Source organism: Arvicanthis niloticus, chromosome 1, assembly GCF_011762505.2.
Source record: "Arvicanthis niloticus isolate mArvNil1 chromosome 1, mArvNil1.pat.X, whole genome shotgun sequence".
NCBI lineage: Eukaryota > Metazoa > Chordata > Mammalia > Rodentia > Muridae > Arvicanthis > Arvicanthis niloticus.
This window is the reverse complement of record NC_047658.1, coordinates 40,073,612-40,217,790: the sequence shown is the minus strand read 5'-3', so window position 1 is coordinate 40,217,790 and position 144,179 is coordinate 40,073,612. Positions and strand designations below refer to the sequence as shown.

At 45.3% G+C, this 144,179-nt stretch overlaps 2 protein-coding genes across 8 annotated transcripts; one reads left to right on the top strand and one right to left on the bottom strand.

Moving 5' to 3' along the window:
* The first annotated feature begins 27,111 nt into the window (after positions 1–27,111).
* Synm (synemin) lies at positions 27,112–57,849 on the top strand. Of its 3 annotated transcripts, XM_034487493.2 has the most exons (5): positions 27,124–28,143; positions 34,790–34,914; positions 48,376–48,446; positions 51,228–53,677; positions 54,584–57,849. In XM_034487493.2, exons 1-5 carry the CDS (start codon positions 27,334–27,336, stop codon positions 54,905–54,907), a joined length of 3,780 nt encoding a protein of 1,259 aa, XP_034343384.1. In that variant the 5' UTR covers positions 27,124–27,333; the 3' UTR covers positions 54,908–57,849. The 3 variants fall into 3 exon arrangements, with proteins under 3 accessions (XP_034343391.1, XP_034343376.1, XP_034343384.1); XM_034487500.2 differs by lacking the exon at positions 51,228–53,677 and having other exon boundaries at positions 27,112–28,143; positions 54,584–54,771; XM_034487485.2 differs by having other exon boundaries at positions 27,114–28,143; positions 51,228–57,849.
* A 3,428-nt stretch (positions 57,850–61,277) lies between these two features.
* Ttc23 (tetratricopeptide repeat domain 23) lies at positions 61,278–143,431 on the bottom strand. Of its 5 annotated transcripts, none has more exons than XM_076935696.1 (12): positions 142,999–143,431; positions 136,261–136,303; positions 135,804–135,901; positions 128,914–129,113; positions 124,150–124,273; positions 121,642–121,792; positions 121,325–121,450; positions 110,316–110,493; positions 91,768–91,873; positions 81,735–81,862; positions 76,846–76,995; positions 61,278–62,249 (listed from the first exon to the last, which is right to left on the bottom strand). In XM_076935696.1, the coding sequence occupies exons 4-12, from the start codon at positions 129,091–129,093 to the stop codon at positions 61,944–61,946; spliced, it is 1,449 nt and encodes a 482-aa protein (XP_076791811.1). In that variant the 5' UTR covers positions 129,094–129,113; positions 135,804–135,901; positions 136,261–136,303; positions 142,999–143,431; the 3' UTR covers positions 61,278–61,943. The 5 variants fall into 5 exon arrangements, with proteins under 5 accessions (XP_076791811.1, XP_076791801.1, XP_076791818.1 ...); XM_076935686.1 differs by lacking the exons at positions 135,804–135,901; positions 136,261–136,303; positions 142,999–143,431 and adding exons at positions 63,840–63,922; positions 66,611–66,652; positions 135,639–135,777; XM_076935703.1 differs by lacking the exons at positions 135,804–135,901; positions 136,261–136,303; positions 142,999–143,431 and adding exons at positions 63,840–63,922; positions 135,639–135,795.
* Between the last annotated feature and the right edge of the window lie 748 nt (positions 143,432–144,179).

Genomic DNA, 144,179 nt, shown 5'->3' with positions numbered 1-144,179 from the left:
ATGAGTCTGAGGCCAGCCTGGTCTACAAAGAGAGTTACAGGACAGGTCAGGGCTACATAATGAGACCCCCATCTCAAAATACAACCAACATTGAAGTGGGTCTTGAATGGCTTTTATACTTCTTGGTCTCCTAATCTACAAACTTGTTGCGTCAAAGCCATGCAGCTTATCATGTTATTAAATCAGCTTGGTCCAGAGTTTTAGCATCTGGCACAACTGTTCTACATCAGTGTTTATCACAGACAAAATGTTGCTCGTGAAACGGAAATATTTAGAATTGCTTCCACATAAATGTTAAATGCTTTTATAGGACCCAAGGAAAACCCTGTTGAGGTTTTGATTAAAATTAAGGTTCTTATTCCTTTGGAAATCGCTGACACTCGTGGTTATTAATCCCTCTGACCCAAGGGCATTTCACACTTCCCCATTAGTTCAAATGTGGCTTTTATAACCTGTAACAAAATGTCATGATTTTCCTTAAGAAGCTCCTCTAACTTTTGATATTTTAACAGCTAACTTTACAATGTAATAAAAATAGAAATTCCCCTAAGAACTGAACATAAGCACCCCATGTTCCCTGACTGTGTTGGGTGTTATTATCATCGTTTTATCTGTTATTATCTTTACTTGTCCTTATTAAATAAAATCATAGAAAAGACAAACCTTTTAAAAACTGCACAGTGGTGAAACTTACCAGTGTCAATATTGTGAAAATCTTGTTTCTCCCCTAAATGGCTCTATCAATGCACTGTAGTAAAAATTCTAGGAGACTGTGAATATAAATTTACAAGCTGACTGTAAAACATATGTGGAAAAACAAACCACCAAAAGTGGCCACACAGATCCTGGCAGGGTTTTACACGAAAGGTTACCAAGATCTGTAAGGCTGCTCTATGACAGAGAGAATACCGAGTCTAGACAAGCAAATCTAGACAAGCGCCCAGCAGAGCCGAGCGCTGAGAAGCTCACACACTGTTCACGTCTAACAAAGTGACATAAAGACAGTCTCGTTTCATTTGGTTGCTGGGATAAAACTCTGAGACCTAAAGCAACTGTAGGGACAAAGGGTTTATTTGACTCAGTCTTAGGTCACATCTGATCACTGAAGGAGGTCAGGACAGAAACCAAAGGCCTGGAGAAGGACCATGGAGGAAGTCTGCTTGCCGGCTTGAGTCCTGGCTCTCTTCAAGGCTCATGATAGTCAGCTTTCTTGTTTATTTTTACATAATTTTAAAAAAATCTGTTTTTAAGCTGGGCAGTGGTGGTTCATGACTTTAAGCCCAGCACACAGGAGGCAGAGGCAAAATCTCTGTGAGTTCAAGGCCAGCATGGTCTACAGAGTGAATTCTACAACATCCAGGGCTACACAGAGAAGCTTTGTCTCAAACAAACAAACAAATGAAAAACAAAACCATTTTAAAATGAAATAGAATTACATCACTCCCTCCTTTCCAGCATTTTCCAGCTATCTTCCTTCAAAACACTCTCATGGCTCTCCACTCTGGAGTTAATAGTCTCTTTATTAGTGTCATGTACATGTATATGATGTATACATATACACATACATATATGTATATGTGTGTGTATGCACAAATACATATATAAATATAATCTGCTGAGTCTTTTTATTGTTGTTTGTGTGAATATGGCTTCAAGGCTGTCCACTCAGCTTTGGACAACCAATCAGAGGCTCATCCCTGGGTCAGGCTGACTCTCCTTCTCCCAGTAGTCATTACTTGTCTGTAGTTCTCTGTCTAGGTTGGGACCCCAGGAAAGTTTTCCCTTCCATATTAACTTCCCACCCATACTGCCGCTGATCCTGCCTTGCATATGCAGCCGTGCCTATGAAAGGCCGATTCACAGCAGACTTCCTAGTATCTTGGCCCTTGAAGTCTTTCTGATCCCTCTTCTATGATGTCCCCTGAGCTAATGAATCAGGAGCTGTGATGTCGATGTATACAACTGGGGTTATGTCCCCTCCCCCCAAATCTGTCGCTCACTACATTGAAAGCAGTTGTAGTTTTCTGTAATGTTCTCCATTTGCTCTAAAGAGAGGCTTCTTTGGTGAGGGGTGGTAGCTACACTTACCTGTGGGCATAAGGCTAAGATTTAAAATGTAGGTTATGCTGTTCTAGCAAAATGATGGTGGCAGATTGTTTTCTAAGGTCCATGACCTCACTAGCTCTGGGTAGCTGGCTAGGTTTCCAGTGCCAACCATGGTGTCCCTCCTGTTGACGGAGCCCTAAGTCCAATTAAGTAGCTGTTGGTCTTTTCATTAGGCAGCAATAGGTCAGTTCAAAATCAGTGTAGACAAAAGTGATGCTTGTCTCCATAAACACTTTATATGAAAATTAATTCCAGATTTGTGTGGGTATAGATACGAAAGCTCAAACGAGAACAAGTCACAGATAACACAGGACATCTTTGTGATCTTGAAATAAGCAACTATTTCATAGTCAGAATACAAAACCAAGATCTCTAAAGTAAAATATTGATAAACTGACCTATCTTAACATTTCTTGGAACTGGAGGTATGACTCCGTGGTTAAAACATTTGCTATTCTTGTAGAGGACTCAGGTTTCCTGTACCCACACGGAGGCTCATAACCACCTGTAACTCCAGTTCTAGGGGATCCAATGCCTTCTTCTGGCCTCTGTGGGCACTACACTCACATGGTACAGCACACACACACACAGACACACACACACATACACACATTTATCTTTTTTTAAAAAAAGATTTTCTTCCTGTCAAAAGTCAATTAGTTGGTTCTACACTTAGAGAACCGATATATGAATGATTAGATATCATCATATTTTTAAAGATTTATTTATTTTTATTTTATGTTTATGAGTATGACTATTTTAGCTCTGTGTGTGTGTGTGTGTATGTGTGTGTGTGTGTCATATATATTCCTGATTCTGTTGGAGGCCAGAAGAGGGCATTGAATCCCTTGGAACTGGAATTATAAACATTCGTAAGCCACGATGTATGTGTGTGCTGTGTGGTGTTCTAGAAGAGAAGCCAGTGCCCTTAACCATTGAGCCATCTGTCTAACCTTGTATAGGACATTATATTAATGGACGGAGCCAACCAAATTATCTCAGTTCAGGAAAATCATTTAACAAAATCCATCATATTTTTTAAAAGATGAAACCACACATACACACAGAGAGAGAGAGAGAGAGAGAGAGAGAGAGAGAGAGAGACAGAGAGACAGAGAGACAGAGAGACAGAGACAGAGACAGAGAGATAGAAGGACAGAGACACAGACACTGAAACTCAATAAACTAGCAATAAAAAGGGATTATCTTTAATCCAATAAAGGACACATAAAACTCCAAAAGTTACATCAAACTTAAGAAAGACCTAAATGGTGAAGATGACAGAAGCCCAAAGATTCACCAAAGATCAGAAAGAGAAGAATGTTGGTTTTCTCTGTTTCTACTCAGTGTTGTTCTGAAGTCTGTGCCCAGCAGGACCAGCAGGCAAGAAAGTGAGATTGCACAGATGTGGTGTTGACAGAGAAGATCTGAAGGAATCCATCCCAGAGTGAGACACTGGAGTAAATGTTCAATGGCTTCACAGGATGTCAGATCAATGAGCAGACATCCAGTTGTATGTCTACACTCTAATGCTAATGGATCTGAAAATGAAATTAAGGCGACGACTGTCTGGACGCTGACATCACAGGGAGTGACACTTAGGAGCAAATTAAACGAAAGAAGGGCAAGATTTGTATCATGAAAACTTTAATATCCTGACAACTATGCTAAAGAGTGTGTCAAGAAAGACGGCATTGAAAGCAACCTCTCCTCGTGGACTGAAACATCTCATGCCGTTAAGATGCAAGACACTACACATTGTTCAATATTTTCTTCCGAAGTTAAGAATCTGGAAATCGTGTGGAATTTTATGTTTTGAGATAGGAGAGTCAAAAAGATTTTGAGGCAAAATAAAGCTGGGAGATTTAGTTCCTCATCTTAAAGCTATAGCTTCGACAAAACTATAGCGATGACGTGGTCCTTCTGTAGTGTGGCTGTGTGTATCAGTGCATGGAATTCAGAGGCAGGAAGAACACAGCTATAGTTGATCAGGGTGTTTTTGTTTTTGTTTTTTTTGCACAAGGTTGATCAGGTGGTGAATGTGGGAAAGAGGGTCCTTTCCAAACTAATGCTGGGATCCACATGCAAGGGACAAGATTAGATCCCCACTGTGCTAGTTATGTCAATCATTGCTATGACAAAACACTAGAGCAAAACCAGCACGACAGAGAGAGTTTATTTTGGCTCACAGTCATTGTAGCCAGGAAAGCAGGTCTTCCGATCAGAGAAATGTGGGTGCCAGACCTTTGTTTTCTCCTTTTTCTTGAGTAGCCTAAGGCCCCAGGCTACAGTGCCACCCACATTCTGTATCTTTCTATTGTAGTCGACTCTCGCTGCAAATGCCCTCGTGGGACTCCTAGGCCATACCATGTGGAGTCAAGTTGACAGCTTTAGCCATCACACTTACCTTACATCATACCATAAACAAATTGAAAATGGATCATAAAGCTAAAACATAAAACCCTCAAAATAGAAAACCTAAAAATCATGGCCATGGTTCCTTTGATATGATGCTACAAACACAAAGAAGCAAAGAACAAGATAGACATGGTAGATTTCATTAAAATAAAAACCTAGCTCATGACTCGAGAGGTTGTGAGCCCTAGGAGGGAACCTCACATCGTCTTACTGCCTCCAGAATACCGAGGCTCACACCCATAGATAGTGCTTTGCTCAGCCTTTGCCAGAGAAGCTTTCTGCAGGAGACAGAACACAAAGACTCACAATTGTCGCTGTACTGAGAGTAAGTGGCGGTTGAGCGCTCGATTCTAAATGGATCATCTGTATCAACGCTCACAAGGCTCGGGGAGCATCTCGGACGAGTGGACAGGAGATGCAGAGACACGTGTAAGATACTAACTTCTGCACGTCCGCAATGAGGTCATTTACTCATAAACTCGGGATCTATTGCTACCTACCCAAGCTTAGATAACAAGATCCATCAGCACTCCCGCAGGTAGTGCCAATGGACAGAGCGGGTCACAAGGAATGGAAAAGGGGACATGGCCTTTTACCCCCTTTAACCTCAGCACTTGGGAGGCAGGCAGATCTCTGAGTTCAAAGCCAACCTACTATATAGAGCAAGTTACAGGACAGCCTACAGGGCTGCACAAAGAAACCCTGTTCCCTACCCTCCCCCCGAAAAAAAAAGACATGACGGTGGGTGGGGGACATGTTGGGGTGTTTAGGTGGACTGGAAGGGAGACTAGGGTGAGCAGGAGTAAAGAATAAATGAAACTATTCTAAGAATAGATTGGAGTATATTAGAACCTTTTATGCTCCAACGACTGCTATCAACAAAGTGAAAGAAGAGCCCACGGAGTGGAGAACATACGTCTCATCCCATGTGTGATGAGGAACTTGGGTCTGGAATGTACAAACCTTACAACTCAGCAGAAAAGCACAAACAGCCTGACTGCAAAAACAAAGAATCTCAGCATATATTTCCTCAAAGAAGACACGAAACGTCCAGTAAGTGCCCCCAAAGACATCAAATATCACGAATTAGAAAACTGTAAGTGAAAACAGCAGAAGTGACACCTTATGCCTTCTAGGATGGCTGCATCTTCTAAAACAAGTGTTGGCAAGGACAGGAGAAGCTGCAATCTTCATATCTTGCTAGTGGAAATATCAAATGTGGCAGCCATCTTGGAGAACAGGGTGGCCACTCTTTGGTTGCTGTTGTTTTGTTTTTTGTTTGTTTGTTTGTTTGTTTGTTTTTTGGTTTTGTTTGAGACAGGGTTTCTCTGTGTAGCCCAACCTGTCCTGGAACTCACTCTGTAGACCAGGCTAGCCTCAAACTCAGAGATCTGCCTGCCTTTGCCTTCAAGTGCTGGGATTAAAGGTGTGGGTCACCATCACTTGGCTTGGCCACCTCTTTGAAAGTTAGAGTTGACATAGAATACAGAGGCTCCACTCTCAGATATAAATCCACAAGCAATCAAAACATACACTACACAAAACCACAGTCATGACTGGTCATAGCACCATTATTTATAATAGGAAGAAGGCAGAACAAACTGAGATGCCTATCAACTGATGAATGGGTAATCAAAACGCATTCATCTCTAGAACGGGGATGAAGTTTGAACATAGAGAATTTTTGAAAATTTTTTATTTGTGAAGTAATAGAAACCGGACACAAAAAAAGTGGTGTAGTGTATGGTATGATTTATAGAAATGTCCAGAATAGGCAAATCCACAATGATTAAAAATTAGATTCATGGTTGACAGGGGTGGAATATCTGAAAGAAACGAATGTTGGCAGTTAAAGGTATGATTTTCTCTCTGAAGTGAATGATATGTTCTGGGTTAGTGATTCATATAGAACTCTTGTGACTAGACCAAAATAAACTGTGAACAATGCCTCAGTTTCAAGCCGATAATATTGGGAAAGGAAGAGCAATCTCTAGAGAGCTGGGGAGGCGGCTCAGTCATTAGAGCTCTTGCCACATAAACACAAGGACTTAACTCCAAATACCCGGCACCCACATAAAAAGCCAAGAATGGTTCTAGCTGTACTTCCAGCCCTGGGGGGCAGAGACAGGGAGACCTTTAGCACTTACCCGCTAGACAGTCTAGCCAAATGGGTGAGTTCCAGGTTCAATGGGGAACCTTGTCTTGAAAGACAAGGTAGAGAACAGTAAAGAAAGACATCTAGCATCAACTTCTGGCCCGTGTACAGCACATACAGGTGCACACACCCATGTGAACATCACACACACACACACACACACACACACACACACACACACACACACACTGCTGCCTGTGATAAAATACTTGGAATCCGTATCATCAGAAGAGTATAGCCATAAGTACAAGAGAGGAATTGCATCCAGAACATACAAAGATAGACCAATGAGTGGGAAAAGATACAACCATCTTCAAAGGCAGACCAGTGAGCAAGAAAAGATAAAAGCATCATTTTCAGCGGGAGCTGCAGAGATGGCTTAGCCACCCAAGCTGGGTTCCTATCATCATTATTGGCTCATACCACACAAAGGCTAATTCTGAACTCCTCTCCCCCAATAATGAAAACAATAAAAATATAGCCCCACAGGTGTGTATGGGGAACAACAGGAAAACCATATGGACATGCCATGAAAAGGATATATAGTCTATATATATATATATATATATATATATAGACTATATATATATATATATATATATATATATATATATATATATATATATGATATTCCACCTCATGAGTAGCCAGGAAAATGTAAAATCCTGACCCTAGTTCTACTACCCATCCCTAAACCCATCCCTAGGCTCTAACTGCTAACCGCCCACTGCAGTGACTGCTATAAGATACCAGGAACCTCTGTGGTGTTGCTGATCCCTGTACCTAAGAAGGGAGTCACTGCTCTGATTTCTAGCCACACAGCTTGGTTGTGCTTCATTGTTAATATGTTTTAGTTTTCTCTCAGCCTTGACGTTTGTGGACTTTACCTGCTCTTCTGTAGGAGACGACAGGTCATTTATTTGGGTTTATTTGGGTTGCTGTGCCGTATCCCATGGTCGGTCTGGATCACCATTTGCTTGTTTGTTATTTCTGTTGTCTGGATCATTCCCAGTTTGTGTCTATGACAATGCCCTGTGCTGACTGAGAGAAGTCTGATGCATGAGAATGTGTGCTTCATGGCTCCGTTCTGTAAGCTAAGCCCCTCTGCGGTCTAGGAGGAAACACGCTGGAGGCTTTTGGATGCTGGATGTCTTGTTTCTTCTTGGTGGAGCATGAGTGTGAGCTTTCTGACAATGTGGGCAGTGAACACGCTTAAGAGTTGAGCGCTTCCACACATCAAGTACAGCCTACTTAGGAAACTCAAAACCCACTTGGGACCAAATCAGGCAATATATTTTCCTCGCTGTCCACAAGATACTAAAGCTACTTTACGAAGGCAGGCAAGCTTCGGCTGCTCCGGGGAAGCTGGTCCCAGGAGCACTGGTCTTTTCTGAGTCGCAGGCTGAGCACTCCTACGAGGCTCTTCTGCCTTTTGGGTTTCTCCCAGGATAGCCTTTGTTCATAGGAAACATGCAGTGCTTGTTTGTCTTTGCCATTTCCTCAGAGCTGTTGGCGATGGCTTTAAAAAAAAACCCTAACTATGTGTACTGAGATTTCATAGTCCAAATGAATGGTGAATCCCACATTTTTTATGGACTTTTTCTACTGTGAGGAAACTCTCAACAATGATGGGCATGGTTAAAATGGCCTCAAGAAGACCAGTTCTTTCTTTTTTCCTTCTACCTTTTTTTCTCCTAACCTCCTTCCTGTATTTATTTACAGTGCTAGGGTCAAACCTGGAGCCTTGTATACACTAGCTAACAAGTAGTCCACCATGTAGCTACATCCCTAGCCGTGGAAATTTTTATTTATTTATTTGTATTTTGAAAATATCTTTTTTACTGTTTTTAATTATGTGGTTGCAGGGGTAGTGTACCCTACAGTGCAGATTCCTGTAGAAGCCAGTTGGGTTCCGGGGTCCCCTTTCTCCCTCAGCGTGTCCAGGCACCACTGCATGGAGTGGGGAGGAGAAAGCCTTCTCCAAGGACTTCAGTATCACAGCTCTTTTAGATGAAACAGCCTTCTTAGGGGATATTTAGTGGAACAGCTAGTGCAGTTTATTTGGGATGAATAAAGTCTATATAAACCTCGGAGAGTGGGAAGGGTTTTTAAGGACCAATGTACTTTGGCTGGGGCTCAAGTACTGAGACTGCCTCATTTGCATGAAGGGGCGTTCCAGGTGCTGACTGGACGGGTTCTTATCAGGAGAAATGAAGTTGGACCTGTAATTTCCGACAAGGACTATGTGACATTCCTCAGGTAGAGGATGTGGGGATTGGGCTCTCCAGATAAAGTCAGGAGGAGACAAGGAAGTCCCACTAGGAAAGGGAGTCTTCCATGTTTTGAGGAGTTCAGGGGAGATGAAGACATTAATAACGGGGTTTTCCAACAAGCTAGAGGAGCTGGGTCTCCTAGAGCTTGGGTCACAAGTGGTTGTAAGCCTCTTGACATGGGTGCTGGGAACTGAACTTGGTTCCTCTGCAGCAGCAAGTACATGCTCTTAGCCACGTAGCTTAATTCTTCGTAGCTGGGATTAAACTCACTGCCTTTGCATGTGATATGCAAGAGATGACATGGGGTTGAATCCACAGAAGGACTATGTCTTAACTCCTAAATCTGGTTACAGACACAAAACAGTTGCCCTGTTATAAACTTTGAAAAAAGTCAGAATTAAGAGCCCCAGAGCAGTGTTCTTTCTACTCTGAAGGACAGGGCTTTGCGGGAGCATCTCCCAATGTCTTCATGCACAGGGGCCCCATCTGCTATCTCCACTTGACATCTAAGATGTTCCATAATATATTTTTATTAGAACAAGTGTTTTTAAAGCAGGTGACTGTCAATGTGGTATATGCGTTGACTGTCATTACACTGTCATGTAAGACAATTCACTACTCTAAATTCGTTGTCTTCCAGAAGACACACTAGCCCCTTGGAAACTAATTAAGCATGTTTTATTTTACAGCCATGCCTCACTTATGCCTCAGGTGGGTGAGCATTTGCTAAGAACATACAGTACTTTTAACTCCAAATGGCTACAAATCTTTGCTGATATCTTCTCCATTTTTGCTCGTAATGTCCACTAACTATTTACATGTTCAGCCCTGTCCCACTTCACTCCTATCATGGCCTCAAGATGATGCCTGCCATATGCTGCTGGCCAATAGTCTATCCTTTAGAAGTTGGAGGTCACTCTGGGCTATCTTGGTATCTAATGCCCAAACATCTGGGGATCGATGGATCCCTAAGTCATGCACATTAATTTTCTTTGCCCTTCTAGAAAATTCCCCATATGTTTGAACAACCGGACCTTTTGCCTAGGTCTTCACAGCTCAATATTCACTCATCCTCAGGCCTGAGATGGGAGAGGATAAAGCAGGACATGCTGGTCAGCTTGCTGCCTCACTCCCTGCTCCCTATGAAACTGTGATGAAATAGACGCCCAGTTCACTTTCTACACCACGCTTTGCTGAGTTCAGACAAAACCTAAAAAAATACCTTCTCTAGAATAACAATGGACACAAAAGGGGAAGGTTAAAAAAGAGTTAGAGAGGCACAAAGTGGACTGATTGGTCATCCACTGGAGGACCAGCCTAAAACTGCAGCCCAGAGCCATGCCTAATTGCCAGGGCAGCTCAGTTATCTGGAACCAGGTGCCATGTTCTGCCCTCAATCTAAACCCAAAGCACGGGAACACCATATGCACCTTGCTTAGTTCTTTACAAGGTCACCTGTTCCTGAGTATTGTGGGAGGTGAGGCTAGCAGGTATGGAAGTGGGCCTAGATAGCAGAAGCCAGGAATAGAGGCTCTTTCAGGACACTGAGAAAGATGCTCCCTTGTGCCCCCTCTCCGTGTGTGTGCATGTGTGTGTGTATGCACACATCTATGCATGTGTATGTGTGTGTGTGTGTGTGTGTGTGTGTGTGTGTGTGTGAGAGAGAGAGAGAGAGAGAGAGAGAGAGAGAGAGAGAGAGAGAGAGAGAGAGGAGAGAGGAAGGAAGGAAGGGAGTCTATGATAAGACAGCATGACCAAGGTAACTTAGAGAAGGAAGAGTTTATTGGGACTTACCATTTCAAAGGGTTAGTTACAGTCTATAACCATCATAGCAAGGAACCAAGCAGCAGGCAGGCAGGCATGGAACTGGAGCAACATCTAAGAGCTTATGTTGTTACTTGTTTTAGTTTTTGAGGCAGAGTCTCTCTATGTAGTCCTGACTGTCCTGGAACTCACTATGTAGACTACAATATCCTCAAACTCACAGAGATCTTCCTGTCTCTGCTTCTTCAGTTCTGGGATTAAAGATTTAAGAGATGTTGCCTGGGAGCTAGCATCTTGATCAATAAGTACAAGACAGAGAGACCTAACTGGGAATGAATGGGCTTTAGGAAGCTTGCCAGGGACACACATCCTCTGATAAGGCCACACCTCTCAATCCTTCCCAAACAGTTCCACCAACTTAGGACCAAATCAAAAAATTCATCTATGAAGATTATTCTCAGTCAAACTCCTCCTCCTTCTCCTCCTCCTTCTCCTCCTCCTCCTCCTCTTCTTCTCCTCCCTCCCCCCTCCCTCCCTCCCTCCCTCCCTCCCTCCCTCCCTCCCTCCCATTACTGTCTCCCTCTTTCTCTCTCCTCTTCCTTTCTCCCCCTCTCTCCAACCTTAGAAATAAAATCATTTGGCAGCAGTCTGGGAGCCATCTCAAGGCCTTTCTATGTACATTCATTGCACAGTGCTGCTTTCCCTAGGAGATCCTGCCACCTTCCTAGACCAGTCCCTGTCTTCTGAGAAACAGCAGCTTTATGGAGGTTCTTCTGCCTAGCATGCTGTCCATGGGAACAGGGCACAGAAGCTCCTCTTGGAAACTATGGCACTGCTGCTGACCTTCGCAATAACTCTTTGACCCCATCAAGTATGGGAAATAATCCCAGCTGGGGACTGAAGGTGAAGAGCAAAGCGGTCCACTGGACCTGCAGGACTGTCTCCTGGGTCTACAGCATGTGAGCAGATCCTTCTGTAACTCTTATACACCAGTCACTGGCAAACCCTAGGCTGCTGCCTTGATCTGCTTTCTCTTGCATCTGCAGTCTTCTTTCCAAATGACATGGCAAGCCTGCTGATGCAATGGGGAAAAACAGATTTGGATATTACTTCAAATATTACCCACATGTTCCCCAGGATAAGCCCTAGACCCTTCGTGCCTGTGATTGATTAACAGGTAAGGGCAGGGTCCAGCTGCCCCAGCCATTTGTTACGGCTTCCTGACTTTGAGTCCTGCTTTATGAAGCCTAACAAGAATGGCTTGACTTGAGCTGTGGCCACAGGCATTTCTGTACCATGAGCTTACATTAGCTCTGCAGAGGAAGCTATGATGGTCGGGTGGTGGTCTCTGCACCTTTCACTGAGAACTCTGGGCCCAGACCCTCCATGATGCCAGTGGAAAAGGCACAGATGGAACCCAAGAGCTCTTGGAACTTGTTAGCACATCATTCTCCCCAATATCCTTTGACACGGAACTTGTTTAAAACCCTGAAGCTCAGTCCTTGCAACATTAACAACCTTTGCGTCTTCCCTTACTGACAGCTATGTGGCAAGACTCGCTGAAATGCCAGGTGACTGTCACAACTGAAACAAGAGTTTATTGGACTCGAGGTGCTTTGGCATCTACTGCCACAGCATTCCTTCCAAACACGTGGTTTCACTCCCCACGCACAACTTTGTCACGTTCACAGAGGAAAAGCTGGTGTTGCAGAGCAAAAGTGTGTTCAGCCTTATGTTGCCAAAAAGAGAACGGGCTCTCTGTGACGAGCCAGGACTGCCCCAGTGGTGTGTGTGGTGCAGTGGAAAGATGGCTGGAACCAATAGCAGCTGAGCCAAAGAACTTTCTGGTTTCAAGTCCCCTGATAAGTGAGACTCACAGGCTGGGCCTCTCTTAGCTGCTCACTCTGGCCCTAGCTTCACAGATCTTAAAATCTGCCCAGATTGCTTCTTTATTCTGTATACCAAAAGGTCCTCAAATCTCATCCAGCAAAGAACACTTCAGTCCTCCCTCCTTCCCTCTCCTGTCCCCTCCCTTCTTCCCCCCTCCCTCTTGGTTCCATCCCTTCTTTTATTTTCTTCCCCTGGTGCTGGGAATGAAACCCATGATGACACTTAAACTAAGCATGTTCTCTCCACCTGGACTCTATCCCCAGCCCCCACTGGCCTTTCATCTACATTGAGGGTCCCCTCCATGATGGTCTAAATCTGGAGACACATTGAACAAGGAAGACACTCGTCTTCCCAATGTGCCCTCCTCCACACCTTCCCAGAACTGTGCTGTAGTCTCCCTAAAGTCTTGACAGGTTAAGCCTTCCTCTTCAAAAACTCTGACATCCAAAATGTTGCAAAATACGAAGTGTTTTGAGCACTAACGTTATGCAACAAGTAAAAAAAAAAAAAAAAAAAAAAAGTCACCCCTGACCTTGTGTTGTGAGCTTTGATCAAACTGCAGATAGAAATATTGTATAAAATTACCTCCGGGTTATTTGTCTGGGGGTGGGTGGCACAGAAAGCAGATACATTTCAGTTTTAGACTTGGGTCTTATTCACCTGATGACTGTCTGTGGGTATGCAAATCTCCCCAGATCCCAAACACTTAGCTCTGCAAACATTCCAGATAAGAGAAACTTGAGTCTGCTATGCTCACTCTTGGAGCTGCCTGCTCATTTCATTGAGGAGCTTTTCAGAGTCCCCACCCACAGCTAGAGGTGACATGGGTCTCCTTAACTAACCCTCCCGTCTGGATTCTCTTCTCCACAGAGCACTTCAAGGCCTCGTAGAACTCTTTCCTCTAAATTGAAACATTCCTTTAGAAAGGAAGGAGAGAGGCCCACAAGACACCAAAAATAAACTAACCTTACAGGTGTTCCCCTGACGCCATCCCCAAGGGTATAAAACCAGTAAGCAATTGCTGGGCAAAGGGGACTCTGATTAGCTGAGCTGTCTGCCTGCGAGCTGTGCAGGGAGCGCCAGGCACACAGCACTCACGAATCTTGGCCCATGCCGGAGTGGGCTTTTCAGTGATACATCTGACCCCTTACCCAAACCCTTGAAGCCGCCCTAATTACTCACTGGCTCCATTCTGCTCGGATGAAAGGATTCTTTGGTCTGTGGTAGTCTGTCGTCTGGGCCCTATCTGGGATGTATAGACATCTGTTCACAACATACAGTACATGGGACAGTAGTCTCATTTCCAACAGAATATTTCTCTTGTTCCTTCTCATCCTGTCAGAATTCTTCTCTTCATACATCCTGATGTGGCAGTCCCAACTCGGGGCTGTCTCTTCAGTTATTTCTCTAGCACCTCCCTTCTTCCCTGGGGTCTTGCTGGTTCCCAGGCTACCCGGGGGAAAACATGCATGCATCACACTCTGCCGGGATAAATTTCTAGAGATGCGACTCAACACTGAAAACATTGAGATATGAAAGGATTGACATGATCCCAATTACTTAATGTATCTGGATTCCCACCTTCATTTGAGAAATAAGAGACTCAGCAAAGCAAAATCAATGAGACCATGAGAAGCTTCAGAAAAACCGCTAAGATAAATATTGTCAGTCCAAAATCCATTTAGATACGCTTGGTATTATCTTTTTACTGTGGAAGGGGGAGAAAGCCTGAGGATCTGAGATCACATGCCCAGTATCGGCATAAAGGGCAGGCTATGGTGGTGCTTGCCTGCCATCCCATAGGTGAAAGACTGAGGCAGGAGGATCTCAGAGGCTCTCTGACCCACCAGTCTAACTGAACCAGTAATTTCCAGGTTCAGTGAGAGGTCCTGTCTCAAAAAGTAAGGTGGGAAACAACTGAGCAAGACACCTGACCTTAATTTCTGGCCTGCCCATACATGTCCATATCTACATACAGTGTGTGTGTGTGTGTGTGTGTGTGCGTGTGCGTGCATGTACACACACACACACATACACATGCACAAACACATGGAAGGAAAGGAAAAGAAATCATCCTTTGATGGTTTTAACTGAGCGTGGGAATTGGGTGTTGGACATTGGCCTTTCTCCAAATACACTAAGTGGCCTTATTTCAGGGTCTTGGTGTTATGTTGTCTGCATTAGTCATCTATTGACTTGCAATAAATTACTCAAATCAACAACTTATTATGTCAGAGTTTTGGAAGCTGGGAATGCAGGTGTGGCTCGCTGGATTGATTTAGACCTCAGGGTTCTTTCATGAAGTGGCAACCATGCTGCAGCCATTTCAAGGACTGACTGGGGCCAGTAACTTGGTATCTAAGCCAACTGTTGTTGGCAGTTTCTCAAGGTTATCGACCAAGGGCTCCAGTTTCTCACTGTCTAGACCTTGCAGAGGGTTGTCCATGTGGCATCAAACTTCCTCCAGTGGGTCTAAAGGAGGAGCAATGTAACAAGAAGGAAGCCACTGTGTATATGGAATGAATATATTCATTCCATATATATGACTATACACACACATACACACACACACACACACACACACACACACACACATATATATATATATATATATATATATATATATATATATTCATTCCATATATATGACTATATGACTACATATACACAAACACATATACATATCCCAATCTTGGAAGTAATGACCCAGCCATCCCTGTGTTCCAGTTTATTTTCTGTTGCTATGATAAACACCGTGACCAAAAGTAACTTGGAGATGAAAGGATTTATTTCATTTTATACTTTACAGTCCATTCCTGAAGAGAACCAGGCAGAAACTCAAGCAAGGCAGGACACAGGAGCTGAAGCAGAAACCATGGAGGAACATTGCTTACTGGCTTGCTTCCCTTAGCTTGCTCAGGTAACTTTTCTACAAAGCCCAGGACCACCTTCTGCCTTACCCCAACCACTTATACAGCCCACAGTGGACTGAGTCCTCCATCAACAAGCAACCAAGAAAATGTTCCACAGAGAGGTCCAGGCCGTTCTAAAGGAGATAGTTTTTCAGCTGAGATTCTCTCTTCTCAGGTGTATCTAAGTCCATGTGAGGTTGACAAAACCTGACCGTCGCACCCTGGTACAGTGAAGGTGCGAATAACAGGGATCAGAAGTTACTGGGGGCCATATTGGAGGTTGGGGACCATGAAACCTTAGAGATGTCGAAGTCTAATTCCTTCCGTGGCAGTCAAAAAAGCTGAGGTCTAAAGGAGTTGTGTTGGCCAAGATCACATACCATAGGTTAATATCCAAACCAAGACTTGGACTCAGATTATCTGTAGTTTAGGACTATGTAATTTATAGGCTATGTTTTACTTATTCATGTGCTTATTGAAATCAAGAATTGGAGTAGGCAACCTGGAGATTCTGGGATAAAGAATGCACTGTGGTCCTTACCTACAATGTCACAGAGAAGGGTATACTCAATTGGAAGACAGGATAGAACAAGGCGTCTTACATCAGAGAGTGGCAGATGAAGGCTGTCAATAGTTCAGAGTTTGAAGACAGCCTCAGAGAAGCCTGTGAGAGTATGGTCAAATGTGACTCAGTCTAAAGCCACTCTGAATACATTTAGACTGATGGAGGTAAACCAGATGCAGCTAGGATCGGAGTCTATGATTTGTCCCAAGTCTCCAAATCTAACTCTGTGTGCTTTAGATTATGAAAGTATTCATTGAAGGGTCAAGGGCTGAATTACTGCTAGTGATGGATTGCAGCAATCCTGAAGGAGAACCTTGGCAGCTTTTCAAGGACTCCAGTTGCCTTGACTACCAGCATCACACACACACACACACACACACACACACACACACACACACACTCACAGATTTAAATGTATTCATTGAGAATTCCACAGTGAACACGGTGTATTTTATTATTACCTAGCCTCCACATTCCCCCTTAACTCCTGAAACTCCCCCAACATATCCTCCTCCCAGCTTCATGTCTCTCTCCTTTTTTTTTTAACCCATTGAATCCAATTAGTGCTGCATTATGCATGGGCATAGGGCCATCTGGCAGATAATGGACAACTCACCTAGATCACTCTCCCACCCCACAAAGTTCTCAGAACATTTGAAAGAGGTACCAAAGTTTCTAAGAGTCAGAGGTCAGGGAAGATTGTTGTGAATCAGTGTCCTCTGGACATGACGGGGCCATCCCATTCATAAACTCACAGCATCCATGGTTACCTAACCAGGATCGGCGTTGTTACCTATGCAGGACCAAGCCAGTCAGCATCCAGCATGCATAGGGAGGGGCACACAAGGCCACCACCATCTATACTGGTAGTGCTAATATTTTGTGATGGAGAATTTAAATCGGCATCCAGACCATGGTTAGCCAATGTCATCAAAGCAACCTCTAAGATCAGTTGCAGGGGAAATGTTCTTTTCGGAAAAATGACCCTTGCCCACTGGGCATTTATGTTCACTTCCCTCATGAGGAGATGGTAAGAGGTTAGAAAGGGTAACCTGGGGTGGGTGCTACATTATCCCAACCACAGGCCAGAAGCTTGAAGAGAGTGGGAGCTAAAGAGAAGCTGGGGAGCCCTGTGTTCCCTTGATCTATTCACCATGATGTTTAGAAAGCCCACAGGTGTTGATGAATGCCGGGCCAGTGTTATGAATTAAAGCAGTAGCTGGCATTGATCAGTGATGACTTGGAGGTTAGAAGTCCATACCATGTACTATAAAATGTGGAAGCAAGCACTCTAACCACTGAACTACCTCCACACCCTCTCTTTCCATTTTTTTTGGGTGGGTGATGTCACCGGACTCTGCCAACAAGAAGGCTCTTACCGAAGATTTGTCCCTTGACATTAGGATAGAACTGTGAATCAAAAAGAAACCGGTTTTCTTTATTACTTACTCAGGCTGCAGTATTGGTGCCAGCAAGAAAAACTGGGCCATGATTATAGCCAACCATTCAGAAGCAAAATGAGTGATCTACTTTCCCTGGTGTAAGTAGCTGCCGTCTCCCTGGGGAAGGATAGGAATCACGTGTGTTCACTTGTCAGAGAGGGGTTGGATCCTCCTTCTAGTGAGTGGGTTCTAGCTCTAAGAACTGACTCGGAGCCAAAAAGTGAGCAGTGATGATCCACAGGGAAACCTGGATCATGACTGCAGAGCTGTGTTTTAAATTATGTCTATTTAGTGATGTGTTTGTGGGCAGCCTCTTTACACTCCCCTTAGGAACATCATATTCTGTGAGTCATCCTCCCAATACACACTTACACATGGACACACACACGCAGACATTTGCAGTTTAATAGACAGTTGTTACAAATGCCCACCCAAGGGCTGGGGTTGGGCTCACTGGGAGAGCGTTTACCTAGTGTGAGAGTCCTTGGGTTGGGCCAGGCAGGTAGATCCTCTGTGCTCATATTCTAAGTTACTGAGTAAGAGATCCCAAACTGGTATTTACTAAATTAATAACCCAGCATTGACAGTCTGGTGAAAGGAAAAAGGGAAGGGCACCAGCTTTCTCCAAACCTTCAAGCACCCATGCTATCGAGCCCCTCATCCTACGTGCCCTCCCACCTGGATAGTGCTCCAGTCCCTTGGAAGCACAATCTGCAGTCTCCATCCACCTCAGCCTTCCTTCTAAGCTCCTTTCCCCCATTTTTATGAAATCAAACTCAAGTCCTCATACACACGAGATAGACACTTGACCAGCTGAGATATCTTCCCACCTAAGCCAGGTGGCTCCACTGTTAACAACCCTCCTGGGCCTTTAATTTTAGAGAAAACCAGAGTCCTTCACTGCCCCACCCCTGCATGGTGTGGAGCCCTGTGTTTCTGCTCTGGGCACCTTGGCTGGGCTAATCAGAAGAGAGTGCAGGAAAAAGGAACCAGGAACTTCCTGGTGCCTTAGGTGTTCCATCGCTTTTTGTGCTTTGGTTTTTAAGACAGGGTTTCTCTGTGTGGCTCTGGCTGTCCTGGAACTCATCTGCCTTCCTCTGCTGGGATTTAATCTGCTGGGATTTAATCTGCTGGGATTAAAGGTTTGCGCCACCATCACCACCCACAGCTAGTGTTGCACATCTTCACAGTGGTAGTGGAGACAGAACTGCACATCTTCCACATGCCTTGTACTACACACTTCAAGTGGGTAAACCTTTAATGTAAAATATACCTCAATACTGTCGATTTAAAGAAACGATCTGTCCCAAGTAATTTTGTCTGTAATGTCACCTGATGGAGACATTTGTGTGTGTGTGTGTGTGTGTGTGTGTCAAAAGTATTTTGAATTAAACACACACTAGAAAGATTTTGAGTCATCAACCATACTTAAAATTGTGATGTTTTCTCCCTGGTATGTTTCATGGTACCCTCTGTGGGGTTTTAGCAGAGAACCAATATGAGAAAAACTGTTATCCACCTGTGTCATTCAATCCATTCTGTCAGTGCACACAATCAAAGGGGGAAAGATACATAAGATACATTCTGCATGGTGTATCCCTGCAAGTAAAGTCATTGGAACAAAAACCCCACAAATCTTTCCTTATCTCTTTACTATTGTGATCTCTTTTTAAGATAATTTTGCACACACACACACACACCAAGTCCTGGTTTTGATCCACAGTATTGCATAAAACAGACTTTGTGGCATATACCTGTGATCCTAGCATAGGATGGGGCAGGTTAAAAGATAGACGTTTGCCTGGTCTACAGAGTGAGTTCCAGGACAGCCAGAGCTACACAAAGAAACCTTGTCTCGAAAAACCAAAAAAAAAAAAAAAAAAAAAAAAAAAAAAAATAAAAACAAGATGGACGTTTAAGGTCACCTTTGGCTACATAGCAAGTAACAGACCAGCCTGGGACAGAGATGCTCCCCTCAAAAAATAGAAGGAGAGTTCATCTTTGCCTTCTGGTTCTAGTCTGTATCGTTTCATAAACACAACAGAAGTAAACAATGGCCACACTGCCCTGACGACATTATCTAATCCTGATAATTATTTCCCAAAGATCCAGGTTGAAACACTTTAGCACTTTGGTTGGGAGAAGCCTATCCTCTTAGTGTCTCGCTGTATGAATTGAACTCCAACATGAGTCTCAGAGGAAACAAACTTCAGTGACCCATAGCTGGTGTCCACTGCAGGATACAGATTGGCATCCATCATTGGTGATCCACAACACATCATATCTTGTTAGAGGAAGAACAGCCGGGGATCATGGTACAAGCAGACACCAGACTTGAGGCTCAGTAGGTTCAGAACAGTTTGCACAGAGCAGAGATGGTTGTTGAATGATTGCTGTGTGTCCATGAGGGAGGGAACAGATGCTGTGGTAGACTGGGGCAAGCACATTCTCTATAAAGCCTCAAGTCTTAGGAGTGGGTGTGTGCAGAAGTATGTGATGTCTCTCTCTCTCTCTCTTTTTTTTTCTATGTTCCTAGGAGCCACCCGGCACCAGGTACACAAGTGGAACTCAAAAGCCAATGTCTGAGTTAGTGCTGCTAACATCCTGTCTGGGAAATGTGCTTTGGGGGTTAGTAAGTGCCAACATGCTATTCTTTTTTAAAGGTAAATAATTCTGTTTTTAGTTCTCAGTTAGAAGCAAGCGAACAAGTGTCTTGTGCCTGTTGAGATGACTAGCCAGGGGGTGTTTCCTTGCCAGTCGTGGATCGTCCCCAAGTTCATTTGTAATGTACGTGACATAACTTTTCAAAGTGGATCGTCCCCAAGTTCATTTGTAATGTACGTGACATAACTTTCCAAAGTAAGAGAGGGGAGCTATGCAACTTAAGTTACTGAAGTTTTTTTTTTCACACGACAAATGCCACTTTTGCATCATTCGAAAAGGCAATCTGAACCCCATCAGGCATCTGCTGTGCTCCTATGAACCAGTGGTAAACGAGCCATCTACCCACCAGAAATAGCCAGAAGAACCAAGGACCAAGTGGAATGCTCTGGGCTCTGGAGAGGCTGAGTTTAAATAGGTTTCCCAATGTGACAGGCATGAGGAAACATGCCTGAGGCCCCTCCATTCTCATTTAATCCTTTGAGTAACCCCCTGAAGAAACAGCTTTACAGAGGAGACGCTGAGTCTGGGAAGTTTAGTTCCCCTGGTCCCCAGCACACTTGACTGTGGATTCTGGTGAGCATCAGTGTTCTGGGTATTCTCCTCTTCTCCCAGCTTTCTTGAGATGGTTCCCTGGCCATCTGTCTCCTGGTGACACCTAAACTTTGAGCTTCCAATCTTTTTACCCTTGAGCAGGACCCAGGTTTACTGAGGGCTGTGTGTCAGGCCCTGGGCCATGCGTTGGTGATCTTTCTCCTCTCAGAGCTCAAAACAGTGACCAACACATGGGAGGGCTATGCCAGGACTAACTGATAAGGTAAGCCAGCCTATGGTTCTGGGCAGGTACCATCAGCTTCACTTGGAAGGGCATGGCCCCAGCACACTCCATTTGACAGGCTGCCTAGGATATACCCTGGGTAGCTCTGTGGCAGTCCACAGAGAGATGTTCTCTTCATCACATGGGCAAGGCAATGGGCCCAGAGAGGTTGTTTTGTGTGGGTCACACAGGTCTACTGCCACTGTGCCCCCCCCCCAGGCCTCGCTGCCAGCCTGGGGGTGTTGTTTTCTCCCCACTTGCTTGTTTTCTACCTGTCAGCACCCGTTGTGGACAGACGTGTTCTCAGACACAGGCATGCAGCAAATGATGACATTTATGGTTTCTGCATCTTATCCCTAAGATGTTTCTGTGTTGAGCCTCCATTTCCATCAGGATAATGGGAACCCAATCTCTATCAGTTTAAGTGTCTGATCGCCTTCCCTGGAGGGACTTAAATGGCCACAAGGTACTAGGGCTGGGAGCCTACTTGGTCTTCACGTCACCTATCCTGGCATTCACTAGCTTTCCCTAAGAGTCCTTAGTCTTCATCAACCAAGGCAAAGCCTGAGACAAGGGGCTACTGCAGGACCCCAAAGGGCTGCTATGCCCTAGCTGAGACTTTCCGTGAGCTGCTGTCTGCAAAGTAACATTCTGCGGTTTTTCTAAGAACAAAACATCCTGATGAAGGATGATGCCCCAGGAAGGGAATTTACACTTGACATCCTGTTGTGCGTCCCCGCCCCCCCAGTTGAGTTCCTGTTTTTTCCTGAGTTTGTGTTTTTCCTTCCCTGGCTTGGTGTATATATATTGAACCTGCCCAGTAAAAGCATTGGCATTCTTTCATAATGGATGACCCGAGTCTGAGTCTTTCTTTAATCCCCCAGGCCTACGCCCGAGCTTGGTACCTTGGGCAGTGCCAGAGCTGTCAGGCTACCACGGACAGTCGAGTGGCTTGCTGGCTGCCTGACATCTGTCCAGCAGAGGGTGAGTGCTGGGCTTACTAAGGCTTGGATAAAGGTGCCTCAGCGTGAAGGTTCATCTGGTCCTGCTGGTGTCCCCATCTCTGCTAGAGTGGCTCTCTCTGGCCTGCTGCAGAACAGGCTCAGTCTATGCCTCTGGGAAATATGGGTTAGGCTCTTATATTGGATTCCATACTGTAACTAGCTTTTTGTTGGGTTGGCTCTGTTTATTTGTTTCGTTGTGGTTGGTTTTGTTGTTGTTGTTGTTTTGTTTTGTTTTTTTGTTTTGTTTTTTGAGACAGGATCTCATTCTGCAGCCTGGGGCTAGCCTGGAACTCCCCTTGTCCCTGCAGGCTCACTTTCAGTTCTTACACAGTGATTCTCTTTTCTCAGCCTCTTAAGGGCTCTCAGGGTAATGGCATGAGCCATGATGCCCCAGTAGCCTGAGTTTACCTGTCTCCTTACAGCTCTGCCCAGGATGGGATCACAGACCTTCTGTGCCAGGCACTGATCACCATTGTACCTTCTTATTCCCCCTGCTTCAGCTCTGGGAGAGCCCAGCATCCCTGTGCTCCCACGCCCAAGATCTTCTCCCCACTTCTCTCTAGCAGAGATCTTCCCAGTGTCCCTGAAACCTGTGCCAAACGTAGGATACAAAAGTCTCTTCCTTTTTGGCTCTCTGCCTGGAACACAGCACTTCCCTGTGCTGTGAGCTGGAGCGAAAGGGAGAGAGGCTGACATCCTTTAACATTCTCGTGGGCCAACTGGGTGTGACATGGCTTCGAGACTCCACCTCCTTGAAAAAGACCCCATATTTTTCCTTCCCCAACCCAGCACAGAGGCCCATCTTGCTTCTAGGGGCTTTCCATTACTGACTAGCTGTGGGATCCCCTCCAGGGAGCTTAGCTCTACTCTCAAGGTTGTGGAGGGGGTGGCTTGGCATCATGAGCCCTCTTGACTCTCCATCCTTGAGCACACCCTGTCAGGAAGTGTTCACTACTCCAGACTTCACTAAAAGCCCACTTCTTTCATTCTGCTCTTATACAGACATCTCTCTCCAATAAAATGAACCACAGGTTAGATAGGTGGTTCTTGAGGCATTCGTTTGCCAAAGAGGATTGTGTTAAAAACAACAATAATAAAATTTTAAACCATTGCCTTTAGTGGAGCCTGGTGGGAGGGATGCAAGTTGGAGGCCTGAGGCTATGTGGTGAGTTCAAGGCCAGCCTGAGCCTGACATACACACACACACAGCCCCCCAGCTCAGTCCCCAAGGCCACCAATGAACAAAAAATATCCAAGAAATACCATTTTTAACACAGTGGTAAAAAAAAAAGTCTGTTTTATGTTAGGACAGTTCTAAGAAGAAATATTTAGAGACCTGTGATGTTTGACTGAGACTGGCCTTCATAGGCTCCTGTATTTGTATGCTTAGTCTCCAGGTGATGACCTGCCATGGAAGGATTAGGAGGTGTCCTGTTGGAGGTCCTTATGGAGGAGGTGTGGCACTCAGGAGGAGGTGGACTTTGAGGTTTCGAAAACTCAAGCCAGGCCAACCCTCAAACCCCTTTGCTGGACATCAGGATGGCTACATCTCATGTACTTCTCCGGCACTGGCACCATGCCTGCCTGCATGCCACCATGCCTCCCAGCATGATAATGGACTAAACCTCTGAACCTGTAAGCAAGGTCTCAGTGAAATGCTCTTTTTTAAAAGGTTGGTGTGGTCCTGGTGTCTCTTCACAGCAACAGAACAATAATTAAGACAAGACCTATTTTACATTCGAAGTGAAAAAATTTTAATTCCATAGTGAAATATAATATATATTAATTTTCTAATATATATGCCTTTATTCACACAGCTTAGATTACCTACTCTATGTAATGAAAGAATGGAAGCCAGAAACGAAGACCACAGGATTTTTTTTTTCTAATAAGACATTAACTAAAGTGCATACCTTTTTATATTGTGGTACCACTGAGACAGCTTTCACATTTTTATTATAAGCAATAGCAAAATATCCAATACTCCTTATCATAGATTTCATATAATCAATCAATTCTTCTAGAACATTCTTGTAGTTTTTTGAAGACTTGGATATTAGTGTATGGTTGCAATTGATTAATGGGTACAGCACTGTATGAATTCTTGTTAATATTTTTGTCTATCTAGCAAGGCAAAACAGTGAAGAATCTTCATTCTGAATTTCTTTGCTGAGCTGGATAATAGTTTTGAGATAATGAAAAAGGTGTTATGCTATCCCCAAATCAATAGCTACAACATAACATACTGCTAAGTTTAACTTGTTGTCTTTGTTGTTGTTTGATTGTTTGTTTTTTGAGACAAGGTTTCACTGTGTAGCCTTGGCTAACCCTGGGACTCAGTCTGTAGAGCAGACTGGCCTCGAACTCACAGAGATCCACATGCCTTTGGCTCCCCAGTGCTGGAACTAAATGTGTGCACTGTTACAGCCACCATCTGGCTAACCTGCAGTCTTAACAGAAGTACACAAAAGGCAAGACTAAGGCTAGACAATCCACAAAGCAAGGTCCCAGCCAACGATGACAAATCACTGATTCACTGATTTCTATAGTGCAAACATTCAACATCCTGACACAATGTTCATGAACACTATCCATGCAGAACTTCAAGAACAGATAAGAAAATGCAGTCGAATGATTAGGACATGTTAAGTTTTGAGCATTTATCTCCCTCTTGATGTATTGTGAACTATAAGCATGTATAGTTATTTTCCACAGTAGCTGTGTTGATTCCATGGTTCACATGTAACAACTGGCAGTCTCACACAGCAGAAGACCTATCCTATACACTACGACCAGGCTTCAGCAATTACTGGTTTCCTCAGTGGGAGACCCTGGCAGGAGAGCAGCAGGAAAAGAGAGGTTGGGCTCTCCTTCTCCCTTCTAGGGTATATTCTGCAGCTCTCCTCCATCCAGAGGCCATCTCTCAGAGCTCCAGGCTCCCCCCTGCACTTGGACAGTAAAGGCTCTTGGTTTGCTACTCCATAGGTCATTGGTGGGTCTCCACCCCCACAGTCCTTTGCAAACAGCCCTCTCCTCACTCCCACTTGGTTATTCTCTTCGTTTTGAATGTGCAGCCTCTGCCTGCTCAGGCTGGCTCCCTTGGTCACCTCTAATATGCTTGCTTCTTCCCACACTTTGCAGTCATTGTATTTAAAGACATTAATTAGCCCATGCCTCTGAATCTCAGTTCTGAGGATTGGATCTGATCAGTGGGATATTGTTTTGCAATATTAAGCAGTAGCACACATTTTTCTTTTTGTTTTTTTCTTCTGTTAAGTTATGCCCCGGAGCAATCATTTCCTTAGAGATGGATTTTCAGCAGAAGTGAGGAGATGTTTTGACTTTGACAATCCAACCCTCTGGGGGATGGAGCAAGAAAAACCCAAGGAGTCAGAGCAAAGCAACCTCTTAATTGGGGCCACTGATGTGTGGTGGCTCCCTACCCCCAGTCAGAACTCCTGGCAGTGTGGATATTCAAAGTGCTGAGAGTTAATGGTTCTAGCTGAGTCCATGTGACTCTATAGCTGCCCCATGAGGATCTGCTATTGTGGGGTGGCCAAGGACAGGATGCTCAGGATGTGTAAGCAGGAAAGTCTAATGACCAAGTGTTGATGTGCCCCTGTGAATGGGAGAACAGATAAGAACAGGGGTCCAGGGCTCCCAGCCCAATGTCTTGGTGCTGAATACATCCTGCCCCACTTAGCCTCAGCAGAAAAAGAGAGAGAATTCTGATCTGGGTGACACATCCATTTCTATCTCTCTAAGAACGGCACCTTGGAAACAGGGTCTTTGAAGAAGCAAAGGCCCAACAGTTGTTTGTGGACAGACTTGTCCTTCCCAATGAGAGCCCTGAAAGCATCCTCAGGTGACCTTGAGCCATCCATCTTCCTATGTCCCTGCAAATACCACTGACAGGTGGCCTTGCTGAGGAGAGTCCTGTGGCCACTGGGTGACTTCTTTAGACTTCCTCATTGCTCTTGTCCCATGCAGCCACAGCTGTGCCTATTCCAGAGCTCTGGAATGCTACTGACTCTGGTTACTGTCCTTTGTAACTTAAATAACTGCATGTAATGCAAGTATGCAAAAACTGAGAGAGCTGTGGTTTCTATGGTAATTAAACAGTGTTTTCTTAAGGTCACCCTACTGAAAGAAAAGACAGCCCCCTATCCCCAGCTGTCACAGTGGGGGTGTGTATAAGGCAGTTGTAAAGGTCTGGAGAGATGGCAGGTGTCTAGAATGTTCTGTGCTCAGAGCACTTCAAAGTCTTTCTAGGTTCTTTCTCCACCAGAATGATGCTAATATTAAAAGCATGAAGTTCCATAAAGGTGGTTTGTACAAGTAAGAAGGGAACAGGGATTTCCACTCCGCATGGAAAGAAAATCTTACCTAAACATAAAATATTGGCAAATGGAGATGCACTCATGTCAGAAGTTAAAGACATATATTTAGGGCAGAAGAGATGGCTCAGTGGTTAAGGACACTGGCAGCAGATTGGTTTCAGTTCTCAGTATCCACGGTTTTTTGGCTATCAACTGCCTTTAACTCCAGTTCCAGGGGGATCTGACACCCTCTTCTGGCGTCTGTGTGCACGGCCGTGGTACAAATACACACATGCAGGCCAAACACTCCCACACATAAAAAATAAAAGCAAATTACTGAAATGACCTTACTCTGAAAAAAGTAACAGGTATATATGTATATGTGGATGTGCAATATACATGCACAAAGTTGTTTTATGGTGGTGAATATTGATATCTGGGCCTGGCACACTCTTTATCTGGCAAGCTCTTTATGGTTGAACTACAACTCTAGTTTAAAGACTACCCCCGCCCCCACCCCATCTCCAGAGCAACCAATTAGAAGCATCCTCTATGTAAAGGATCTCTCATTTAATGGCAACTTATTTTTCATTAAGGAAAGTTGGGATTTAGGGGTGCCTTAGATGCGCCCTAGGAGAAGCAAAAGGGAGCCTCATAAGGTGTCCCAGACAGGCAGCACGCAGCAATCCGACAACCCATGTGGGATTACCCTGGGCCACCAGGGGGCCAGTGCTGGGCAGCCTCACCATGCCGCGATCTTTCCGGCAGGGGGCGCTGTCAGGCCGCAGTGGCAGCGCGGGCCGAGTCCTGATTGGCTGGAGGCAGTGGCCCAAGTCCACGGCCGCGCGACCAGGCCACTAAGTGGGAAAGCTCGCCAGTCGGTGCGCCAGTCCAAGGGCCTCCGAGGCAGCGGCTAGGCGGGCGCGGCGCGGAGCGGCGGGGCGGAGGGGACAAGATCAGGGCAGGAGGCAAGCGGTTCATCCAAAGGGCTCGGCACACCCAGCAAGATGCTGTCCTGGCGGCTGCAGACAGGTTCCGAAAAGGCGGAGCTCCAGGAGCTCAATGCCCGGCTTTACGACTACATATGCCGGGTGCGAGAGCTGGAGCGCGAGAACCTGCTGCTGGAGGAGGAGCTGCGCAGCCGGCTGAGTCGGGAGGACCGCTGGGCCGAAGATCAGGCGCTCTACGCCGAGGAGGCGCGCAGCCTGCGACAGCAGCTGGACGAATTGAGCTGGTCCACAGCCCTGGCCGAGGGCGAGCGCGACGCGCTGCGGAGGGAGCTGCTGGAGCTGCAGCGGGAGGGTGTGGAAGCCGGCACTGTCCGCAGCCGCCTGGATGCCGAGCTGGGAGCGCAGCGGCGGGAGTTGGAGGAGGCGCTGGGTGCGCGCGCCGCCCTCGAAGCGCTGCTGGGCCGGCTGGAGGCTGAGCGCCGCGACCTGGACGCTGCCCACGAGCGCCAAGTGCGGGATCTACGTGCCCGCGCAGCCAGCCTCACCATGCACTTCCGAGCCCGCGCCACCGGCCCCGCCGCGCCCCCGCCGCGCCTGCGGGAAGTGCACGACAGCTACGCCCTGCTGGTGGCCGAGTCGTGGAGGGAGAGCGTGCAGCTGTATGAGGACGAGATGCGCGAGCTAGAGCAAGCGCTGCGCCGCGGCCAAGAGAGCCGGCTCCAGGCGGAGGATGAGGCGCGGCTGTGCGCGCAGGAGGCGGACGCCCTGCGGAACCAGGCTCTGGAGTTGGAACAGCTGCGCGCGAGGCTGGAGGATGAGCTGCTGCGGATGCGCGAGGAGTACGGGATGCAGGCAGAGGAGCGGCAGGTCCGTGGGCAGGGACCGCGCCCCTTCCCTATAGTCTGGTCACGCACCCCTGCGCACCCAGTGGACAAGCAGCAGGGGTTCCCGGGACATGCAGCTGATTCAGCCCCACCCAGAGAAGCGTATGCTGCCAGTAGCTTTGCTATTTATGAGGCCACAGGATTCTGGCGTGTAGCTAGCTAGTCTAAGAATAAGGGGTTAGTGCAATGATCCTTAAATCTGAGGGCTGACACCATGCGACAGGTCCCGGTGGCTAGCCTAGTGCCCATCAACTTGTTAGTGTCACCTTTAGATCCAGACATGTTTAGGCACATCCTGATCAACAATCCTGCTAGTTCTGTTTTTGATATTTCTCTCTCTCTCTCTCCCTCTCCCTCTCCCCTCCCCCTCTCTCTCCTTCCCTTCCCCTCTCCCTTCCCTCTTTGTTTTCTCTGTTTTCTTTTCTTTTTTCCTGTGCTTTGTAGTGCTGGTAGCCTGAATCCAAAACTCAGCCCACACCTCAGACCCAGATAGGCAACAAATTAGGAAGTTGCAAGGCACTGCCAAGTCCTTACCTGGAGGCTGGCCATGCTTAAATAGGGCTCCAAGCACCTTTTTTTTTTTATTTTGCCAGAATTATTTCCCAGCTGGGGGCAGCTGCTTGCAGCTCTTCGGGCAGCTGTCATATTTTTCTGTTTTGTTTGTTTGTTTGTTTGTTCCCGTGAGAGGACTAAGTAACTGTCATACAGAAAGAAGGTCAGAGCTGTTTTGCTCACAGTGTGAGCTGAGGGCAGATCTCTGGGTTGTGTAAAAACCAGGAGAAAGCAGGTCCCTGTGGTGAGGTGTTATTTCAACTACAGACTAATATAAACGGTTCTTATTTCAGAGCAGCTGAGCTGTAACCCTCTGACGCTGCGATCGTGCACCTGTGGCAGATTTATTGTCCCTGCACTCAGTTCGGCCCTAGTGTTTGACTCCCAACCTAGCCCAGCCCCAGCCAGAATTGGAATTATTCCCAAATCACACCATTGGGGAGAGGGGGGTTGTCGCAGGAAGTTGTTCTGAAGTAAGACAAGCACAGCTTGAAACATTTGAAAGAAACATTTGAAGAGAAGAATTTGCAGCTAGGAGCCGAAGGCTGGAGATGTTGTGATAGCATTTTCTTCAAAGTCACAAGTGAACATGACATTTGTGGAATGGATGAGTGGGGTGATGGGACAGGTATCAGGTAGTCAGCATCTCTTGATTGGGTGGCAGATCGTGGATCTTGAAGCTCTGGCTAATAAAATCTTCAGGGGCAAATCTGAGACAGAGAGAAGCGGAGTTCCCCGACTGGAGGACGATTGGGAGTTGGAAGTGCCTATAGAAGCAGTGCAGCCCTTCCACAAGGACTCCAGACCGCTAGTGAAGTCACACCTGAGGTCACACCTGACTTGCAATAGGACCTCACCGGCAGCTCCCCATGGGGTCTCTCTGTTTCAGGCTTGGCTTTTTTCCCTCCTGGAATCGAGAGCCAGGACAGTGTCCTGAGGACCTGGATCTCTTCTTCAGTCCCAATTTCTTTAGGTTTTGCTTTTGCTAAATGCTACCAGCTGCAATCTTAACTACATTATGTCTCTGCCCAGTTATGTGAAAGCAACTGCATTTCAGATCCCACTCTGAAACACTTCTTCAACAATCAAAAACAGTGTTCAGAATTATGTTAAGGAGAAAAGGTTGTTTGAACCCCAAGCCTTTACTTTTTTTTTTTTTTTTTTTTTTCTTCTTCAAGTTTCTTAGATGCTCAGTCTGGAGAGACTGAAAATATAAAGACTGGCTTAGCTGACTTTCTGTAAAAATGTGGCATTACTGACAGCCTCGGGAGGTGTCAGGCCTAGTCTGTGTATTCACTCTTAGTCCACACACCGATCTCAGAAGGTGAATATTAATGTTAGCCCTGTCTTACAGACGCTAAAGATGAGGGTGGGCCACCAGTCAATAAGTGGCCACAGCAGAGTTTCCTCTCTTCCGTGTGTTTTATTCAAGAGAAACCTGTAGCTCTGCATAGGTGGAGTGATACTGCTCTTTCCAAGGGCCAGCCCCGAGGATGCATTCACACCCTTTTCCTGGGTATGATTCTTGATTTTTTTTTTTTTTTTTTTTTTATTTATTTTCCGGGTTTTTTTTTTTTTTTTTTTTTTTTTTTTTTCTGTATCCTGGTGAAGGGGGTGTTAGAAGACCTGGAAGGGGCCTCAGAAAGGCCTTGCACATGCTGTCATTTGCTCGAGCCTTACCCTAGACACACTTATTTTCTGTGATGGGGACTTAGCTGCCAGCTCCAACTGTGAATGGTTCCAAAAGCCGAAGGAGACACTTCTTTTGAAAAGAAGGCAGACAGGACTAGCTGTGTAGTTAAGGCTCATCGTTCTTGTCGCCTTCCTGTTTGGATTCTGAATTCTGGATGCTGAATTCTGACTCTCACTCTATCTCAGACTGTAAGATTTCCTCAAGGTTAACCTCATTAACCCTTGTGTGGTCCTGCTTCCTCCTCTGTGAAAATGAAAAGCAGTGCACGGGGTTGCTATTGGTTGGGTGGCTTTAATTAATTTATGCAATTAATGGTTGTTGGGCCCCCAGGTCTCCCTTTTTGCGGTTAGGGATGAAGCAGTGAAAAATAACAGAAAGAAAGAGGACACAGGCCCTGATGACGAGTGTCTTGACGTGGCAGCAATGCACGCTACTCCTTGAGAACTCGGGAAGCCATCAGGGCTGGGACAATGAAGCAGAGGGTGTCTGGGTTTTGTTTGTTTGTTCATTTGTTTTAGATTTGTTTACTTGTTTTTGTTTGTTTTTATGTAAGTACATTGTTGCTGTCTTCAGAGACACCAGAAGAGGGCATCAGATCCCATTACAGACGGTTATGAACGACCATGTGGTTGCTGGGAATTGAACTCAGTGCTCTTAACTGCTGAGCCATCTCTCCATCCCCAAGGCCCTTTTTTAAAATCTGAGTCCCTCTGAAAGCCACCAGGGAGTCCTGAGCAGAGTGAAGGTGGTAATGGATCAGTCTTTGCTGTGTTGAGCATAGTCTTCATGGACCAGTGTAGGAGCAGGGCTGGAACAACTGAGGCCACGGGAGGCTTGGCCGGGGAGTAGAATGGTAGACTGAGGGAAGGCTCTTCTTTCAAGTTGAAGCTATATCAAGGTTTGCTGATAGGTTGGATATAGAAGTAAGGGGCACGGGGTGGGCTTGGGGTGGGGTGTCAGAGTTGACCCTAGGACTGTGAATGGCAACCAGAAGACGGGCACTTTTTGAAGAAGGGCACACAAAGATCAGAGTTCTGAGTCCAATTTAAACAGCCAGTTTGAGATACCTCTGAAATGCCTTGGAGTGTACTGTGCTGCCTGGTACAGCTACAAACACACAGGGCACACAATTCATGCTCCTGCTGCTGCTGCTGCTGCTGCTCCTCCTCCTCCTCCTTCTCCTCCTCCTCCTCCTCCTCCTCCTCCTCCTCCTCCTCCTCCTCCTCCTCCTCCTCCTCCTGTTCCTCTTCCTCTTCCTCCTCCTCTTCCTCTTCCTTTTTCTCCTCCTTGTTTTAAGATAAGGTCTCTCTGGTCTATATAGTCCTGGCTGTCCTAGAACTCACTATGTAGACCAGCTTGGCCTTGAACTTACAAAGAGCCTTCTGCCTCTATCTTCCAGTTGCCAGAGGTAAAAACATATACCACCATACCCAATTCAATCCATGCTTCTTATTAGTATGTTTACTTTTGGGTGTGAATGAGCTATCTTAGTATTCAGTTCCCTTGAGTTTTAACGTTTAAGACCTGAGGTGACTAGGACATTAGCAAGCTCTGGACATTCCATCTGATATGCTCAGTCGGGGAGGGCTCAAGCTCCTTGAAGAGAGGGCAGCAGCAGACTGTCCATTGCTGATGAGGTGGCAGGAAAGTTCTCTGCACCTCTGCACGGCAGCTAGAAGACTGGGCTTTCTCCTGACTTGTTGCAGCCTTGGATAAAACTGCTTCTGTGTGGGTTGGAAGTACCACCCTGTGTGGGAGGCCCCAGTACTCCCGGCCTGGCCCGTGGTATGAAAAGTTTTGGCAGAGCTGAGCTGGAGTCTGAAGCTATCTCCCACTGGCAGGATTGGTTGTTATTTCATTCCTGCCTCCAGAAGTCAACGGCTTTTCCTTCCACCATTTGGGAAGAGTTGACTCACGGGGATATTTGCTTGGAACTATATTTGTTTGGACTTCAGCGCGGTTTTTATTTTCCTGTTCATGTTCTGTGGGGTGGGGTACAGAAACTAGCCTCAGTACTGGGGGAGGAGAGCGTCTTCCTGGGCAGCGCTGTAGCATGTTTCTTTAGTTTTAAACTATGGTAGAGAACTGAGTTCATCTGGTATTTTTTTTCTAAGCAGTTTAGTATCACTTAAACTTCTTTGTGAGAATTAATTGATAAATCCTCAGGTTTTAATGATTAGGTCAATTGTGGTAGAAAAGATAACAAGCCAGGTATAGTATTGCACATGTACAGTGCCAGCACTCTGGAGGCTAAGCATTGTGAGTCAGCTTGGGCTGTAGTGAGACCTGCTCTTAAAAAGGTTCAACATGTGCGCACGCACTCTCACGCACGCGCGCACACACACACACACACACACACACACAACTCATAGGGAGGGAGGGAGAGAGAGAGCGTTTTAGATTTCAACTTTGCCTCTGAATTTTTATTCCCTCTAAAGCAGGAGAACAGGGGGTTTTTAACATGGAGACTTTACTATAGAAGGAATACATATTATTGCCAAATCTGAAGTCTCTGTCACTTGAGATTGGCAGGTGGTCTGCTTTGGTGAACTGCTTTATCTGCCTATAATGCCAGCTTTGGAATCTGTTAACATGACATGCCCTGGGATATTAATGGTTCTTTTTAAAGACTTTTATTTTATGTATTTGTGCATCATATGTGCGCCTGGTGCTCTCAGAGGGCAGAAAGGGCCATTGGATCCCCTGTAACTAGAATTACAGAGGTTGTGAGCCACCAAGTAGTGCTGGGAATAGAACCCAGGTCCTCTGCAGAAGATCAAATTCACTTAACTCTGAACCATCTTCCCAGCCGCCCCCCACATTAATGTTTCTTAAACGTATTTCTTTGCTTTAAAACTATTGTAAACTGAGAATGGAGGGTGGCTGAGAGGTTAAGTGTGTGAACTGTTCTTACAGAGGATGTGAATTCAGTTCTCAGCACCCGTGTCAGTGACTCACTTCTGGCCTCTGTGAGCACCTGCACTCACATGCTCATACACATACACACACGTACACACACACACACACACACACACACACACAATTTAAAATAAAATAAATCTTTAAGAAAATTTTAAAAACTTGGCACCTTTTGTAAACAGAAAACACAATCATTGGCTTAGAAATGGAAGTGCTACAAAAAGCTGGTTTATCTACATAATAATCTTTTTTTTTTTTTTTAATGATTAACCCAGCTTACCATGATGAACATCTTTAATTCCAGAACTTGGGAGACAGAGGCAGGAGCATCTCTGTGACTCTGAGGTCAGCCAAGTCTACATACAGAGTTCCAGGACAGCCAGGGCTACATAGACAGACCCTATCTCAAAATAATTGTAAAAAGTGCATTAATTAAAAGATAGTATTGTCTTGAAATGGACATTTTGAAGCGGATAATATTGTCTTGATTACTTAATCTTAAATTTAATTTACCTGGTATGTATTATGTGACTGGTCTGTGGTGGTTTCTGGTCAAGAGCCTGATTGCAGAGTTAGCATGTCTCCCAACTTGGGAAAAGACAGATCCAGTGGAGGGAAACAACCAGGTTGGGAGAAGCCTATTAGCTACATTCCAAAAGAATTATTTATGTAAGGGTCTGTGTTGGGATTTGGTTCTAACGCTTTGTCTTATTTTGGCTCCCAAAAGCCACGCTTCCAGACCTGAGGGTCCCTGCGCCCAGCTGGCTTTGATTGATAATAAAGAATTGAGAGAGAGTTGAGGAGGGAGGGAGGGAGGGAGGGAGGGAGAGAGAGAGAGAGAGAGAGAGAGAGAGAGAGAGAGAGAGAGAGAGAGAGAGATTTTCATTCTTGAATCCAAAGCTCCTGGGCAGGTGGAGTGCATGTGTGCCACCGGCCAGAAGCCAAAGCAGTTTAATTCACCGCTACAGGTCTTGAGTTTGTACATTTATGGCAGGAATACATTTCTCCCCAGATTATTTGAAAATATCATTTTTAGGTAAAATTAAGGTATTTCTGTTCGCTTTTCTGCTGTTATTGAACAATGATGAGTTGGGAGTTTGGGAGACATTTTAGTTCACATGAAAGTGACTTCTGTTTTAAGTATTATAAAAGATTTCTGGTCACAGCTAACATTTAAATAGCATCTTAGTTACCTGGTGGGATGTATTTGGATCTCCTATGTGTCCTAATGTCTGAAGCAGAATTTATTAAACTATGCCTTCAGTTTGTGAGGAACTCCAAAGGGAAAAGCATCCGTTCTATAAAAATCCTCCACATGCAGGAAACCTCCCACCTGCAAGAGATTCATTATTTGAAACTGTCCCTACCCAGGTTACACCTCTTTTTATGCCCTGCACTGTTGGTATGTTTATTTCTGTTTATGAAGCTCTGAGATATGGATCTAAAGGGTCTCTGTTCTCTTCAGAGAGTGATTGACAGCCTGGAGGATGAGAAGGAAGCCCTTACCTTGGCCATGGCTGACAGGCTGCGGGAGTACCAGGAGCTCCTGCAGGTGAAGACGGGCCTCAGCTTGGAGGTAGCCACCTACAGGTGAGAGTCTGTGCTGAGTCTGTCTCCATGAAGCCACTGAGGTAAGGTTTCTGTGGCCTTTGAGGAATCCCCGTGGCTCTGTGACAAGGAGAGAACAGCCCTTGGCAGAGTGAGGAACACAGAGTCAAAGGGAAGAAAGGGGAAGGGAGAAGTTAGTCTTGCTTGAGGTCCCCTGGTGACTGCCTTAGCTGAGCTGTGCATGGCCGCCGTATCCTGGCCTATATCTACTTTGATCCCAGGAGTTAGGTGTTCTGCTTACAGAAGAGCAAGCAAAGCTCAGAAAAGTTAGATGTAGATGTTAGGCGTCTTGACCCACTCACATGGTTGCTTCAAAATCCTAGGGAACTGACCTTCTGGGACTCTTCGGTTTGGTCTTGAAAAACAGCATCTGTGTTCTGAGAGCAGCATGGGACTCTGGGACAGTTTTTCTTTACCAAGATGTCAACTTTAGTACAATCAACCCAGACATAAAGGTCATGTATTTGGGGGCTGGGGGTTGCTGACAGCTCTCATATACAATGAAGACTGCCAACGAGGGAGCCAGACCCCAGAAACCTAAGGTGGAGGTCTCATTAGTAAAGATGGTGACAGTAACCCAATCATTTATGGATCTGTGCTGCTGGTCAGGCACCATGCTGAGTAACCTCTGTTCCCAGTCACTGTCAAAGTGGATGCCATGTGTCCCCCTTACAGGTGTAAGAGAGATGTTTGTAGCTCAGGACTGTTGGCGGTAGGAGCTGATCCAGCCAGATATGGCTGCAGACCTGTGTCTTTCCCACCAAAGCATGTAAAGGGGGCGTTATACCTGATTCATCCACAGAACTGTGATTGGAGATCGATTATAGGTGTGATGGGGCTTTGGCCACTGCCCTGGCCAGTGAAGAGGACACAGTTGTCGGGGGGGGGGGGAATGCTGCAATAGTGTCACTCTTAGCAGAGGACAGAGCAAAACCTAGAATGGGTAAGAAGGAGACTCAGGCTAAGGACAGAGCAGGTAAGGGGCAGGTCCAGATTTTCACTCCCTGCAGGCTGCCTCTGCCACGTCTGATTTTTGCTATCAGAATATCAATGCAAGTTGGGTTGCTTTATGTTCATTGAGAGATAATAGCTTCTGCCTGGTGTATGCTTGAAGTTCACCCCACAGCCTTGGGCTGGCCTTGATGCCTTTGCTGAGTGGAAGGCCAGCTTTTGCTTGGTTCTAATTTCCATTAATGGAGAAGTAGGCTGGCGGGCTGCTCGGGCATAGAAGGTTGCTGAGAGGCAGAGTCTTCCCAGGGGTATGACTGCCCTTGGAAAGCCTCAGCTCAGTTGAGGCTGGGTCCTGGTTCTATACATTGCCACCCTCTATGCAGAAGGTACCTGGACCCAGGGCTCAGAGATGGGGGGTGGTAGGGCACCTTCCCCCTTTTGCTCCCCAATTCTGAAATTCTTGGAAATTTCATGGAATTAACAATTGCAAAATTAAGCTGGCTGGGTATTCACATAGATGCTGCACACGAGGTCTGAGTGTCTCTGGTAAGGGATAGTGTAAACAGGTGGCCTTTTCTGGGGACACAGACAACAGTAATGTAGAATGTTCTTCAGGTGTGAGTGATAGGTACCCCTCTACAGACTGGTTTATGTCAAAGAAGGAACATGCTATTCATACAACTGAAAAGGCTCTACGCATAGTTGATCCATATGGCTGTCTCTGTGGGCTTGCTCCTTGCTGTGACAGCTCTAGGCTTATGACCTCCCAGCCTCCCGCTCTGAGCCAGACATCTGGCTCTGTGAGTTTCCTAGTCAGGGGAAGCATGCTCCGGAGTGGGGGGGGGGGGGGCGCTAGCCTCTGGTGAGGTATGTAGACTGGGGCTGACCCTTTTGGGAGAAAGACCAAACTAGACACTGTTGTGTGGTACATGCCAGGCAGCCCCAGAATCTGACTCCTGTGTCCATCTTAGCTCTCACCTGATGGGGGTGGGTGGGGCAGGCAGACTTTCCTGTTTGCTGTTCATATTAGTTCATAGAGGGAAACTTCACTTTCATGTGTTGCTTCTCTGGGGTTTTGAGTCCCTTTCTTCTACACTTGCTGTGTGCCTCTGGTTCACAGTTGCCAAAAAGCAAGAGTGCACAGGCAGGCAGCTTGCCTAAGCATCCAGAGCCTGCTTTTCGGCTACAGTGCTCACAGTATTCCCAGATTCACTTTTCCAAGCCTATCGATTGCGAGCTATTTCAGTCAGCGGCAGCCTGACCATCTGCAGGGACACAACTGATTGCCTCCGCCTGTTGCCTCAGAGCTTCTAAACCCATTATCAGTAAACCTGGCCATGTCTTGGTTGCTTAAAAGCCTCAGCCCTTTCAGGAAGTGAGTGAGTGAGTGAGTGAGTGAGTGAGTGAGTGAGTGAGTGATGGGTTTCACCCGACCCCTTTTTGTTGTCCAAGTTTGCCCAGGGGAAATCAGAAGCCGAGGCTGCCTCGTCCTGCCCAGCAGCGGCTGGCTGGCCTTGGTGGTCAGCATGGCTGCACTTCCCATGTTCCCCACTTAGGTTTAGTCTCGTAGACACCCATAGACATTGAAGACACACAGACTGTTAATACAAAGCATTTCTTTCTGTAAGTCAGGCGCCTGGATTTTTTTCCTTTCCTTTCTTTTCTTTATGAGCAGTGAGTACACTGAAGCACGTTCCTGTATCTTCCATTCGTTCCTTCTCAGTCCGCTGTGTGGGGTGAGCACGGGGGTCCTGTGCACGTTAGCACCCTTGCCATCTGCTGACCTGGGCCCGTGGTTGTGCCCTGTGATTTTTACAAACCCATCTGCCAATTCTGAAAGTGGACTCTTCAGCTGCCCTCCTTTCTGAAGGCAGTGGGATAGAACATTTGGCCCCATGGGGGTAGAAGGGTGACAGCAGCTGACCCTGAGACAAGAATTGTCCCTCTCTGGGGCCCATGTGACTTGCTTCAAGCTTTCCCTGTGGGGGCCATTGCTCCCAGCCACTCACTGATTGTCTTTGTCCTACGGTTCCTCTGACTGAAGAGGTCACAGGAACGGGAAGGCCCTGCGTCTCTTTAAAGCTTCAGGCACATTTCAGGTCTGCAGTTTATCTGCTGACCAAAGCCAGATCTCCAGGGCCTTGAATACTTTCTAACCCAGATATTTAAATGCCCTTTTCTGGAACCTTCACAGTAAAGGAGAAATGTAAGTAATTATAAAGTAGGATTGCATGTTTACAGATTCCCCCAGTGTAGGCTCATTTATAAACGAATCCCTATGTTTTAAAAGTAAATGCAAGATAGCATGAACATTCATGGAAGCTCAAGGATGGAGGTTTTCATTAATTCTCCATGGTCCACCGGTAGCCAGGCCTACATGACAGCTTCTGAGAATGAGGCTTCAGGCATTAGTGGACAGTTGACATGGCCTTGGCCTCCTGCAGTGCAGTTGGCTGTTGGCGGTGGCCATAGGACTGTGCTTCACTGTGGATGCCAGAGAAGGGACAAGGCTCAGACAGACAAGGGCTGTGCTGGGTTCTACCTCCAGGGCTGAGCATAGCCGTGTGGACTGAGAGTGTTTATCCACCGGCTCCATCAGTGCCAGATTTTCCCAACAGCCAAGTGAGAGGAAGGATGCTTAGATGCAGAACAGAAAATCCTCCAGAGCTCTTGGAGGCCCCCAGGGTCCTAACCCCAGAGATTCTGTTAAACTTGCAAATTGCAAGATCATCCAATTAAAGCCAGCTTTATTTAATTCTGGCCAGGAAGATGGACACGGGCCCAGTCTGTTCCTAGGATTCCCAGAAATTGGCACTGAATTAGGTTAGTCAGATGTTTATAAAGGCAGAACCCACAGGGCTATGGTACTTCCCACCTTTGTCCAGTGGGGGCGAGCGTACACCCTGATGTGTTTTCTGCCTGCATACCTCCTGCCTGTGTCTGATCAAGCACATCCTGTGCAGCTGGGGCAACCAACCTTGTTTACTGAAGTGAAAACACATAACTTGTTATTTTCCGTGAACAACAGCCCCCAGCATTTCAGGAAGCTAAGGGTCCTTGGACCAGGGAGGCTTGCAGGTTAACTTTAACCTTTACAATTCCATTGGATTGGTGCAGGGTAGGACCAGGTGTGGTGGCTTTGACCTCTCTCCAGGTGATTGTCAGGTGCCACCAGCATAGAGAACCTTGGGCTCAGGACATCTTGGGGGTATGTAACCAGCACAAAATATCACGAGTTCATTGGAAATGTGGACTCTTAAGTCCAAACCCAACCTGCTCTATCCTAGTGGCCCGCTAATAAGATCCGAGGCCATCTGTGTAGGCACTGCTGCTTGGAAGCAGCCGACCATCACTGTCAGGCTTAAGCCTGTAGCAGCATGGGGAAGAGCCCAAGGGTAGAAGATTATACACCCGAGGGACAGTAGGAGGTTTTTGCAGACTCTTGTTTGGTCCCGCTCATTAGCCTAGTCAGTTTGATGTGGCCATCTCCATGGGGGCTAGAGTGGATCTGTGTGAGGTCACAGAGTGCTGTGGACCCACCTGTTAGAGGCCCAATTTGGATGGAGCGTGAAGCTATGGACATTCAAGAGGAGCAATGCAAACTCATCTTTTGAATCCTGACTGGCAGATTTGTGTCAAAGTGCAGGGTCTCATCTTTGCAACGATGTCTCACAAAAAAATTTCAAACAAAAAGTTAACAGTTGCAAGTGCTCTTGTGTGCCTTGTAGGTACATTTGCTAAATTAACTTTCTCCATCTTTTGATTGGCTGCCTGTCTGCCCATGTATCATCATCCATTCCCCCTTTTTTTTTTTTGCAGGGGGGGGGGCGGGTTCTGATTGATAATGCATGACAGGCTGTAAGAACTGCCTCCTCTTTAGTATTTGCCACCTTCTGAGTGCTGTATCATAGTATCCCCAAATTCATACAAAACAGGTATAGGTTGATGATGAAACTCAAGTTCAGGGGAGCAATGACTTAAAAGATTACATTGTTGATAAGTTGAGAGCCCAGGATTTGAACTTCAGGACTTTCCCTCTGTGGAACTGGGAGCTGGGATGCTGTGGACAGTATATGGTTGCAAAGATTGCAGCTGGAGGAACCTAGGGCATGTGGAAAGGGATTTCTGGAGGTGCCGTTCTTGGTTCTTGTGGGAGGGGAAGTTGGGAAACCATTATGTGGGATGGAGAGGGAGTTCCAGGCAGAATGAGTGAGTGGCATGGTGATGGAGGCCGATGGCATCGGTGACAATACCAGTTATTTGAGGGCCTGACCTGGAGAACTGCAGGTCATACATGAGCCAGACCTCATCTGGTGGGCTGTGTCTTGTGACTGAAGGGTCCAGTGACCTCCCAACCTCACTGTCTTAGGGTTTTTATTGCTGTGTATAGACACCATGACCAAGGCAACTCTTATATAAAGACAAGCATTTAATTGGGGCTGGCTTACAGTTTCAGAGGTTCAGTCCATTATCATCATGACACGAAGCATGGCAGCCTGCTGGCAGACATGGTGCTGGAGAAAGAGCTGAGAGTTCTGTGTCTTGATCCACAGGCAGCCAAAGGGGACTGAGTTCTGCAGGCAGCCAGGAATAGGCTCTCATTCTACACTGGGAAGACCGTGAGCATAGGAGGCCTCATCCTCCCTACAGAGTGATGCACTACTCCAACAAGGCCACACCTCCTAAGAGTGCCACTCCCTATGGCCAAGCATTAAAACACATGAAACTATGGGGGGGCCTAATCTAGTCAAATCACTACACCCACAACTGTGAGAAAATGTCAACAGTCAACTAGCCTACAGCTTGCCAGTGGGCACAGCTGATCTGATGACGATGGCTACTGTTCTGCTTTCTATACACATGAAATTCTGGTCCAGCTGCTGTAAATGGAGAATGAGTAGAAAGTGCAATTGTAAAGTAAGTAACCTCTTTACAGAACAGCAACATAGCTGTCACACCTACAGTCTGCTAGAAAGGACAGTGGGAGAAAGGAATTTGAAATCTGTCATGGGAGGAAGGCTCAGCTTGTCAGATGAAGAACAACAATTTGGGTAGCCTGGGTCCAAATTCAAAAGGGACTTATCTTTTTGTGTTCTGGGCATGCGATGGTTTGTAATAGAATGGCACCCATAGGCTCATGAGTTAGACTACTTGGTCCCCATTTGGCGAAATTGTTTGGGATAGATTAGGAGGTATGGCCTTATTGAAAGAAGTGTGTCACAGGGACTGGGCTTTGAGGTTTCAGAAGCCAATGCGAATCCCAGTTAGTTCTCTCTCTGCCTGGCAGTACTTGTCTCAAAATGTGGCTCTTATTACTTTGCTCTGTGCCTGCCTGCCTGCCTGCTGCCATGCTCCCCACCATGATGGTCAGAAACTCAACCTCTGAAGCTATAAGCAAGGCCCCATAATGGCTTTCTTCTTTAAGTTGCCTTGGCTGTTGTTATCTGTGCAGCAATAGGAAAGAAACTAAGATGAGGGGGGAGGGATTTACGGTGGTTCTGCGCCTCTCCTGGATTGTGGTGTGAAGCATGGCCCAGAAGGCTCATGTGTTTATGAAGGTCTGGTTGTCTGCCAGCTGGTAGCTTCTGGAAGTGATCGATCCTCTGGGCTCTGACCCCATCTGTGGGTTAACCCACCGGGCTCAAAGTGGATAGCAGTATTGGGAAGAGGTTATGCATACTAGGAGGAGGGGCCTGGAAGGAGGAAGGAAGCCACTTTTGTCCCTGGTCACCTCTCCACTTTCTCTTGCTTTGCCTTACCATGGCATTTCAGCTTCAAGGAAGTTGCATGGAAACAGAGTAAACAGAAATTCGTGAAACTGAGCCACAAAGAAACCTTTTCTCCTGTAAACTATTTCTCTCACAGTGAACATGATCCAAGAAAATAGCAATGGCCCATCTCCCCAGCTGTGGTTACATAAAATGGAAATGAACTGGCCAGTCTTTAGGTCAGAAGTCCTTTTTCAAGGTATAGTTAGGGCTGGTGAGGTTGACTCACTGGGTAAATGTGCTTGCTCTCAAGCCTGAGTTTGATACCCTGGAACCAATATAGTAATAGGAGAGAAGTGACTCCCACGGGTTATTTGATCACACACATGATATGGTACACGTGTGTTCACATACATGTCCAAAAAAAAAAATAAAGATAATAAACCATTTTGAAGAGACAAGTTAGAAACAGTCACATCTGGGCGGGGGAGATGGCCCAGTGGGTCAGAGAGCTCTTAGTGTGCAGACATGAGGAGGTGAGTTCTTATCCCAGGAGCTACATAAAAATCCATGTAATCAGTGCTGTGGTGTTGGGGGGGGGGGGGCGAGACTGGAGGGTCACTGGAACTTGCTGGCTACCAGCTTAGCTCTGGTTTCACTGAGAGATCCCAATTCAAGAAAATAGTGCAGAGTTTGGCTTCTGTGCAGGCACATACCTGTACACACGTGCATACAGCTGCTCCACCACCACACTAAACAAACAAGACCCCAGTCATATACTAATGGCTGTATAATGTTCCCAGTTTGCACCTTTTGATGGCGGTGGATGAGGTTTTTTTTTTTTTTTTTTTTTATGGAGAACAATAGGATGCAGTCCCTAGACTGCTCATGAAGCAGCGAGGGTTGGCTCCTGGTGTTTATTGCCTCATGAGAATGGTATTTCTGGCTGCCCCATTATTTTTCAGAACACCTGTACCTTGTCACATGTATTCAAAGAGAAATATTTCTTAGAGCTTTTTTTAAGATTTCAGTTAAAGTACATTTTGTTTATTTTTAAAATTAAGTCCTATCTTTGGAGCTAAAACTGTCCAGTGGAAAAAGGACAGCATTTCCAACAAATGGTGCTGGTTCAACTGGAGGTCAGCATGTAGAAGAATGCAAATCGATCCATTCTTATCTCCCTATACAAAGCTCAAGTCCAAGTGGATCAAGGGCCTTCACAAAAAACCAGATACACTGAAACTAATAGAAGAGAAGGTGGGGAAGACACCCTCGAATACTTAGGCACAGGGGAAAAGTTCCTGAACAGAATACCAATGGCTTATGCTCTAAGATCAAGAATCGACAAATGGGACCTCATAAAATTACAAAGCTTCTGTAAGGCAAAGGACACTGTCAATAGAACAAAATGGCAACCAACATATTGGGAAAAGATCATTACCAATCCTAGATCTGATAGAGGGCTAATATCCAATATATACAAAGAACTCAAGAAACTAGACTCCAGACAACCAAATAACCCTATTAAAAAATTGGGTCACAGAGCTAAACAAAGAATTCTCAACTGAGGAAACTTGAATGGCTGAGAAGCACCTTAAGAAATGCTCAACATCCTTAGTCATCAGGGAAATGCAAATCAAAACAACCCTGAGATACCACCTCACACCAGTCAGAATGGCTAAGATCAAAAACTCAGGTGATAGTAGATGCTGGCGAGGATGCGGAGAAAGAGGAACACTCCTCCATTGTTGGTGGGATTGCAAGCTGGTACAACCACTCTGGAAATCAGTCTGGCAGTTCCTCAGAAAATTGAACATAGCATTACCTGAGGACCCAGCTATACCACTCCTGGGCATATACCCAGAAGATGCTCCATTATGTTCATAGCAGCCCTATTTATAATAGCCAGAAGCTGGAAAGAACCCAGATGGCCTTCAACAGAGGAATGGATACAGAAAATGTGGTACATTTACACAATGGAGTACTACTCAGCTATTAAAAACAATGAATTTGAGAAATTCTTAGGCAAATGGATGGAACTAGAAAATATCATCCTGAGTGAGGTAACCCAATCACAAAAGAACACACATGGTATGCACTCACTGATAATTGGATATTATCCCAAAAGCTCACAATATTCAAGATACAACTCACAGACCACATGAAGCTCATGAACAAGGAAGACCAAGGTGTGGGTGCTTTGGCCCTTCTTAGAAGAAGTAACAAAATACTCATGGGAGCAAAAATGGAGACAAAGCATGGAACAGAAACTGAAGGAGGAGCCGTCTGGAGACTGCTCCACCTGGGTATCCATCCCTTGTGCAGTCACCAAAGGTAGCTGCTGATGTAGATGCCAGGAAGTGCATGCTGACTGGAGCCTGATATAGCTGTCTCCTTAGAGGTCTGCCAGAGCCTGAAATATGCAGAGGTGATGCTCACATTGAACTGATCATGGGGTTCCCAATGGAGGAGTGAGAGAGAAGACTGAAGGAGCAGAAAGGGTTTGCGGGCCCCATGGGGAGAGCAACAATACCAACTAACCAGAGCTCCCAGGGTCTAAACCACCAGCCTGGAGCACATAGGGAGGGATCCATGCTCCAGCTGTATATGTAGGGGAGGAAGACAGTGTCAGGCATAGGTGGGTGAGGAAGTCCTTGGTCCAGTGAAGGCTGGATGTCCCAGTGTGAGGGAAATTGTGGATGAGGAGGTGGGAGTGGGAGGGTGGGTGGGGGCACATCCTCATAGAAGCAGAAAGAGGGGGATGAGATAGGGGATTCCTGGGTGCGGGGGAATGGGGAAAGGGGATCACATCTGAAATGTAAATAAAATATCTGATAAAAAAAAAAAAGAACATGAGGAAAAAAAATCCTACCTTTGGGGGTGAACTTTAGAAATCTGTGTTTCACACTAAGAGTTGGTTACTAGGCTGCAGTTTAAGAATAAATAGTTTAGAAGAGCTGGGTACATGCCTGTAATGCTAGTGCTTGAGGGACTCAAGTTCAAAGCCACCCTGAGCTACACTGTGAGACTCCATCCAGAAAACCAGAAGTAAGCGAAGAGAATATATTTGGGCACTAGCAAAATTAAAAAAAAAAATAACAAAACAAAACCAGCAATTCTCCCCCCTCCCCTGACTGACTTCATTATCTGAGAATCTCTTTTCTTCAGGGCCATAGGAGGAGGAGGTGAAGGTGACCATGAGGAGAATGTTTACCAAGCACTTATTCAGTGACAGCCATTCTTCTGTGAACGACCTACTGCTTACTTAACTGCCATGGCAAACCTAAGCGTTCTTCCCATTTCAGAAATGGGGACAGTAAGTCACAGCTGGTTATGATGGCCTGGGGAGGCTTATGGAACTTGGTAGTGTCATGCCCAGGATTTGAGTCAAGGCCACCTGCCTCTAGAACTTGCTGTATGGCACACTCTCAGGGTTCTGTTCTCTTCGATCAGCACCCTTTGCTTGTCTGCTAATTACATCATTTTTTTTTTCAGTCTCTGATATTGGTCTGAAGTTGGCCTTTGGGATACAGTTTAGTGCTAATCATGAAAAGAATGACCACAGGTGGCTAGCACTGTCTCTTCCCATTACCTTCACCCTCTTTCCACATCCCAGACTCTTAAGTTTGTGTAATGGTGTGTCTCCTGTGAGTGGGGCTTGTCTCCTGGCTATGGATCAGTGTCCAGGGGGACCCGTGTTGTCTTCCCCCTTCTGTGGAGCTCACCTGTGCTCCATAGGCTGAAAGGGGCACCTTAGAGGGTCTGTGGCTCTGTTTTCTTCTCCCCAGGTTCCATACCTGCTTGGAAGTGCAATGCGAGCCACCCAAAGAGCTTGGACCATGGCAGATTCTTCCCAGGTGTTACTCCTGGAAGTGTCCCCCTTCGATCCCCCTCCCTAAGTCTTGTCCTCAGTTATGGAAGGTGAACTGCTCATCAGCATTGTGCCCACAGCGTTGGCGGACATGCCCTGAAATTCCATTTGCATCATCTATCCCAGACAGGTACCCCCATCACTGGCTGGTTGGGATGCTGGGTGGCCCATTAGGGCCTGGAGTGGGCCCAGAGGCCACATTACCGCTCACTTCCACGTCATGGAATTCTGTGAAGCTCCTAATGAGGCCAGAAACCGGTCTCCCTCTTGTTTGCCTATTTTCCTGTTAGAGAGCTGTATGAAGTGCTCTCTAATAGCCAGTGACTCAGGGCGTTGGCATGCTCACAGTCTCAGTGGCCTGGAGGCAGCTTCCCTACTCTGCTCTTAAAATAACCAGGTTTGGTGGAAGCCCCAAAGAGCTCCCTCCCTATTTCTTAAAGTCGTACAATCCTGTCCCTTCAGCTGTGCTTTGAAGCGGTCATAGGAAAGCTTCCTAGCAGTTTATTCTCCTACTCTGCTGCAGTAGTCCCTAGAACTGTGTTGGCAGGGCAGGGTTCAGCGCTCTCACTGAAGGGCATATGCTTCAGTCGCATGAATTGAGAACCCAGGGGCCAGCTGTCCGTCTCAGGCTCTGTGTGAGGTGCTTGGTCTCCGCAAGATGACATGTGTGCCTGCCTTCTAGGATGCAGCCAGTGCTTGGGGCACAGATGAGGAGTTCATACAGGAGGGCACACATAGGGAAAGTTGGGATGAAATTACTAAGAGGCTGAATCTGCTTATATGAATGTTATATAGAGAGTCTAAAGGCAGAATGTATGTGTTCTGACATTTGCATGTAATGTCACCATCCCTGTCTCATGGGGAAGCCTAGACAGGAGAGTGAGGGTCTGGGAGAAGGCCACCTGGGTTCAAGGTTCTGTCAGGTATTCTGTGTACTTTTGACTAAGACACTGTCTTCACCCTGGCCCCATGTCCACAGACAAGGAGCTGGGCAAGGCCCAGTGTCCTGGGCCACGTGAGTAAGTGGATACAGGAGGAAAAACTGTTGTGTTCTGTGCTGTCCTGACTGCCGTAAAGCTGGATAAGGCTCTGGCTTTCCCCTGGAAGAGAGGCAGAACCATTCTCCTTTGAAGGGTGGAGAAAGGCATAGCTTTTCCCAGTCATTGGTCCCCTGGGCCCATCCACAACATTTTCTGCTGACCTGAACTCCCAAAGGTTCCTCCTGTCCTGAGTCTGGCAGCCTGAGTCTAAGTCTGGCCCTGTGGCATGTGAATCTGGTAGGGTCTAAACTTGGCCTTATCCCCAGGCCTTGCTCTGGCTCTCAGCTGTAGAATGTTGCTCTACTGTGCAAACCCCAGGGTATAGACTTGAAGTCTGTCCGCCCCAGAACATTCTCCCTTTATAAAGACCTCAGGGTTGTGGTTTTTTTCTTTTTTCTTTTCTTTTTTTTCTTTCTTTTTTTTTTTTGATGATGGAAGCTGTTTGTGTTCCTGGAAGCTAAACTGCTTGGTCATGAGGGTGTGGGATTAATGGATTGGTGTCCTGTTTCCTGGCCTTCATCCTGAGTGGAAGGGCTTCAGCTCTGGCCTTGGTCTTCTCGTCTCTCCTCACATGTGTACTTGAGTGGCTGCTTCTGTGGTCAGGCCACCAGTGTGTGCCTGGGACAAATCCCTTGTGCCCCCTTTGTTTTCTTCCAGCAGACAGAGGGCTCTCATTGCCACATTTAACTCAGTGGACATGAATACTGTAGTTCCCCCAAACTGCCAAGCCCAGATGCGACCTGGGCTCCCTGCTCTGTTTCCCTGCTTGGTCCTAGGTCTTGACATCAGCAATTCCAAGTGTGCTGTGGTTCTCATTAGTCTTTGCCACGTTCGCTGGCTCTCTGGGAGTTGGGGTTAGTGACTTCACACGTTGCTCTAGCAACCATACAGCTGTTACATCTGCAGTCTCTAGAAGTCCTGTAGGTTTTTGGAAGTGACCAGCTGATTGGCACCCCACTGATAATTCTTATCCCAGCAGGTTGTTCTACTGGGCCCACGGCCTCTTCAGTGCCTGTCTAAAGTGGCAGATGCAAATGACAACTTAATAAAGAGTAGAATTTTAGAAATTTGAAGCTAAATCCTCTACCCTGTGTTATTAAGGGAGGCAAAGCCGCCATCTAGGTGACGTGGTCTGCCCATGGGCGTGCTGGTCTACATGCCTTCATCTCTGAGAAGTTCACATAGTACATACAGCTCTGTGACAAAGAACTCACCTAGCATATCCATGGCCCTAGGTTTGATTCTCAACATCATATATGTATGTGTATATATATGGAGAGAGAGAGGAGAGAGAGAGAGAGAGAGAGGCAACACCAGCTTCCATCCAGCCTTCTGTTTACAAATATTGTCTGTTATAGCTCTGTGTTCCACTCTCCATAGACACTCCTGTGTGAATGTATTTATCAGGGTGCTCAGGTATTCCAGGGCCCTATAGTTAGGGTAAAATATTTACCCAAGCTTGCCTCTGCTGCCCAAGAAGCTAGGTCCTGACTTGCCTTTCTCCATCAATCTCCCCAGCATTACTTGGTGTGTGCCCCTTTCTGCCTTGGACAGGAAAGGTTTTCTTTTTTTCTTTTGGGGGGATATGGAGACTTCCTATAAAGGCGTAACTCTCTGGTCCTTCTGAAGCCTGGCCCATACATTTTCTTCCTTCATCTGGTATCACTAGAGCATCTGTCATGTAGCAGATGCTATGCTGGGCATCAGGGGCATGAGAATGAGCAGAGCAGTGTACCGTCCTGGTACAGCCCCTACTCAAGCCACACCTCCAGGAGCACAGCCCTGCGATGGTGTGGTCACTGACATATTTGATGAGAAGCATCCTCTCCCCCCCATATTATAATAAACTATTTTTTAAAAATACCTTTCACAGGGCCTTGTTGGAAGGAGAAAGCAATCCGGAGATACTGATCTGGACTGAGAACGTTGAAAACATGCCACAAGGTAAGTATAAGAGACCGTATTTGTTAAAATTGTATTGCTAAAACGCTTTCTCTCTGAGCTGCCCACTCCACAGACGGAGGAGGCCCCACCTCACCCCGGTGATAATAGATTGTCCTTTTGAGTACCAAGTAGATTTTAGTTGAATGGGATGTAATTTAAATTACAGTGTGAATCACAATGACCTTGGAAGTCCTCACGGACTGGTTTGCTCATGGAGACAGTATTTTGGGGTACTTTCTAGCTGAGAAGCAGCAGTTAGTGCTGGGTCTTCTGAAGGACGGTGAAGATCTGCACTTGCTCATTACATCCTTGGGAGGGACATAGTTTCTTTTTCCAGACCAGACAGTTATGGCTGTAACTAACAGACAAAATTATCACTTTGGACAAGATGCAGTCAGTAGTTTGGAAAGTGTAGCCCTACCAGGACAGTGACACTACCGTGTACCACCTTAAGTTGGAACGGCAAGTCAGGAAGGTGTGGCCAGGTACCCTGTGTTAGTTTTGGCCCACAGCTTCAGATCAGGGCTTTCCTTCTTATAGCCATAGGTCTGACACAAAAGAGCTTAATATGCTCATTTGGAAGACCTTAAGAAAATCTATAAGATGACTTTTAAAAATAAGTATTTAACCCTGCTGACTCTTAAGAGATTCTGTTAAGCAATGTCAACCTAAAAGGCATATGGTGTGTTCAGCATAAAGGCTTCCTTGGTGTCTGGGGGACACTGTCTCCAGGACATCTATTCATATCCATGTCTGCAGATGCTCTAGCACCTCGTCTAAACGTTGTAAGTCATACATCCTCATACAGACTCCAAATCCTCTCTAGATTACTTACAGTATGTAGAACAAGGTCTGTGCCGTGCCAATTTCTGTCACACTGTGTTACTTAGAGGAGAATGACAAGAAAAGGGTCTGCATGTGTTCAGTACAGATATGTTATCTGAAATGGTTTTGACCTTTAGCTGACCGAGTGTGTGGACCCAGAGCCCACAGGTGGGGCACCTTCAAGCTCACTGTGTACCTTCCTCAGTGTGGCTGCATATGTCCTTATGCTCCTGCTCGTTACCCCTCAGCCTTGGTAGGTCCCTGGGTTGAGCCTCAGAACTTTGGTTCTAATCATCTGTGACTGGAAAGGTTTTGTCCTTAGGTAGCACTAGCAGGTTTATGCTTTCATTTTGAGAGTAAGTCTGAGAGAGAGAGAGAGAGAGAGAGAGAGAGAGAGAGAGAGAGAGAGAGAGAGAGAGATTCATTCATGGGTGTTGAGTGGCCTAGCAGACATCCATTAGTATCTGACATCTAGAAAACAAGAGGCTTTCACCCACCTGGGAGACGGAACTCCTGGTAGAAGCAGCCTTTTAAGTGTGGACTTGCTGACGCTTTACTGGCCATGAATTTAGAGTCAGGAAGAAGGCAGGTCAGTATCTCTGTTAGCTTGATTTACTCATCCGCTGTTCGTCAAGCTTCCTAAACGACATATGTACTTCACATTTATACACTACATTTATTTTAACACTTAAGTATTAGGCCAAAGAAAGATGCTATGGAATAAAGGTTACTGGTTGTAAATCAGCCTTTATGTGGCTAAGCGGCTCTGTTTCCTGCATAATATAGATGCCCATTAACTATTTATGGAATAAGCCTGAAGACGATTTCCTAGTAAACGGATCAATATGTATTGGAACTCTTAGTTGCCTTTTGTAATGTGCCCAGAAATACCATTGGCTGCTTCCTATGACCCAAAACTCTTCTGTGACCTTCCATATTTCTTATTGACCTTTGGGGTTCATTTTCTGGGGGTTCTAGGTTAGGATCAGTATATTAATCTGAAAATGGAATCTTTGTTAAAAAAAAAAAGTTGCAGCCTGATCTCTTTCCCTGTATCTTGGGGACCTGTCTCAATGAGACCTTTGGGGACCTGTCTCAGTGAGGCCTCTGCCTTCCGTTGCCATGAGGGAGGAGTGGAGAGATGCCCAGCCAGATGGGGTATGGTGGACACTAAGAAATGCTCTCAGAGTGGATGGTGCCTCGGGCATGTTCTAACTCAGTTACCATTCCAAAGAGTTGGTTACCCTGGTGGAGTTTGTGCACCTGAAGGATGGCACTCTCTGAGGGGAATCCTGAGGAAAACCAGAAGCTCTAAGGCTGCCTCTTGACTCTAGGAGGATGCCATTAGAGCAAGGGGCTCTCTGACAACTGACTTGTTTGTGAAACCATGAGTTGTCAAGTGTAGACACACAAGGAAGCTTAGAAACTCTAAAGACTTCAATAGCTGCAGCTCAGCAGAGGGACTGATAAACCAAGTCCTTACGACAGCGAGGTGTGCTGTTTGGCATCCAGTAATTATACACTTGGTAATTACGGGCTCTTCTCTGCTGAAATAAGCAAACCTATCTCAACAAAGCCAAAATTAAAGAGTCTGAAATATCATAATATTGTGAAAAGTTAACCAGAAAACGCAGTGCCTCTGACCTCTCTGGCACACTCGGTACCCCATGCATTCAGACCCTTGACAGTTCTCTGAAGGGAGGGAGGATTCTGAGAGCAGCAGCCTGAGAAGAGGGCTAGGCTAAGGTGTTTGTGGGTCAGTATTTCATCAGGACAGGAGTTCTAAAACAACCAAAAGATAATGTGGAGAATAACAGTATTCTCTTGAAACGACCCTTCCTGTAATAACAGTATATTTTATAATAATATGGGATTTGACCTACAGCAGTGCTTTTATGATGAAAAAAAAAAAAAGATGGCTGTCATCTAAATGAACTGTTTGTTCCATTTCTACAGAGTCCAGAAACACATCCTATCGCTATACCAACTCGGTATTACAGAGGAAAAATGAGAGAAATCTCTTTCCAAGGCAAAAAGCACCATGGGCAGCTGTAAATCACAGCTCGGCTTTGTACTCTAAAGGACCAGGGTACCTTGACTCACAGACAACCACAGCTGTTGGAAACACTGCCAGAAGGGAGTTCCTGACCTCCCGCTATTCTTCCTCAGCTACGACCTCGACCTCACAGCAAAAGCCCCTGGAGAAAACCATCAGCAGTCAAGCCGGTTTAAGACCAGTCACGCCAACCCATGGCTTTCTAAGAAACACTGAAGCTCAAGTGAAAACATTCTCCCATAGATCCAAAGTCGAAGGCACGGGGGACACACACACATGGAGGGCCACAGAGTCCATTATTACCAGAGACTCATACAGAAGTCACCTGGGCAGTGTGGCAGCAGGTACCATGAACAGCACTCAGTCAAATGAGAGGACTGTCATTCTGGGAAAGAAACTAGAAGTGCAAGCCACCAAGGAGCAAGAAAGGGACAGATCAGGGCTCATCAAGTTAAAGCCAGAGGCAAAAATATTTGATTCTAAAGAGAAGGCTTCAGAGGAAAGAAACTTGAGGTGGGAAGAGCTGACCAAGTTAGATAGAGACGCAAGGAAGAGAGAAAGCCAGCATTTGAGGGACAAGGCCAAAGAGAAGGAAGCACTGAAGGAGCGAAGTGTAAAGGAAAGAGAAGTGCCCATCAGTCTAGAAGTATCCCGGGGCCACAAACCAGAGGTGTCCACAATACACTTGCAGTCACCTGGAAAGGATGTCACCCACAGTAGGGGAAGAGAGGCAGAGACCAAAGAGACAAAGTTCCGGTTGGATACCCAGGACACTGCCAGCTCTCTGCAGAGTGACTCTATGACAGAGACCATAGCTGAAAACATTGTCACCACCATCCTTAAGCAGTTCACCCAGTCTCCAGGTGCTGAAGAGAATGTCAGCTCTTTCCCGGACACAAAGGTCACTTACGTGGACAGAAAGGAGTTTCCTGGTGACAGGAAAACCAAGACAGAAATAGTTGTGGAGTCGAAGCTGACAGAAGATGTTGATGTTTCTGACGAAGCTGGCCTGGACTACCTTCTAAGCAAGGATGTCAAGGAGGTAGGACTGAAGGGGAAGTCAACGGAGACAATGATAGGAGAGATGATCAATCTCGGTCTGAGAGGAAGAGAGGGGAGGACCAAAGTCGTAAATGTGGAGATTGTGGAAGAGCCCATGAGCTACATAGGTGGTGGGAAAGTGGAGTTTTCTACCCCCTTTCAGGTGGAAGAAGTCGATGACGTGTCTCCCAGCCCCAAGGGGTTTGTTGAGGAAGAGGATGGCGAAGGAGAGACCCACATGGCATACTCAATGCATCAACATCAAAGGACCAAGCAGCCCCAGGAGAACATCCCTCATGTGGAAGAAGTGATGGAGGCAGGCGACTCAGAGGGGGAGCAGAGCTATTTCGTGTCTACCCCAGATGAGTACCCTGGGGGCCATGACAGGGAAGATGATGGCTCGGTGTATGGGCAGATCCACATCGAGGAAGAGTCCACCATCCGGTACTCGTGGCAAGATGAAATCGCGCAAGGGACTTGGAGAAGGAAAGTGAGAGGTGACACGGGGGAAGAGAAGCACATGAAGGTCCTGGAGGTTCCAGCAACTTCCCTGGGTGGTGCCGTTGGTTCTGCTCACTTGAAGGAAGAAGCTAGTGGTGAACTCCATGCTGAACCCACAGTCATTGAGAAAGAGATCAAAATACCGCATGAATTCCACACCTCCATCAAGGGTGTCTTCTCCAGTGAGCCCCGGCACCAGCTGGTGGAGGTCATTGGAAAGCTGGAGGAAACGTTGCCTGAGCGCATGAAGGAGGAGCTGTCTGCCCTGACCAGACAGAGTCAAGGAGAGCCAGGGAGTGTCTCAGTGGACGTAAAGAAAGTCCAGAGCTCTGCTGGTGGTTCTGTGACCTTGATGGCTGAAGTCAACCTCTCGCAGACTGTAGATGCTGATCAGTTAGACCTGGAGGAGCTGAGCAGGGATGAAGCTGGGGAAATAGAGAGGGCTGTGGAGTCGGTGGTAAGAGAGAGCTTTACCAAGCGTGCCAGCCCAGTGCCTAGAAGCCCAGACAGGGAAGATGGAGAGGAGGTGCCTGCTGGTGGCATGCTCTTCAAGCGCTGGGCCACCAGGGAGCTGTATAGCCCATCTGGTGAGAAGGATGATGCTGACCGGGTTTCTCACGGCTTGGATCAGCGTGTTACCCAGGGCCCAGTGTCAGCTACTGTGGAAGTGACCAGCCCAACGGGTTTTGTACAGTCTCATGTGCTGGAGGATGTAAGCCAGTCTGTAAGGCATGTTAAACTAGGCCCCACTGAAATGTGGAGGACAGAACAGGTGTCCTACGGAGGACCCACCGCACAGGTGGTGGAGGTAAGTGGAGACTTCAGCAAGGCAGTCAGCTCCGAGGGAGCCAGCCGCTCTGTGAGGCACATTACACTGGGTCCCCATCAAAGCCATGTGTCCACAGAAGTCATTTTCCGAGGCTCTGTGCCTACCTGGCAGAAAACAGGAGACACAGAAGAGCCTGGCCCAGCAGCACTGTCTGTGGAAGCTGACGTCCCAGGGAGCGGCAAGATGCCTGGCTCTGAGCAGTCTCACATGGAAAAAGAAATTCATTTTCAGGGTCCTATTTCTGGGGCAGCCCAGGTTGGTAGTAACTTTGCAGCAGAAGAGTCAGTGGGTACTCAGACTTTTGTTAGGCATCTCCAGCTAGGCCCCAAAGAAGGGTTCAGAGAAGAAATCCAGTTCATAGCTCCCATCCCAGACAAGGTAGAGTGGAAAGAAGGGGATTCTGAGCACACCAAAGTGTCTCTAGGGAGGAGTACATCCATACAGCACATTGACATCGTGCCTCAGAGGCACCAAGCTTTCAAGCAGATGGCCCCACATACACTGGACTTTACGGACTCAGAAGGCATGGTCCTGGTGGAGGGCTCAGTAGGTATGACCCAGGCCACTCACAATTTCACCTCAGATAGAAAAATCCTCAAGACCAAAGAGAACACATTCCAGAGGGTCATTTCTGGGTCTCCTCCAGACAGCGTGGGCGACACAGGAGCAGAGATGACAGCAAACCTCAGCAGATCCTTTAGGCACATTCAAATAGGTCCTACAGAGGAGGAACCCTCTGAATACATTGTCACTGGTAGACCCATGTCTAAAACATTTGTTCTTGATAGTTCCGTGGCGTCCCCTAGGCTGGGTGGGGGAGCAGACATTGGTAGCACACCGTGTCACATTGCACTGGGGCCCAAAGAAACTTCATTTACTTTACAGATGGATCTGAGCGACAGGAGAGCAATCCGCAGCTGGACCCGAGACACAGGGTCAGAAGTGGAAGCTCACAGTGTGTCTCACCATGGTGGCTGGAGAATTGCTCACAGTAGGGATGAACAAGTAGCCAGCACCAGCTCTCAGGCCTCCGCTGGGGACGCACATCAGACCCCTGGAGAGAAAGGCACGGAGCAGGCTGAATTTGACAAGACGGTGCAGCTGCAGAGAATGGTAGACCAAAGGTCGGTGGCTTCAGATGAGAAGAAAGTGGCCCTTCTCTATCTAGACAATGAGGAGGAGGAGGAGGAGGGGGAGGGATGGTTTTGACAAACGGAGCTGTCTTGTCCTGAATGGCACTCTGGAAACATTCATGTACAAAGCCTTCAAAATACTGACATACAAGCCCTTCACTAAGTGCAGGGAGGAGGACAAGGCTGGTTACCAATACCTTTATTTAGAGAAGCCTAGGCCGAGTTAGTTTGCTTTAGAACTCATCTGTAAAGGTTGGAGATGTTACATTTGAGTTGGAACTTTCACAGACTCGTGTCATCTTTTTAGTCTCCTTTCTCTAAACTTTTCTCTGCACGTGTGGAGACAGTTTATATAAGTTTTGCACCAGGTCACAGGCGTGGTTTACGTCTGTTCTACCATTTATCTATAGGCAAGACACTTTAACATTAACCAGATTATAATAATGTATTTAAGGGTAGGTTGTGTTTGCATGTGCTAATATCAAACAGTAAACTAATACTGGAAAGGAAAATAGGTAGATTTTTCTCTTTCCTAAGTCTTTAAGCAAGACCGTATGTTTGAAAAAAATATACTAGATGATTTAAGAAAAAGTTACTTATCAGAGATTTAATATTATTTTCAAATTGAATAAATTGCCTTCTATGTACAGAACTTAAAAAAAAAAAAAGAGGGCTTAGAATTATTTATGGAGGGCTGGAGAGATGGCTCAGTGGTTAAGAGCACTGACTTCCCTTCCTGAGGTCCTGAGTTCAGTTCCCAGCAACCACATGGTGGCTCACGACCATCTGTAATGGGATCCGATGCCCTCTTTGGTGGGTCTGAAGAGAGCAACAGTGTACTTGCATACATAAAATAAATCTTCAAAAAAAATTCTTTATGGAAAGACACCTGTGGTCTGTTGTTGGTGCTTCAGATCATGTGTCTGTCCTGATTGTTCAGATGTGCTCTCCTTGGCCACAGGCACAGGCAACCGAGAATGAGAATTGCTCAGAGCATCATTTCAAGTCTTTGCTAGGCCGTGAGGTAGCAGAGAGCAGTGTGCTTCTCAACCTGTGGGTCTCGACCCTTTCACAGGCATCGCTTAAGAACATCGGAAAACACTGATGTTTACATAACAATTCATAACAGTGGCAAAATTGCAGTTATGAGGTGGCAATGACATGATCTTATGGTTGGGGGTCACTAAAACTTGAGACATTATATTAAAGGGTCTCAGCATTTGGAGGGTTAAGGGCCACTGCTCTAGAGGAACAGCCAGTGCTCTTAATTTCTGAACCATTTCTCTACCCTGTACAGATCCTTTGTAGGATTTTCTGAGCTCCTAGAATTAAGGACAAAAAAAAAAAAAAAAAAAAAAAAGCAACAGCCGTATACAAACCTCACAAACACTTTTGCACTTTGAATAGAAATAATGATGGTGGGAGTATTTAATTTAGGTAGTATTTAGGGGGAAGGAACCAGGTGCTTCCCATGGGACCCAGCATCCAGGCCCCCAGGGCAGACTGACAGATGACAAAGGCCCCACCCTTGTGGGCCACCGATTATGGACCTGAAGCTGTGTGCCCCTGAATTTAATGAGTGTGCTCATTTGGGGTCATTTCCTTTATACATGGACACTGTTTTTTAAAGCTCCCATCTCTGAAGATTTGGCATGACATAAAAAGAAAGGGGTCTCTACAGTGCAGTGTTCTGTAAGCGCACAACAGCAGCTTTCATGGGTCTGAGCTGTGCTTTTGAACCCAGGCCACAAACCTGCCTGTGGGGCACTGAGGAATAAGGATCCTAGGAAATGCCATCTGCAGGCAGGGTAGGAGTGCGGTACAGGAGGCCCTCCTTCCCCATGTGTTTCACAGGGCACGGCTTCTCCTCCAGTTCCAGCAGGTGAGCAAAGGGGAGTGAGATTTATTTTTTCATTGCTAAGTGAAAGAGAAATGCAGAATGGTTTAAGATGATCTTTTCAAAAGCCTTGTGTCAGGGTATAGGACGGAGGCAGATTTGAACGGAAAGCCTTTGTTACCCACCTGCCAACAGAACTCTGGGTTGTCAGGCTGAGACAGGAGTGACGGCTGGGGCTTGTCATCTCTAATACTGTCAGAGATGTGCTCATTCATTTTTACCGTAATCAGAAAACACGAGTGATTTGTTAGAATGTGGCCGAGGTGGTACAGCCTTGGTGTAATAATGCAAGACACAGTGACAGTGTCAAAGCTCCCTGAGGGTTTTGAAATCAGTCACTTTGGAGTCAAATCAACACTGTGGTAGGGCAGGGAGGGACCCAGTCCCTCCCAGTTTGTTATTGTTGAGACTACAAGACACTGAATGTTTCTTAGCTTTCCACTGCTTGTTTTGATAGTTTGCTTTAAAGTGTTCATTTAGAACTATCTAAGAAGCTTATTTTGCTAACCTGTTCCCTACAAAGAGAACTGTCACAAGAATGTGTAGAAATAAAGATCTGAGGGAAAAAAAAAAAAAACCTGTATTACTCTTAAAGAGAATGTTTTCTGGCCAGTTTCCGTGTGGTTTCTTCTGACGTTAATGAAAGCCAGCCTGGGTTTCTGTCCATGTTTTGATGGTAGCCATGAGTTACTGGATGGGTCACAAACGTTCTCCAATTTCTCCTGAGATCAGAACTTCACACTATAGGTACAAACTAGGAAGCATGCACTAACTGGCTTGTATCCAAGTAGATAACATTTGGTGGTAAATGTCATCACAGGCTGGAAGACTGTTGCCAGCAGGATGAGACAGCTATCCATTCTGCCCGGGATTGGAGGGGGATGCCATGGTACAGTTATTTAGTGCTGAAACCAGCGTTGTCTTGGGCTGGAGCTGGGCAACTGGTTACTCAAAGCACAGTTTGTAAGGTTACTCATGGCCGTTTCTCAGTATCTTATAGATACAGATATAGATATAGATACAGATACAGATACAGATATAGATATGCTTGAAACAAGCAGTGGGTGACTATTGTTGGTCTATAATCTGGCCTTTAACAAAAATAAAAACATGAACAGTTGTATTTCTTCTCACTTGTGGGAGTTATGGTAGTCGGTGGAAGATATTACTAAAACTCATTACATTGATTACTTTTCTGTTGCTGTGATAAAACAATGACCAAAGGCGACCCGGGAGGAAAAGGTTTATTTAGCTTTACACGCACAGATCATAGTATATGACCGAGGGAAGTCAAAGCAGGACCTCAGGCAGGGCAGGAACCTGGAGACAGGAGCCGAAGCAGAGACTGTGGAGGACTGCTGCTAACCGATTTGCTCTCTGGCTCATGTTCAGCCACCTTCCTTATACCTTCCAGGACATTCCTTATAGCTACCTGGGGTGGCACCACCCACATTAATTATTAATCAAGGAAATTCCCACCCCACCCCCCCAGACATGCATGCATGTCTGATGGAGGCATTTTCTCAACTCTGGAATTTTTTCTCCAGATGACCCTTCCCTATGCTGAGTTGACAAAAACAGAACAAAGCCCAGACCAACCAGCACACCATTCTTTATGCTGGTCAGCTCACCCTTCCTGGGGCAGGAGCAAACATTTAAAGAGGAGTTTATTTTCTGTGATTCTGAACTATATTCCCAGAACCTCGAGTGTCTTTGACTGTGCTGCTGGGTGGCTTCGGCAACACAGGTTTATTCCTGAGGTCTGGAGGTCAGAGAATACGAGCCGAGTATGCTCACAGGTTTGCTTGTGGTAGGCCTGTAGACAGCCACCTTAATGCTGTCTTCATAAAGAGAGATGTTTTCTCTTGGTTCTCTTCTTTATAAGGACACTGATCCAACCAGCCAGTGCTCCTCAGCCTGCTGCTGCCTTGTGATCTAATCACCCTTCAAAGAATCTATCTCTACATGTCACTGAGGGCTAGGACTCCAGAGGTAAGGTTTCAGGGACAAGGAAGCCTCTGGCAGCCTCTGTTTTTAAGATTTGTTTCCCACTAGCGATGCTGACACACACGTCCTCAGTTAGACAGCATACTCTTCGATGGCCACAAGTAATTGTGTACCTTGCTGCCACCCCACAGCCGAGTCTGGGAGAAGAGGCATAAGCAAAGATGGTTTGCCTGCTGAGCTGCCACACTCCCGAGGAAACAGAGAGAGGGCCCTGCCACCACTCTATCATGCTTATTTTCTTCTTCAGTTCTTGAAGGGTCACTCTGAACAAATGGAGGTGACACCAAAGGGTTATACTGCAGTTTTATTACCCTCGTAGTAATGGCCTGTGGGCTCATTGGCATGGGTCATTGAATAAGAGAAAGAAGGAAAGAGGGGACAGCGCTGCCTGGACCATGGGTGCTCTATGTACCTCGTCTCCAGCACTGAACTCTCTATAGCCAGGAGAAAGAGCTGGCGCTTACTGCTTAGCTTTACCACCCTCACCCAACTGTGGCATCCCCTGAGAAGAATGAAGGCCACTCTGGTCGTGGCACTAGAGGGTATGCAAGTTCTTGTAGCAGCTGCCCGTCCTGCCTGGGATAGTGACCACGAAAGACAAGGAAGTGGTGAGTCAGTGTCCTCTTCCCAAGTCACTCCACGAGGGCCTCGGCACCATCATCCAGTGATGCATTGGATTTGTAAGCATGAGAAGATGAGAATGTGTGTGTTGTGTTTGCTGCCTCAGCCTCAGTTTTCTCACACAGGCCTAATAATATACTAGGTGCTCAGGAAAAAAAAAATGTAGCTGAGTATATTAACAGAGCGGCACCTTCACCAACACACCCTTTCAGGCTCCAGGTTACCCTTGGAATGGTCTTCATTTTATTTGCTTGCCGCTCTGGAGGTCAGAGGGCCTCGTGTTAGTTACTTTTTTCATGGTTGTGAGCAAATACTTGACAAGAAACAAGAAAGGAGGACTTGTTCTGGCTTCCAGTTTGAGGGGACACAGCCCATCATGGCAGTGAGGGCAGATCAGCAGTAATTTGAGGTGGTTGGTCACACTGCATCCACAGTCAGGAAGCAAAGCATAGATGGGATGTGGAGTGGGGGTGATGAAACCTGAAGGCTCACCCCCACTGACCAACTTCCTCTGGCTGGGTATCACCTCAAGGCCCACCCTAACCTTGGACAAAATATTCAAACGCACAACTGTGTAGGGGGAGATTTCACAATCAAACCACAGCATTTGCCCCTGTTTCCATAGGCCCGTGGCCATTTCATAATACAACACGGAGCTCCCAGGAGGAATTCATATTTCCAATATGGGTAGCACGGAGTGAGTTTTCCCATTCCAAAAGGGAGGAATCAGGCCAAAACAAGGGAAAGTCAAACCAAAGTAAGATCAAAACCCAGCAGGGCAAATTCCAGACCCTTTAGCTCTATGTACCTGAGGCTTACAGTGAAACCATCTAGGCTCTGAAGAGCTTGGATATTCCTGTTGCTACAGTTCGCAGCCTGGAGCTCAGTCTCTCATAGGACAGTAGGAGTCTGCCGCAGAGGCGTTCAGCTGATGCCTCACGTGTGGGCCTGGTGTCTCCAGCCTCTTGCGGTCTCCATCACGACTCAGCCTTCCTTGTTACAGCTTCTTCACACAATGGCCTCCGTGCCTTTTAGAACCTTGGTGCCAACTTCCGTGACTCCCCCCCCCCACTTGAGTTTTGCATGTTTGCACAATCAGTGCTGTCTAGACAATGTCATGTCCTGCTGCCACCTTGAGATACAATCTGGCCCACTTGGACCGGACCACAGTGGCACAGGTCTCTACTTCCACGTCTTCATTTCCAAGCAGGGACACCTGCATTCTCAGTCCAGGCTCACTTAACAACTTTCAAGTACATTTGTATTTTTCAGAACTGGAGCCTTCAGTGGGTGGGGTTCTGCCCTCAGGACAGTTCTCCTTTGTCCCAGTGCAGAACATTAGATTTCTCTTTCTAATCGCTTTAACAACTGGGCTGCTTTTGTACCTACCCTAGCTCCAATTTTAAGTTCATAACTTTCCCGCCAAGTGCTGCATCCTCCACCCCTCTGCTCCACTTGCAGCTCTCTGGATAAGGACAGTGAGCAGCACCTTCACCACAGCTGACTGCTATTCTGCTTAGTTTCACCCACCAGACACATTAGGCCCTTACTTTAGGTGTGTATGAGGTCTTGGCACACGGGCAGAATGCACACAGATTCTTTGTTATAATGTAGGACAATGCAGCCCAGGTCTAACAGAGTCCTTATTCTCCTCTGTTGTCAGGACTTGTCTTAGCATTCTGGTCTTTTAGAACCCCCCAGGATGGTCTACTGAGATCTGCCTTCAGCTTCCAAGGCCACCCCATCCCCACCTCCGCCCATACTTCTACACTCTTCTATATCATTTCTGCAGATCGATTCCAGACACACAAGACCTGCAGTCAGTCCCACCACGGCAGTGGGGCTATTCCAGTGCCTGTTTCCACGCTATTCTCTTTATCCCTACAATGAGAAAAATAATGCTGGTTGCTCAAACAACCAATAAGAAGCAAAGGATTTATTTTGGCTTTTAGGTGGAAGGCAGGTAGGGGTGTGTGTGCAAACGCGCGCACGCGCGCGTGTGCATTTTTATATGAACATACACAGATATACAAATAATGGTGGGGAAGGCAGGTGGCAGAGGCACCAGGCAGCTAGACACACTGAGTCTGCCATTGGGAAGCAGAGAGTGGATAGAAAATGGGACAAAGGCTAAGAGACCTCAAGGCCCATGTCCAGTGACCCAGTTCAGTCAACTAGACTCCCACCTCAAGGCCTCTCAGCAATGGGGACCGAGTGTTCAAGTGCATGAGCCTACAAAGGCCGTTTGGCATTTAAACCATAACAGGCTTCGTGGAGCCCAGGCAAGCGCTCTGTCACAGAACTGCGTGGCCAGCTCCAGTCTTTATTTTAAACACATAAACTGTTATTAGCACGGGTTTCTCTTTATTGGTATTTTCTTCTCAGTTACTATTACTTTCCTATAAGGGAGGCTTTTGCAGGGTCTCACTGCCCCAGATGTGGCTCTGGATCGAGCAGGAGCCCTGCCTGTCATCAGGTGAGTCTCCTTTCCTGTTAGAGAAGCTCCAACTTCGGAAGAGTGTTTCAGCCACAGCAGGGATGACAGGGGAAATTCTCCTTGGCGAAAGAAAATAACTAAAGCACCGTATCACCCTGAAGGGTGTTCACAATTGGGATGTGGAGGATTCACGGCACTGCCATTGCATTGTGAAGCAAACAGCCTTAAAAATCTGCAGTGACTGCTAAACTCCACCTTCGAGCTGGAAAGAGGTTTGTTCATCCTCCTAAAAGCAGTGCCAAGTCTTCTTGGAGCTTTCTTTGGGGTGGCACACGGGGGCATCAGTCTGCTACATTGTGCCTGGCCTTCCCTAGCGTCGTGTGCTGGGGGCCACTGGTGCAGAATGCTACTTTGGCTTTCAGTGATTGCTTTGACTTCATGGCAGCCTCGGAGATCCTGTATGCAGAAAGGAAATGGGTGAGTGAGGCCCCTCAGATCATCCCAGTTCCCACCAGCCTTTGCCACTGGGAAGAAGCCTCAGGAGGGGATGCAGACAAGAGAAGAACCATGGCACAGTCCCATCAAACACAAGGCTCGTTTCTCCTCTCGTATGCCTTGTAGTCATGCTCACCGAGCTGAGGCAAATCAGGTCTTAGGTAGGTCATCAGTGCAATGAGAGTGGAGAAGATTGTCAAGTTCTGACGAGAGGCTCAGTACCCTTTCTGGTGGGTCTGTGCCTCTGGTGAAAGCCACTGCTGTAATTTCCTGACCTGGACTTGACCCTTAGCCCATAGGCTCTCAGAGAATACCCACTCTGTGAAATGGGGGCCCTCCCCCAGTAGTGCCAGGCTTTCTGCTAAGGAAAGACATTAGGGCCAGTCTTCAAGGTATAGTTGTGACACTCTGACACCCACTAGAGGAGAAGCCCAAGGCTCTAGAGGCAAGGCCTTCCTTCTCCAGAAAGTGTGTTAACCTGAAGAGGCTGGTCTATGGGATGATGAAAGCCAACATATTAAAGAATATGTTCCTAGACAGAGTAATCAGCCCTTAATAATTCTGCATCACTAAGGTCTGTCAGATGATCCTGGGCCAGAAGGCAGAACAGATGCTACAACGTTTTGAAGTAGAGGGAGTGTCCAGGTGTTCAGAGGTCTCTAGGTTTTAGAAGCTATGCTTTGTGCTTCCCACAATTAATTATAGTTAACTCAGTCATTCTGGATTTCTGATGGGGTTGAAAACTTATAGCCTCATAGCCAATCCTGGCTATTTACTTTGAGAGAAAAGATTTGAGTGGATGGTCATCAGCTGACATTCATCCTGAAGCCATAGTTAGGATAGATGACAGAGGTGCTGGTTAGTCAACAAAATGATGGACTGGGTATTAGGACTATCTTGTACCTCACTGGTACAAATCGGCATATTTATGTTCTAATTGTATTTTGAGAGAAAAGTTTTATTTTAACAGGAAGGGTGATATGTAGGAGGAGCTAAGGTGGGAGGAGTACTGAGAGGAAGAGAAGGAGTAAGAAGAGGAGGAGAAGAAGGAGAGGAGAAGCTAGGTGATAAAAAAGAGAAAGAGTGGGGAGACAGGGAGGCAGATGTTCATGTATCTCCACCAGTCAAAGATAGTTGATATATCTAGGTTGAGTAGTGGGTTGCACCTCTGATTGAACAATACCAAACTTATAAAGCCTATGATTAACATTTTTAAAAAAAATGTATAAATGCAAAAGGAAAAGGGGGCATGGGATAGGGATTTTCTAAGGGGGGAATGGGGAAAGGGGATGGCATCTGAAGTGTAAATAAAATATCTAATAAAAAATAAACAGAAAAAAAGAATATGTTCAGTACTAAAGAATAAACACTTTTCAAATATTAGGGCAAAGACTGTTTATGGCTGGCTTCTCAAAGGACCTATTTTTACATGTCACTACATAAGTTATGGGAAGACAATGAAACTCCTACAGAACCTTCTAATACCAGCCTCAGGTTCAGAATGGTGGAGGGATATGACATTCAAAGAAAATGTAAGGGAAGCTGACTCACTTGGACAGTGTGTCTATGGTGTGCTGGGTGGCCAGGGTCTTCTTGTCCTGTGATCCATACAAGAACGTCTCAATCTGGACACACTACGGAACACCAATGAATCATCATGAGGTTACAGAAATGTCACAGGCAAACAAAGTCTCCTTTGAAGTAGAGACAGAGTGCTTCGTTCTTAGAGCCAGGCTGCACTGGCCTCAGTGCCCTCAGGGGGTTCTCTAGGGAAACTCTGACCTTTAAGATGGACGTTCTAGGGGATCCAGGACACAAATGTACAATTTGAACACTAGTTTATAAACCCTCTGTGTGCAAGCATGTGTTGAAAAGTAGTATTTTTAAAAAGTTAGGCAAGTGTATTATTGCCTGGCTTTTGCTTAATTTCCTTCTTTTAAGTTTTGGCATTTTATTGTTAATTCCCAGTCCGGATAAAGTTGAGGGAAGGGTAAAGATTAAAGAAATACTTCAAATGGACAAAGTAAGTCTAAGGAATGAGGTGGAGGAATCTGCTTTGATGATCGTCTGTAGAACTATAATGATGGAGACAGTGCATCTTTCACCCTGAGGTGTCAAGGAGACCAATGGGAAAGGCAGGGGCCTCAGTACTTGGTTGTCAATGGACTGTCCTCAGAGGGCCAGTGATCACCCTGCTCAATAGATGGCATTCAGACCACACTTTTGCAAATGAAAGAGAATGGAATTTAACACCTACAAAACAGAATAAATTAATCCCCAAACATTTAAGAACTCAGGGTTCTCCTATGAAAATATCAAGGGGCAGCCTTCTGGGCTGGAGGCTGGGGAAACTTATTTCTTGAGTCAAGCTCCTCATAACCAAACTGCTGGAGAAATGTAACCAGCTGTATGAAAACAACCAACAGCTTTGCAGCGAAGTTGAACAATAAGCAAAGAATCCGGAGCGAGGGGAGGTGTCTGAGGTGTCTCTCCCCAAGAGTTAGCATTCAGAACACACTAGGGACGCCTCAGAGGTAATGATGAGCAATGGCCTCCAACCTCCAACTTCCTGGTACAAGAGTGGTCAAAAGCAGACGGTCATTCAGAGCTGAAAGAACACTAGCCAATGAGAGGCTCCACATCGTTAATAACTGGAGATGCAGACAAAGACCAAAGAGCACAACTTTATTAAAAATTCTCCCCCGATGCTATCAAGATGATGCCAAAGAGGGAGTAAAAAGAACCATTATAGAGTTTTGTCCACAGATGGTGGGTATTTAAGTTGGTGTGACTCTCTGTAGACACTTCAGCAATGTCTAATCCAGTTACAGTAAGAGTTAAGAGTGATAGGCCTGTTTTCTAAAGAGAGACAGAGAGGGAGTGGATCAGGAAGGGAGGGGCATGGGGAGGAGCTGGGAGGAGTAGAGAAAGGGAAAACTGTAATCAAGATACATTATGTGAGGAAAAAAAAATCTATTTTTAATAAAAAGAAAAAAATAAAAACAATATATATGCATAGTAAAAATAACAAATATACTAAAGTAGAATAGTAAATTACAATTTAAAAAGTTAAAAAAGAAATTGCATAAATGCATGATCATAGGGAGTTTCGTGTGAAGCTTGGAACATGAGAAACCAAATGTAAGCATGGGCCAGTGTCAGATTCCAGACAGCTAGAGGGACTTCATCTGTGCGGCTCATCTTTTGTTTCTGACATTGGTTAACGAGGTCAAAGGCATCTGTTTCACATTACAAACATTTTCCTGCACAGCTGAACTACTTTTTAATATATTTTAAAAATAAACGTTTTCTCCCTGGTTAAGCTGCTTGAGTCAGAAAGACAGGAATATGGGCCGGGGGACACATGGCTTGCATCTGCTGACCAGTTTTAGGTCTTTAAGAAAATAAAGATGCATACGGCCCAAATGCTTTGTCTTTAGAAGCCATGGAAGATCTCAGGGCTGCCCAGTGGGCACTGGGAATGTGACTTTGGTCTTGTGGAGGACAGAAATGACAGGTATGGGTGTGATAGGATTTTATTTTTAAATAACAAACTAGCCCCTGTCTTTCGGTTGAATTAATTGCATGAAGAAGTAGCAGGCTCACTCTCTTATTTCATTCAGTTCATAATTCAATTCTGCTACCTCAAGGGTCTCATCTCCTCCATGCAACAGCCTTGGCCTTTCTGCATCTGCACAAGGGCCTCAGCTGGCCTTGGCAAGAAGTTTCTCATTCTATGGACTTTTCCAGGGCCACTTTAACCCACAGATACACCACATGACCTTACAACTTAGGGACTTTGAGGAAGAGCCATTGTTTTGAGGGAAGGGATGGGACATGCTTTTGACAGTTGTGATAACTCATCAGAAGCTCTTCCAGTCCCCACTGTGGGAGGCAGCACACAGAAGCCTAGAGTGGTCTCAGCCTGCTTACTCCACCCAGCAGAGCACAGAGAGGAATAGGGAGTGAGCCAAGGGGGCAAGCATGCGGGGCAGCCAGAGGTCTCCCTTATGAGCTTAATCTTCCTACCAAAACCTAATTTCTTTTCCTCCTTCATAAAGGGAATGCCTTCCCTGGGTTTAAGAGAGCAGGTCTAATTTTGAACCCTCCCAAACTCCCTTGGGTACATATTTAGGTGCCCCAATGCAGCTCATTTTGACACCAGCTGAAGTCAGCACGGCTTGGTGTTAATTCATTCGCTGTAGTGTTAGACTTTTACTAACAATGTAAGTCTTTGAGACTGTTTGATGAGGTCTCAGTTCACTTTGCTCAACAGATGGCTTCTAGAAGCTGCACAATACAGGGGGAGATTTCCATCCTACCTCTTTGGTGATTGAAGTCTCTTCTCCCTGGCCCCTAATTCCCTAGGGAAGAGACAATTGGGTAAATAGTTGCAAATTCCCAGGAAGAAGGAGAAGGTAAGTGATAAGATTTAGGCAAGTCCCCCAGGCCCTACTCTGGCCCCTTCCTGCCAGGGATTCTGCTTAGCTCATTTTCTCTGGCAGCATTAAGTTGGTGGAGGGAGGGCAGTGAGGAGACGTGGGCCTCTGTCCAACAAATCATCCTACAGGCCCTTTTCCAAGATGCTTCTCTTGTTGATAGATACATCTCCCACCCCAAGGCTATCATCCTCACAAAAGGCGTTTGCTTACAATTCCAACTGAAGTGATGCAAAGGGATGTCAAATAGGAGACAGGGCGGTGGCTCCTTAGCCCCTGCCTGGTCTTATTGATGATTCCAGCACTCAAAGAGGCAGGGCAGAAATCCAAGGAGAAAAAGCTAGTCCATCTATACTTTGACAGATATTTTTCCTGTGTTAGCCTGAAAATCCCTCTGTAGGGAGGATAACCTTGAAGTCTGATCATCCAGCATGGACTGGTGACACAGGTCAGTTGGTAGAGTGCTTGACTCCTATGTATTAAGCCCCGGGTTCAAACCTCAGCACCACATGAACTAAGTGTAGTGGTGCACACCTGCAAACCCAGAATTACAGGAGAACTAGAAATCAGGGTCATCCTTGGCTACATACAAAGTTTGAGGCCAGCCTGGGCTATATGAGGCCATTTCAAAAAAAAAAAAAAAAAAAGTAAAACACTAATATAATATAGTTAAAACAAAACAACCTAATGCATTTAAAAATAAAAGCAGTAATATAAGAGGATAGACTGTATTTTTCTTTGAAAAGAATCCATACTTTATATATAGCATTATAATTTATATATTAAATAACACTACAATAGAATTTGAAATAGCTTTAAGTCAAAGAAAAATGGGGATGCTTCCAGGTTTTCTTTATATTGTTTCCTATTTTCCAAATTTTCCTCTATTATAACCTTTTAAAGATAAAATCACCTTTAAATTTACGCCCTAATAGTATAGTGACATTTCAGGTTTCATATTTACTGACAACAGCTGGTCAAAGTCATCCTTTTTTAAATGTAAGTTTTAAAACAAAGTTCTGGAAACAACTTTATGAAACTTAAGTTAGCCTTCTGCAGAGATGCTTGGAGAGTGGGCGCTGAGGAAGAGCCGCCCTTTCTCCAGTCTCTCTCTATGCTGACATCAACAGGCCACACCGAGAGAGGCACTGACAGCTCGAACCTCAAGCTTTTTCGGAACATGGCCTCACACAGGGAGAGCTATCCTTTCCTATTAGGGTCCCAGCAGACTGTTTCTTGACAGCTAACTCACTCCTTCACTCCATCTGTCCATCCATCTTCCTTCCTTCCCTTTTTGCCTTCCTTTCTCCCAAGTCAATGTCACCTTGACCCCAGGCTGGCTTTGAACTGGCTGTGTAGCAAGGGATGACCTTAAACTTCCAATCCTCTTGCTGCTACCTCCTGACTTCTGAGATGCCCACTTTATGTGGTGCTGGGGAGGCTATGCAAATGTTCTAACTGAGCCACATCCTGACTGATATTCTTAGAACTGCTGTTAAAGAAGAAAGAAAGAAAGAAAGAAAGAAAGAAAGAAAGAAAGAAAGAAAGAAAGAAAGAAAGAAAGAAAGAAAGAAAGGAGAAAAGAAAAAATGACATCATCTCAGGGGTGAAGCCCACTGAGGTTACACTCAGTAGGCTGTGCACCAAAATACCTTTTTAAAAGAGCAGAGTAGCCCATTAGTTCTTCTACTTGAAACTGTTTTAATAGCTGTATGTTTGTCTAAGGAATATAAATTAAATTATTCAATGTTCTGCTTCACTTAGCTGAATTTGCTTAAACTTTTGTGTGTGTGTGTGTGTGTGTGTGTGTGTGTGTGTGTGTGTGTGTGTGTGTGAAATCAGTGTGGTGTTTTGATTCTTTTGTTAAAAACAGACACAATGACAGAGTCAAAGTCCATATATTTTAATTGAAGCTGGTGGGAGCAAGCACTGGTGATGTCTGGCTGGGCTGTGTGAAGGGCCTTCCAGCCCCAGTGTAGAGCATTCTCCACCAGAATAAAGGTACCCTGTGCTCTACTGCAGCAAGAGAGCAATGCACCCCTCTTTAAACCAGCTGCCAAAAGGCATTTCTCAGTTTCTAAAGCAAAGAGTAAGCTGACATTGCAGATATCTGGTGGAATTCTCCAAAGCCACCGACCGTACTGTTGCTCTTCTCTAGTTTTTCAATGCATGGCTTGCAAGAGTCACAACCTGGGCTGTTTCTGCTCTTCCTTAAATACCAGACAGGCAGCTTTTCTTCCCTGGCCAGAGATGCAGGGGATGCCTGCTTTCCCTACCTGCAGCAGTCTCCAAAGGGGCCACTGCTGTGCTGCTCCCCTGGGCCTATTGGTCTCTGCATGTAAGTACACGAATGGAATGGATGATCAAACAACTAAATAAGCAGACGAGTAAGAAAAAGCTCTTATATGGAGCTCATGTGTGTGTGTGCGTACATGCACAGGAGGGTAAGACTATGGGTGTGTAAGTGTGTGTGTGCACATGTGTGAAACCTGTAGGTTGACGTCACATGCCTTCCTCTATCACGCTGAATCACACATCTTTGAGCCAGGGTCTAGAATATCTACTCAGCAAGTTCCCATCTCTGGCTCCTCGGGTCTGGGATCACAGGTGAGCACCACCACACCTGGAGGTTCAGGTGAGTGCTGGGGACCTGAAGTACTTACAGAACAAGCCCTTTACCAGCGGAGGCAGCTCTACTGCCCTTTACATGGTACTCTAAGTTGTGGTTGGCTCCAGTGACCTGCAGGTGCTGAAGCCTCTGCTGAGGTGGAGCTGCCTGTGAGCACTGCCGGGGGCCTTCAGACTTGCTCCCCAGGTGAGTTCAGAGGTAGGATGATGCTTCTTCACTATGTGGTGCTTCCTCCCAGAAGTGACTCACAGAGAAGAGATAATCTCACACTGGACGCTGACTTTCCTCAGGGCCCAGGAAGCTAATAGATGGAACCATTGGCCTGCTTTCTGTGTATCTGGGTCCCCACTGCTAACACCCTTCCCATAGAGAGCAGAAGGTGGCTTATGGACAGCTATGACATGGTAGCTAGCTGATCTACATGCTGGCTTTAAAAGAAACAGACAGACAAACAAACACCCTCACATATGCAGACTCAAAAAAAAAAAAAAAATCTACTTGGGAGGAATCGCTGCAAGCAGGCAGCTGTTGCTCAGAAGCATTCTTGCCCCAGTGGTACTGCTGCAGACATGAACTGGACGGATGGTATCCCCGGTGTCTTCCATCACCCCTTGCCCTCTGGCTGAGGGTCTGGGAGTTACATCATCATTTCTATGGGGAAATTCAGATAATGAAAGTGCTGATGGAACAAGGCCTCTTTATCAACAGAGGCAGAACAGCCAAGGCTCTAGCTAAGGAGTCATTAAAATGACAAGTTACATGACCCCATCATAGAAAATCGAGAAAGACAAGTTTGTCACTCCCAGCAAGGGTCCAAGCCAAGCCTGTCATGCAATTAGCAGTATTTTTCTAGATGAAATGAAAAACAGAGCCAGAGAGAGGGAGATGTTTTAAACTGCTCTAATCAGCAGTGTGCACTGTACGTGTTTTTGTGTGAACCACGGGGTGCACATGTGTTGCATGTATGTGTGGAGGCCAAATGTCAATGTTGGGAATATTCCTCAATGGTGGTCCACTTACTTTCTGAGATAGATAGGTTCTCTCATCTAATCTGGAGATTGTCTAGAATTGCTGGTTAGAGAGCCCCAAGGAACATCCTGTCTTTGTGTCTTAGTTAGGGTTTCTAAGGCTATGATAAACAGCAGCGTGGGGAGAAAAGGGTTTATTTTATTTTATAGCTTACATCATCCAGGGAAGTCAGGGCAGGAACCTGGAGGCAGTAACTGATGCAGAGTCCATGGAGGAACGCTGCTTACTGGCTTCCTCAGCCTGCTGTCTTACAGCACCCAGAACCATCAGCCTCCGGGTATCCCCACCCACAGTGAGCTGGGCCTCCCAAATCAATTATCAACCAAAAAAATGCGCCACAGGCTTGCCCATGGGCCAGTCTAGTTGGGGTCATTTTCTCAATTGATGTTAAGTTGTGTCAGGCTGACAGGAAATTAGCCAGCATGCTCCAGAACTGGGACTGCAGGTGTAAGTCACCTGTACTTTTACACGGGTGCTGGGATCTGACCTCAGGGCCTCATGCCCAGACAGGATGAACTTCACTTCAGGAGTGAGCTTCCCAGCCTGAGCCCAAATCAATACCCATTTTACACACATTATCTGATGCCAGATTATCACTTTTGTAGAGGATAAGTGACTCAGAAACTCAGAGGAAGGAATTGTGCCTCTGTTTTCATGTCGACACCTAAGTCTAATATAGTAAGAGAAAAGAATTTAGAAACTTTAACATGCACAGATGTCAAGTGTACTCCATGCTTAAAGATGCAGCACCATATGTACACTTACTAATGGTTGCCGGGCAGGGAGAAAAGTGAACTCAGGGAGTTGGAAATATCAGCTGAGACACTTCATCAGCCAGAACTATGGGAAAAGGGTCAAGGATGGGCCTGGTTTTCCTGAGTCAGTCAGAAGCCAGCCTTGTCCTGCCTGAACCCATGACTTCCTCCACATCCGATCCTTCCGGCAGCCACAGTACCCTGTGCCAACTTCAGAGATGGGCAGATCTGAGTAATGCTTTTAGAGATCCCAGAGACACAGGGAGACAAAACATTAACACGTAGAGGCTGGAGGGATGGCCCAGCAGTTAGGGGGTACCTGCTACTCTTGCAGAGAGGAGGACTAATGTTCAGTTCCCACCACCCATATGGCAGCTCACAGCTACCTGGAACTCCAGTTCCAGGGAATAGCATGGTCTCTTCTGACCTCTGTGAGTACCAGGCACGCAAGAGGTGCACATCCCTTGACTCCTCCACCACTTTGCTCCACCCCCTGGCCACTGTCTTAGAGCAAGCTTCCATCAACTTTCTCCGGGACAACTACGACACAGAAATTTAGAAAACAGGACATCAGCAGGACTCACTAGCCGGGTACACTCACCACATCACTACGTGCAGCTCGGCTGTGTTCAGTTCTAATATGGGGAGCCAGGCCGTGCACACTACTGAGCTTATGAGCTGCCCTCTTTCCTGCTGGTGTGGGGTTCCTTCTGGACCTTGTGCCACTGGCATCTGATACTCCTAGGAATTGCCCTCTCAGCCTGTTCAAGGTGACACTCAGTTTGCACAGTTGGGGATCTGCCCTTTCCCTCTTAGTCTGCCCATCACCTATAAAGCTTCATGTTAATTGAGAGGCTAAGGCACCGCATCTGTGAAGCTGCAGTGAGAGTCCCAGGATTAAGGAAGGAATGCAGGGTGCACAGGCAGTCTGGGTCCAGGACACTCTCTAGGAGACAACACACACAGAGGCTGGGCTGCCAGGGGGTTCGAGGCAGAGTTCTCTCCAGCAGACCTGGAGTTCTCATTTCTTTGAATCTACCTTAGGTAAGGAGACCCCCACATTTTGGTTACAGCAAACTAAGAATGAATGACCTTGATCCCTTAGAATTCAGTTCCTATTTTCGCACCAGCCAATTTACAAACATCTTCACAGAGCTTGTGCCTTAAAGGGTCATTCAGCATCCATCCTCCACTGGAGAGTGAAGCTGAAGGAAAATCAACACCATTATGACCTCCCTCTCTCTTTCAAAAAAAACAACTGTGTGTGTGTGTGTGCGTGTGTGTGTGTGTGGGGGGGTGATGTGTGTGTGGAGGTGTGGTGTGTTTGTTGTGGAGGTGTATGTGGAGATGTGGTTTGTGCGCATGTGTCTTAATGTGTGCACATGCACAGTAAGTGCAGGCATGTGTGTGCCAGGGTGTACTATGCATGACAGGTGAGAGACAACCTAAGGAACTGGTCCTCATCTTCCACGGTTTGGAGGCAGAGTCTCCTGCTTATGCTGCATGCTCCAGGCTGGCTGGCTCAGGAGCTGCCAGATTTCCTATCCCTGCCTCCCATCTCCCCACAGGAGAACTGGAATTATGCACTATCATGCCCAGGTTTACATTAGTTTGGAAATTTGCACTCTGATCCTCTTGCTTTTGGGCAAGCGCTTTACCCTGAGCTATTTTCCCCAACTCAGACCTTCCTCTCTTTATACAAGGCCCACAGCCACATCCCAACAGTGACTCAGTGAGACAATTAGCAAAGCCAGGAGCACGGAAATACAGGATCTACACACGGAAAATGAGATTTCTGATGTGGAGGCCCCTTAGGGACTCTAAATTTGGCTCTGCATTTCCTGGCACGTCCAAGGGCAACAACGGGAACAAAATAATTCAAACAGGCTAAAGGGAAAGTAAATTTTGTGGGCCACTGGGGGCAAACAAACACAGGCGGATCTGCGCAGTGTGGATGCATAAGCTGCCCATGAAACACAGCATCCAGGAAGGTCTGGGTGTCTGTCTGTCTGCAGGAAGCCCGGGGACAGCATGGCTTGCTCTCCAGTGTTGATGGAGGACCATGGGAGGCCCTGTGGATATTGACTTTCTTGTCTGTAGCTTATAAAATAAACTATGCTCCAGCTTGCTTCTTTAAAAAGATTCATTATATAGTGGGTGTGGAGACTGTTATTATTTTACAGAAATGTTTAAGGCTGATAGCTGTGACACAATGAAACAACCCTGACTAGGATGGTCCTTAGAAAGGTCAGACTAAAGCTGGGCTCCAAGTGAACTTGATTCTGTACTTGGGCCTGATACATTCCCAAGATGTTGCTGACCTAGGAGACAGCCACCAGAAAAACTTTCTGCAGCCTTTCACCTGGGTGAGAATCTGAGCAATGGTGCAATCCTAGATCAAAACAGGATCCCATGTTACCAAAGGGAGTGAGCTTGCGCTGTGGAAATTTCCATTTGGAGTCCACAGAGCTCTCCGATATTCCCCTGCAGGCAGATGCCTTTACAAGATCAATAACTTGGTTTTCTTTTTCACAATTCAATGGGTTGTCTGCTTTGTTTCCGGAGCCTTCCTGTTTAGCATGACCTTGGGCCCACATCTGGACCATTTAACACAGGAGGATACATCTGGAAAAGCCACATTTGTTAGAGTCTATGAGGCTAGTGTGATAAAAAAAAAAATGAAAAAGAAAAAAGACAAACAGGTAGCTAATCGCTCTTAGAAAGCTGCTGGCTTCCTAAGCCCAGTGAGAAACTCCAGGCAGCAGACAAGAAAGGCATGTTTAAAGTCCCTGTCTGTGTCCTGCTGTCAACAGGGCAGCCAGTCCCGTCCTCAGATGAGAGCAACTGTGGGATGAGAACTGCCCCTACCATAGCATGCACAGCATCCATACAAGTTCTCACTCGTCTTGGTTGCTGGCAGATGGCCAGAGAGCTTCAGCGCATCAGAGCCGCTGCTGTCAGGACTGACAGTTAATGAGTCCAAACCAGAGGCAGAAAAAGTCACCTTCCACTCTGGGTTTTTGGATGATGTGACCTGAAATTTTCTTGAAACTGAGCTGTAGTGTCAGCCAGGGCAGGACCTGGGGAAGGCACAGACAGATCTCCAGGCCCTGGTCCCACTCCAGAGATGACAGGACAGTGACCATGATGCAAAAGCATCAAGGCCTGCGCCTGCCCATCACTGGAACAAAGGAAAGAGCTGAGCTTAGCTGAACAGCAGAGTGTTCTGACACAACTGACTTAACACTCCAGAGCCCAGGCCCTTCCCTGTGGACAATGTAATCTGCAAGTTTGCCAGGAAGACGAGAAATAGCTCATCCACCCCGGCCACATCAAACTGTTTCAAACCTATGGTGGAAGACAACTACCAAAAATGGAAAATTTTAAAACGTTATGAGATTATTTTGCAAACTTTATATAAATAAATAAAAAGATGTAAATAAAATAGCTAATTACTTAGAAAGTATTATTTGCCAAGATGATTCAATTACCAATAGAAAGCTTTCATAGCCCACTTTTTGTAGAATAGAGAAGAATTTAAAAGAATTTTTCCACAACAAAAGTACCAGCCCAAAGGGTTTCCTAAAAGATAAAAATTTTTGGACACTATGCATTTTGGCATATGAAAAATAGAGATAAATTTCCTAATTTTTTTTTTGAAGAAAATGCAACATTGATGCTTAAATATAACATACAAATATCAGTGCCAAAACCCTGAAATACATAATAGCCAATAGACCTAACTGCTATAATTTGAGCATTTCCCTTGAGAAACAATGTGTTGAAATTTTAGTTCCCAGAGCACAGGGTTGGGAAGTGAGTCCCGAGGCTCTGCCTTCATGAATGGCTCAGTACTATTATTTTGGGAGTAAGTTCATTGAAAAGACTGAATTCAGTCTGCCTTAGTTTTCTTTCCCCTCTTATCTTCACCTCCTGTGTTTTGCCTTTGAATAAACAAAACAAACAGGCCACCATCAGAGCCTCTTGACTTTGGATTGCCCAAAGGTATGGGAAGGAAATTTTTATTCTTATAAATTCCTCTGTCTCTGGATTCTATTATAATAGTAAAAGTTAGATTCAGAAAACACTATTTGCAAAATACGATCCAACGTGATCAAGGGGAGGATTTATTCCAGAAACGCAGGGATGGCTCAATAACAGAACAACACATACATATGACGTGAACACGTATGGCGTGAACTGAGAGAGGACTATGTGACCATCCTGCCAATCCTGAAAACAAAAACTCTGATGAAAACCAACGTCTGCTTCTAACTCTAAAAAGACTCATGAAACCAGAAACCTTAGCGTGATAAAAGTATATAAGCCTTAGTATTCAAGTCAGCATCTCCTTTTTGTTTGTTTGTTTGATATGGGTTCTCAGTATAGCCTTGGCTGTCCTGAAACTTGTTCTGCAGATCAGGTTGGACTCAGAGATCTGCCTGTCTCTGCCTCCTGAGTGCAGGGATTAAAGGAACCCAGCCTGAAGTCAACATCTCTTAAATAAAGAATCTTTGGAGTTGTTTCTAGTAAGACTGGGAAGAAGGCAAGGACCCTGTCGCCTCCACTGCTTTTCAGTACTGTGCTGCACATGTGAGCCAAAGCAACTGGATAAAGGGATTGGCCATAGAGCTGAAAATATAAAGTAAAATTAGGTCTACCTGCAGATGATAGAATCATATACTTAGAAAAGTGAGAGACTCGATGTTCAAATTAATCCAAGCAATAAAACACTAAGCTAGAGAGGTTATAAAAGCACAAATCCCAATAATCCTTAGATACACAAAAATAAGTAAAAGTATGTAACAACGAATGAATCCACACTTACAGCAGTAATAATAAAATGCACAGAAATACACACACCTTACAGATGGAACGCTTTTCAGCGTGTATGAGAGACACAAAGCAGACACGAGCAGACAGGATGACAGCCCTTATCCATGGGTAGAAAGTCTCAACATTACGAGGATGTCAGTTTTCCCAGAATTAACTTATAACTACTTTAATAAAAACAATCAAGTATCCAGAAACCCTGATGTTTTAGGGGGAAAGCCCTGAGAGCTGTCTTGTATTACCTCACATTAAATCACTCCACAGAATCCCTAGGACTGAAAATGTGATATATTAACACCTAAATAGATAGAGGTTATCGGGACAGCACAGAAATCCAGGAACAAACTCAAGTGCATATGGGGATTTAGCGTATGTCGTCCTAGACCTACCTATGTCTGGAGCCCTGCTGGGCTCTTTGTGAGATGGCCCTAGGCAAGACTGTGCTCAGTCCATCTCTCCTACAGGGAGGAATATGGGAAAAAGATAACGTGAGACCTTATACCACCCACATAAAATAAACTCCAGGTTCAAAGGAAGAGCAGAAGAAAACAGGCACAGTCTTTTGTGCTTCCCCCATGAACTGGGCATGCAGGAAGACCACAGTAACAAGAAAGGCCTAGTAAGTCACACTCTGAAAGATTTTTAAATATTTGCATGATCAAACATGACTGATAATTCACTTTTAAAATGTATTTTAGAGGAGCTCTTTTGACTCCCAAAATGTTAGCTTAAATCTACCGCAAAAGTAATGCCATCTTACCTAAAGAAGCCAATAAAACTTTTCATTTAAAAGCGTGGTGGATCGAAGAGCTTGGCAGGGGGAGTGAGGGGGAGCAGTGCTTCATGTCGGTGCTGGCCCCCACTTTATTTACCTTCTTTAGCTTCATGCATGCTCCACTGTTGTTTCCCTGCGCCAGGTCTGCCCTGCCCAGGACCCGGTACGTTTCTGCCACTTCAGGACTGAAATCACCAAATGTTCCTATTTTGGCTTCCAGGGACTCTCTCAGGATGGTGGCTGCTCTCTGAGAAAAGGACAACATGTGTTGTGGTTAAAAGTTCAAAGGATTTCTCAGTGCTTTAGGGTGCTTGCTCTTGTTGCTGAGGACCCAGGCTCAGCACCCATATGGTAGCTCACAACCTCTCTTCACTCCACTTCCAGGGGATCCATTGCCCTGCTCTGGCCACTGCAAGCATCAGGCATGCAAGTGATACAGAGATATACACGAGGCAAAACACTCATATACATACAAAGATAGAAACAAGGGGCTGGAGAGGTGGCTCAGCAGTTAAAAGCACTGGCTGTTCTTCTAGGGGACTGGGGTTCAGTTCCCAGCCCTTACATGGCAGCTCACAACTGTCTATAACTCCCATTCTATGTGATGCCTTCACAGAGAATTACATGCAGGCAAAAACACCAATGTACATACAATAAAAATAAATTATTAAAAAAAAAAAAGAAAGCAATCTTTACAAAAGTTCAGGGACTGAGTAAGATCTGTACCTCTCTCATGAAAAGCCATGAAGCTGATTTAACATTTAACATTTAACATTTCAGAGAAAAGTGTTGTTAAGAACTGGGCCACTGTCCTCTGGTTAGATAGGAGGCAGTAAACCCTATATTTGGGGAGAGAAAGTACAAAATATGAAGGAAGAAAGCAGCCAGGACACCGTGACAGCTCTCACTAGAACTGGTTCTATTGAGCAGCTGTGTGTGTGTGTGTGTGTGTGTGTCTCAGTTTATGTGTGACCTGACTTCTTCTTTAGATATACACAGCCTTCATCTTCTGACACAGCAGGAGGCCAAGCTACAGAGCAGCAGCCGAGACCTTCCTTGTTCCTGCAGGGCTCATCCATGCTCGTCTCCCTCTGCACTGCTGTTCTCAGATAAGAGAAACTAGGCTGTACTGTGGGTCATGCTTCCGGACTTTCTGTTCTCACAGAGAAGGCTTAGGAAGCCAAAAGTAAACACTCCTTGGAACATGATAAACTGTTTTGTTTACTTTGTCCTATTTATTTATGCCAGTGTGGAACAGAAAAATATATGTTGGTCAGAAAACAGTGTTTCCTGATATTAAGTTTTGTAGATACCAATTTGTCTTTAGAGATGTTTTCATGTAGAAGATATGGGAAGAATCTCAGGATCTGTAGGAAGTTGAGAAGATCTGGGAAGAGTCTCAGGACCTGTTAGAAGTTCACAGATTTCCAACAGGTCCTGAGATTCTTCCCAGATCTTCTACATTAAAACAGTCTCTATAGACAAAAACAAAACAACTCCCCCCCCTCCCCCAGTAACAATATAATAATGATTGCCCAACACTAATGCTGAGTTCAACAGCCAAATTAAGCCAGGACCACAGAAAGGGCTTCCCATAGCATAGCCCTGGGGCCACGTGCTGACCCTGTGCCACAGACAGGCAGAGATGTGAATGAGGAACATTTGCTCCATTTGGTGACAGGAACACGAATCAGGAACTGGGGCTGGCTCCTTAAATGCGGCAATGAGTAGAAATCAATTTCTGAGGTGAAATAGTGTAACTCATTAAGTGTAGCCCATGAGAGTGCATGAGGGGCTGGGGTCTCTAAGCAGACCTGCCTGTGCCCACCTGTTCCCGACACCTGTGTGCAAGGCCTTAGACGGAAGCAAGACTTGGGTGATGTGGCATCTCCATGGGATTTGACTGTGGGGGTTTGGGAACCCAGTCAGTGACAGTGAGAAGGCTCAAAATTCTTTCCCTGAATGAAGCCTTTCATGCTGCTTCAGTCTGAGTAGGGAAACCAGAGATGGTTGTGTATCATAAGGCATGTTCTGATCACAATGGAAAACAGATGGGAAAAACTTAACGGACAGAACCAAGAACTATTAAGACTTAGAAGAGAAGAGGGCATGGGCCCAGGAGAGCCCAGGAGAAGCACATAGCCTATGTAGGACTATTGAGGAGATGGCAAGGCATGTAGGGAAGAAGAGACAGACAAGGTTAGCTTGTCAGTGTTAGCTTGGTTAGCTTCAGTCAGGGACAAATTTCTATATCTTCTCTCAGAATAACTCAGCCTGCAGCAGAATGGCCTTTACTTACTGTTTACTATAAAAATCATTTCCTTCTAGAGGCTACCTTGCTATTGGTGCAAGCTAGCCTATGGATAGGCAGTAAACACATCTGGGGTGGGACCCCATGCTCATCTGTGTCAGGTCCTTGGGGCTGGCTCTTTGTTAGACACTCCTGCTATATTCCCCGGTGACAGGCCTGAAAGCGAGGGTGGGGAGCGTGAGGCCATCATGCATGTCTGGGCAGTCTGTGCCACTGCAGGGGTACCTGGCAGGAGAAGAAGAGCTCAACCCCAGGTAATGCTGTGTTCTCTCTACAAGGTACCCTGGCTTAGTGGCATGCACCTAAGGAAGGGGCAGCTTTTGCAACCTTGCAAGGACACATAAAGGCTGGAAATGATTCTAGAACGAAGGAGCCAGTTTGCTAAAATTTCCAAGGGCAGTCTGAGAGAGCAAGGCACATCATTTAATCGAGACTCCTGATTTGTGTGACTTGGGCAAAGTCAATAAGACACATTATTAATGACACTGGGCATCAGCTGCCTCTATGACAGGAAGGATGGGAACTCATGAGTACATGAGCTGTGGAAGTTAAGAGTCAGCTGGCCGACAACCAAGCATCCATTCCGAATTTCTCCATTAACTATCATGAACAGGAAATGCTCTCACAGAACTCAGCTTGGTTCTATGAACAACATTAAATAGCCATATATAAATTCACACTACAAATACTTTACTACATCAATGGGATTCTGTAAGGAAGACTCAGAAGAGTCTAACGCAGGCAAGGGAGGGAAAGCAGAGAGATGAAAGACAGATTGCACTAGCCTGGACTGAATCGGGGAGGGCCTTCCAGGAGGAAATGAAAGAAGAAACCAGCTATAAAGATGCACGTGCATGTGTATGTGTGCGTGTGCGCACTCGTGTGTGTGTGTGTGTGTGTGTGTGTGTGTGTGTGTGTGTGTGTTTTAGAAAAACTCAGTATGGGCTGGGGAGATGGCTCAGTCTTTAAAAGTCCTTTCAAGCTTGAGGGCCTGAGCTCAATCCCCAGAACCCACATAAAAATGCTGGGTGTGGCCAGGCAGTGGTGGCGCACGCCTTTAATCCCAGCACTTGGGAGGCAGAGGCAGGCGGATTTCTGAGTTTGAGACCAGCCTGGTCTACAGAGTGAGTTCCAGGACAGCCAGGACTACACAGAGAAACCCTGTCTCGAAAAACCAAAAAAAAAAAAAAAAAAAAAAAAAAAAAGCTGGGTGTGGATCATGCACTTGCAATCTCGGAACTAGGGAGGCAAAGACAAAAGGATCCCTGGGGCTTGCTGGTCAGCCAGTCTAGCCTACTTGGTGAGTTGCAGGCCAATGAGATACCCTGTCTTAAAGGATGAGGATGACCTTCCTGAGGATAACATCTAAGCTTGTCCTCTGGCCTCCACGTGTGTGCTAATGTGTGCATGTGTACGGGCACACACATGAGCATGTAAACCTACATATGCCTTAAGATTAAAAAAACAAAACAAAAACAATGATTGCAGAAAATTAGCTTATGGAGAGGAACAAAGTAAGCCTAGAAGTGTCAGCTTTGCCGTGAGGGCGTTACGGTTCACTGGAGGACCAAACGAGTGTTCGCTGATCAGATGTGCTTTTGAAGTCTGAATAGACTAGACAAGTGCAAGACAGGACGAAGCGCCTGGGAAGAGGAGATGCTAGGGTGGTCCTGAGAAGAGATGATGCCTGGCAGGAGGGGAAACATTAAATAAAGCATGTGTGTATTAAGAAAACCTGAAAGCGAACAAGAGACCTTCAAAGGTCCCATAGGGCCCAGGTGGAGTCCAGGGTAGGAATCTAAGGCCTTAGCAGGGTCCTCTATCTTGGTTAAGTGATCCCCTAGCAGGGCCCTCTCTATCTTTGGTTGGGTGATTTGGAAGAACAGTGAGATATTATTTGCTATAGTGACTCTGGATCTACTCCAGTCTGACAGACTCAGGTGAGTAGCCATGTTCCTTAGTTGAGAGAAGAGAGATTAAGAATGAGGAAAGTGATGCGGGAACGAGTGTCCAGACAACATAGAAAAGACACTTTTCATCTTCATCTCCAAGATTTGCTAGGCTAGGCTCCACAAACACCCCCCCCCCACACACACACGCGTGCGCCCCAAACCTCTGAGGCATCTATTGTCTCCTTTTGGAACTGTGACAGTTTAAAGGGAACATGCTCCTTGGAGTTTTATTACAGTGGATATGAGCTCTGACAAGTATAAGGGCCCTGTTCTGCTTCTCTAAGCGACATCGGGTGTGCCTTTACAGACCAGCAGTGGAGAGGATGAGCTAAAAGTGATGCATTGTGTAGTTTTCATTAGATATGAAAACCCCACTCAATACTCAAAATGAGAAGAAAAAGCTGGTCGCACTAACTGCCGCATGGCATCCCAGCCAGAGGCACCACAGGCAGTAGTGAGGAGGTTTCTGCCCACTGGGCTCTTATGGTTTTCAAGCCTTGGTGATTATTTAGAGGTGGATGGACTGTTTACTTTCTCACAGTTTTGTTTCTAAGAGAAGATATCCAGTTGCTGCCCAGGGTGGCTCCTTCATTTATTTATCTGGGTCCCTCCCAGGCTAGGCCTGCCCTGTAAACAGTAGGTGCTCAATAGATGCTGGCAGAATAAAGAAGTCTTTGGCATGCCATGTGACTAGCTTGACAATCGTGATCTAAACTCACTTACTTCTTTTTGTCCAGTGGTTTGCAGAAAACTGCAAAATTCATCTTGAATCGAAAGGAACTTGGCTCTTTCCGCTCCTTCAGAATCCTTGATGTAAGCCATGCTTTCCTGAAAATATTTCTCGGCCACATCTGAGGAGAGCGGAGAACAATTTTGAAAATAGCTCAAAGCTCTGAGCAGAGATGGAGCAAACATGCTGTTCGTAACGGTGAAACATGAAACATTTAAAAACAAGCATTTGGACAAGAGACGCCAGTTCAAGGGACTCTCCTGTGCCCATTAACCTGCTTGTGGTAGCAGAAATTATTGAAGTCTCAGAAGAATACTGCAACTTACTTTCCTTATTTTTCAGAAATTTTAGTGTTCCTAGTGCTATACAAAGCAAAATTAATGGGGTAACAAAGGAGAAACTGTCCCCAGACCTGAGCACGTTAGGGTATTGTTGTGTTGACTGAGAGTGCATTATCTCTGCTTAGACATCAGTCAGTCCTCATAGCTCATGAAGTTTTATAGACTCTAACTGTAATCTTGTTATATATTTCTATAACACACACACACACACACACACACACACACACACACACACACACACACCAATAAACAAACTGAAAAAAAAACCAAACCAAACAAACCAAAAGAAAGTCTGGTTGGGTTGATACACTACTGAAGAAGAAACCCAACCTTTCTAAACCCTTAAACACACTGATCAATAAAACAAAAACAGTTTCAAGTAAATGACAACCAGAAAAGCAAGACAATGAAGAGCCCAGGCATGGAAAAGGAGAAGGAAATTAAAAACCAGAACTGTGACTACATACAGCCCTCTTGTTATACCCAATCCTGAGCTAAAGCTAAAGTGAGGAAGGGTAAGTTTTGCTCATCCTCTCGGAGGTGTCGGTCTGTGACTCAGTGGCTCTGTTGTTTCTGCTCTGCTGAGGCCGAGGGAACCTGTAATGATGTAATGGAGCATGTCGTGCTAACTAGAAGTGAGGAGAATCAGGAAGGAGCTGGGTTCCCAACATCATTGTCTTGAGGTTCTGTGACCGCTCAATAGCACAGGCTGGGGATCAAGCCTTCAATATAGGGGCCTCAGGGGCTAACACTGGGGTATCCTTCTCTATCATTCTCCATTTTATTATTACTATAGTATTCTGAGACAAGGTCTTGCACTGCTTGTGAAGAAAACTTCCATCTTAGATAGACTAGCTGGCCAGCGAGCCCCTAGGATCCTGCTGGGGTTATCGTTGAAGGCCGCCACTCCTGGCTTTTATGTGGGTGCTGGAAATCTAACCCTGGTTGCTTATGCTTTCCCAGCAGGCACTTCATCCCCTGCACTCTTTCTAGCCCCACAATTATAATGTGTATGCAACAAACGAAAAGTAATGTGGAAAATATAACTTTTAAGGTTTATATTGTTTGGATACATATTTTACAATAGTTTGGAATTAAACATTTTAAAGAACAAACAAAGGAAAAGAAAACAAATACAGCCAGAGCTATGTTCTAAATGGTGGGTTGATCTCCAAGGTCTTTTTTTTTTTTAAAGAGGTAACTGTGTCATGAGGCTGGAGCCCTCGTGACTGGAACTTGTGCTCCTGTGAGTGGGACCCTGGACAGATGCCTTGACACACTCCTAGATGAAGAGCCAGTAAAACAGCTGACTATGGACCAGGAAGCAGCCATCAAACCTGCTAGTGTCTTGACCTTGGGCCTCCCAGTTTCCAGGGTTTTGAAAAAGAAATGATTAAGTCACCTAATCTGTGGTGTTCTGTTATGGCAGCTTGAGCAGATTAAGGCAGTGGAGCAGTTGTATAACTAGAAACGAGCATATCTGCACAGATCTGAGCGGAGGCCTTAGGCCTGCCAACCCACAGACACGGGCTCACCACAATTATGAAAACTGCTACTAAAATCAAAAGCTCCCACTTATTACATAGTACATGTCTGTCTTTATAGTTGTGGCCATGGGCTTCTCTCATGCTGTTTGAAAAACAGATGCACCAGAATTAGCTGGCAGCCAAGATGGACACTGAGAAAAAAGACAGAAACACAATGAAAACGGACAGACAGAATGACCCAAAGACATAGTAGCCCCAGATCATTTGCTGATAAACAATCCTTCACACATAGCAAAAGAGCTTCAAGAACATGGCTGGGATTCAAGGTGAGAGCCCTGGGTGCTAAGAAGTGATCCAAGCACACGCCTTCCTTCCAGAAGATCTTTAGGAAGGGAAGGGGCAATCAAATGGGAAACTGTCTTTTTAATTGGCTCAAAAGGACTGAAGAAAACCCAGATCTGGAAATAAAACCCAGTGCTGTTCATCTGCAAGGCTCCCTCCTGGGGATCTGGGCAGGAGCAGGATTCTTGGCACTGTGTTTCCTGGGCATGTCTCCACTGCAGGGTCTTAAGCTGAATCAATGCTAACTGAACTGGATACCTCTCACCCTCTCCCAGACCGGGAGGTGCACTCCTATGGTATTACCCAAGCTTTATGGAAGAAAGTTCTCTCATGGAAACTGTTATACATCTTCACTCATTGCTGAGCTGTCAAACTAAGTATCAACTCTGACTTACATTAATGGTCTGATGACAGTGTTGGAGGTAGTGTGGCATTTATTTTATGGATAAAAAGCATAATGTGAAGATCCAGGTCTAATGTGACTGGGGTATTCTGGAGTGGAGGGTACTTGATATTTTAATGTTCTAGCTAATTGGGAACCAATAAAAGAGCATACCCCGAGCCTGTGAGAGTAAAACAGAACTGGCTGGATGGGCGGCCGGGTGGTGTGTAACAGTGACCCCCAGCACTCCCTGTCTGCTCCTGGAAGACCTTTAGATGTAGGAGAATAGTAGGCTAGGGAGCAGAATGGCCCTGCTGGCAGGTACCACAGGCAAGATGGCTGTATCTGAAATGGCACATTAGGGTCCTTGCCTCACACAATGTCCTGAGTCATAGGAAGGGGAAGAGAGGGACCTTAGGCATCAACAGTGACATTCTCCCTACCTATAAATCTAAAGTAATTTTATCTTTATCTGAAAGAAAAAAATCTCTTTACAAGGCCCTGACTTATTTCCCTCACCTCTCCAGGCCCTAAATGAACTGTGAACCATGGCTGTATGGCGGGTTTTTGGAGAGAGAGCAGAGTGTGTGCTAGTCCACAACAGAGAAGTCATGTAGAAAGAGATTGTTTGCTAGGACCAAGAGGGGGAGTTTAGGTACCCTAGACTCATTTGGAACAAACGACAAGAGAATTTCCAAAGAGACAGGCAGCCATGGCCTCTGGATAGGAAGTCACCTCCTAGCATATTCCTATGTTCCGAAGCTGGGTATGAATTCACAGAGCCAGCAAGCAGTTCAGTGTACTTGCACATGGCTGCCCTCAACTCTAAAAAAGCACTTCTAGAATCCTCTGCAACCTGATTCCGATAGGCCAGGCAAAGATGAAGTCATCTCTGAAACGTGGAAGCGTGACTCAGCTGGTAAATCTGAGCCCTGGTGGCAGAGGTAAGCCAGGGCCATAAATCTCTTCCCATTCCTGCCGCAGCACAGTGTTGGGTTGTCTATGGTTCCAGCAGGGGGAGGGAGCGAGGGAGTGATGCTGTAGAGAGGCACTTTAACCATCTCTGCAGATGGCTCCATCTGGGGACTTGAAGCCAGACAGGCTTGCACAAAGAGCTTCATACACAGGCAAAAGAAAGCAAAGCTTTGTACAAACAGCCAAGAGAAGAGAACTGCAGAGCCGCCCACTGGATGTCAGGAAGCTTTAAAAAAGTGTGTGTGTGTGTGTGTGTGTGTGTGTGTGTGTGTACCCACATTTATGTGTGCTGCAGTGCATCTGTGACAGGACAACTTGTAAGAGTTGGTTCTGCCCTTCTACCATTGGGGTCTTGCGGCCAAACTCAGATAATCAGGCTTGGTGGTAAGCACGCTTACCCTCTGAGCCATCTCTCTGGCCCAGGTCAGGAAGCTTCCAACTAAAATAAACTCCAGTTAACCTGGGGTTCATTTTCCTGAGGCTGTTCTGAGGCAGGAGGGAGGATGGTTGAAGTGGAAACCTCTAGTTTCTTTGGAAAGTTAGTTGTGTCAAATGATACTTGGCTGGGGCACACAGGTGAAAGGATGTCTTGTTAAAGCAGACACGTGAAAGAATGGTTTCCTGAAGCAGACACAGGTGAAATGATGTTTTGATCTAGCAAACACACAAAAGGACCCATGATAAAGGAGTATAACTATGACCCCACAGACGGTGGGAGACAGGTACCGAGCATTGGTTTGGTTTGCTCCACCTTGCTGTTCTTCACTAACAACATGCATGTACTCGTTCGTCTTACATAGTATTGTTGAGCTCGACCTGTGATAACGCTGCCATTGAGAGACACTTGCTCAAGAACTGCTTGTGAGGCTTTGGTGGCCTCATTTCAGGCCAGGTGGTGAGCCTTGCAGTTCCTTCAGGATGAAACTACAGCTGCTGGTTTGTGCCTGCCTGGTGTCTTCCTGTCCAGAGGACTGGACTGTAGCTGCTGGTTCGTGTGTGGTGTCTGCCTGCCTAGAGGACCAGACGGCAGCTGCTGAGTCATATTGGGTGTTCACTACGGGACTGAACTGCTGAGAGAGAAGATCGAGCTCACCCCCCAGAGAACTATTGCTTAACAGGTCCACTTCGCCCATATCCTAATGACTCTTCTTTTCCACTACCTCTGCTGGGTGGTGGGCTCGAGGAGAGGTTGAACCCTTATTAAAAATAGGTTGCAAAAAACTGTGTGCCCACAGATGGTAGGGACAGCTTCATCGTGTGGGAGGGCTCCATGTACAATATGCCAATCATTCTTTGTAACAGTCCCCAAAATCGTCTTTATGCTAACTGCAGATGTTTTGAGGGCTCCAGAAAACTGAAAAACAGGAATTCTCTAATCTCACTTGACCCTCAGTGAGCAAAGACCGAACCACTGAGATTATGGTAGGGTACTGTTAGCATTACCTGTAGGGGTCACAGGGGAGGCCTGGGGGCTCACCCCTTACTTTTCCCACACACCTGACCCCACACAGTAGGTAGCGAAACTGTTAAACTTGCTGTAAAATCTGAGGCAGTTAATATGCGTTTCTGGGGGCAGGTATGTATCAGAAAGCATGGTGGCTACGTGAGCATAAGGCCAGAAGAAGCTTGCAGGGTATAAAGGTGCTGAGCATCCTCACAAGGCTTGACAAGGGGCTCAGATACCATGACATCTCCTTGCCTTGGCGTCCTCACTCTCTGGAACAGTTTAGACTCCCCACTCCCACCCCTCTCCTGCCTAGAGTTCTATGCAGGCCCGCACAAGGCAAAAATTAGACATCTTGCAATCTTAGACCTCCAGTCCCTTAGGTTAAGGAAGTACATATGTTTTCCAAAGAGCTGCTTTAAAAATCCTTTTCAAAAGCACTGAGTATAAATAGCATAGCTTTTCTGAGAAGTTCTGAACACAAATCTTACATGCTGGCATCTAAATAGACAGCCCAAGCCGTGTGAAAGTGGCCATCACAGGCTGTGTACTTCGTTCTGCCCAGAAATGGCACAAAGAGGCCATGGGCCTCACTCTAGATTCACAGGAAAGGTGGCAACTGGCCAGGCAGGGTTCCTGTGGTTTCTGTTCTGCCCTGGGTCATTCCCTAGGAAGAGGATCCAGTCACCCCCACTTGGGTTCTTCTGCTGGCCCCAAGAACTACCAAGTGAGCAGCCCCTACTTGTGTTCTGTTGCTTGTCTAAGACTGGGGATATGACATTCATGGTGTGACCACCTTTCTTGGTCTAGGGTTTAGTCAGGAGGCAGTTCGTGGTCTCCATTTTAAGACCTTGTGCTGTTCTAATTAGCTGAATGACCTTGCACTCCAGTTCCCTGGATGTGAAGATAACTTCCAGAAGTTTCTGAGAGGGGATTATTCTGGTGCTAGAAAGAACCTCTCTTTTTCGTAGCCTCACCCGTTTCTTCCTTGCTTCCCAAGGGGCTCAGAGCAGGTGTGAACAGGTATCTGCTTGGGTCCCTCACAGGCAAGCAAGTGCGGGCTGGCGAGGCCTTCATATAGGCAGTGAGTCCCCAGTAGAGGGGTGGGGATGATGAAGGTTCTCTCAGAGCACACAGGGTACCAGGGCGTGGGAAAGCTGAGGAGGGAAAGGAGATCAAGAGGAGCAACACGAGATGGAGGGATACAGACAGGGTACACCCAGGGGTGGCATGTCTGCCAGCAGGACTATACCTCACCACAGATCCACCACAGCGGCCTCAAGTGAAGGAGGGGAGAAGGGGGTAGCGGAGGAAGGCCACAGGAAGGTGAAGGCTACGGGCAGCGAGTGTTAGACCCGGGGCTCTAACAGTTACAAACACTCTCAGGACACTTGGAGTATAAGGGGCACTATGACAGGTAGCCACGGTGTGTAGGAGGGGCAGCTGTGGCCAAGGCAAACAGAGCTAACAGGGCACAGGGGGAAGGGCTGAGAAAAGGGAGGATTGTGGACGGTCACGGAGACCTACCCAGGCAATTACTTTTTAAAAAAATGGCTAAAAAAAATGGCTTTATAAACATTTTTCATTATGCCTGTGCAAAATAGAGGAGAGGCCGGGACTAGTGGGAGCTGGGAAATAGACGTATCTGTGCAAAGGAATCATACATAGGGGAAACCCAGTTACTCGGAAATCCCTCTTGGAGCCTAGGCTCCAACAGAGGCAGATGCCATTCCCACTGCTGTCTTTGGACCCAGATGACCTCCTTAGCCTGCTGGTGCCCAGGACCGCATGGGGCCACTTCCAAACAAGGCTGCTTGCTCTGAGCGGGCCTGCAGCACAAAGGTTTCCACTGAAGTGTGCTTGGCTTTGAACCATTTCATTTTAATATCCTTAAGGAGAAGCATTATAAACACAAAGCCGAGGCCCTGGACACTTAGCAGGGTTGGGAGAGCTGTTAATACCAAGTTTGTCTATGGCTGCTCTGGGAAGCTGGCCAGGCCCAGGTTAGTGACATTCTCCGAGCCTGAATTGGGAATCTTCAGGCAAGCACAGGCCTCCCAGACTTCTAGGGCAGTTTTGTCTGCATGAGGAATGCAGGATCGCACAGTGCAAAGGCACCGCTCTAGCGTGGAGCCAGGAACACTTCAGGGCCAGCAGCATTGCGTGCTAGCAGACCATGCCTTCAATGGACATCCAGCAAGGGAGCAGGGTCAGGCGGGCGATGGAAAATCCTCACAAGGGAACTTAGGCTTTTTAAAGACTCTCTTGTTTTGTTTTGCTTTTTCTCCAAAAACAAACAAACAAAACAAAGCCAACAGTCTATGTTAGGTAAAAACAGGTTTCAACATAGAACAGCAAAGGCCAGATTGCCCCTCGATACTCTGAAAGACAGGCAGGTTTGCTTCTGGGGGATCTTGGGACTAAAAGTGACTGTAGTCCAAGTCAGAAAGCCCTGGGTGGGTGAGAGCAAGGGCAGAAGTGGGGTAGAGTGGGGACTCTATCTCCCAGACTCCCCAGTAGTCCTCTTTCCTTTCCCCTGCAGAGGGCAGTAGAGGCCTGGATAGACCTCAGTCCTGGCTGGGTCTCTCACAGCCTTGCCCTGGTGGCTTCCTCCATGTAAAGAGACAGCAGAGAGAAGGTAGGAAAGGTGGGGGGGATGTGCTTGCTTGGTCTCCAGCTGTACCCCCTGCCTGAGCGGTTGTCTCCTGTTTCTGCCTCCAGAGGGAAGGTGAATCCCTGGGCCCCAGTCAGGCTGCTCCTGCGCTGACACACACACACACACACACACACACACACACACACACACACACACACACACACACCTGCCCCAGCACTTGCAGGTGCAAGTTGGGACACAATTTCCAGTGTGGCCGGCTTACTTTCCAGCCTTGCCTTCACCTGCCACTGAGGGAGCAAGGACTCTGATGACAGGAGGTTTCGATGACTGGGATAACTGGGAGGCTTCTCCACACGGGTACTCATTTCTGATTTGCTTGGGCCTTGGGGGTGAGAGTTTGTTTGCTTTGCACAGCTGTTCTGGTGTTCACATTGCAACTGGACAACTGGCGTGGCCCGTCTTTCTATCCTAAGGGCTTCTCAGACACCATCCTCACATAGAATGTCCCTACCTTAAGGCTTCGGTAGTTACATCAAAATTCCCATCAAATTACCAGTATTTTTATCAAGGCGATAAGTGTCCTCTGATTGGCAGGTGCTGAATCTGAGGATATAGATATAGATGCGTGTGTAATTATCTATCTATCTAGATTACACACACACAAACACATTGAGATAGAGTTAGTTTTACTCTGTAGCCAGACTGGCTTCAAGCTCAGTCAGGGCAGTCCTCCTGCCTCAGCCTCCCAAGTACTAGGGTAATAGATGTGAGTCACCAGGAGTCCAGATCTCTAGCTTCTGGCAGAGTGCACTTTTTTCAGATGGTAGAGAGAGCTGGCTGTGGTGTCTCTGTAAAACTGGAGGTCATATCCTGCAGATTGTTAACGTTATCGACAGCAATTTGTAGCAATCCCAGAACCTACACACAATTGTCAGTGCTGTTGTAGCTGTCACTATTACCTGAGACTTCTGTTCCTCTCTGTCTTCCTTTGTCTCTTGCTCATCACTCTATACCAAATGACAAAGTCCAGATGGGCCCAAGGGCTGATCTTTGCTAGGCCCCTCTCAGCACTTACCAATCAGAGGACACCTGAAACACCTATTATCTTGGTGACATTAGTGGTGATTTGATGGGACATTGAGCCACCGAAGTCTTTAGATGAGGACATGACATGTCTCTGTGGTTCCTAGGTTAAGACAGCTGAAAGGTTCTGAGCCTTTAAAATGGGCAGAGGAAGAAAATAGTCTCCTCTGAGAAAGTACACAAGCAATGGAAGAAGCAAAGGTCAGAACCAGTCCTTCTGCTTGGAGGCTATTCTGGTTCTGAGCCCCACCCAGCACACATTGAATTTGCTTGTTGACTGTATGAACCGAATGATGGCCAACAAAAATTATGCATGGAGACAGTTTTGTTCCATAGCTCAGAGTTGTTTGTGTGTGTGTGTGTGTATCTCACCATAATAAAGATTGAAAAAGAGATTGAAAGATCAAACAGATTAAGAGAAGCTCTGAACCCCCAATTCCTGAAGCTTCTGCTCTTCCTGTCCTGTGAGGAAGAGGAAAACCGTGAGCCACAGCAACTTCCTTTTAGACTCTCCAGGCTCCCTGGACCAGAGCTGTCCTTACACTCATCTCAACTCTAAACGTGTTTGAGTTAGTCACCATCAGCCAGCAACTGAAGATTTCACATGAAGATCCCGACAATATAAGCTGCCTGTCATGTGGGATCACGTTGCTGGAGTAACACAGTGGATACCAGCTTCTCTAGTTTGGCCACAACAAAATCACTAGAGTGTGGGTTTCTTGTCACACACAGGACGCCAGGATGACAGAGTGAAGAAGCCCCAATCTCAAACTCTAACTGTCTTGCTAAGAATAGCAAACACATATTGAGTGGCGGCCTCTTCTTGAAATCCTGACACCGAGTGTATATATATATGTGTGTGTGTGTGTGTGTGTGTGTGTATATACATACATATATATATGTATGTACATATATACACATATATATACACACACATACACACACACATATATATACATATATATATATATATATATACACACACACACACACACACACACACACACACACACACATACATGTATATATATACACGTTCACCCTGCTGAGCAAGACCGGAGTTCAGAGCTGTTGAGTCCCTCCATAGCACAACAGTTGCCTTAGAAAGCAGAGATGTCCCTGTTGGCTATGCATGAGTCCCTCATGCTTCATCATGGCGTTCTGGATGAAGAGTGACATTTTGGAGGGGAAAGGGATTGAGGGCTGAGAGAGGAAAACTCAGGGAGGCTGCACAGCTGCTGGTCTCCAGAGCAACAGCTCATGTCACAGCCTCACCCACCTGCGACTCATGCCAAGCTGCTTGTGTGTGTGTATGTTGGGGGGGGGGGGGGGCGGGGAGGGAGATCTGTGCTCACCACGGTGGTCGTGCATCCCAGAAGTAGCAGCAGCCCGGGCAATAAAGTGTGCAGAGTCTGCGGCCTCCTCTGGGGAGGGATCTTTACTCAGGATGATGAGATGCGCCTGTCACCAGAGAGAAGAAACAAGTTGTTTACATGCTTGGCAGCAGCAACAGGAAACCTTCCCCGTGGGTGATAAGCAGGAAGCCAAGGAATTCTCTCCAGCAAGCCAGGAGGGATGATTGATGAGGAAGTGCAGTTTCTTTTGGGAACTTGAGAAGCACTGGGTGGAGGCCACAGCCCTTGATGCTGAATCCACTGGGCTAGAGACTGTCGCTGGAGCCTAGCCTTAAAATAAATCCTTTAAAAGATTATGGTCGTTTGAGCCAGCAAAGACTATGGGGGCTGGGGTGGGGGAGGGGAGGTTTTAAGAAGTGAAAAGTATCACAGAGGTGCCAAGGGAGCAGACAAGCCCAGCTCCTGGCCAACTGCTCAGCCAGTGTATCTATCCTGCCTGCAGAGAGGAAGCCTGCTGTCTGATCACCGGGCCCACCTGCCTCAGAGGCTGTAGCATTGGAGAGCTACTCGGTTTCTTTGTGATAAAGTTCATTTTAAAGCTGCTTCATAAAAACGGTATTCTATAAACAAAATAAAAAAAAATCTCTTAAAAGAAAATATAAAATAGAACCCTTTAAAGAAAATGTTACTCATCATCTCCCTGTCAGTATTTTAAATCAGAGCCTGAGCTCAGCAGTTAAGAGCACATGCTGTTCTTGCAGAGAACCCAAGTTCCTGGCACTGACATCAGGTAGCCCGTAACTGCCCGTAACTCCAGCTCTGGCAATCTGATGATACACATACACCCTTGTGTAGGAGGGAAGGAGTCTGTTCTCATCTTCTGTGTTCTTTACATGCGTGCGCACGCACACACACACACACACACACACACACACACATAATTAAAATTAAAAAAATACTGTGAGTAGTATGTTAACACCCCTCCAGCCATCAAAGAACGCCTCCAGCAGAGTGCATGGCCAAGCCGTGCATAGCCTTGGGAAACAGGGCTAAGTGTGGTGAACTGAGATGCTACGCTCACTCAAGATGGTGGGCCGTATGGGATCGTTGCCAAAGAGTGTGTATTCCTTACTTGTCTTACAGTTCTGACAAAATACCTGACAGAGACAACTTATTTTAGCTCACACTTTAGCAGGGTACAGTCCCTCATGGTGGGAATGTGGTTCCCGGGTATGAAGGGCATTGGGTCCCTGATGGTATGAAGATGTGGTGGTGACCGGGTGTGAGGCCTTTGGTCACAGTGTTTTCAGTTATGAAGGAGGAGGGTGCTGGTGCTCCTCGGGCTTTCTCCTTTCCCTTTCTCTTCTATCTGGACCCTAGTGCGTGGGAGGGAGCCAACCACACTCAGGCACAGCCATGTCCAAGGGTGTATCTGTTCGGTACTTGTAAATCCAACCAAGTGGACAACAAGGATAGCACCTCACAGAGGCAGGCAGACTGTGCCCACAGTCACTAAGTCTCAAGCTGTACTTCAGTTCTTTTTCACCTGTAACGTAACACTTAATTCTGAGGACACTTTCCATGACCTTCAATTTCTATGTGAAAACTGGGAGTGCTGACGGGGCCTGGAATGTTCCCTAGAGGCACATGTGCTAATGGCCAGCTTGGTGCTCCTGATGGGTGGTGAGGTTTTAAGTCACTAGAAGCCTGCTTTGAGAAGGAACCATGGGACTTCTGGCTCTTCCTCTTTCTGTTTTTTCTGGCCACCATAAACTGAGCGACATGAACTTTAACTTTCAAAACAGTGACCCAAACACACCTCTCCTCTTTTTCAAATGGATAGTCTCAAATATGTGTTACGATAATAGGCACATGGTCCAGGTACGTCACAGTAAAGGATGGAGGTCTGCTCTGACTTTGATCTGTTGTATCATGACCAGGATGCTGCTCTTCATCTGTCAGCCACGGTATGAAACCAGGCCAACTGATGCCAGCACACTGCAGGGGCCAGGACTTAAGAAAGGTCACCAGAGCTGGGTGGTGGTGGTGCACACTTTTAATCCTGGCACTTGGAGGCAGAGGCCGGCGGATCTCTGTGAGTTCGAGGCCAGCCTGATCTACATAGTGAATTCCAGGACAGCCAGGGCTACACAGAGAAACCCTGTCTCAAAAACCAAAACCAAAACAAACAACAAACAAAAAAGAAAAAAAAAGAAAAGAAAGAAATGATGCCACCCCAGGAAGGCCTTCTAGTTCGTGCCAAGCAGGACCCGCTGCTCTGCATGTGTCTCTGAGGTTATAATCAAGGCAGGGGTGGTGCTGCAGCTCTAGACTGGGCCTTGTGTTGACATCCGTGCTGCCAGCACAAGGCTTTCTGCGGTAGGGGGAAAGCTGGGACTTGACCGCCTGAGCCACCACAGCTGGCGACGGCTCTTGCTGCTGTGTTGGAGCACCCAGAATTCTTAAGCGGGAAGGCTAGGATTTAAAAGAACTTTTCTGACTACTGGAGTTCTTCATAAAGAACTGAACAGGGAGCTGGGGAAGCCCAAGTAGTCACTACCTTTGATCTGGCACGAAAAAGGCCACTCTCGGACTGTGATTTGAGATAATACTGAAATAACAGGTACTTTAAAATACAGTCTCATGGTTGTTCAGACTACAAGAGCCAAAGGTAGAGTCAAGCTATGGAATATTCAGTGTCTGCAGGAAGAAAAGCAAGAGTAAAAGGGCCCCTGAGAAGACTGTATGAGGTCAGACTGTGGATGTCACCTCTGGCCCTCTACCTGCTGGAGAGCCCGCTGCAGGATGCTCAGGAAGGCTTTCCTTTACAAAGACTCAACACACCAACACGTGCTCATTCTGACTGAATTAATACTCAAATTTAAAGATTTTCTGTTTCTTTTTCTATTTGCCGTCACAATTCAGAGAAAGGTAATACATCTGCCTATCACAATTATTTTCAAATGAATAACTGCATGTTCTGAAAAGATCAGAAGTTGCTTTTTTTGGCTTTTTCTTTCCAGTAGCAGAACAACAAAACACCCACTTACAATATCAAGAAAATAGGTCCCCAAGGCTTAGCGGGGTGGTTCTCAGCCTTCCAAATGCTGCAACCCTTTACCACATCTCTTCATCTTACCGTGACCCCCATAAAATTATTTTCACTGTACTTTATAACTGCAATTTTGCTACTGTTATGAATCGTAATGTAATGTAAATATCTGATTTATGTGATATGGTGGCAACAGGAGCAAGGACAGGGTGTGTGTGTGTGAGAGAGGCAGGTGATGGAGTCACGTGACAATGGAGTCACATGACAAGTCCTGGGACTTAGACTCCGGAGACCAGCACCAGGGTGCAGGTCTGAGTTTATTGCCCAGCACATCAGCTTATATATAGTGAGCCAATCCCAAGACCCTAAAGCCTTGGTTAGTCATGTCTTGACATCACCTTGCCCCAGTGAAATCCCTGCCTGATGAGGTTACTCAGAAGGAACAGGGAGTTGGGGGAGGGGAGTATTGTCACTTGTCAGGACTTCCCTGAAGGCTGGGGAAGCAGCTACTGCCCTGGTCTCGGCTCCTTTTTGCTCTCTCATTGGTGTCCTGGGAGCCATCTTAGATCTAATGTCACATATGGCAGATCAGAACTCTTTGAGGAGTTGCAGGAGCCTATGGTGCCTTGCTCTCCGTCCCACTTTTTCCTTCACAAAGTTGACTTCCTCATCCCCCACATGATATCTGAAAATGCTACCCCACAGTTTGAGAGCCACTGGCTTGGGTGGGGGGGGGGTCTGAATTTACCACACAATTACCCACCACACCGTTTGAGAAGCTTTCTCCAACCTCCTGCTGAAGGGTGGGAGGAGTAGTGCAGCACACTCAGGGTGTTTAAAATGTATCAGGTTAGCATCTCATTTATTCAGTAAAATCCCATTCATTTCTGCTTAGTCTAATTTATTCCCATTTGGCTCGGTGTTGTTTTAATTTTGAAGCGCTTTCCACTTGTCAGATATTGTGCTAACACTACGAGTTCATATGCAAAAATATCAACTTGGTTTCAGTTTTAGAGGAGATTACAGATGAGCCACAAAGTGTGGGGTGGTTGGATCTGTGTAGACAGACGGACACTTCTTACTATGGTTTTGCACTTGGCTAACTTCCTTCCTGCATTTCAACTGCTATGATTTTTTAGTGGATACTGAAGGAAGAAAAAGGATGGCACAGGTATTCAGGTTAGCTAATAGAATGGTCCCGTGTACTGATGTCCAGCCCCAGGGCTAAGGGCATCTCTGCCTTAGGACAAGGGAGCGAATCTCTTTGTGAATGGAAAGAGTGAGAGAAGAAGGTACGGCAGTTTTCAGTCACCCCGGTGACCCATAGGGAGGATCCAGGGGAGGTCCCCTCTCTACCCTCCTTCAGTGGCCAGGCTTGTCAGTCAGAGAACTCTGATCCTGTCCTGCATCAGCCTCCTGGGTGCAGAGCCAGACTGAGCAGCACAGAGGACACAGGATGAAGTGGAAGGAGCACCTTAAAGCAACACGTGGCCCAACTCACACTGTACCTCCCTGGCTTCTGACAGCCTCAGTTTCCTCTCTATGCCATGCTCAGCTGCCCCAGGGTTCTGTTTGCCCCCCTGATGTCAGGATCAGTTATTCAGTGCCACCTGTGGATCCTCCAGCTCATAGGTTCGGGAGCTGAGGCTCCATGTCATCTAGACAGCTTCTAATGCTCTGCTCAACTGCCCCCGTGTGCTCTCTCCTGTGCCCCCTACCAAAAAGCCCTCAGGTCCATACAAGCACCATTCAACATGGTGAAAATGGAGTCCATCTAAGTATCCACTAGGAGGAAAGCAAAGGTATTAATACAGTCATTTGTCTCTGCAGACATGCATTAGCCTGGTTACATTTCAGAAACACAGGAAAGGCGACTTGCAAAGGGACGAAGACACCATAGCACCAGGGATTTTCAACCTTTTTTTCTTCAAGGACCTCTTCTCATCCCAAACAAAACCATCCATGGTTCCCTGGCATCTGGGGAAGAGTGGCACTTCCTGGTTGGGCACCCGGAAGCCTACCCGCCCCTTCCTATTCCACCTGACTGCTATAGAAGGGTCTCCATGAGACATGAAGGACAGGTGACAAGGACTGAAAGGGACAGCACTTGCATCCCAGGGGACACAACGGCAAGGTTGGGGATTCTGCAGTCCTGTGGAACTCAAGCACGGCCACAGCGTTAGAGCAATTCTGAGAAAAGAAGTGAATGCACAACCATGCTACACATGATGGAGAGCACTGAAGGGCCAGGAGGCAGCGAACACAGGGACGAGAGTCCTGCTTGCCTGTGCGGGCTTCCACAGAGCTAAGGCATCCATCCTCACCCGCTCTCTGGAGCATCACTTCCCCAGGGTGGGGCTTTTCCCCATGTCTCCTTTTCTATTTTTCATTTATTTATTTTTATTCTTCAGTGTCCTATAGTGATATGCTCAACAGCTGTTATTTTAAAGTTGAGGAAGAATGCAAATTGGACTTTTAAAAGGCTTGGCTGAGCTAAAAAGTAAGAAAGTCATCTTTAATCACCTTGCCAACCAGTATCATTTATTGAAAACAATCTCAAGAGAGTAGACTTGACCAGTTCCCTCAAATAACAGACTGGGTGTCTTTCCTAATATCTCAGGTACCTTCCTGGAGGAAACCACGGATTCCTCTGCTCTGATCCATCTGCCAATAGAGCCAGGGCTGGCAGACTCTTATCTAACTGGGCTTGCTGCCTTGCATCTGTGAAATGTGCAATATTCCTTGAGAAGGAAACTCAGTGGCTAGTAGAAAAAGATAACGGTATTTTCATGTATTCAGAAACACTTGGTGGTGATAGGGTACCTGGGTGACTGGGGAAATATTTTCTTCCACCTCTACCTTGTAACAATTAGGTGAATCACGAATTTAGAGGGAAGTGATTTCTTCTATAGCTAAGTACAGACAGAGTAAGTATAGAAGTAGCTCAGGAAACCTATGTGGACTTAAGAGTATATTTACCTAGACAATGAGAACACACATGGGGTTGCTAACCAAGTCTCAGTTTAGGAATAAACAGCTAGGATCTCTGTCAAGCAGAGGCTAGCATGGGGGGGAGAAGGGACGGATGAAGAGCATGTACTCGCTTTGCCAAGTATGGTGTTAGGCGAATTATGCACACTATTTTGCTTAACCCAAAGGACCAGTGACAGATATTGCCAGTCCACATTACAGTGGAGATGAGCAACATCACATGGTTGGATGGCACAGGACAGAGTCAGCCTAAGGCCTACAATATGCATTCGCATGCTGTCTTGGCCCAAACTGTTATTAAACAAATCAGGCTCATAGAAAGATATCCTTATCGGTGTAATGGAAAACAATTTAAGGGTCAGTAAAGAGGGTTACTAAGTATGGACTCTGCCAGAAACCAGAATAAACTGGCCAGAGAATAGTGAGGTGCCAGTAAGTGGGCACCTAGGTTGCTTCTGAGGACTGTGGAAGCTACGCTGAGGGAGGGAAGGAAGCAAGGATGGTGGATGGGACAGGCATCACCAAGTCTTCCGCCTCCCGCTTCAGTCTTCTTTCTCCTGCGTTAGTTCAAGCTCCCGCCTTCCCCTCCAGGCTCAGGCCCGGTGTCACTGTGGGGCATGAGCTTTGCTGGGCCTATTTATAACTGACCGGCTTTACCTCCCTGCCCTGCCACAGATGGTCATTCCATCTTTGGCTTTGAGGTGACAGCCTTATGCAAGACAGGTCAGGTTACAGTACAAGGTGGCCACTTCTTTTCCTCCAGTCTCTGTCAGTAGGGAAGCCTTTTCTGAGGGGCTGGGGTAGCTGGAGAGGCCAGGCCAATCGAAGGATGGTCCTGGAAATCCCGGGGGGATTAGATGAAGGGGAAGTAAACATCTAAACATGGACATCCTGGACGAGGCCCGTTTCTTTTAATAGTCACAGAGAACCCTCTGGGGCTTTCCTCCAGATGCCAGCTTTATCTCCTCCAAAGGGCCCAGGAAAAGTCCCGTTATCTCTAAGGATCAGCACTTTTATATAGATGTCACATATGTACCACACAATCGTCATGCCAAGGACTGGTATTTTTTTGTTTGTTTGTTTGTTTGTTTGCAAGTATGAGCTCTCTGAAAACTTAACTAGATTTTAAATGCATAAAATCTTAAGTGGTCAAAAATGAAGAAACAAACTGAAGCAAAACAAAACAAAAAACTTCCTTCTATTTACATACTCCATCCTTCTTCCCACTCCATACTGGAGTCCCTAAAGTCAATGACTCTGAAGGACTTCCTGTGCAGCGTGCCAGAAATACTGATATGTGTATACAAACACATATGCGCACATGTATACACACACATTAGAACACACACACGGGCAGACACATACACAAGTGCACACACACTCGTGCAGGCATGCATGATAAAGCACACCAAATGAACTTCATTTCCCAGGAGACTCTGGCCTGCTGAGCTGTCCGGTTTAATGGTAGTTAAATAGCCATTCTTTACCAACAACTGAGGTGAAGGATTATAAATGGCCTTTCCCATTTGTTTTCTTTTCTGTAGATTGCTCTTGTCTTTTGTCCACACATCTCTGAGTTATCTTTTTCAATCCAGGTTGTGTAAGACTAGACAGTTTTTAGCTTTATAAACATAGTCACGGAATCACACTTTCATTTTTCATGCCATCAAAGATCCTTTCCTTCCACCCTCCTTATCTTCTCCTTTACTCCGTCTCCTAATTAACACCCATCTGCAGATATACAAAGGAAGATGTTCAACCCAGTGTCAACACTGGGCACCTTCAGGCAGAACATGTCAGTACTCCGACAACATCGAGGATATTCTAAAGAGACTCTTGAACCCCTCCCTTTGGCTACCAGGCTACTGAAACCAAGGAATTGCCCCAAGAATCTCATGCTAAAGAAGAAAAAGAGTAGAGCTTTGGTGCCAGCCAGAGAAGATCTTTTCTCTTGGAAAGAGATCTGCAAGTTGTCAGACAATCTTGCAGGAGAGACCAGAGCCAAGACAGGGATGACCTTGACCAGGGCTGCTTAGTGATGCAGAGGGCTTCCTTTCCAACTAAACCTGACCCTCACTGGAGGACCTTGAGGATGGACTTCAGGCAGGGCTATCACTGGACCTCTCCTCCTTTTCCTTATGTAGTCACACTGGTTAAGTCTCTGTTTTCTGCTGTTCACTGTTATCCTTCACTGGACTATTGAGAACAGACAGGTGGCTGAGCCAGGCTTGCTAGGGGCCGTCAGGATGCAGGCTTTCTCAGTTGTTCCTTAAGAGCAAGAGTAACTGTCCCCTTTATGGTGTCCAGACTGACGCCATACTTAGAATTTTGTGTAAAGAATAAAGCCTTCGTAAGCTTCTCAGAGATTTGAAAATTTTAGCGTGAGCCTTACTCAGATTATTTCTAATAAATGAATTATACCTGTGGTAGAGCCACAGCAGATGCTCAGATGGTGAGAAGTCCCACCACCCTGGAGCCAAGTCTGAGCACCCAGCTGTCAGTGAGTGCCCTTAGCTCCGGGAACTGAAGCCACATCTGGTTCTACCACCTTTTGTAGAGTAACTGACAAATGCTCTGATTTCAACAAACTTTGAAAATCAAAGGTCCCTACTTTTGCAGCTGAGCTGCCCTGAAAATTGAACAAGAGAAATATGTCACTTAAGTGTCAGAGAAGTGAAAAGAGCGATTCAGCCAGCAAGGGGGGGGGGGGGATGCTTCATGTCCTGCAAACAGCCCAAAGCATCTGTACCCACAGAGAAGTCTTGTGACTTTTTTTAGTTTAGATAATAAGGTGTGATTACTAACATCTCTCAATGTGAAGTCTCACAAACGGGAACATTTGCCTGGCTTTCCCACAACTCTGTCATGCAGGCAGGTGGGTGGACAACACTGCTTTTAAGTTCTTGGAACTGCCAACTTCTCTTGTGCAGTGGCTCTGTTGGGCTTCCTTTATTTTTTCCATCTTAATGGGCTACTTCTTAAAATACTGTGGAACTTTTCTGCATTCTATTGAAACTAAAATGTTTTTCCTCTGTGTGTGTTTTTCTCACTCCAAAGGAATGAGGAAAGAAAACCAACTGTGAAGAAAACAAACCCCTTTTGTGTGTATTTAACATGTGCCTATTACCCGTGGTTTCCTTGGAGACCTGTGGCCACTCTGTACCCTTCCATACTTCAGGTAAATTGCCTCAAGAAAAGGGAACAGTGATAAGTGTTTAATAATTACTATAAATAAGTAAAAGCAGTTTACCCTGGCGGTGGGCCTGGGAGTTCACAAAGCACTTAGTGTTTTGGAACCTGGAGGAATTCTGCTAAGTGGAAAGTGTCTTTGCAGATTTGTTGTTGTTAAGGGGGCTGGGTGACTAGCCTATAATCAAAGAGCTGTAAACAGAGATTCTGGACTCCAAGCCTGATTTTCTGACTTCACATTCAATGTTATTTTTGCTTTGCCAAATCTCCCCTTATTTAAAACACTCTTTAATCTTTATTAGCCTTAAGAATAAATAAAAATAATAGTTAAATATCAAAATTGCCAAGTATTCTAAAAGCAAGTGAATTCCTCTATAACCCAGTAGAGAAACACTTCTAACTTAAATTCAAAATCTAAGTGCAACAAAAGATAAAAATATTAGAACATGCAGAGACAAATGAATCAGAAAAAAATCACCAATAATCTCAGCAAGGTTGCAATTCACAGATAATCATTAAAAGGCATTTATTTTTCTATACTATCAGTGAATACTCAGGAAAAAAAAAAAGCTAAGGAAATACTTCCTCCTATAATAGCATCAAATATAACAAACATGTCTGGCAAGATGGCTCAACACATAAAAGCTTTTGCCAAGCAAGTCTTATACCCTGAGTTTGGTCCCAGAAACTTAAGAGAGGAAGAAGAGAACCACTTTTTAATGTGTGTGGCTGCACTCACACATATCACACATATAGACACACACACACACACACACACACACGATCATGAATAAAACTTTAAAACAACAGATACTTAGGGATGAGTTACCCAAATAAGTAAAAGCATGTGATACTCCAAGGGCTGGGGAGATGGCTCAGTGAGCAGAAGTCCATGTAGGATGTGGTCCTAAGTTCAGAACCCCAGCAGCCATGGAAGAAATCAGGCATGGGTACTAGTGAGAGGCCCTGTCTCAAAGACATGTGGTAGAAAGCCAAAAAGGAAGACACACTCACTTGTACTCATACATATATCATACACAACACATGCATACAAAATACACACACTAAAACAATAACCAAACAAAACCACTTGCACTCTTAAAGCTACAAAACATATTGAAATGTGGGCAATGGAGGTGCACACCATTAATCCCAGCACTTGGGAGGCAGAGGCAGGTGGATTTCTGAGTTTGAGGCCAGTCTGGTCTACAAAGCTAGTTCCAGGACAGCCAGGGCTACACAGAGAAACCCTGTCTCAAAACACCAAAAAGAAAGAAACAAACAAACAAAAATAAACATATTGAAATAAACAGGAGAAGACCTAAGTAATGAAGAGATATCTCTGTTTATGGACTGAACAAGATAATTTTGTTAGGATGGCAATACTTTACATCTTAACTGCAAATTTAATGTACTGCCTTTAAAAATTCCAGCACAATTATTTGTGGGGAAGAGGTGCAGAGATTGACAAGCTGATTCTAAAAGTCCTATGAGAATGCAAAGAGTCTACAGGAGTTAAAACATTCTTAGAAAATAACAAAGAAGATCAGTCACTGATTTCAAAACTCATATCAATAGAGTTGATAGTCTAGAAATTAATTCTGTTACTTATGGTCATTTGAATGTGACAATCATGCTGAGGTAATTCCATAGAGAATGTATAAGCATCTCAATAAATGGTATGCTGAGATAACCAGATATCCAAGTGCAAAGAGTGAAACTGATCCCTTATGACAGTCCAAATATACAATTCAAAGACCTTGTGTGTCAGAACTAAAATCTGTGAACTGTTTTAAGGAAACATAGCTATAATTCCTGTGAACTTAGATTATCCTGTGATTTCTTAAATGTGAAGCTAAAGGCAAACATGTATCATGGATACCAGGATCAATATTGTAATACATAAAGAACCTTTAACAGCTATGAAAAGCTAGATCAAAATCCTATTTATAAATTGGCAAATGATATGAGTAAGTCACACAAAAAGACAATTCATAGAAAGAACTAGAGTGCCTTTAACATATGAAAAGATGTTCAACTCCAACTTTAAAAATAGAAATGCATATTTAAGCTAAATTGAAATGTCATTTTTCACCCATCAGATTGGAACTAACTTGAAAGCTCGACAATACACTTTGTTGAAACACACTATGGACAAACTGGTGCTCTTATACACATGAGTGGAAATTACAAACAGTATGTGTCTCTGAAAGGCAACTCAGAAGTATAGCACAACTAAAAACGAGAGAAAACTAGCAATGCATTTTATAATACTATAAAACCACCACAAGTATACTGTACTTTGCCAAGTAGTCTCAATCTGTGGTGGTTAAAATGGGAATGGCCCCCATAGGCCCATATATTTGAACAGTTGGTCCCCAGCTGGTGGAACTGTTTGGGAAGGATTAGGAGGCGTGGCCTTGTTGTAAGAGGTGTGTTACTGGGAAGTGGCTCTGAGGTTTCAAAAGCCCACACCATATCCGGTTAGCTCTCGCTGCCTCATGCTTGTGTATCATATATATTTGTTATCTACTGGCTGGAGATGAAGTGGGAGCTATTCATACCAGCAGAACGCCAACTGATAAATGCAGTAGGAATGATAGGAAACCAGAATTTTACAGCTCTCACAGTTAAGAATCTGTAAGGAAAGCGTTATCAATAGATATTAAACTTAGAAGTATTTGACAGGGAACAGACTATAGAATACTAATTAGGCAAATGTGAGAAAATGGTTGTTACACAGTGGAGAGACGATGTAGCATCATGACAGGGTGATGCATGTCATCAGTGTAGCACAGATGGGCACTATGCCTCTAGATGTGACACACATCCCCCTTGTCGTATTTTATCTAGGTACATATTACTCAATCAAGCCATGAGAAGACATCAGATAAACTCAAACTGAGAAACAGTCTACAAAAAGCTGGCACATGCATATATATATTTAGATTTCAATGTCATAAAAGGCAGTCTAGTCCAAATTAAAGACTAGTCATGATACCCAATGCAATACACCATCTTTTACTGGATCTGTATTGAATAAAAAAAATTATGAAGGGCAACATAGAGATAATCAACAAAGCAGAAGGTGACCCATGCCAATATTAAAGTTCCTATGATTCAAACATACACTGAAACGTCTGGGTATAAAGGGACGTGAAATTTTCCAAATGCTTTAAAATTTTATTATATTTTGATTTAACTATGTGCATGTATATGTAAATGTATGGACTCACACATGCCATGGCCTGCATGTGAAGATCAGAGGATAAATTGTAGAGGTGGGTTCCAGGTATTAAACTCAGGTCTTCATGCTTGGCAACAGGCACTTTTACCCGCTGAGCCATCTCCCTGACTCCTCTAAAGTATGCAGCTACCGTGTGTGTGTGTGTGTGTGTGTGTGTGTGTGTGTGTGTGTGTGTGTATTAATATAGGTAGATAGGAAAACAGATACAGAAAAGTCTATAAATGGTGAATATGGGTCTCACAACAGGAGGCACTAGCTAATTTGTTTCCCACTCACATCTGAGAAATGGCTCTTCTGAGAGTAAAAAAAACCCTGACATTCTGGGAAGTTGTGTTCATACATGACTCCATTTTCTGATACATGCTTTTACACATGTACATCTCTGTAAGCTGATGGTTCCTAACTCTAGTGCCTCACAGACTCCTAGGTCCCCCCTCAAGTAAAAAATATGCATTGCCATGTCTACCACACTGTCAAACTGTAATATATTCTTCAGTTTTAACTAGCATATTTGCCTCTTATATAAGCATACATGCTTTTTCTAGGAAGACCCAGCCACTCAGGGGATATACTAGCACACTCTGGAACACGGCTGGGGGACGCTTCTCTAAACTGAGTTCGGATCTTTGCATGCACACTGGCAGTACAGGGCCTTGTAGAAGCCACTTTCATCCCAGTGACTTTTGTTGTGTTGTGGCTCTTGCTGAGTTAATCTGATCATATAGTATCACTTGATATATTTCTTCTGAGTTTTCAAAATTGATAAAGAAAAAAATCAAAGCTTTATGGGTAGATATAGATTTAATCACACAAACATTTTAAGGAATAGCATTTGAAAAGCAGCTTGTATATTTCTATAACACAAACATACCAAAGAAGAAAAATCACATCACAGCATCATATCTATCCATGTGAAAAAAAAAGTTACACAGAATCCAATGCCAACGATTCATGATTAAAAAAGGAAACAAACCCTTGGTAAAGTGGGAAAGAAGGAAGCTTGTAACAGCTGATGCTGATGCTGTAGTCAATGGTGACCACAGCTCTGCTCCTGAGATCAGGAGCAAAGATGGCCCTCATCACCGCTTTGTAAACCTTGTGTCCTGAATAGTGCAACAGGACAAGAAAGTGAAATAAAAGATAGGCAGACAGACTGAGAATGAAGAGATAAACTGTATTTGCAGATGATACACTGAAATGCTGAAAGAATATTTTTGTTTTAAAAATCCTGGGCCTGAGAAGCACTCATGGCAAGGTAAAGGCTGATTGTACCCACACATCCAACAACAGAGAAATAGGAATTTGAAATTAAAAACACAACACTCACTTTACCATCACCGCAAATTGAAATGCTTAATACAATTTCACTTAAAATCTGATTCTGAACTGAACTCTAGCAAAAAGGTGAAGCACCATCACGTGACAAAACTATAGACATACAAGAGTGACACAAGGATGATCCACGGAGGAGACACAGTGCTCACAGACTGCAGGGTCAGAGCTGTGTGGAGACTCTGCTCACAGACGGCAGGATCAAAGCTGTGTGGAGACTCTGCTCACAGACGGCAGGGTCAGTGCTAGAGACTGAGCACCACCGTAATCAAAACGTTAAGTTATTTTATGGTGACTGACCAGTAGTTCTAGTGTTTATATGTCATAAGTCACCACAGCACTAACAGAGAAAAGGAGCCTGGCGCCCCCTCAGGGGGAACAGGTCAGTGGACACTGATCTTAGATGAAAGCCCAAAGGAGAGCAGACAGCCTTTCCTGCATACAGTGCAGGAATCACTGAGCATTCAAACATTCAAACAAAATAACATGCATTCAAACAAAATAACATGAATCTAGACAGATCTCATACTGTTTATAAAAACGAACTTACACTAGATCACAGACCTAGTAAAACACGAAACTGTACGAATGTCTCAGTGACATTGGGTTTGTGATAATTGTTTAGATACACCATCAAACATGGAGTAATTGATAGGCTAGCTATCATTACAATTGTGGTTTTTCTGGGCCAGTGAGACAGCTCAGTGGGTAAAGATGCTTGCTGCCATGGCTGAGAACCAAAGGTTCTCCAGAGCCCACACTGTAGAAGAGATGAAACTCCACAAAGTCGTCCTCTGACCTTTACCAACGTACTGTGCATCTAAGCACACAAAGTGAAAATTCAATATAAAACAAATTCTGCCCTGCTAAAGACAATGCCAGGAGAATAAAATGGCAAATCTGGGAAAATATTTGCCAACGATACATTTGATAAAGTATCAAAATTTAGAAGAGACTGTTAAAAACTCAGCAAGAAAATCTGAATTAAAAAATAGCAAGGACCATAATAAACACCTCTCTAAAGAAGATGATGAATAGCAAAGAATAAAAACATTCTCCATACCATAATCAGCAGCACCTACTAGAGTGGCCGCACCCAGGACAATGACATCTCCAAATGTCGTTTTGATTCACAGGTACATCCATTATTGGCGACTTTGTAAAGATACAAAAGGAAACACAAAGCACCACAGCAATCTGCATCTTAACTATTTCAGGCTATCACATGCTAATTTGTATGTAAACTTATGTGTGTATGATCACAGGTAGCAAAGTATTTCAAGAAATCTGGTCTTTGTTACGATCAAGCTAATTTATCTTCTCGTGGAATAAATAGAATCCATTTAAGTGGAAATATAGTCCCTCCCTCTGTGTTTTTGCTTCCTGTGTTTCAGAGTTCTGAGAGGATGTAGAGGAACATAGATTCACACCATGGCTGGCAGGAATATAAAACCAGGCAGCTGCTCTCTGAAGGCAGTGTGGCGGTTTCTTACAAAACTCTTCTTGCCATATGATCCAGAATATACCCAAGAGTGTGAGAAGCATATGCCCTCACAAATACCTGAAGGATTTTACAGCAATGTCATACAGAATTGGGAAAGATGGATTAACTAAGACGTCCTTTGGTCAGTGAATGGCTAAATAAAATAGTCAATGTTAAAAGGAGAGATATTCTTAAGCCATGAGAACGCAGAGAGAAACCACAAATGTGTGTTGCAGAGTGAAGCCAGTCTGAACACAAACTATATGATTCCAACTATGTGGCATTCTGGAACAGAACAGTGGTGGCCAGAGGTTCATGGAGCAAAGGATGAATCAGAAGGTCAGGGAGGACTGCACTGCAGGTGAGCTATTCTGTACTTACCGACACTGGTGGATACACATCCATCAGAGCCATAGAGCGAGAAGCTGCAGGAGTGAAGCCTGCTGTCAGCTGCGGGACTGGGTTCTAATGTGCTAATACACGGGTACCACTGGTACTAAAATGCCAGGCTAATGACTAGATAAATCAAAACAACTCTTTGGCAGGATGCCAATATGAACCAAGAGTTATAAGATATTCATATCCTTCCTCTCAGCACTTTTACTTCTGGAAGTTGATGGAAGCAAATAATTTTTACATAAGAATATCTAGAATTACTGATATTGACACACACACACACATACACACACACATAAATCACATACCTTCCAGAGTTCCTACAGTCGATGAACGATGCCGCATACCACACAGTAAACTAAGCCAGACAGCTGGTAAAACTCAACTCAGTGTCTTCTGCTCACCCGCAGACAGCTGCCACTCACCCTGTCACACATTCCTACTGCTCCCACCCCTCAAGTCTGTCCACATCTGTCCATTTTCCCATGTCTCCTGAATCCAGGCTGTCTTTCCCCCACACCTAGAGTGCTGTGGTCCCCTGTGAGCGATTCCTATCCTCTAATCCACCCACCATCTCACAGAATGATCCTTTTAGACTGATAATCTGATGTCAGTCTCCCTGCATGAAAACCTCCAACTGCTGTCAGGAGGAGGCTGAGACTCCTTACCAGGACTTCCAATGTCTTATCAGAATGATGCCCATCTACTATTTTAGCATCCTTGTAGCCCTGGGCATGACGTCATACTTGAGTGGCTAATCTTTTTTTTTTTTTTTTTTTTTTTTTTTTTTTTGGTTTTTCAAGACAGGGTTTCTTTGTGTAGCCCTGGCTGTCCTGGAACTCACTTTGTAGACCAGGCTGGCCTCGAACTCAGAAATCCGCCTGCCTCTGCCTCCCAAGTGCTGGGATTGAAGATGTGCACCACCACCACCCTGCTCAGATCTCATAACAGATGGTTGTGAACCACCATGTGGTTGCTGGGAATTGAACTCAGGACCTCTGGAAGAGCAGTCAGTGCTCTTAACCGATGAGCCATCTCTCCAGCCCCTCGAGTGGCTAATCTTTCTTCCCTTTTATGAAGGTCTGGCACTAAGTGAGCAAGACAATCACCATGTCCAGGTGGATGTGTCCCGTGGCTCCAGTCCACAGTCTGCAACGACCCGGCTGTCACTCACACTTTCCTGCTTCAGGGACAGCACAGACTCATCATCCAATTGAAGCCTGCCTCTCTCTATCACCTGCTCACTTTGCCCTTTCACCAGAAACAGTGCAGGCATCCCCCCAGTGCTCTGTGCTTCCATTCTTCTGTGTCTCAACACACCTAGTTACTATGTCCTGTCTACACTGCCTCCCAGACCCACCTCCCATCACATCCTCTGCTTCATCCCCTCGTCTTCATCCTACTTCAGAACCCACCTTGTGTTCTGCTTTTGCTATCTCAGCAGCCTCTTGAGTGGTTCCCTCCCTTCCATGCTTGGCACACCCTCCCAGTCTGCTTCAGTATCAGGTTGTGAATCTGAGTGATGCCTTTTTGGGGTATGTATTTCTAGGCATACCACTCAACCTTTCTAATTCTTGTCTTCCTTATCTATAAGCTGGAAACAATATGTTACACGGTGGTATTAATGATGAAGAGAGATGATCTAGACAGAGGGAGAGACTTAGGCACTCCAACACACTGGGAGTGGGAGTATAAACTGTCAGACAAAGTTAAAGAGACACTGCTATGATGGATTCTTAGTACCATGCCATTATTGTCTTATCTGAAATAACAGAATGAGTTAGTACATCTTTTAAATTGCAGGAAAAAAATGTCAGAAGGTGGTTCAAGTGGATGGTGTGATACAAAGCCAAACAGCTCCCTGTGGTGGTCAGTTCCAGGTAGCAGCAATACAGCACAGGTGCCCAATTGCTTATCAAACACCAGCAAGATGCTGCAAGACTGTATTTATAGGTACAGTGAACACTGTCAGCTTTAAGTAAAGGAGATTACCGTCAATCATGCGAATGAACCTCAGCCAATCAGTTGACCTGAAGAGCAAACACATTGTAATTTCCCAGGAGAAAGTGGCAGAGAAATCCTGTCCACATTTCCAGCCTTTCTAGACTATCCTGAGGATATCAGGCTTGCTAGTGCCCAAACCAGTTCCTTAAAAGTTTTCCCTCCCCTCTCCCCTCTCCCCCCTCCCTCCCTCCCTCCCTCCCTCCCTCCCTCCCTCCCTTCTTTGCTCCACATTCTTTGGAGAACCTGAGGACTCTCCAATGATAAATTAGAATAACAACTGAGAGAACACCTTTAAAGGTCTTCAGCAAAGAATTCAGAGTGTCAACAAAAGGCCTAGCCAGTGGGACTGGGGAGAGACTTAGCCACTGCCTCTTGCAGTGGACCTGAGTTTGGTCCCAGCACCTGTGTCAGGCAGGTGGCAACTGCTTGTAACTCCAGCTCCAGGGGATCTGACACCCCTGAGGGCACCCACACACATGAGCATGCATACACACAGACATATGTACACATAATTTAAAAAGTAAAAGTACATATTTTTTTAAAAAAGTAATAGTAAGTTTAGTAACATAAACTCTAAATAAACTAATAAAGACAGAAATGCCACGGGGGAATGGTACCTAAGTTACACATGTAATCTGAGCAATCCAGAGGTTCGGCTGCTTGCAGTATGCAGCAGGGACTGGGGTCCAGTACACACTTGCTTAGGTTTCTAATAAGATCTTTGCTAAACATCTGTGCTGACCAAGTGTATAGGTTATCTTCGGAAAATGACAGCCAGGCATGTTCAGAGCTGCTATGGCTCTCAAAGAGCATTGGGTCAAGCACAGCCTCGGTGGCCAGTCACTGCCCCTTACCCGTGAGAAATGACTGATGGCGGCTTCGTAGAGTCCCAGGGCTTGCTCCACACCTGCCAGTTCCCTCAGTACTTGTACACACTCAAAACTTTTTTCATCTTTGGTGATCTCAGTATATTCCAAAGCCTTTAGATAGTACGGGAAAGCTTCTTTTGATCTTTTCTGACCTTGATACAACCTAAAAAAAAAAAAAAAAAAAAAAAAAGGCAAAAAGCCAAAATCAGTTAACTGATTGGCTGAGGTTCAGTCATAAGACTGATTGACAGTAATCTCTACTTAAAGCTGACAATGTTAACTGTACCTATACAACACAATCTTGCAATATTTTTATTCTTAAATGAGCTAAAGTTGAAAATCTAGTCTCTCTGACCCTGGTGCTCAGGCTTGTTTCCTTATAAGCTCTTCCTCCAAAGGAAGCAGGCCGTGCTGGTCAGGAGGATGGATTCTGGAGCAACCAGAACAAGCTTAAACAGTGCCTTTGTATTTATCAGGTTCTTGACTTTCAATTTTTCAATCACTTGTAAACAGGTCCATCACCTATAAACTAAGAATCGTAACAGTACTTGCTTCACTGGGTCATTATAGATAATAAATTAATTATATTCATGAACACGCCTAGTACATCTCTTGGGATACAGTAAGAGCTACGTAGGTGTTTTAGCTTAACAAAGCATGTTGCTTTAGTGATGACAATCATAAAGGGTGCTGAGACTCTGATGACAGATCTGTTTAGAAACTGTCCAATATGGTCCCGGGGACGGTGGTACACACCTTTAATCCCGGCACTAGGAAAGCAGAGGCAAGAGGGTCTTTGTGAGTTCGAAGTCAACTCGGTTTACATGATGAGTTCCAGGATAGCCAGGGTTCTGTAGAGACCCTGTCTCAAAATCCCAGAAAAAAAAAAAAAATTGTCCAGCATGGGTGGAGAGATGGCTCAGTGGGTGGAGACACTTGGTGTGCGAGCCTGAGGACCTGAGCTTGGATTCCAGCAGCTAAGTAAAAAGCCAGACACTGCTGTGCACACCCTACCCGTAACCCAGAGCTTTCGTGCAGAAACAGGAGATTACTGGAGACCGTGTGTCATGGGAATAAGATAGAGGGTGATATAGTAGTATCCAAAACCCTCCTCCTACACACACACACACACACACACACACACACACACACACACACGGGGGGGGGAGAGAGAGACAAAAAGAGAGAGATCCAGTACTGATGATGATGTGGAATGTTCTTAGTAACTTTGGGGAGATATTTGAATAAAAGCTTTCCTCTAACAAAGTTATGCACAAAAAATGAACAGACATACATATTAACCCTGCTGTTCTCATAGAAATTTATCAAGAACGTTTGCCTTAGTATTGCTATGATGATGATGATGATGATGATGGTGATGGTGATGGTGATGGTGATGGAGGAAAAGCAGAGAGCACTTCAAGCTCGGCATCAGGGGACTGGCTGCAGAGATCACAGGGAAAGTATCACAGTGCCAAAGAGCCACTCAAGACAACGCTGAACCTTATCAATTAACACAGGCACACACAAAACTAACGTTCTTTAGTGAAACAGTAGGCTTTAAAGCTATTTTGTGCATCAACTCCTGCATGTGAAATCTTTATGGCTAATCTACATGGGCACAAAGGCACAGAGATGCCACCAACGTGTCAGCAATCTATTCCCTGAGCAATTGAGTGGCTTACATTCTTGTTTATGATTGTCTGAGTTTCCCAAAGTCTCTTATATATGATATTTGCTAACTTAACACTAGAAATAAAAAAAATTTAGTTTCTTAGGACAATAACCTCTCATATTAAAAAAAAAAAAAACCTATAAGTTGCCTAGGAAGCAGTATAACTGGCATTTACAATATCAGTCTTCAAAGAACGAAGACTATTAAATATGTTTCTCTCACAGGACAATCTTAGGTCCAAAGTCCTTAATGAGGAGCAGCAATCCTCCCGTGCTGCTCTCCACCCAACAGCGTGGGGACAAGAGGGCTTCAACCACCGCGGCCATGGGTGAACAGACACCACAAGCAGGCCTTCTCACTCCGCCACTAGGCAGTTTTCACGTCATGTTTGCTCTACAAAGATTAACTGATAGAAGAAACACACTTTTCAGATCTGCGGTCTCAATGGTAAGATGGGGGGGGGGGGTTGGGGTGGCTCACTGGTTAATCAGAGGATCAGTTTCCAGCTCCCACATGGGGTGAATCACAGCGCAGTTCAGTTCCAGATCTGACAGCCTCTTCTGGCCTGGGAGGACACTGGCGCATGCGCATGTGCGTGTGTGTGTGCGTGTGTGTGTGTGTGTGTGTGTGTGTGTGTGTGTGTGTGTGTGTACATGTGCACACACACAAGATATTGACATTTAAAAATCTGGACTGAGTAACTTGTGAGCTTGGATGTCGTCTATAATTGGGAAGAGGCCCAAACACAGGAAGGGATCAAGGACAGGAACATGCTTGGATCAAGCAAGGTTAGAGCTTGGGGCAACTCTGATTTGGGGGGTAGAAAGATTAACAGGCAACCCAACCTAGCTTGACCTTTGTCCTCCTGAGGAGCTTGAAATATACGTGTAATCATTATTTTTCTATACCATTCCTTACTTTTCCAGAGAAAACCCACAGAGATCCTTGGCAATGGAAACAGGATCTAAAATACACTTTTTATGAAATCATTTACTCAAATAATTAGATTCTTGGTAGGTAAGGCCGGAACTTAAAAAAAAAAAAAAATATGAGGGCCAGAAAACTGGAGAGAGAGGATCAAGTCTGCTCACTTGTAAATAAAGGTTTATTTGCATATCACAGCTCCGGAATAGCAGTGGTCAATCTGAATAGTCGTCATAATGATCATGTAACCCATAAAGCCTAAAATATTTACATCTTTACAGGCCAAACTTGTTTGATTTCTCATTTAAAATCTAGAAAAACATCACACACTTTCTGCATTCAGGCAAGGCCATTGGTACCTGAGCAATGGAGAAATAATTCATGGCCATTTTCCTTTCTCACAGTTAGAAATGGCTGAGTCTGGCAAAGAAGGAACGTGTGCATCCTCTGCTCCTGAGATTACTATGAAAATCAGAGGAGCACAGAGAACTGCAGGCATCCAGGGGAGTGTATCTGAGCAAACGCTTCCAAAGGAAGCAATGTATGCCCATAACAACCCAGCCAGCACGTCTTCTTCCCCGAGACAGGTCTGTACTGATGCCAACCACAAACAACGTGTAGTGACCTACCAACAGCACAGTACCTGAGTTTAGAAAAAGCCATGACATTTTCCAGCATCCACAGACTTTCCCTCAGGGAAAACAGTATGGAAAAGAGAACTGGCTGAGGGTGGAGTATCGGTGTAAGCTCTGTGTTTGGAGCAGAGCATGCACACTTAGCTGGAGTACCCACATGTACAGAGTGTGGGCAAGAACGAACTTCTGACATTTCCTCATCTGAACCTGGCCAGTCAGGCTGTGGGGAGCATGAGCGACTTCCCTGAAGCCTGCCCCTCTCTCTCTCTCTCTCTCTCTCTCTCTCTCTCTCTCTCTCTCTCACACACACACACACACACAAAACTGGATCCCCGTCCTCCACCCACCCCCACCCATATGCTGCAGGCAACAGCCTCAGGTTGTCCTTGTGGAGAAATGGGCTCAGCTCCAGATCCCTCCTCATCACAAACATGAGAAAGCCAGCAAGACGGGAAAGATCAGTTCAAAGAGATTGAAAATAGCGTGCAAATGAGCCAGGAGATTCTTACAATTCCAACGGAACTAAAATATCGGAACATTATCGTAAGAACAATACATGCTCATCATCAAAAGTAAGAAATAATGGGTGAACATAATTTTAAACTTGTGAGACAAGAGCCCTCAAGCCACGGACACAAAAGCACCACGTAAGTTATAAGCCTACATTCATGGAGCATGATTTCGATATGTTCGAGAGCAAACACAAGGAACAGTAACCTTGCACCTTCAGGGAGGGAAGCGCTTCTTTTATGAGACACAAGTTAGAACTGAAAAGGCAGGTGAACTGGTCACAGTAAAAACTAAAGCTCCTAGCGCTGGCGGTGCATCTCAGTGGTTATTGCTTGTCCAGCATTTGAGAGGCTTGACTCCCAGCCTCTCACACAGGTAATAATAAAACAGTACCAAGTACAGCTGCTGGGCCCAGGGATAGTACAAAGATGGTGGAAAGGGTGAACTGCGGAGGGTGTAATACCTGTAACCAGCAAATGAGGGTTCCAGAAATGTGAAGAATGTCTGTAGAATTATTTTATTTTATGTAAACAGCCCCACAGAAAGAGGTGACTAAGCCAGGCGTGATGGCACACGCCCTTATGACCACCACCTGGGAGGGAGGCAGTGGCAGGTGGATCTCCATGAGTTCAGCTCAGCCTTCATAGCAATTTTCAGGTCAGCTAAGGCAACAAAGAAAAACTGTCTCAAAAATAAATGGTGAGTAGACAAATCACAGAATAGAAATTCTAAATGTTTAGGAAGCACGAAGAGGTGCTCCACCTCCACCTCAGGGAAGGAAATCACAGAATCTATGAGATGACTGTGAGTTCATATGAACAGCAAGGACAAGCAGCCAGATATTAAGTGTTGGCAAAGGTGGAGTAACATGAACACAGAACCTGCCAATGAGGACAAAGCAGGTAGAAAGCATCCGGGAAAACTCGGTAAGGCTGAGGGTGTGTCCGAGGCATCTGTCCTTCCAGACAGACACTTCAGACATAGTCTTGCATGTGTGTCTGAAGACATGCTGGAGAGCACATGTAAGCAGTGTTCATAATAGAGAAGCCAGGAACAAGTCACGTGTCCACTCTCACAAGCATAGGTCTAGACTAGGCAAAAATCGAAGGAAAAAATCACCCAAAATGAAGAGATTGGAACCAAAGAGGGATACATCTCAAAAATGTACGGGGAATGCTGTGGGGGCAGGGAGCTAGCTACAGAATAAAATTTAAACACAAAGTTTGAGCTAGAAAAGAATATATATATATACGGCTATACACATTATACACATATAGAATAAAGAATGAAAACTGCTCAGCTTAATCTGGTAATTGTCTGTTACACAGAGAAGAAAACAAGACGGGGCGGAATGCTAACAGGTTTCCATTTGTAAAAGTCTTTCTTTTATGAGCTTGGTCACATGCACATGAGGATTGGGATAACGTTATTTACAGTTTCATATACTTTAAAGACTTTGTTAAATAAACAAGAAAACCTCTGAGCATCCAACCTCTGACACTGAAGGTGCATGCTGATACACAGGGCCTTGCCACTTAACAGTGGCAGTAATGGGCTGGTACAAGGCACAGAGCCTTCCGAAAAAGGCAAAATGGAAGACACATTCTCTCTAGAGTCACAAAGTAGTTAATAATAATAAAAAAGGAACCAGAAGCGTATTATATCAAGGACCACCAACTAAATTATAGTCTTCCCTCCATCTCCAACTCACTTAAACATCTGCCAGCTTCAGGGACTCTTGTCTCCACTTCCTCCCCAGCAGCCTGTGGGGCAGCAGTGTTTCCTCCTATCCCTTCCTATCTGCTGTGGGGAATGTTTGGAGATTTACCATCTAGTATGCCTGTGGTACATTTGGTAGCTTGAAGAAACACAAGACAGATGAGAAGACAGAGAACTTCGAACAACAGAATGTGACAGTATGCTTGGCAGGTTCACAACTTACACCATGACATATTTTATTGAATGAAAATATATCCGCAGCCATTCCACCCGACATGTGACACCTACTATAGGGATGCAAACTCGCTCTGCATGCACTAAACAAAGCAGGCCCCTGCAGTGTCTTAGACACTATGGACTTTGGTAAGAATGCTGCCCGTCCACCAGTGAACGGGAAGGACTGTGTGGGAACGTAGCTGAGGATAACACTCTGATGAGAAACGAAGCTCCAGAGAGGACAAGTGGGGTTTCCAAGAGTCAGCATTGGAAAAGACCTGTATCTGTGCCTCTCTCTACACATGGCGGGGTTGTGCCAATAGTGACTTACTTTCTGCAGTGCACTTAGCAGTCTGGGCACTGATTTGAAAGAGCCAGCTTTAGGCTGGGAGTGATGGTGTACACACATAACTCAGGAGGTGGGAGTGGTCACATGTAACTCAGGAGATGGGAGTGGTGGTGTACACATGTAACTCAGGAGGTGGGAGTGGTGGTGTACACATGTAACTCAGGAGGTGGGAGTGGTAGTGTACACATGTAACTCAGGAGGTGGGACTGGTGGTGTACACATGTAACTCAGGAGCTGGGAGTGGCGGTGTACACATGTAACTCAGGAGATGGGAGTGGTGGTGTACACACGTAACTCAGGAGGTGGGAGTGGTGGTGTACACATGTAACTCAGGAGGTAAGAGTAGTGGTGTACACACGTAACTCAGGAGATGGGAGTGGTGGTGTACACATGTAACTCAGGAGGTGGGAGTGGTGGTGTCACATGTAACTCAGGAGGTAGGTCACCTGAACTATCTAGAGGTTTCCAGACAGCCAGAATTTCAGCCAGAAGAAAGGGGATAAGAAGGAGAAGGAGGAGGAGGAAGAAGAGGAAGAGAAGGAGAAAAAAAGAGAAAGAAGGGGAAAGGAGGGAGGGGGGCAGAGAGAGAGAGAGAGACAGCGAGCGAGCAGTGCAGGCTTCTAGTTACTTATTCCCCTTGGTGTTTTTCAGCCTTTGCTCCTTTATTTGCCAATGGGAACGTAAGAGTGTACACCTTGCAGTAAGGACTGCGGATGAAGTGTGCTTAGGAGCCTGCCACAGATGCTGAGCAGTGATGGGCAGCTAACGTGGCTTGTACCCCTCCCCTCCCCTTTCTATTTCTCCAGCGTTGGACTTAGATGCTTGGATGCTTTACCCTGGTGCTCACTCAGACCTCACAGCTATGCTCTGAGGTCCTATCCTTTGTATGCTGGCTAGAGAGGAGAGTGGACTCCCTGGGAGCAGGGGCTTTGCCCACATTCTCCCTGTGGAGTGGCTGGAATGAACCCCGACTTGAACCCAGGGAGCTGACTCACAGCCCACAGTGGTCATCACACCGTGTCACGGTGCTTGGAAACACTTGGCAGGCGGTCCTCTTGATGCTCGAGGAAAAAAAGTGTTTGCTCATTCCTGGGCTACTTCTGCACAGCAGGGTGAGGCCAGGTGCTCATGGGGCAAGCTGGGGAAGACTCCAAACATGATGTCACAAGTTCCCAGAGAAAGCTGGGGACAGATCACATGCCGTGGAGGAGCTACAGACCATCACCATCAGCAATGGAACCGTGCTAGCGTGCGTGCATGCTTGCATGTGTGTGCACATGCTTGCATGCGTGTGCACATGCATGAGCACACACTTGTGCATATAAAGATGACTGGCCATCTCTGGATCTATGTGCAGGGTCCCAGGATAGAGCACAAGGATGAGGACTGGGGGAAAGTTTTCCCATTTTTGCTTGTGACAATTTAACAGACACAACTCAGGAACACTTTTGACACTCAGCAGAGTTACTATGTTGTTACTGAATTCAGTAGTACTATCACAGAGAGGATGGGACATGGAGGCGGGGGAGGGGACAGAATCTCCAGGCCTCCTGCAGTGGTGGAGGCCTGGGCATGAGTCACTTGGCCCTCACTATGTGTGTCAGGCCAGTCTGGTGGGCACCATAAAAGGAGAAGCAGGAGGAGAAGACACACTAAAAGATGTCCTTTTAAGAGGGGCAGAAATCCAAAGGCTGCCTGAGACCTTCGCCTGACCTTCTATCCCCAAGACTCATGAAGGAAAGAAAACGCCACTCAGTTCAAGTCTAACTACAGACACATCCAAAACCAAAGCCTTGTTTCTTTGTAAAGCAAGCCAGTTTGGAGAAAATATTCCTATTTCCATGAAAACACAAAGCAAAGAGATGAAGTGAAAAGCATGCATCTTAAACCCGTGAGCTCTATGGAAAATGTCAGAGAGAAGAATTGGAATGGACGAACGTGGCAACATTGGAAATAACTCTATTATACCCAAAAGTATCTCCACAGAGGTAACTGGGTGGTTATCTGACACAGATATGGACAACGTTCGCCACCTGCTGTCGAGGTTTGGAACTGCGATTTGGCAAGCACTCTGAAGGTGGCGCCAGATTCTGGCACAGGATACTTGAGTGTTTTGTAGCAACAGAGCTCAACACTAAGAACTGACACATCGGTCAAGTGTCAACAGATGCAAGCAATATCAGATCTGGGCCTGTATGCCTCCCGCGCAATGGGATAGAAAAGCATCTTATTCTGAGTAGGAAAAGATTCTGTCTGGTTTAGCCCTCTTGGACACCAAAAAAATGGTCTTTCCCCTTTAGTTCTATTAATGGAACCAGGCAGTTTGAATATTTGGGAGCTGGTTTCTTCAACTGAATTCTGTGTTTGTGAGAGTCAGACATGATGTTATGTAACAAGCAGCTTTACAATTGCTTTTTTTATATATATATATGAACAGACCTCAGATTTTTAGCCTCCCTTTGAAGAGATTTGGGTTGTTTTTAGTTCTTGGCTATTGAATAAGGAGGCTGGATGTGTGTTCTGGTGAACAAACAGGCAGAGATTCCTGCTAAGTGTATACTACGATGATACTGTTGGGTCAAAGGGTGTAAAGATGTTCATATTTAGGAGATGATACCAAATGGTTTTCTAAAGAGACCCATCAAATACACCCAAGCAGCTATGAAGGAGGAGGCATTCTGCACCACATCCTTGCCAGCGGTTGGTACTACTGGTCTTCTGAAAGGTTTGGGCCCTTTAGTGGGACTGTGTCCTTATCTTACTACTTTGGCTCCCACCTCCCTGATGACTGATAAAACTGCACCTCCCAGAGTGTTCAGGGCTCTGGTACATCCCTGTCTCTCAGCTCTTGACTGTGGATGTGACATTTTGAGTTTCTGCTTTGACTTCCACACTAACGAACCATGTGAGGGATTGTAAGCCCCACCCACTCCCTGTTGCTATTGGTCAGTGTAAATGTCACCACAGAAACACAGACAAAACTAGGACAGAGACAAACAAACAGACATGGCGCGATCACAAGAATGGAAGAGTACAGGCTCCCCCGAGGCCCCAGCAAAATAACCTCAGAATATACATTAGGATGGAAAAAATACTGGTAGACAGAGTACTGATTGTACTTGGGGGTCTAAATACATTTATCTAAACACTAATATAGCAACTTGACAAAAATTTAGAGATGTGTCTGACATGGTGGCGCACACTTTTAATCCCACGAGGAGACAGAGGCAGGCGGAGCTCTGAGTTCGAGGCCAGCCTGGTCTACAGAGTGGGTTCCAGGACAGCCAGGGCTACACAGAGAAACCCTGTCTCAAAAAAACAAAGAAAAAGAAAAAAATTAAGAGGTACATTTGAATATCAGAAATAAATTCAACATACTACTGACTCATTAGGGCATTAAACACACAAAATAAAGAACACCGACTCTTCTGTGTCATTAGCAACATTCACAAAGGCTGAGAGTGGGGCGGCTCACAAAAGAAGACACATCAGTCTCACAGGCCCCTGGGCAGATGTGCTTCCACCCATGATGCCACAGCTGGAATAACAGTCAACGCTGGGACAGCTCGGGAAAAAAAAAAAAAAATCACATACATCCACAGATGAAAATCCCTCGTTTGTATTGGCTCTGGACCAAAGTGGCAATTCTAAGCCAAGCCAAACACTAAGAAGGCAGTCAGTGACAAAGACATGGTTAACACTTGAGGCAGAGGTGGGAGGTGCTCCACCATTCAACAGCAGGCACTGCCCCTGCAGAGGGCCCCACATCAGGTGGATCACAACCACCTTAACTCCAGCGCTAGGGATTGACACCCCCTTCTGGCTTCCCAGGGTACTGCACTCATGTGCACAAACCCACACATATACATACTTTAAAAAAAAAGTCTTAAAATATATGAGGTAGAGGGAAATTATGGAGACTCTTTAATATTTGGGTGGTAAACAAAACCTCAAGGCATAAATCAAAAGGGAAAAATGAATGAATATGACTCTGGTAAAATGAAGAATTACGAGCTGGAGAGATGGCTCAGTGGTTAAGAGCACTGACTGCTCTTCCAGAGGTCCTGAGTTCAATTCCCAGCAACCACATGGTGGCTCACAACCATCCATAATGAGATCTGATGCCCTCTTCTGGTGTGTCTGAAGACAGCTACAGTGCATTCATATACATAAAAGTAAATAAATCTTAAAAAAAAATGAAGAATTACTAAGTTATGAAGAACACCAGAGACAAAGGGCAATAGATAAAATATAAGCAACATAATTCACACGCAGAACACACAAGAAAATCTTAATTATTAGTAGGAAAAAAAACAGAGCAGTCCAGAAGAAGAATACGATAGAACTTAACACCCTATTTGTAGAAGGAGAGCCCCAAATGGCTCACAAGTTTGCAGTGGTGTTCAATTAATTTGATAAAGAAAGTAAATGGAATTTAGAACTAACTGGGTACATACTTCAGGGCAGCTAGTTAGAAAGAGTGACAGTGCCAAGTATTGTTGGCCGTAACAAGATAGGATCCCATTCGTCCTGCAAGAGGCAGCAGCTGCATAGCAATGGTGAACTTGCAGTGTGCTGCTAGCCTGTAACCTAGGAGTCCCATCCCAGGGGTGGAACCTCAGAAAAACTCTCCTTCTGTATCACTGAAGCTTCCTGGGATGGACAGCAACCATGCTGTCTAAGGGGAGGAGAGAGGAAGGAGAAAGATGAAGGGGCAGCGGGAATGGACAGGGCAGGCACAAAGTCAGGGGATGATGTAAGGGTCTCTGCGTCTGTGGTGGTGAGCTCCCGGGTAGGGATATGATTGTACTCCACATCCAGTGACAAGTGTCACCGTGTTTGTCTTGGTTGGGGTTGCTCTGATATGACAGCATTGCTCTTCCTTACCAGACATTGGGAGAAGCCAGTGGACACAGCCTAGGAGCCTCCAGTCACCATGCACACAAGTTCTAAACTGGAGACTTACTGTGCAAACGACAGCTTGATCCGAGACTGGATTTCTATCCACTCTTCCTTTATAATGTTCCCACATTGCAGCATCTCCTTGGAAAGTCTCTCTGCTTTTATCAAGTTCTCTGAGGCATCTTTAAATCTGAAATAGGTTCAGGAAAAAGTCCTGCCTGTTCTAGATTAAGGGACACCATATCCTGGACTTTTTCTTTTCTCATATAATACTTCCTATTATCTCTGAACCCCTTAACAACTTTGTGTTTGGTTTTGAGAATTACCTATAAGAATCATAGCATCAGTGCTTTCTGTTTGTGATTAGAGGCAAAAGGATACTTTTGAAGGTACACCAGGGCTCTCCCCATGGTATAGAAAAGCTCTAGGGAACACTTGAAGATATCTGTTTTGTTGTGATAGGGACTCTCGATGGAGTTGGCCAGGATTTCTTTGGCTCTTTCTGCATGTTGCTTTGCTTGTAGCGACAACCCTATGGACAGAGAACAAGAAGTGTCAGTTTCTCTTTAATTGCAGCTGGGCAGGAACACGAGTCTCCATGGCTGGGAAACCTGGCAAGGTTAGCATATGCCGTCCAGTAACACACAGACATAGATCTGGAAGTATGGCAGAGCACCCTGACTAGAACGACCAGAGATTTTTATATCAAGTATTCAAGATGAAAAACATTTCCCAAAATGGCCTATCTAGAGATAAAATAAGCAGAACGAACTGAAATTGAACAGCTTTGAAATACCCCCAGTATCAGATGTAAAATATCAATAATTATCAAAACACAAATGGAATGCAAGAACTATAGCATTCTGGGTAGGAAGTAAGATATTCAGGAATTGTAATGCTGGTTGAGTGACAGCCATCTACAGGAAATACTAAAAATGTTGAGTCTTCTGCTCACCCATTTACAATTGTAATATTAAAGAGTTCTTTTAGCACAACACAAATACTGTCTCTGTAAATACTTATAGAAGCATAGACCCAGGAGGTAATGGACTACTGTGGTGTAACCTCTTGTTTCTATACAGCAGCAGACTAACATTAGGCAGAGTAATAATTGTTATTACTGAGAATGGATTTCGCCACGTGTTCGGGTTCCTCTAGGGGCTGGTTACCCTGTGGGAGTAGTGACACTGAGGAACACCAGCTAGGGAGCCTAGGGTCTGCACCCTCCTTACACACCCCCACAGACACCTCCACAGACAGCCCCTTCCACTCACATCCATGTGTTTCCAGCCCTACATTCTGAATTACACTTAATTGTATCTCAGTTCTCTGCAAAAGCTGTCAAAATATGAAGTTAATTCCATACCTGTGTCTATAAAACAGGAACAATATACTTTCTAATGGAGAGAAGCAAGCCTATGCTCCTTATGTAATATTCTCTGTGTCTTGCATTTTAAAGGCACAGCCTTAACCAGGCTGTCAGGAATTTATTAGTGTGAATTGTCTGTAATGACCTACCTGCACTAGGTTTGCAGGTACAGCCCCTTCCCTTAGCACTTGGACTTGATCTACTGGAGAAGCACAGGTTCAGTTCCAAGAACATGGGCTCTGAGGTGAGACTGGGAAGCAGGAATCCTTTGCTCCATCACTAACTAAGAAGCTGGCCTCAGCTGCCTTGGCTGTAAAGAGTAACAAGAGTACCCTCCCTCACAGGTCGATGAGAAGTCTGAATAGGTTTTGCATGGCAATTAGAATGGTGGCTGGCCCTCAGTGAGATCTTGCTCAATAATGAATGCTGCTTTGACTTTAAACTGAGAGAGGAAGGTCCACACAGAAGGGATCCCCACAGGAGGCTACAGAAGGGAACCAGGATTTCAAGTCCCAGATGGCAGGACCCTGGTATTGGTATGCAATCCCTAGGTCTGAGTCTCAGATCAGCTACTTACTAGCAGTGTGATTTTGCTGCAAGCTGTTTTGACTCAGATTCACTCTCTAAATCTAGAAAATTCAGAGGAGGTGTGGATGAGATATCTTTAATGCCCCGACCCACCCCTGCTCTGATGGCCTTTGAGTAACAGGAATAGCCTGGTCCTGTGGTGCTTTCTGGTTGTAAGGCCACTCAATGAACCCTTTTGGGGGGCAGGGAGACTTTATGTCACCAACATCCTAGCATGCTGTTTAGCTGATAACCTGAGTGTAGAGGGTGCTGTGAGGTAGCTTGTGTGAGTCTGCATAGTCAGCACGCAGAACACACTGCATCCTGAGTATCGGCTTTGGATTTTTATTTTTTTAACCTTCCTGCATCCATCCCCATCTTCTATTTTCCTTCTATGATGCTCTACTCCTGCACATCCTAAGCTGGCCAACGCCAGCTCCTTTCCCAGTACAGGGTAGGAACCAAAAGCCCTTACTTCGACACATACTCCAATGTGGTCTAAATGCTGTACCTTTGAATCCTGGGATTCTCTTGGTGGGTAGGATATTCTTTTCAAGCAAGTTTCACCTTGGACTTTAAAGCTGTACAAGTGAATGCCAGCTTGGGTTAGCCTTTCAGTTTTGGCCACATATACTCAACAGTGAATCAGTCTCTCCCTCCATCCCTCTCTCCCCCCACCCCGCCACCTCCCTCCCTTTCAATATTGGGTACTTACACTCAAGAGTGAGTCTTTCCCACCCCCTTAGGAAAACTATGGGATCCATTCCCACTCTAAGCCTCCATTCCGTGTCCTGGCCTCTTTCCTGCCATGTTTTGATATGTATATACCTTTTTGATTCTTCCTAAAGGGTAATCACTTCTTAGAGCCACGAAAACCCTATCCCTCTGGTGTGAGTAAGCTCTGGGACAGGGAGAACAGACACCCATCCATCGGGTGAGCCCGGGAAGCTCACCTTTCAGCTGCAGGTAACCCTGAGCCAGATTAACATACGCCTCTGCTAGTTTCCAATGCGAGTCGCCATAGCAAATTCTCGTTAGTGCCACACAGCGCACGAGCTCCTGGATGGCCTGCTTGTACTGTCAGAAAAAAAGAAAATGAGTTTACCAGGTAGACAGCTTAGACCTCAAGAGCCACAAGCCCTACCTGTACACATATCATCCAATACGCGTTTACTGAGCGCTTCCTATGTGCTGAGCACTTGAGAAGTGCCAGAGAACCAAACAGTGGTCTGCTGGAGAGGTAGAGTGTTCACCTGGTTGCATGAAGTAAGCAACTCATTTAAGAAGTACGTACACTTAAACGGTGGAAGATGTAGTGGGATGACGGAAAACTAGGCAGGTAGAAGAGACACTGACCACCCCTTAGGTTCTCCAGCTAACCTGCAGGGCCAGCTGCAGCCAAGCGGGGAAGCTAGCTCTCAGCTTCAAACTCCTTTGTAGCTATGATTAATATTAACAGGGTCTAGAATCACCTAGAAGGCACACCACTGGGAATGTCTTATTGAGGGTGTTTCCAGCGAGGTTTAATTTAGGTGTAAAGACTTCACTGGGAACGTGGGCATCTCCACCCCACGGGCTGGATACAAAGGATACGGCAAGCTGAGTGCCAGTGTTCATCTCTTCTTTCTCTTTTCTTCCTGACTGGATGCCACGTGACCAGCTGCTCCCTGCTCCTGCTGCCATGATGCCCTCTTCCCTTTAGGCTGCCTTTGACACAGAAATGAAGGGGTAACCGTCTCCTACGACATTAGCAAAGAGTCAGCAAGCCTGACAGGCGGGAAGCCAGAGGAGAGAGTCTTTGTTTTGTTTCCTCTCTGGAGGCTGGGGTTCTGGTCTCAAGTCGGCCTTTGACCTGGCTCTGTAACCCAGGCTAGCCCTAAGTAGTAAGGAGCACATTTGTAATCAGGCTCAGGACAAAGAGGGAGCCATGTTTTCCCAGCAAGGGAAGAGAAGGCACCTTCAAGCAATGCTCTACCATTTGTTTCACACGTTCTGATGGAGATGGGGCCTGCGTCTCCTTCTCTTTAAACCCAGGTTTCATGACTGCCTGGCCAGCCAACCATGGAGGAAACAATCATGAGGCTCTGCCAGACTTCAGGCCCGTATCCTCAGGAATTAGTAGTTTCCACTTTGTTTCTTCCTGGTGTCACTCTTAGAACCTGAAGTGTTTATTGTTTTTGTTCTAAGACACTGTTTCTCTGTGTAGCCCAGGCTGTCCTGAAACTCACTCTGTAGACCAGGCTGGCCAGGACCTCACAGAGATCCACCTGCTTCTGCCTCACAAGTGATGAATTTAAAGGCATGTGCCGTCACTCTGGGCTCCCCTCCAAGGTTTATGTAAGTCCTAACTTCCTGCATACCAGAGTGAAGCTGTATTTGGAGATAAGGACTTTTAGGAGGACTAAGTTAAAATGAGGTCCTTGGGGTTTGGGAGATGGCTCAGTGGTTGAGAGTGCTTCCTGCCCTTACACAGGACCTGAAGTATGTGGCTCACAGACCACTCGGGGTGAGTGGCTCACAACCTCTAGTAACTCTAGCTCTGGGAAATCCATTGCCTTCTTCTGTTCTCCAGGGATGTGTGTGTATGTGTGAGCACACACAAATAGTAAAAAATAAAATAACCATTAAGATAAAATGAGGGCCCTAGGCAAGCTCTAGTCTAAGATGACTTACAGAAGAGGAAGAGACCCAGGCCTCCATGTACACCACAGCCATGTGAAAACACAAAGAGCACAGTCATCAGCAAGCAGAGAAGAGAGGCCCCAGAGTAAAACCAGTCTTGGACTTCTACCTTCCAGAACTGCAGGGAAACAACCTGCTGCTTAAGTCCCTCGCCCCTCAACATGTGGCATTTAGTTATGACAGCCCCAGGACACCAACACAGGACCAAGCACTAGCTTGTAAGCTAACCTAAGTAGCTCCATACAGAGACCACGAGGAAGGGTTGGTTACCAGCGTTGCTGATGGTCAGTGCTGTTGACCTGATGGAAGACAGAATCACCCAGGAGTCTGGCCTGTGGGCAAGTCTATGAGGCATTATCTTGATTGTGCTAACTGAGATGTGAAGACCTGCCTATGGGAAGTGCAATACAAACCCAAGGGAAGACATATTCTACAACACGGTTGGAATATATGATTTCAAATATCAAGAACGGGAAAGGCGGAGGTGGCTAGGAACTTGTAGCAGATTGCAGAGACTGAAGAGAATCTGCAGCTGGACTCGGTGTCCATTCATATCTATCCATGAATCTGCTTTTTGTTTTGTTTTGCCTTTTTAACAAATTATGTGACAGTATTACACAATATTAGTTTCCTAATTTCAATCACTGTGCTGTGGTTATATAGGAGAATATTCTTATTTCTAAGAAAGAGAAATTATTATATTTTATATGTAACACATAGATTATATAATACATAATACTTTACATATTATAAATAGTATCTCTAGCTTGTTCTCAGATAGCTGGGAGAAATAATGCTGGTGAGCGGGAGGCAGAAGGAAATAAGAGCTCTCAGTGAATACACTGGGCCGTGGCTCTGTCAGTGCTGACAACTGACGGGCCATAATTTTTCTGTAAGTCTCTACTTATTTTCAAATAAAAAGTGACATCAAAATGGATATTTTCCAAAGCAAGTTATTCCAGGTGGACCCCAGTGAAATGTTAAGGTCTTGCAGGGCGCTTAGCTTGTAAGCTGCAGGGTCTTCACTCACCTCCTGCCTCTCTACCTGTGTGTCATCTCAGCCCACGGCTTCCTCTCTTCAGTACAGCTGTGGCACATTCAAGCCTCACCTGAAGATCTCCTATGCGCTGCTTCCTTCCTTCCTTAGTCCTTAGCTCACCGGTCCCACAACCTCTCGTAGCCCGCCCAACCCTAGATGAACCTACTCTATTCTCCCCTTAACACGCACAACAATCAACAATCTGACTCCAACCAGTGACCCCTCAGCTCCATCCTGTTCACTGTTATATCCTAGGCATCCTTACTGTAGAAACCTCAGAACCAAGAAAAGGCTTGTACCATTCCAGACACAGGAGGGCAATTCATCCTTTGCAGATGCTAAAGGCCTTTGTATGTGAAGTATTAATTCTCTTGTGAAGCCTTGGTTGAGGAGCTGGCCAAGAGCTTATTCAACGCCAGTACTGACCCACAATGAGCTGAGAATAAAAATCAGGTGCACAGTGAATGAACTCATTTACTACACTCCTGAAGGGTGGGGGTGTGCCTCCAGGCACTCAGGCAGATGGAGTCTAAATCAGAGTTCCCCTCCACCACGCCACTTACCTCTCTATCTCCTGTGCTCCCTCCCAAGACAGTCCCACCAATTTACACTTCCTTCAAAGGAGTCCAGCATCTCTCTTGTCTCTGCCTTACCTAGCTCAGTCCCTCATACTTCCTCTTCAAGATTGCTGCAAATATCCCCCTAGCTAATGAATAGCATTCAACCTGCTCATGGTCCTTTCCTGCTGGGAGCCCATCCAGTGCCTTTAAGAGAATGTTAAAAGTCCTTTTGAGCAGTAAGTGTGTCACTGGGCCTGACTTTTATGCACTGTGAAGCTCACACTTGCTCTGTGTCACCAGAGTTCCTCATGATTCCACACAGAGACTGTTGCTCTCTTGGGTCACTTCTGTCCTGGAGGCTTCTGTGCTCTTGCCTGTCTTGAGGACTCCTTAAGTGCTGTTTCTCAAGCCCTTTCGTGTTACCTCCCATCCCAGGGGCTCAGCCTTAACTGCCGCCCACCCCCTCTCTTCTCATTTGCATGGATACTGAATGAACCTGCTACAGAACTTACCACAGCTCTCACTATTCTGCTGCCCTGTCATCTCAATCTAACCATAAGTCCCCATAAGATGGAGGCTGTGGTCTTCCCTGTGTGACTCTGGCATAGGAAAACCTTAGACATACTGCAGCTATTTGTAGAATAAACTAAATGACAAACAGGGCCTGGCACATGAGGATGACTTTGTGAGGGGGATGGGAAGGAAGATGCAGAGAGCAAAACAGGCAGGAGCCTCAGAACGAAGAGCTGAACACAAGCAAACGTGTGTGCGCACTGCAATCCACTGCAGCTCTGGCTCGTGCTGACACTCAATATCCGCTTTCACTTTTTGTTACTGTGACCCAAATACCAGACAGAAACAACTTAAAGGAGGTGCTTGCTTTTAGCTCAGGGTTTTTGAGGGCTCAGTCCATCATGATGAGAAGAGAGTGGTGGAGCAGGGCAGCTCCAGCACAGCAGTCAGGAAGCAAAAGGAAAAGCTGGCCTTGAGCAAGGCTCGTCCTTTCTCCTCTTTGATTTCAGCAGGACATAAGTGCACGGGGATGTACTGCAGGGGCACAGTCAGCACGGTCTTTTAACCTTTCGTTACTCCTCTCTGGAAATGCCTTCACAGACATACTCAGGTATTGACGGACATCCCCACCCCCACCTCCTAATGATCCTAAATCCAGTCATGTTGACATTCATTGTCAACTATCATACTATCATACTCAATAAACACTTGCTGTTGGCATGTCAACAACTGTGCCTACAGTAGGAAGGTCTACACTCCTGACAGAAGGCAGACAAGTTCTCTCTTAAGGACTCTCGAAGCTGAGGTAGCCTCATCTCTCCTGCTTTTCTTGCTTGGGATGATAACTCAGTTCTCAAGAGAAAAGGCTTGTGATCTCCAGGCTCCTTACCTCGTGGCTGCTGTGTGACCCCAAGGCTCCTTACCTCACGATTGCTGGAGTAGGACTTTGCTCTCTCTTCACACAGGTGAAGTTTCTCTCGAGGGGGCTGGAACAGTGCTGTCTGAAGCAGCTTATTCGGGATCCTGTTTTTTGAAGTGACGCTGACAGCAGCAATGACTTCATCTAGGTGGCTGGACATGTGGGTCTCCTGGGACTCCTGCATATTCTCATACACATTGTCCTCTAATTGCCAGATGACAAACAAACAAGTGAGAGGACCATTTTCAGAGTTAATTCTTAAAAATCACATTTTTTCCCTCCATATGTCTAGGTTAACGTCTAGGACAAGGCCAACATTATGCCTACGACTTCTTTAAGATTAAAAACATTTGGTCTCAAAGGGGCATGTGCTGGTGCTGACGTCTTTTGAAAGCTTCGGGCTTATCTCCGGTGCTAGCTAAACCACGCACATATATCCCAACAGAAATTACGTGAGGCCACACAGCTCACAATGAGCTGTACTGAAGCGAACACATACTGAATCAGTTATGAACTCCAACTGACCTTGAGGCAGAAAGTAGATGACTATTGTTAATCTTTCAGTCTGGATAAAATACAGCAATTTATCCTATTGCCTGAAATAATAACAACAGCAGTAACAACAACAACAAAAACTCCAGACAGACAAAAAAGAACAAAAAAGAGAAAAGTTACAAAAAAAAAAAAAAGGTTTAAAAGACAGGATCCTAGCAATAAGACCCTGATTCCTGAGAGATGGGAAAAGTAAACCAGCCAAGACCTCATCTGCCTGTTTATTGCTTTGAGTGTGTCCAGGTCAAAGTGCATGAAAGAAGGAACCAAGAGGGTCCTGGTGGGAGAGAGAGAACTGAGAGCCTGGGAGAGCAACGCGCCTAGAGTTTGCAGGACAGTTTGCTGAGGAGAATGCTACTCAGGGAGAGTGCCTGAGATCAGCACCAGGGTCCCCTCAGATATGGGGAGAGATGTTAATCGGTGTGTAGGAAAGACCCTTCTGTAGCATTAATAAGAATGCGCCTACCACCCATTCTGCTACTGTCCCCTGAAATTACACAAGATAATGAGGCACTGGGCAAAGTACTCAGAAAGGTGGTTTTTCCTCAGTAATAGAGAATAACTAATCCTAGACTAAATTATGCTTGTTATACCAGAGTTTGGCAAATAACTACATCTGACAAATACCGAGAGATTCAGGAAATAAGGGCACGTTTAGTTGGATGAAAATATCCAACTAAAAAACTGACGCCAAATTCATGTAGATGTTGGATTAACAGAAAAAGACACCAAAAATAGTATAGTTGCATTCCATGAATTTTTTTTCAAAAGGCTCAAACTGAACTTGGAGGTACACGATATGTGACAGGTAAATATTCTACATAGGATTCGAGATGAGGCACTGTAGGAAAGAGGCGTGGACTTGCAGACACGCAGCAGAAACTACTGGAAAGGAAGCGACTGAGCTGAGGCAAAAGCAACTTGCTCCATCTGCATGTAATTTAGGTCTCCAAAGGCAAGAGCTCATTACGGAAAACAGGAGCCCAGGACGGTGAACTCTAGCAGGGAAAACAGACCATGGAGGCCCCGAGGCTAGTCAGACTTCAAAAATGACAACCACTGCTGCGGGGGATCCAGGTAGCTTGGAAAGAGTTTTGAGAGCAAGATCAGAGAAGAGAAAGCGCCCAAGTAGAGTGACTGAATAATCAACAAACTTTGGGAGTGAAATGCGAGCTGCTGGCAGGCGGATGTGCAGTGTGAGGTGAACACTGAACCCGTCCTGAGCAGTGGTGACACAGCAAAGCTGCAGCTGTTCGTGTGCCTTCCACCCAGGAGGGCTAGTGACAGTTCCGAAGAAAAGAGTTGGCCGACAGAAAGAAATACTGGTTCCACAAATGGAGGACCTTCCAGCCAAATAAACAGGTCAACAGGAACGAGCCTTTGACTTAGATCCTTTCTAAGCCTTGGTTGTGGTGTAGCACCCATGACTTGTCCATGATTTTGACCATGAGAGTCCCCCCACCCCCACTTCCAGAGCATAAATGTAAGGAAGTACTTTGTAAGCACTGCCCGCAGTGTCCCTGTGCCCCACCCCAGCCCATGTTTTATGGGAGCAATGTAGGACGCTTAGTTTCAGGCTGGAAAGGCACTGATTTCAAGCTAAAAGTGTAACCGACTTTATTAGGTAGAACTGGTGAGCCATACAAAGTTTCTGGCAGGGAAACCTGATGAAGATGTCCTCCAGGGTATTAATCTCTAATTAGCAGACAATATAACCAAGCACCAAGCTCTAAAAGCCAGAGTGGCGGCTGACTTTCAAGCTTCAGACATCCCGGTGCCATCCTGATAACTTTGGCATATCAGTATTTGGTTCATATTCACATTGGTTACCTTTTTCTTTAAATCTATATGCTTTTAAAAAAAGCCAAACACTTGTGGCTGGAGAGATGGCTCAGAGGTTAAGAACAGTGGTTGTTCTTCCAAAGGTTTTGACTTCAATTCCCAGCAACCACATGGTGACTTATAACCATCTATCAGATCTGGTGCCCCCTTCTGGCCTGCAGGCATACATACAGGCAGAATGCTGTATATATAATAAATAAATAAATAAATCCAAAATACATACTTCAGATCCATTCTCACAAATAACAAATGGTATTGTAGTTTCAGTGTGCTAGCTGCATTCCCACAATGCACATTCAAAATACCAATAATAATATTTTAGAAGGGTGCCAATGTCCCATCTAAGAACACAAGTGTAATTACTGCATGCATCTGGAAATTCTAAATTCCAAATTGGACCTGATTTTCTGTAGTTTATATTCAGAGTGGCATTTTCTATAAAAATTGATTTATAAGAAATAAGAATATAGATATAAAGTGTGCAGCCTGACAAATATGAGGGCCTTAGTTTGACTCCCAGAAATCATGAAAAAAAAATATTAGGTTTGACGCCATGAGTTTGTAATCCCATTGTGTGGGAGGCAGGGACAGGTGGTTCTCTGGAACTCAGTGTCAACTAGCCTATCTGAAACATCAAATCTCAAATCCCAGTGAGAACCATCATCTCACAAATATCAAGGTGGATGGCTCCTGAGGAAAGACACCAAGGTGTCTGACCTCCGTACATGTGCACTCTCATGCACAGATAATAAAAGTAAAATAAATTTATAATGCTGTTAATAAATTTTAAAATTTCTCCCAAGAAAGTTTCACATGTCTTCAGCAAATGCGTATAATCCAACAATCACTTCCTTATCTGAGGCTAAAAAAAGTTACTGAATATACTAATGTGATTATACAGAATTAAGTTGGTACATGGAGGTAGTGGGATGGGAGGTGAGAGTAACAGAAGCAAGGTGTGTGTGCGCACGCTCGCGCACCCCGAGCATTACTGAATAGAATTCTCATTGTACCCTGAGAGCTGCTTAGATACACACCATATGGAAGATAGTAAGGACAGACCCCAACATTTTCATTCTGGGACTCTACGGTCGATATTCAATTGCTCTGAGCCAAATCCTGTGGCTGGTTTATAAATAAAGTTTTATTGGAAAGTGGACACATTCATGATGTCTATGGCTGCTTTTGCACCACAACAGAGTCTAGTTTATTTATTATTTCACCCTTCCTAGAAAAACACAGTGAGGCCACAAACAGAAGCAGTGGATAGGAGAAGCTAGTATAATAAGACAGTCAACTTACATTCGTTCAACTGAATTGGAGCTGGGGAATGAAATTTACATTAAAATGTTAGAAACAGATCACTCCTGAGTGATTTTATTTCCTGGTATAGGGGATGGAACCTTCCTTTTACTAAGGGCATACTGCTGTCACACCTACTTCTGAACAAGCCTGGCCAGAGGGCAACTGAAACAGGCTGGAGAAAGTACATTGATTCCTTGATATTCTAAAATCAAGATCAGGGGCTGGAGAGACAGCTCACTGTACTACTGCAGAGGATCTGAAGTCAGTTCCCAGAACCCACATTCAATGCTCTTAAACACCTCTTGCTTCAGCTCTCGGGGATCTCACACCCTCTTCTGATCTCAGAAGGCATCTGCACTCATAAGCACAGTATCTCCTAAGAACAAGGGAGCATGTCTTTCCTTTGGCAGCAATATAGAATGGAACTGTCAAGCAGAGATGGAGAAAGTGCCCAAGGTGAGAAGCTGCAGAGGTTGTGCAGTTTCGCTGACTTTCTCATTCCTGGGCAGCCCTCAAAGATACCCTATCCAAACTGTGCCTAAGCTCTTCTATACCAACTCAGTACTATTTTGTATCCCAAGCTGTTGGCTGGCATTTAAAAAGCATCTTCTTGCCTTACCCTTCCTCATCCATCCAACCTGTGTTGGCTAATGAGATGGTTGTTTTAATAGGTGTTGTGGTCTAAAGGAACAGCACTGGGAGGCTGAGACTCAAGAAATTGCACTGCCCCACCCGCCTACATGATTTGGGCGACATTGACAACTGGTAGTTCAGGAAAGCTTTATGTTTTCCATCTTTGTCACACATGGCTCTTATAACTACTTTGTGTCAGTGGGCAGATAATCCTGTTCCTATTTTGTTATTGTTACTCCTATTTTATTAAGGGAAAAATGAAACCAGAGAAGCTAATACTTGAATAAATACTTGAATAAATACCACTAGAACCAGGACTCCAAACTTGTAACAATTTGTTGAAATTCTGTATCCTATTGGCTTGCTTGGACCACATTCTACAGCTGTGGGGAGCAACCACTGTTGCTTTGAAAACCACAGCAGGTACCTTATAGGAGAGCATCATTTTTCTGTGAGCAAGAAAGACAACATCTTCAACGGGTTGAAACGCATTTTCTCACTTTGCATTGGAAGGGAGGCAGAAAAGGAATGTTTGAAATGATTTAAATAACATGTCGCAAATATTTGTCATTTTGGACCCATGAGTCTAAGGTTAAACCTTGAAACAGGTTTTTCTTTTTTGTTTTTATGATTAAAAATAGTTTGTTTCATGCTGCCTTGTAGCCTGTCTTTGGCTACTTTGTGGTTTGTTTGGTCCTTCCACCCTTCTCCACTTTCCAACCCCCTAATACTATACAGGAGAGAAAAAAGGATAGGGGGAAAAGGGGTGACATTATCATTTGACTATTTCCTGCTGATTAGAGGTATCGAGTTCCTTGGGGCAAGTTTGATCTTCACCGTCAGGATAACGAATTTCTTATTATTTCTTCTTTGTGCATGACTACTTAACCAACAGGGACCAAGCAACACCCCACTTCTTGGGGCCCAAGCATTTATATGCTCTCTAAAAAAAAAAAAAAAAAAAGTCCCCAGAATTCTAAATGTCACACAATCATAGACACTATCTGCAGCTGGCAAAATTACACCCCTGCATGAGGCAAATCCTAGTCAGCTGCTGTGGTCACAATGTGAAGCAGCTCCAGACCTCACACCTGGGATGAAAATAAGCACACATTCCCTTTTCTGGGGTTTTTTAAAAAACAAAAATTCTCACTACGGTGCCTCTTAGTACTGTATCCCAAATACGTATACAGAGTGTTCATAGGTTGTATCTAACATGGCTTTTTTTTTTAATTAAAATTTTTGTCAAAAGTGAGCCATTATTTTAAGATTAGAAGGCTCTCACAACTAGAAACAGAGCTGCCGTATGATCCAGCTACACAACCCCTAGGAAGCCATATATCTAAAAGGCTCTACATCCTAATCCAGAAGTGGCTGGATCCACGATGACTGTGGCTCTATTCAAAATAGTAAGGACTGCAAAGGGAATCAGCCTACATGTGCATCAAAGGATGAATGGATAATGAAAGTTCAGCACACGTTCACGGTGGAATTTTATTCATTCGCTAACAAAATAGAAATTATGGAGCTTTCAGGAAAATGGATGGAACTGGAAAATATTATGTTAGCTTGGGTAATCTAGGATCCTCGAAGGTGGATCCTAGTTTGAACTGTTAAATATATCTAGAAGGAAGTGGGCAAAGCTGGGGGGTGGGGTACAATGGGTCGGGGGGAGGGTAATAGAACATATGTGATAGGAAAGTAGAAGCTGAATAATGGGGTGGGGGGGGTACCTGATGGAGGAGGGAGATGGGCGTGACGGGGACTCAACCAAACACGAGAATGTTTGTGAAGAAACCTGTTACTTCATAAGCTAACTGAAACAAGCAAACAGGGATTTCACATAGAGATCTAGATTTCTGGGGTTTCTGTCTTCTTTGAAACCTCAGAACATCTATCAACTTTAAGCATCAGGCAACAGTCAGTCAGGGTAGAGAGGCAGCCTTCCCAGCAAGTTAGGGCACTAACTCTTCAGCGAGCACAGGTCCCTGTTGGCTCCTGGGCAGTAGTCACCCGTGCGGTAGTTTTTCTTCCTGTGTAAGAGTACATTTCTGCATTTGTCCCTCTTCCCAAGTGACAGGGATGTAGTAGGCAGAGGGACGGGATGTTCCTGACCCAGGTCATTCATTTCCAAAGTTTCATCTAAGGCATGGCTGGCTATGGGCCGCTGCTACTTCGCACACGGTTTGTGACTTGCCATTAACTGCAGCATGTATTCTAATCTCAGAGATATGTAACTGCCAAAGGAAATGTGTGTTCCTGAAAGGGGCCATGCTACCTGTCTGACTTCAGAAACGATTTGAATCAGTGACCTTGCTTTGAATGCACACTTTGAGCACGTGTTTGTGCCACATAGGAACACCCTCACTTTAGAGCCCTCTTCCTCAGTTCACTTACTTGGAGCTACACGCTTATCATCAGCTGCTTTTCTTTTCTTTGTAACAGCCATAGCTGGGGCTGAGAATTTCATCAGAAATCAGCCCAGGCCCCATACACCACCTTCTCCTTGCCAGCTTCAAAGGCCTCTCTCAGTCTGCACTCACAACTGCCAGTCAGACTTACCCAATCAATGGATGCTATTCCTTCTTCCAGACCTGCCTAGTAGAGTGCCGAAACACATGATAGGCCTTGGATCACAGCAAGATGTCTGAAGTGGAAGACTAGGGTGATAGATAAAACATTTAGTAGCTGGAAGATCATAGAATCCTTTCATCTGCTTAGGTGGCAACTACCCAAGAGCAGGGATCTGAAGGTCCCCAATGTTCCAGCTGGTAGCTTTTTGGTTGACTTGTGGGAAGGTGTAGGGGGGCTAAGGGAAAAGTGTAGACACCCTCAGGGCAGTGGCTCTTAGGAAATAATTAACATGATGGTGTCAGAGTATATTAGCTAAGTAACCTGGCCCAGATAAAGATAGGGCATTGGGAAATACCACAGGAAAACAGGGCCCACAGAGGCCAAGGAAAATGTAATTAAGCCCACAATAACTCCAGAAACTAAACTAAGAATTTAAAATATTTACCTAAACTTGGGTTTCAGGTCTAGGGCAGCTCCAGTTTCGAAGTCTACCAAGACATAAAAAAACAGGAAGCAAAATCAGCCTTACAAACTGCAGAAAGCACATAGAGGAGCTATTTGAAAAGCACCCTATGAAACCAGTCAGACACACGAGACGTGCAAACCATTATCTTTCTGTAAGTGTATATTAAACTCAGATGTAGTAACATAGGAGAAAGGCTATATACTTCGGCCACAAAGGTCTACTTAAAGAATGGGAAGTTGGGTTAACCCATGAGCTATATGCACTGTAGTCACAAAAAAGAAAACCACGTCATCTTAATAGGTACAGAGAAGATATTTCTTCTTTTTTCTATTCTTTTTTTTCTTTTATCTTTTTAAATACACATATGGTATGTGTGTGTTTGGTGTCGTCCTGAATCACTCTTAGTTTTGGAGACAGGCTCTCTCATTGACTTCCGACTTGATTGGCTAGGCCAGCTGACCAATGAGCTTGATCATACAGGGAACTACCATGGCCCAGCGTTCCTATGGGTGCTGGGGATCCAAACTCAGAGGCTCATGCTTGCACAGAAAGCACGTTACCAACTGAGTAGTCTCTCTCTGTCTCTCTGCCCCACCCTCCATTCAGAGTCTTATTATGTAGCCCAGCCTGGCCTCAACAATCCTTAAGCCTGTATCTCCTAAGTACCAAGAAATCATGTATCTGCCACCACACCTGGCAAGCTAAGGGTGGCTGTCTTGAATGCTTCCCTCTTATGACAGGAAACAAGAAGAGGGTGTTCTCTCTCACACAACACCTGCATATAAATAAGACTGTATTCCAATCAGAGTAAGTGGACAAGAAGGATAAGAGCATGAGGCCGGAAAAGGAAGAAACAAAATTTTATTATGGTAGGATCCTGTGTGTGGAATCCTAGGGCATCCAGGGACAGTGAATAACAAAACTCCTACAAGCCCTGCTAAACACAGTAAGCCCACAGGATGGATCAGAAATAAGATACATTCCTTCTCTCTCACTGTTTCTAGTCTTACCTTTTCTTACTTACATCATTTGTTTAACATACATCATTTAAGACAACATCTCGCTATACATTCCTGGCCAGGCTGGAGCGAAATTCTGTCTGTCAGGCTGGGCTTGAACTTGTATTGCTCCTCACGTCTGCCTCCCAAGTGCTGGACTGCAGGTCTGCACTGCCATGCCACTGGCGTGCCTCTATTCCTCTCTCCATCTTATATGGGGTATGTGCAGTTCTGTGTGCTCCTGGAGCCCAGAGGCCAACCTCGGGCGTCACTCTTCAGAGTTATTCACATTGCTTTTCATTGTTGTTTGTGTTGAGACAGGGTCTTCTCACCTTAATCTTGCCTCAGGTTCCTGAGCGCTATAGGTATGTCCCATAATGCCTGGTTTCAAAATTATATTTTATATATGCTAGCAATATATAACCTGAAAATGAAATTATGGAAATGTGGCTACTAACAATAGAAAAACAAACAGACCCTTATGAATAAGTGTAATAAGTATGAACAAGTATGAGAATATCGTGGTTTGAATCTGAAATGACTCCCACAGGTTCATATTTGAATGCTAGATCCCCAGACTATGGAGCTATTTTGAAGACTGGAGCCTTCACAAGGTGGGGTGTGGGTGGTGGAAGTAGGCCACCAAGAGGTGGGACTTTCAGGCTGCAATCACCCTGGATTCCAGCCCCTTTTCTCTGCCTCCTCTCTGTTGCCATGTGAAGAATCCCTTCATGTCCCTGCTTCCTCTGCTGTAATGGACTGAAACTATGAGCCCAGCAAATAAACCTCTTTTGTCTTTTAAGTTACTTCTGTCAGGTATTTAGTTCTTGTACTGTGATAGCAGCTAATACAGACATGTACTGAAAATTAAGGAAGTTAAAGCAAGCTTAGATACATGGAGAAATATTCGTGGATTAGAGGCGTCACAATGCCCTCACAGGGATGAGAGGATCTGAAGAATTCCTATCAAAATATTAAAGGTCTTTTTTTTCCCTTGCAGAAATGAAACATTTTGTGCTTAAATTCATATGGAAATGGAAGAAACTCAAACTAGATTAAGCAATCCTTAAAAAGGAAGAAAGCTAGGTAATTCATATTTTGAAATTTTAAAAGTTACTATTAATATTAAAAACTATAAAAAGTCAGCCAGGTGTGCTAGCATGAGTCTGTAATAGCAAAACTTGGGACGCTAAGTCAGGAGGACCAGGAGTCCATGCTCAGTCTGGACTGCACAGTAAAAAAAAAAAATCCTGGCACAAACAGACAGGCAATCTGACCAGAAAAAAAAAAAAACAAAACGAAACAAAGGAGGCCCCAGCAAACCCACAGTAATCAAACATTGCTAGAGAAGCAAAACTTCACTTCCAAGTTCTCAAGCTGTCATGACCAGCTTGGTGACTGCAGAAAAACCTTGCCCTTGATCCTTGTGCTTGGGTAGTAGATCTTATTATGGCCTCATCAGGTAAACAATGGCAATTATCTCAGACGATTATGTGAGTCACCCTGGTTGTGGCAATCATTATACAAACTTCGAGAAAAACAAAACAAGCTGTTGGGAAAGACACCAGTAAACATGCCAAACTGGATGGAGGCAACCCCACGGGGCCTCAATCCTACTCAAAGAACGACAAGCAACTGAGTAAAGCTAGGAGCACACCAACTGGTGGTCCAGGGCCAAACAGGACTCAACAGGCTGTATTTAGAAATGTGTGTGTGTGTGTGTGTATGTGTGTGTATACACATATAAGCATGTAACAACTGATGGAAAAAGAGGCCATGCATATGGAGGAGGGCAGTGAGGGGTATATGGGAGGGTTTTGAGGGAGGAAAGGCAAGGGAGAAATACTGAAATACTGTAAATAAAATATAATCTCAAAAAGAAACAACAGAAATTTCTAAAATAAATAAATAAATAAATAAATAAAAATTTAAAAACCCTTGTACAACTTGTAAGATTTTTGATTGTCAGTCATAGTACAGTTGAAGCTGGGCGAAACCAGAACAAAATGACAAGGCACTGACATCTAAGGACTGGCAGACAGGACAAGAAAAGAAGTTCAAGGTTAACTCTGACATACATGGCCACTCTTCTTTCCCCCCAGTGGTCAAACCCAGAACCTTGTGTACTTTCTCATACCCCCAGAAGGCACTAAAATACTTCAATGGCAGAAAGAAGAGTCTTTAGATGGATGCTGGAGACCCACATACAAAGAGGTGGACCTCAAGCCATGCCTAAAACAGAACCTCAAGCCGATCAGAGACTGAAGTGTCAGAGTTTGAAGCACAAAGCTCTGCCCAAACACTGGAGTAAACCCTCATGAGCTTGAATTCCTCGGATACAGCTCCAACGTGCCAGCAACAGAGGAAAAAGTGGATTAACAAGACTTTCCCAACATTGACGTCTTGATGCTTCAAAGTTAAACACTAAATTTAAAAGACAACCTAAAGGTTGGAAGAATATGTCAAGAATATCTGCAATTCAATGACAATATGTTAACCCAACTGAAAATTAGACCAGTAACTAGAGATTTTTTTTAAATGTTTTTTTAAAATTTATTTCCTTTATTTTATGTACATTGGTGCTTTGCTTGCATCTGTGTTTATATAAGAGTGTCAGATCTTGGAGTTACAGTTATGAGTTGCCATGTGGTTGCTGGGATTTGAACTGAGTCCTCCGGAAGAGTGCCCTTAACTGCTCAGCTATCTCTCCAGCCCCTAGACATTTTTTTTTTAAACAAAGAAAATATATGGATGGCCAAGAAACCCACATGGCTAATATCATTAGTCATCATCAAAATCACAAGGAGTTATGAATTCATCTTCACCAAATTTAGACAACAACAGTAATAACAACAGCAATAAACCCAAATACAAGAAGTGGTGGCGATATGGAGAAGTCGGAACTCTCACATGCTACTGGTGAGACTGTGAAGTGGTGCTGAGGTCGCCTTGGAAAAGAGCTGTGATGCTTCCTCCAAGTTAGACACAGGGTCAGTACATGACCCACTCATCTACTTGTAGGTAACTACAACGCAGCTGAAGAAGCACAGCCATACAAAAATGTGTGCACACCTTCCTAGCAGTGTTAGCTACAGTAGATGAATTCTGAAGGTATTCCCAATGTCTGTGAACTCCCAAATGGATAAAAAGAATGTGGTATCGCCATATCATGGAGAATCCTGATGAACACAGATTTTGGAATATATATATTCCAAATACACACACACACACACACGGATGTATATATAGTGTATATGTGTGTATGTATATATACATGCATATATATATATATGTATGTATGTATCCCACAGACCTCAAAGTTCACAGATTACACTATAGATTAAATTTCATGTCTTTTACATCAATCCTTTCTTCTTTGAGATACAGCCATCATCTCATTCCTTGTGAAACTGCAGTCAAATGATACATTCACTAAAAATAGTATCTATAAATCTTAATGCAAAAAGTACAAATAGTGGAAACATTGCCATAGCAATTTAACTCCTACTAGGAAATTAAGCACAGGACCTCCTACATGCTACCACTGAGTAACGTTTCTAGCCCTTAAGATTACATTTAGTTTAAAAGCTAAACTTATTGCACAAGTATCCTTTCACTACTTTTCTTGTTCTGCACATACAGAGTGCCAAAATCCTCAGGGGAAGAGCTGTGAAGAGCTGGAGGAAGCCAGGACTGAGAAGGCCTGAACATAGTAACAAGCAAACTCTTTTTCGGTGCACAGTCACTGTAGTAGGTGGGCAGACATGTCTATTCCATAGAGGCAAAGGCTGCACATCACAGGAATCTCAGCAGACTCTGAGAAAGCATGAGTGAGCTTTTCACTGTCACTGCTCACAGGTGGCACATCTCTTCTGCTTCTCCAGCTTCTTGAGGGCTGTACTATTTATAACAGCTAATATAACTATTTATAACAGCTAGGGATTCCTCCCTCTCCTCCCTTTGAAATCACTGATAGGTCAGCTTACTACAGAGACACCTGTACACTAAAGCTGTTGGGCCACAAGAGCCAGGTCCTGGAAGCAGCATAGGTGTCCATCAAAAAACCAGCCAATGAGGAAAAGGTATATTGTATACAACACAGATTCATCTGGCTATGAAGAATAAAGCTTGTTTTTCATTTTCAGGAAAATGAATGAAACCAAAGAATGTGTTAAGAGAAATAAGCCAGTCTCAAAAAGGCAAATGTGGAATGTTTTGTCCCCTGTCTCGAAACCAGGAGGGATAGAGACATGAAAATAAACAGGGAATTTAGAAATCTAGAAGAAGAAAGGGGGTGTGCAGAGAAAATAAAAAAGAGGGATAAAAATAATCACAGTGTATCATTAGTCAAAAGAAAGAGTGAACTACCTATGGACATCTTAGAACACATGAGCTTCAGACTTCAGAGTATGTTTGGTATAAGGATGCAGTTAACATCACTGAAGCACTTTGCCCACTTGCAGGAGATGGTCCTTCAGTCTCTCTGCTTTCTCAATACTTAGCAGAAGTTCTGGGGTATCATGGTAACTCCCCGAGCATGTGAAATACTGAGTTTTGTCCCAGACACAGCTCAAGTGGCACTCCCTGTAGTGGCTTTTCATGGTTTTGGGTTGGGGTTTGAAATTCCTTTAGATCAGTTAAGTGTAATCATGACAAACACATTCAACGAAAGAGCCAATCCAGTGGGAACAAGAATCACCTTCACAGTTCTATTACGTCGCAGCCACCACACCTGACAATTTACAGGCACACTGCTAAATTAAAACTGCTCAGTGCTTCTCAAAGGCCACAAGGAAACGCATCAGGATTTATGTAAACCAGTGATGGTGAATAAAGATACTTAATTAAAATGTCTCAAGAGACTTGGCTACAGATCTGCATGCCAACTGAGATTACTGAGTTCTGCCCTTCACCTTGGCACAGTCCTAAGCTGCAATGCCAGTTTTCATAATGAAAATCCACAAGTGAACTCCTTAACTCTAGTGACTGGCTCTTCATGGAAATTACTGTGCTTTTTTTTTTTTTTTTTTAAGTATTTAACTAAAGCATTATTATCATTTTAATGAAGGCTTTCGATGAACCTCTTGCTGCAGTCTGAGGCAGCTCTGCCAAGGTTGCAGCACCACCCCAATGGAATGCTACTTCCCTCTCCCCTACCTACTGCAAATTCAAGGGCTCTGAGCGCCTGATGCACTTAGCATCTGCCACAAGCACCTACACGTTGAAAATATGTAGACTCTCTGAGCCCCATGTGTCCAGAGCTTTGGTATGAACTTCTAGAGTTTTACTGTTTTATGTCCTTATAGGCAAACTAACTGTGACAATGTAGATCTAATATATTCCTGAACTTTATATTTTAATATTAATTAAAATACCTCTTATCAAGAATATGAATACCGGATTTCTTTTGGGGGAGAATTTATCCACTTGCTGATTCTGATACAGCATATGCCAAAACTAGGTTTTGCTTGGTCATAGGCAAATCCATTCCTTAATTTTCAACTTTACAAATATTTGCCCAATTTGAGTCCAAAGTCAATTGTGATTTTTCTTCTCTAAATAGATGGCTTGCATATTAGGTCTGTTATAATGCACAGACATGACTATCCATTTGATTTAAAAAATAACATTAAATGTCTAAATCCACATTAAATCAACAAATAACCACAAAGCACAGTTTTTTTGAAGCAAAATATGATCCACAATTAATCCTACTTACCTTGCAAAATTCCACCGATCACCTGGGAATTGCGTTTCCAACTTCATTCTACAGACAAAAGAACTTTGCTGCCTCTTCCTCCAGCCACGCTCAGCACGCGTTGGTGTTTCCTCTGGTTTTCTTTAGACATTCCTTTAAAACTAGCAAGACAAAACAAAACACCTGGAAAGTTTCTTTAACTCTCAGTATCTGCAACGTAGTCGTAAAATCCTTTGTGAGTTTACAGGTCCGATGGAGAGACTCCGTTTCCTATTCGCAGGTCTTTTGAAAACCTGAGTTGCCAATTTGGCTCCTTCTGTATCCTTAATGATTCTACAGCCTGATAACCACAGACAAGTCTAAACAGAGCAGTTTCATCCCAAAAGAGAACAGCATTTTCCCCGTAAAGCAACCCAGTACTTGAAAAAACTCCAGGCAAAGAATGAATGATAGCGCCTTCACCAATAGGAAGTGGAGAAGAGAAGTTTGTCGAACTTTGTAAGCCAATCCCTGGAAGCCAGAGGTGGGAATTTTAGATCAGCGGCAGCCTTTTCCTTGGAATTTTCTTAAAGTGGTATCACTGACTTGTTGAAGTTAAAAGTTGCCAGAGATTGTAATAAAAAGAATGAAAGAAAGAAAGAAAGAAAGAAAGAAAGAAAGAAAGAAAGAAAGAAAGAAAGAAAGAAAGAAAGAAAGAAAGAGAAAAGAGAGAAAGAAAGAAAGAAAGAAAGAAGAAAAGAAAAACAAAAAAGCCATTTAGAGTTCCCCCTTCTGTTTTAAGTCTGATTTAAAAAATGTAAATCGATCCTCTCCACAAAACAAGTGAATTTCTAACACTGGTCATACTATCAATATAGGAGTTTTAACATCAATTTGGAGAAGGAGTAATAACTATTTTAACATGATTCATTTTTCATGAGCACGTGCCAAAAATATTGTCTGGCAGTGGTGGCGCATGCCTTTAATCCCAGCACTTGGGAGGCAAAGGCAGAGGCAGAGGCAGGTGGATTTCTGAGTTCGAGGCCAGCCTGGTCTACAGAGTGAGTTCAGGACAGCCAGGAATATACAGAGAAACCCTGTCTCGAAAAACCAAAAACCAAAACAAAACCAAAACAAAACAAAGAAGCTGACATTACTTCAGAAATGTTTTCTATTATTACTCTTTTTGTGATTGTCAATTATTAATATTATATATACATGTA

Coding starts and splice junctions, on each gene's coding strand:
- Ttc23 (XM_076935680.1), bottom strand. CDS start 135,711: ATGAAATTCTCAGCCCCAGCTATGGCTGTTACAAAGAAAAGAAAAGCA. Junction 121,451..121,641: donor GCCCTGGTGTACCTTCAAAA/GTATCCTTTTGC, acceptor AACCTATTTCAG/ATTTAAAGATGCCTCAGAGA. Junction 62,250..76,845: donor CATGCATGAAGCTAAAGAAG/GTAAATAAAGTG, acceptor TTCTGCATACAG/GATCTCCGAGGCTGCCATGA.
- Synm (XM_034487485.2), top strand. CDS start 27,334: ATGCTGTCCTGGCGGCTGCAGACAGGTTCCGAAAAGGCGGAGCTCCAG. Junction 28,144..34,789: donor TGCAGGCAGAGGAGCGGCAG/GTCCGTGGGCAG, acceptor TGTTCTCTTCAG/AGAGTGATTGACAGCCTGGA. Junction 34,915..48,375: donor TTGGAGGTAGCCACCTACAG/GTGAGAGTCTGT, acceptor TACCTTTCACAG/GGCCTTGTTGGAAGGAGAAA.